Genomic DNA, 144,179 nt, shown 5'->3' with positions numbered 1-144,179 from the left:
TAGGCGCTTTATAGTTTGCAAAGCAGTATTCTTTAAAAACAGAGGTACCTTGAAAACAGAGATGTTTAGCACACATGAAAAATGAATGAATGAACGATGCTCCGTTATCTCGAAAACGGAGGCACTGGGTGTTTGGTGTCTCTAAACTTTAGAACAGGTCTTCTGGGAGCGCAGAAACTTCATTCATTCAATGAATAAAAGGGATTCTACAAATAATACAAAGGCATTTGTGGTTAATCACTAAGTATGCTGAGAAACCAAACCACAGCCCCTCTGATGTGCCTGGAAGTCTGTGGTTTCAGGACAGACGTGCTCAGTGTCCTGTTCTAGTGAACAGACTTATCGTCGCTTCAGGAAAGCATTCATTCTCTTGATACAGTTTTTAAAAGGAGGTCCACTGATCTCCTTGATAATTATCCGATGATAGTTAGAGCCATAAAGTAGTATAACTTTTTGTTTTAACAAACGTATCAGAGTTCAAAATCAGTCGAGTCCTTCAAATTAGCCACCTTAGATTCATATTAAAGAGCTTAATTAAACTTGGACCTTCGCTGTGATGATGACTATACATCCAAGAGGGAAGCAGAAAGAATATAAAGAGAAGAAGACAGACAATTTGTTTTCTAGAAGGAACTGTAGCTCAGTTTTCCAGTCTTCATTGCATGCTTTCCACTCTTACTACGAATACACCCCAATCAATAAATATAGGAAGTTTATTATAGAAATTATAGATGTGATACAACTGATGCATTAAGCAGTTATACACATTCCTGCCTCCTGGTGTGAGAAAAGTCAAACCTCGTAGGGTTACCTGACTGGGCTCAAATCCCAGTCTGCCTTCCCAGCTGAGTGACTTGAACCCTCCAAGACCTTGAAGCCTTAGAGAATGTGGATGGAAAAAAATCTCACTTGCAACGTTATTTTGCTTCAAGTTCCAGGATGTATTTGGGATTCCAAAGTTCAGGGTTCTTTTCTACCTTTTTTAAATCTTTTGTGTACAAAAAACTCATAAGGCTGGTACAAAATATCTAAAAAAAACTAACAACAAATAAGACTGAATTTCCTAGCATTTTGTGTATGCAGTGGTTGAGTGTAGCAAGTAAGCAATACCAATAAAATTGCTAGCAATGATGCAAGATGTTTCAAAATTACATTAAAGACCAAAAATTACCCCTGAAGGAGTTTATATATTCATATGCATTAGAGTGTTTGGAAGAATATATGCTATTTACCATAGTTTCCCAGCCTTATTAATCTATTTTACCATATTGCTTTTATTTGACTTTATATTATTTTATTTGACTTGATTGTATTTGGCTTCATTTACTTGGTTTGACTTTATTTTCTTTTACAAACACATATATGTTGCCTATGCTGCCTTGGACACTCTTTTCAGTGTTTTATAAATACCAACCCATCCATCCTCCCAACAATCCTGTGTGTTGGTGCGATCATCAGCCCCATTTTACAGATGAAGAAACTGAGGTGCAGAGAAGTAAAATCTTTGACAAAGTCCCACTGGCGACTGGCTCAAGATGGTTTTAGTCACTATAACCACACAGCTGGGGCAATCTTTAAAAGTTCTATCCACTAAGAAAATGATGCCTTCTACAGAGTTACAGTGTTTCTGCAAAAAGCACCAGGCATTGCAGCAGTGTTACTGTGAAACTGAGTTTCTTTTCCAACTCATAAGAATGAGGTGGGGTGGGGAAACTCTGAAGAAGGTGAGTAGCTGAAGGCATGTAAACACAGGAAGAGCTACAAGTTTTGGTATTCTGCTTAAGTAAAGTGAAGTACAGCGAAAGTCGCTCAGTCATGTCCGACTCTTTGCAATCCACGGACTATACACTCCATGGAATTCTCCAGGCCAGAATACTGGAGTAGGTAGCCTTTCCTTTCTCCAGGGGATCTTCCCAACTCAGGGATCAAACTCAGGTCTCCTGCATTGCAGGCAGATTCCTTACCCGCTGAGCCACAAGGGAAGTAAGTTACACTCAAAGGCAGGCATCTGAGATATATGAAAAAGGCACTGAGCTTAGAGGCTGCAGAAACCAGCTGTGGGTTCTGGCTAATCTGCTGTCCTTCTGGGTGACTGTGCCCAAGTCACTTACACGCTCTGACCTTCAATTTCTTCATCGTGAAACTCAAGTGTGTTACCTCTCTTGCCTAGAGGGCTAAAGCAACTCAGGCTCATAACAGCTCCTGACACACTGCAGGTATATGCCAAAGACCTGGTTGAGCTCGGATTGAATGTTGAGACAGTCACCGCATAGGCCATGAGTCTCTGAGAAGATGTTACCCTTACAATTACACCCTGCTTCCAAATCTGAAAGCACTCCACCCATCTGAGACCCACATGATATTCACGCTCTCCTGCTGTTTGCTCCTGAATTTTTTATCTCCCAAGAATAATGACCTCAGCCCTGGGCATTTCTGGGGGATTAATGACCAGCAGAATTTAATGACCCTGGCTCCAGCCTAGAGCCATCCCTCATTCCCTGGGTACTCATTAATCCCAAGTAGACCAGCAGCCTTTCTTCTCACTGCAACAATCAGGCTCAAGTTGAGCCCTGATCCAAGTGGAGGGGCCAGCGGGACCCCATTCCTCTACTGCAGTCCCCAGTCAGATCCTAGCTCCAGCCACTGGCTCATTTATTTACAGGGGCAGCCAGACAGTAATTAAATATGCTAAGGAATTCCGCCCCCCCCCAACTTCCTACTTCAAGTACACACCTCCCACTTCAAGCCCTCCCTCAACTCCCCTTCAGTACACACATATTAACTTTTAGGGAGGCAGCCCAGTATCACTTCACATTTTATGTAGAAGGATTTCATGAGATTTTAATGAGTTTCTACCACCAGAAAAGAAAGCTCACAAAGGATCCATGCAAATTGCTTTGTCTTGTGCAGCAACCCTCGAATGATGACATGCTTCAATATTTGGTTTCTGTAAGGATATATAGATATGCTGATGTATGCACACCAGCCCTTGAGCATTTCTGCTTGCAAAAGTGCAAGGTGAAACAGTGCTGCCAATGCATGGTACAGTCCATGGGATAAAAATCTTGTGCTGAATTTCCCCAGTGGGCATCAGCTGGCTGGACCACAAGCTGGACTGTGTCCCCGGCTCCAGGCACCTCCATTTGGATACAAAGTCTTTTTCATTTCCCAGTGGGCAAACTTTGAGTGTCCAAACCATCCCATAAGGAAAAAAAAAATTAATTCCCATTAATGAGCTGACAGGTGGCTCAGATGTCACCATCTTCCTTCCCATGGATCAAATGAGAGGAAAAGGAAGTAATGCTTATGAAATGCCTGGCATATGTCAGGAGCTTACACTCTCCCCCAAAATGGCCTCTGAGTTGGTCCTTATTCTCCTTATTCCTCTGATGAGGAGACTACAGTTCAAAAAGAATAAGTAAATGGCCTAAAAAACAAGTGCTCATGTAGGAACCTCAGGGACGATACTTCCTTTTCCTCCATATTGTCTGGAAGGACAAGCCATGGATGGACTTCTGGGCTGGAGTCACAAGTCACGTGGGCCCAAGGTCGGCCGGGGCTACGAGCCAGAGCTGCAGGTCCTCCTGCACTAGGGGGTATCGTGGGTAGCTAGATGAAGGACCAGTGAGAGAGTGCCATGACCTCGGGACAGGTGTGATGCCAGGAAAGATGAATTAGAGCATGGAAATCCCATTGAATAGCCAGAGATAACGACGGGCTCTTTAAAGCAATCCTCTGTGTTGATGTGTGTGTTAATACATAGCTTGCGCACATACACATATACATGTATCCGTGTACTAATAATGACACACACATGTGCTTATTATTTAAAACCTCTCTAATTCAAAATCTGTGGACCAAGAATGGCCAACTTCCCCTTTTGAACTATTTTCACTCTACTTTTTTCATTTCATAAGGAGATTAGCTTTTTGATTTTTTCTTCTTTTTTTTCCAGTCTTATTGAGATATAGTTGACACACAGCAATGTGTATGTTTAAGGTGTTTGACATAATGATTTGACTTATATACATCACAAAATTATGAGCACAAAGTTACTGAACATCTATCATCTCCTATGCATACAAAATTAAATAAAGAGAAAAAAAATTTTCCTGTGATGAGAACTCTTAGGATTTACTCCCTCAACCACTTTGATATGTAACATACAGCAATGTTAATCCTATTTATCATCGTTTATGTTTGATTTTATAAATAATAGCTCAGTTGGTAAAGAATCTGCCTGCAATGCAGGAGACCCTGGCTCGATTCCTGGGGGGGGATGTTCTGCTGGAGAAGGAATAGGCTACCCACTCCAGTGTTCTGGCCTGGAGAATTCCATGGACTATATAGTCCATGGGGTTGCAAAGAATCAGACACTACTGAGTGACCTTCGCTTTATAAACAATATATGGAGAAATGAATGGCAACCCACTTCCGTGTTCTTGCCTGGGAAATCCCATGGACAGAGGAGCCTGGCCAGCTACAGTCCACAGGGTCTCAAAGAGTCAGACACAATTTAGCAACTAAACAAACAAAAAAATACATTCTTCATAAAGATTATGCTCACATATTTCACAAACAGTTATGGAAGAAAGTAAAAATTCTGCATTATTCTACCAGCAAGTGCTCCGGATATGATTTGTAAAAAAAAGAGAGAAAAGAAATACAGCCTCTGGGAATATCCTTCCCTTCCAGTCAAATTCCTGTGCTTCCTTATTAAAGCCTGAACTCGCTGGAAGCAGGGACTGTGTCTTGCCCATCTCTGTACCCTCAGGACCTGCCCAGGACCGAGCATGGCTGAGTTCCACAAGTGTTGCTGGCTGAATACAAGACTGTGTGGCCCCAGGAAAGAAGTCAGGAAACATCAACGACCCATCAGAGGTGGGAGTTTTTTCAAGCCAGAAATTATAAACCTTTGGGTGGATGGTTTTAACATTACAGCAGGTGGCTTTGGAGTGACCTTATAATCTCAGTTCAGCGGTGCCAAGCAGCCTTAATTGTATCAATAACAAGCTAAACATCAACTTACAAAGTGTTCGGTGCCCATCACCTCACTGGTCTTCATGAGAACCCCATGAGACAACTGTTAACTGGCTCCCCTGTTCAAATGAGTCAAGGAAAGTTTAGAAAGGGCAACTTATTTTCTGAAGGTCAAATACCTAGAAAGTTCTAAAGTTTGTGTTCAAGGACTAAATACAGGAAGATTCTAGACCCTTCCCGAGGTGGTACATATCAAGCCGTCACTACCTTTATCCTCTTCTCTCACTCTCCAAATTCCAAAAGAGCTAATTCTACACCAAGTTTCTTTGAACCTAATAAAGCAGTCCCCCTGACAGCTGACTAGAACAAGGAGAAAAAAAAGGTCAAGAAAGAACATTTTTTTACTACTGAGGAGTCAGAAGCACAGAGAGAGAGGGTGATCCCCCAGCAACGCTCAGGGCCCAGGGCTTTGTCCTCTACTCCTCTCTGCGCCCTCTCCTCCCACCAACCTTCTTGCTTTGCCCACCCCAAAGGCTTCCACTGCCACAAATTATATACATTGTTGAGCTGAATCCTTGGGTAAATTTAAGTCATTGTTCGAAACGCACGCCTTCTTCTGTTGTCTCTGCAAAAATTTTCGGTCGATTAAGCAACAATAACGTGGATTCTTCTACGAGTATCTCGGGATGCTCGTCGAGAATACTGTCTATAAATCCCATTGTACGGTAGTCAATTAAACCCCATTGTCTATAAAAGTCACCTGTCTGACTTGGGGAAACGCAGGTATGAATGCAAAAGACCCAACAACGTGTTGAAACTGAAATCTAACCAAGTAATTTATGCCACTCAGCTTGAAAGGAGAGCGCGTGAGCAGTATTTCTGGTGACTGGGAGCTGGGTGTGGATTTTGTGAGCCCGTTCTGATTGCTCAGGGTGGCTGATGGGGGGAGGAGGCACGCGAAGTTTAACCACCTCTGAAAACTAAGACAAGGAAGACAAAGAAGACTTTTTTTTGTCATTCTTGGCGCAAATGAAAGAACCTTGTCATTCCAACTTCACAAGACGGTGCTCAAAAATGAAATGTTCAACTCCACTGGGACAGCCTTTTTTTTTTTTTTTTTTTTGCTGTTATTACAGAAGAAAATTATAACCATAAAAATGTCCAATTTAGAAAAAAAGGTGCCACTTTAGTGTCATTTGCATAAAAGCTGTTACACACAAATTGTTATAAAGACAAATGTGTAGTACTCTTGTTGAAAATTGCTTCTACCTTCGGTGCTTCGCCTCCAACGACATAAAGCCCTCTTCAAACTGAAATTCATTCTCAGGTAAATAAAGCTGAAAGCCAAATTTCACCTATTTGAAAGGACGTGAGTGGCTTTTCCTGTGGTCTTAAATAGGTGCTGAGAGGCTGGGCCCTCTGCTTCCATCCCGGCTGGGTGCCATCCTCCCCTTGATGGGTGGCCCCCATCACACCGGGTCCTATGAAGGTCAGTTCTGAAACGGGTGATGAGCCAGGTCCATGGATGCCCAAGACATTCTGCAGGTGCAAGCGGGAAGGATGCTTGCAGAGAAGGAGGCCTGAGCTGGGAAGCGGATGATGACTCTTCTCTGAAAATGAGCACTTGCAGGGTGGACTGCAGACCTGCCATAGCCCACCTGAGACCCAGAGCTTCCCCCTGGAGTAATCTTTTTCAATCTCTATCTCACAAAGTAAGCCTCACCAAAGGAATGGTGATGATTCCGCCAGCGTAGGTCTCTTTCATTCTTCCCATGCTGCCCTTTTGCCTGGAATGATCTTCTGATTTATCCTGAAGAATTTCAACTTATTCCTCAAGAGTCATCTCGAGTGACCTTTTCTCCCTTACTGCCCATGGTCATTTGCTCACTCCCCCTGCTAGCCCTCCTTACAGAAGTATTAATATGCCTTCATTAATATTAAGTGGTTCATTGATTAATAACCTACCACAGCCCATGGTGACTCTCTTTCCCGCCCTCTCTCCCACCCGAAGGCAGGACCTGAGTCTAGAGCATTGATACACTACACTTCCAGAGTCATGCCTGTCCTAGAAGAGTGAGTCTGTTCAATAAGTCTGAATCAGTGAGTGGATGATGGTTGTTTACTCATACGATGGGTTGCAATTGTAGTGAAGTTCCACTTTGGAAGCACTTCCACTAAAATGCCCCCTCTGACTTACTTCAATCAAGCAATTTTAGAGGACTGCAAAAATAGTTGTATGTCGTAGATTTCCTTTTTCTAGAAGACTTTATTGAGGTATAATTGATACAGAAAATTCACACATTTAATGTATACATCATGAGGAGTTTGGACACACACACATATATATATATACCCAGGATACCATCACCACTATCAAGGAACTAAACGTACCTATCACCTCCAAACATTTCCTTTTTTCTTTATGTTTCTCTCTGTGTGTGTGTGTGTGTGTGTGTGTGTGTGTGTGTGTGATAAGAACACTTGACATGAGATCTAACCTCTTTACATACTTTGAAGTACATAGAACTGTATTATTATCTATAGGCTGTTGGTTGTACAGCTGATTGTTAGAACTCATTCTTCTTGCATAATTAAAACTGTATCCATTGATCAGTAACTCTCCAAGTCCCCACTCCCCTAGTCCCTAGAAACCACCATTCTGTCTTCTGCTTTTGTGAGTTTGACTGCTATGGAACCATGCAACTTCAATCTTTCGGTCTGGCTTATTTCATGTAGCATCATGCCTTCTGGATTTATCTACATTGTTGCAAATTGTCAGATTTATTTTTTTCAGGTTGACTGATATTCCATTGTATGTAAATTCCAGACTTTCCCCCACTTTTATTGAGGCATAAGTAGTGTACAGAAACTGCACAGAATTTATGTGTATAATTTTATGGGTATCGATATTTGTACACTAGTGTTACCATCACCATAGTCAAGGTGATAAACATATCCATCCCTTCCAAGTGCGTTCTTGTTGTCCCTTTGTGTGTGTGTGAGCTAAAAACATCTAAAACATAGCTAGCTTCTTAACATAATTTATTATTTTTCTAGCTTTGAGCATTTGATAGCCACTCAGTCATGTCTGACTCGTTTGTGCTCTGTCCATGGAATTCTCCGGGCAAGAATGCTGGAGTGAGATTCAATTTCCTTGTCCAGCTTTCAGGTCAGCTTGACTGAGGTATAATTGACAAAACTGTAATATATTCAAGGTGCACAAAGGAATGACTACAATGTGATATGTATATGCATCGTGAAGTGACTCTTAATGCGTCCATTATTCTTTTGGTGAGGAGGCTTAAGATCTACTTTGTCAGCAAATTTCAAGTATTTAATGTAGTAGTATTAACTATAGTCATTAGGCTATACATTAAGTCCTCAGAACTTATTCATCTTATAAATGAAAGTATGTATCTTTATAGCTGCCTCTGACCATTTTCCCCAATCTCCAGCCCCTGACAGCTAACATTCTACTCTCTATTTCTATGAGATTATTATTTTTCTTTTTTTAAAGATTTCACATATACATTGTTGTTCAGTCACTAAGTTTTGCCTGACTCTTTGCAACCCCATGGACTGAAGCACACCAGGCTTCCCTGTCCTTCACCATCTCCCGCAGCTTGTTCAAACTCATGTCCATCAAGTCGGTAATGCCATCCAACCATCTCATCCTCTGTTGTCCCCTTCTCCTCTTGCCCACAATCTTTCCCAGCATCAGGGTCTTTTCCAGTAAGTTGGTTCTTTGCATCAGATGGCCAAAGTATTGGAGCTTCAGCTTCAGCATCAGTTCTTCCAATGAATATTCAGGGTTGGTTTCCTTTAGGAGTGACTGATTTGATCTCCATGCTGTCCAAGGGACTTTCAAGAGTCTTCTCCAGCACCGCAAGTTCAAAAGTATCAGTTCTTCGACATTCAGCCTTCTTTATGGTCAAACTCTCACATCGATACATGACTACTGGAATCTATAACCTATAATATATAGTATTTATTTCTCTCTGTCTGGCTCATTTTACTTAGTGTAATGACCTCATGTAAAATAATGAAATTATATCCTAGGCTTAAATCAAGCGCAAAGTCAACTCAAAATGAACTTAAAATGCAAGACCTTGAAAAACAAAAACCCCAAGAAGAAAATGCTGAGGAAAATCTCTTTGACGTTATCTTGGCAAAGGTATTTGGATTTGACACCAAAAGCAACAAAAATAAAAAAATAAACAAGTAGAACTGCATTAACCTTAAAAGTTTCTGTGTAGCAAAGGACCAATCAACAGAATGAAAAGACATCCTGTGGCATAGGAGAAAATCTTTATAAGCCATACATTGGATAGCAAGTTAATATCCAAAATACATAAGTTATCCTACATATCATTATTTTTTTTTAAATTTTAAGTTTTTTTATTTTTAAAATTTTAAAATCTTTAATTCTTACATGCATTCCCAAACATGAACCCCCCCTCCCACCTCCCCTCCCCATAACATCTTTCTGGGTCATCCCCATGCACCAGCCCCAAGCATGCTGCATCCTGCGTCAGACATAGATTGGCGATTCAATTCACATGATAGTATACATGTTAGAATGTCATTCTCCCAAATCATCCCACCCTCTCCCTCTCCCTCTGAGTCCAAAAAGTCCGTTATACACATCTGTGTCTCTTTCCCTGTCTTGCATACAGGGTCGTCATTGCCATCTTCCTAAATTCCATATATATGTGTTAGTATACTGTATTGGTGTTTTTCTTTCTGGCTTACTTCACTCTGTATAATTGGCTCCAGTTTCATCCATCTCATCAGAACTGATTCAAATGAATTCTTTTTAACGGCTGAGTAATACTCCATTGTGTATATGTACCACAGCTTTCTTATCCATTCATCTGCTGATGGACATCTAGGTTGTTTCCATGTCCCAGCAATCCCACTTCTGGGCATACACACCGAGGAAACCAGAATTGAAAGAGACACATGTACCCCAATGTTCATCGCAGCACTGTTTATAATAGCCAGGACATGGAAACAACCTAGATGTCCTACATATCATTATTGAAAATAGATAACCCAATTAAAAAATGAGCAAAAGACTTGCATAGACATTTTTCCAAAGAAGACATACAAATAACCAATAAGTGTACGGAAAAGTTTTCAATACTAATCATAGGGAAAATGCAAATCAAAACCACCAGAAATATCTCCTCACACCTGTTAGAATGGCTGTCATCAAAAAGATGAGAAATAACTGGTGACCATGTGGATAAGGGGAACTTCACACTATTGGTAAGAGATTAACTTGGTACAGCCACTTTGGAAAACAGTATGGAGGTTCCTCAGAAAATTAAAAATAGAACTGCCCTATGACCCAGCAATTCCACTTCTGAGTATTTATCTAAAGAAAATGAAATCGCAGTCTTGAGGAGGGACCTGTATTCTGATGTTCACTGTAGCACTATTTATAATAACAAAGGTATAAAACAACCTACGTGTCCACTGATGAGCGACGGCAAAGCAAACGGCACACACACACACGTGCATGCTAAGTTGCTTCAGTTGTGTCCAGTTCTTTGTGACCCCATGGACTGTAGGTCACCAGACTCCTCTGTCCACGGAACTCTTCAGGCAGGAATACTGGCGTGGGTTGCCGTTTCCTTTTCTTGGGGATCCTCCCAACCCAGGGTTCGAACCCTCATCTCTTGTGTCTCCTGAGTTGACAGGCTAGTTCTTTACCACTAGTGCCTCCTAGGAAGCACTTCCTTCTCCTCCCGCACACACACACACAGAAAAGTCATTCAGTGATTAAAAAATAATAATAATAAGGAAATCCTGCCACTTGCAATCATGTGGATAAAACTTCAGGGCATTAAGTGAAACAAGTCAGACAGGGAAAGACAAGCAACATATGATCTCTTTTACATCTGGAATTCAAATAAATAAATAAACAAAAAACATTTTAAAAAATCAAGCACATAGAACAGATTGGTGGTTGTCAGAAGTAGGTGGTAGGGGTGGGCAGAAAAACGGGTAAAGAGGGTCAAAAGAGTTAAGTTTTTTTAATAATTTTTAAAAAGAAATTAAGTTTGCACGCTATCAGCTTATAGTACTTGCTGCACAGGCTGCTGAGATTTGCTTCTTGTGCTGTGCTATGTCACTTCAGTCGTGTCCATGCGACCCCATGGACTGTAGCCCACCAGGCTCCTCTGTCCATGGGGCGTCTCCAGGCAGGAATACTGGAGTGGGTTGCCATGCCCTCCTCCAGGGGATCTTCCAGACCCAGGCACTGAACCCAGGTCTCTTATGTCTCCTGCATTGGCAGGCGGGTTCTTTGCCACTAACATGCCAGCTGGAAAGTTGCTTCAGGGAAATTGAAATTTCCAGTTCAAAATCTTCCCATCACAAATTTATGTTCTCTAACTTAAGGAGAGTAAACTGTTCCCAGAACAAGATGAACGATTTTATTTTGAAATTTTAAAACACTAGTGCTTCAGTAGAGCACAAACCCCAAATACATAATTCCACATAATACCAGGGTTATTTTGTTTTGTTTTTTAGGTTCTAACTGTAAAGAGGATTCTGTATAATTTCCTGGAAAATGCTGGTTAAGATAAAATTCTCTCTACCTTTAAAAATTTTGAAGGAGAAATAAGGGCAGAGAAATTAAAAGAGGTCATTAGTTTTGCCACATTTGAATCAGCAATGATTGGTGTCTCTTGATGTACAGTATGAAAATCAATAGGAATTTATTTGAGTTTGATAATTATATATAATATTCTCAAGTAAACAGAGCTTAAAGTATTCATCTTTTTAGCAGAAAAAAACTCAGTCTTGGTCTTGTCTTAAAATTTAAAATGTATTTGATGGAATAATCAGAAAGCGAATGTCAGAATACTTTGATTTATTTGTAAGTGTGGTTTGCTCAGATGCACGGTCATCTCTGACTCTTTGTGACCCCTGGCAAGAATACTGGAATGGGGTGCCATTTCCTCCTCCAAGGGATCTTCCCTACCCAGGAATTTGAACTCATTTCTCTTACATCTCTTGCATTGACAGGTAGATTCTTTACCACTAGCATCACCTGGGAAACCCAAAAATATGATTTAAGAGAACAAAAAAGAAATTAAGTTTTTCATGAACATTAATGATGTGGCAGGAACTCTGATATGTGTTTAATAAAAATATATAGGTGCATATTAACTCTAATTATGGATAAATTTTATTGATGTATACACACTACTATATATGAAATAAAGGGTCTTCCCTGGTGATCCAGTCGCTAAGACTCTGCACTCCCAATGCAGGGGCCCAGGTTTGATCTCAGGGAACTAGATCCTACATGCCACAAGGAAGATTGAACACCCCATGTGCCACAACTAACACCCAGTACAGCCAAGTAAATAAATAAACACATTTTAAAAAGGGCTATCTAATAAGGACCTACTGTATAGCCCAGGGAACTCTACTCAACTCAAAATAACCTATTTGTTGTTTAGTCGCTAAGTCATGCCGGACTCTGTGACCTCATGGACTGCAGCATACCAGGCTTCCCTGTCCATCACCATCCCAGAGTTTGCTCACACTCTTGTCCATTGAGTCAGTGATGCCATCCAACCATCTCAGACTCTGTCTTCCCTTCTCCTCCTGCCTTCAATCTTTCCCAGCTTCAGGGTCTTTTCTAATGAGTCAGCTCTTTGCCTCAGGTGGCCAAAGTATTGGAACTTCAGCTTCACATCAGTCCTTCCAAAGAATATTCAGGACTGATTTCCTTTAGGATTGACTGGTTTGATTTCCTTTTGAGTGCAAGGGATTCCCTTGAGAATCCAAGGGACTCTCAAGAATCTTCTCCAACACCATAGTTGGAAAATATCAATCCTTTGGCATTCAGCCTTCTTCATGGTCCAATTCTCACATCCATACATGACTACTGGAAAAACCACAGTTTTGACTATACAGACCTTTGTCAGCAAAGTAACGTCTTTGCTTTTTAATATGCTGTGTAGGCTTGTCATAGCTTTCCTTCCAAGAAGCAAGCATTTTTTTAAATTTGTGGCTACAGTAATGACCTAAATGGGAAAAGAGTCTAATAAAGAGTGGACATCTGTATATGCATAACTGATTCACTTTGCTTTACAGCAAAAACTAGCACAATATTGTAAATGAATCATAGGCCCATAAAAATTAATTTTTAAATTAAAAAATATATAGATAAGTTAATTGAAACTCAGAAAGGTCATTAGCTCCATGACACAGAGCCCAGGAGAGAGAAATCTAGGCTTCCAGCCTCTTCAACATTGATGATAACATACTTCATATTTATAACAATTGACCACTGGTAAACTGGGCTTTCGGCATCCCTCATTTTAAAATATTTATTCTTTACTCCTACCTTGCGTGACAGGTCTAATTACTCCTGTTTTTGAGATGATGTGGAGAGTAGAGCATAAAAGAAGCAATACTGGAATTACTGAAAAATCTCATTTTTAATCTCAAATGCGACATTTCCCAGCTTCTGGGATGTCACTTTCTTCTCACTCTGAATCGACATCCTCTTATTTGAAATACCAGCTGGGAAGCCACATTCATTGTCTGGCAGAGAAGAAAAGCCTCTGGTCTGTTCCATGGAAGTTGGAAAAGGATTTGTAGTCAAGGCAGCAGCTTCGATGAGTTTCAAAAAATAGGAAAGAATTAAATGAGTGAACAGATAAGATACACGAATAGGGTGGGTGGACAAGGTGGACAGAGCCAGGTCACAAATAAGGCTGAAAGTCTTCCTTATACCCGTGTTGGTGGAGAATTTAATGTTGCCTGTAATGAATCAGCTGAAACAGTGTTTTCACTCTCCCTTGCTTTTCAAATGATTCACTTCTGTCTTAGCCAGGAGAGGTAGAATAAAGGCAAAACTGGGAATTTAAGGGTCCTGGGAGGTTACTGAGTTTCCAGTAGGAATGGGAGGTGCTTCTGCATTGGCAAGAACTTTCCAGAAGCAATGGCAAGGTCTCCACACAGATGGTGGAGGCAGATGAGTCAGAGGAGAAAACCTTTGGATATCCAAACAGAAGAAACCACACAAAAGGACACTCTGGTCCCCTGAACCACAGACAGCAAGTAATTTCCTGAGTCAAATGCTTGTTTTCACGCTTATGTTATTTAGATAGGCTCACATCATCCTTCCCCCTCTACTAGAAGAATAATTCTTTAATACATTTTCCCAACTGGTGCATGGTGTGCTCAGCTGCCAAGCTGTGTCCGACCCTTTGCAACCCCATGGACTACAACCCACCAGGCTTCTCTGTCCATGGGATTTTTCCAGGTGAGAATACTGGAGTAGATTGCCAGTTCTTCCTCCAGCAGATCTTCCAGACTCAGGGATCCAGCCTGCACCTCCTGCATTGCAAGTGGATTCTTTCCCACTGAGCCACCTGGGAACCCATTCTCAACTGAGACTATTACGTATGTGCTAAGTTGCTTCAGTGGTGTCTGACTCTCGCGATCCCGTGGACTGTAGCCTGCCAGGCTACAGTCCTCTAACCATGGGGTTTCCCAGGCAAGAATACTGGAGTGGGTTGCCATTTCCTTCTCTCTCCAGGGGATCTTCCAGAACCAGGGATAGAACCTGTTTCCGTTACTTCTCCTGCATGTTCTTTACTACCAGAGACACCTGGGAACTAGTAACAGATGGGAAAATATTTGATTAAATAACTGTTAAGGGGACAGACACTTATATTTTCCACCCTGGAAGTTAAAAGGAAAAAAAAATTCAGGTCATGAAAATATTCCATATTTACATATTTTCCAAATGGATATTAAAAAAGAAATAAAATAATAAATCTAGACCTTTTCAGGATATGTGCACTTTTATAATTTCAAAATGAGAGCTAAAGGATTTTTCAGTTCCTGTAGTAAGAATAAGTACAGCTCAGACTTTATATTTTCAAAAGAAAAATAAAGGGGAGAATATTCAGCTTGGGTATGCATGAACATTTGCTGCCCAGTTTTTCAACATTTGCTTTTTTCTGACAAAGTATTGCTTGGGAAAGCATTGCTCCGGCCCTGTGGATGATTGAGACTATAAGGGACGTTGGATCTCTTGAAGGAAGAAACACCAGAGTGTAGGGATGGGATGTCCCCTTCTATTAGTGAAGAACTTAAAGATGCATGGAGAGGAAAATGTGATTATTTTAAAGGTCACAGGTCCCGAAGAGATAAGGCTAAAGAGGTGGCGATCTCACTGAGGCCGAATTGGATTATGAGACGATTTTGCTCAGGCCAATTCATCAAAGCTTGTCTAGATTAGACATTCATGAAACCGCTGCTGGTAAGTTTGAAAAGGAAACTGCGAAAACCGAGACATTTACGTAGCTCTTTCAGAATGTGTCATGCAATCTAAAAACATTGGATATCCATTAAGATTTCATTATCTGTGATTCTATGTAGTCTGAGAACACAGGTATAGCAATAAGCACAGAATGGCAGAAATACCAAAACAATCACATACAGGTTTGGGGGATGTAAGAGAGAGATGATAAAGAACATCCTTTCTTCCATATGATTTTTCAAAATTTTTTATTGAAATACAGTTGATTAACAATGTCTTATTAGTTTCATGTGTAGAGCAAAGTGACTCAGTTATACACACATACATATATATAAACATATATTCTTTTTTTACATTCCCTTCCCTTATAAGTTATTACAAAATCTTGGGTATAGTTTCCTGTGCTATACAGTAGATCCTAGTTGCTTATCTATTTTATAGGTGGTGGTATATACCTGTTAACCCCAAGCTCCTAATTTATCCCTCCCCCTTTTCCCCTTTGGTAACCATAAATTTGTATTCTATGTCTGTGAGTTTATTTATGTCTTGTAAACAAGTTCATTTGTGTTATTTTTTTAGATTCCACACATTCAGCTCCGTTCAGTTCAGTCACTCAGTCGTGTCCGACTCTTTGCGACCCCATGAATCGCAGCATGCCAGGCCTCCCTGTCCATCACCATCTCCCAGAGTTCACTCAGACTCACATCCATCGAGTCCGTGAAATTTGTCTTTCTCTGACTTATTTCACTTAGTATCACAATTTCATTCATTTTTATGACTGAGTAACATTCCATTGTGTACATGTACCTCATCTCTATCCATTCATCTGTGAATGAACACTTAGGTCGCTCCCATATCTTGACTATGTTCAGCAATGCTGGTATGAACATTGAGGTGTATGGATCTTTCCTAATCGAATAGTTCTCTCTGAATATATTCTCAGTTGTCTTCGACTCTTTTTGACCCCATGGACAGCAGCACACCAGGCCTCCCTGTCCATCACCAGCTCCCGAAGCTTGCTCAGACTCACGTCCATTGAGTGATGCCATCCAACCATCTCATGCTCTGTAAGCCCCTTCTCCTCCTGCCTTCAATCTTTCCCAGCACCAGGGTCTTTTCCAAACAGACGGTTCTTCACATCAAGTGGCCAAAGTATTGGAGTTTCGGCTTTAGCATCAGTCCTTCCAATAAATATTCAGGACTGATTTCCTTTATGATTGACTGGTTAGATCTCCTTGCAGTCCAAGCGGCTCTCAAGAGTCTTCTCCAACACCACAGTTCAAAAGCATCAATTATTTGGGGCTCAGCTTTCTTTAAAGTCCAGCTCTCACATCCATACATGATTACTGGAAAAACCATAGCTTTGAGTAGATGGACCTTTGTCAGCAAAGTTATCTCTGCTTTCTAACATGCTGTCTAGGTTGGGCATAGCTTTTCTTCCAAGCAGCAAACGTCTTTTAATTTCATGACTGCAGTCACCATCTGCAGTGATTTTCAAGTAACATCTGAATATGTTATTTGAAACCTATTGAGAAGCCAACGAAAGTCAGCAGATTGAAGCCACAGGATGCCCTGATTATTGATCAAGCAGCTCATGGAGATGGAGGCTTCCATCTGCAGATAACCAGTTTCCTAGAACTTAAGTCCCAGAGTGAGCTTACCATGAGCATCTTTGCTTGGGGAACCTGGCTCTACAAAACTGACATCATCGAGGAAGCAGTAGAAGCCACATCCTCTGGGTGAATGACTCCCAGTGGAAAAAGAGATCTGAACTGAGCATCCCAGAGCACCCCTTCTAAATTTCCCCTCAGAGAGTTCCCCCACCTTCCCTGGGGAAGAGCAAGTGAAGAGACGGAGACTGGCCAGTAACAGGAATTATAGCAGAATCCTCTCCCCACAACTTGAGAGGAAATCCCAGGATGGGAAAGAAGTACCCCTCTCCCTGCAATGGCAGGTTAAAATTGGGCTGCTAGCTTCCTCCAGAACACAGGGGTAGGTCACACAGGTTCTGGAGAGGCAGGCAACCAGGAAGACATGTGGCTTGGAGGTCAGGTTCCTGGGAAAGCTGCAAGAAAAACTGAAAACAGTTATCCTGGAGAAACAGATCCTAAAGCAGCCAAAATGTTTCAGACTTTTTTTGCAGGGGCTAGGGAGCTGACTTGTCTCTGGAATTGCAAATGGGAAACTAGGAACAATGGTAGAAGTTACAGGGCAGAGACTGCAGCTCACTGTGGGGACGAACTTTCTGCCCATCGGGGAGCACCAGTATTAGCCACCTCATGCAGGACTGAGGTTCTCATCTCTGAGACTGTGTAAGTAGGAGCTGGAGGGCCTTCTCTCTAGGATACGTGAAGGGGGGCTCCTGCATTGGGGAGGGGAGGGAGGAACAGATGGTTTGAGACTTCTCTAGAAGGCTGCATTCTTATATTTTTTTCCTTTCCTAAGACAGACTTGCAGTATTTTGGTGCCTGCGGTGCTCTGAGTCTGAAATTCAGAGATGGTGCACCCCTAGCTTTTAGTGAAAGTGTAAGTTCAGATCAAAGCAGCCAATCTTACAGGAAATCAACCCTGAATATACATTGGAAGGCCTGATGCTGAAGCTGAAGCTCCTATACTTTGACCACCTGATGCAAAGAACTGACTCATTGGAAAAGCCGCTGATGGTGGGAAAGATTGAGAGCAGGAGGAGAAGGAGGCAACAGAGGTATCACTGAACCAAAGAACATGAGTTTGAGGAAGCATCGCAAGATAGTGAAGGGCAGGGAAGCCTGCTGTGCTGCTAACCATGGGGTCGCAAAGAGTCAGACGTGACCGAGCAACTGAACAACAGAGATCAGAAACTCCAGTCGCAGTCTACAGAGAAAACATCCACAAATGTTGGTAGAATCCAAGGGCCATTGAAACCTCCTTGCCTGCCGCATTTTACACCCTGTTCAAAGTGATGGACAAAGTTTAAGAGTGTGTACCATTGACTATTCTGAGTAGCTTCGTAATCTTATAAACTTTCTCAAACAGCCCAGTAGCTCTGTGAGGCAGTACTATCCTCCTTTGGCCAGGCAATGTTTTGGCAATGTTTATACAGCTTGTAAGTAGTGGAAACAGGATTCAGAACCCAGACAGCCTTGGCTCGGCAGCCTGCATGCTTAGCTGCAGGGCTAAGCTGTATCAGCCTTTCAAGCCATACTCCTTTATAGACGTGTGCTCAAAATGTGCTATTCCCCATCCAAAGAGAGAGTCTTCTATTGATCTGAGCAAAGCAGAAGCAACCTATGCAGACCAGAGGGGATGACAGCTGACCAGAGGCAAAGACAGCTCAATGAACAAGGGCCTCTTTTTCGTTCAAAGTTCTTTTTTTAGAGAACTTTTTTGCCTATGACCCATCTATGAATGGGCTTCCCTGATGACTCAGATGGTGAAGAATCTTCCTACAATGGAGGAGACCTAGGTTCGATCCCCGGATTGGGAAGATTCCCTGGAGAAGGGTAATGGCAACCCACTCCAGTATTTTTGCCTGAAGAATACCATGGACCAGAGGAGCCTGGGAGGCTATAGTCCATGGAGTCACAAAGAGTCGGACACGACTGAGCAACTAACACTTTCCTCACTTTCATCAATGAATAACTGCATTTGTAAATAGGTGCTACATTTTCAAATTAATTTATTTTAATTGGAGGCTAATTACTTTACAATATTATAGTGATTTTTGCCATACATTCACATGAATCAGCCATGGGTGTACATGTGCCCCCATCCTGAAACCCCCTCCCAGCTCCCCCTCCCCCATCCCATCCCTCAGGGTCATCCCAGGGCACTGGCCCTGAGTGCCCCGTCTCATGCATCGAACCTGGACATGACCCCCACCCCAGTGATCTTTGGGATGGTTTCCAGTTCTGTGATCAGAAGGCTTGGTTCAAACAGCAAGCAGGAGGTTCAAAAAAGACCCCTTTCCTTTCCACAGTTCAAGAATACGATTTCATACAGTATCTAAACCTAACAATTTAGCGGGATTTTCCTTTGTAGTAATTACGCAACGATCAGTGTCTCTGTCTCTCCTAGGGGGAAAACCTACTAAATATATGTTCTATCTAAAATTGTTGTTTTTATTGTTATAAACCAGGACAAGAGAGGTGCTGTTTCATATTTAGCAACATGTAATTTACCTCTTATACATCTTCTTTTAAACTTGTGGTTACCTTGTCTCAAGGTAAAGAGCAGCAAACAATAAATTATTGTCATTATCTTATAATCAAACACAGGGCTGCCAACAATGGATGTCATTATGTCCTAATGGGGAAATAACCAGCTAAATCTACAATGGTCATTATGGCGGCAAAATTTAATAATGCTCTGATTTCCCCACCCCCAACACACACATGCTTCTTATTTTCAACACCAATTAAAACTGTTTTCAAGTGTTTCTTCCTACATTGTCTGAATCCCAGTTAGCAAAATGATTGTTTAGCAAATGAGATCTGGCAGCAGGCACTGAGGAATTCTGCTCCTTTAAATTGGGAGCCTATTAAAGGAGTCTCCGTGTTCTGGGAGAAGGCAAGCTACCTGGAGAAGAGTAGAGGAGGGGAGGGGAGTCCGGGAGGGTCTCCACGGTGAAGTGAGAAGCAAGTGACAACCGTATAAGTAATGCAGAGCCATCAACCCCCACACAGCCTAACAAAATAATATTTCTAGCTTCAGTTTGCAAATGAGCAATGTGAGGCTTAAAAGTGTTAAGTCGTTCAGTTGTGTCCAACTCTTTGCGACCCCATGGACTGTATAGCCCTCCAGGCTCCTCCATCTGTGGGATTCTCCAGGCAAGAATATTGAAGTGGGGTTGCCATTCTCTCCTCCAGGGAATCTTCCCAACCCAGGGATCAAACCCAGGTCTCCTGCATTGCAGGCAGATTCTTTACAATCTGACCCATCAAGTAACCCCATCGGAGACTTAAGAGAGATTAAATAAATTCTCAAGGAAGCACGATCAGGGGGTGCTGGGGTCCAGACTGAAGTTCTGACCTTGGGGCATCTGAGCTTGTGGCTCATCTGGCAATTTACACCTGCTTGTCCCTGCAGTCTCAGGACATTCATGCCATTTTTTCATGTGTAAGCCTTTTCAGCAACTTTATAAGGAACCTGGACTCCTGGGAGCCCACAGTAGGCTAGGAGCCATTCTAGCCAGCAGGGAACTCAGTGCTGCTTGCTTGTGAAGAGCTGGCTTTGTTTTAACCACTCGGCTTCCTTTGCGCTGTGCTGTGCTTAGTTGCTCAGTCGTATCTGATTCTTTGTGACTCACTGGCATGTAGCCCGCCAGGCTCCTCTGTCCATGGGATTTCCCGGGTAAGAATACTGGAGTGGGTTGCCATATCCTTCTCCAGGGGATCTTCCCAACCCAGGGATCAACCCTGCACTTCCTGGGTCTCCTGTGTTGGAGCCAGATTCTTTACCTACTGAGCCATCAGCTTCCTTTGTCAAGGTCAGCAGACTGGTTTTTATAAATAAAGTTCTATGCAAACATAGCCATGCTTCCTCATTTAATGCTTTCTTTTTTAATTTATCTATTTTTAATTGAGGGATAATTGCTTTACAATACTGTCTTGGTTTCTGCCATACACCAACATGAATCAGCCATAGGTATACATATTCATTCAAAGTAATAACAGGAGATGTGAGGAGCCTGACAGAATCCTGACAGGCTTGCAATCTGCCCTGGTGCAGAAAAGTCTGCGACCTCTGCCTGAGATGATTTAAGAAGAGATAGTCACTGAGACCAGGCTTCCCAGGTGGCTCAGTAGGCAAAAAAAAAAATCTGCCTGCAATGCAGGAGTCACAGGGAATGAGAGTTCAATCCCTGGATCGGGAAGATCCCTGGAAAAGGAAATAGCAACCCACTCCAGTATTCTTGCCTGGAGAATTCCATGGACAGAGGAGCCTGTTGGGCTACAGTCCATGGGGTCACAAAGAGTCAGCCATGACTAAAGTGACTGGGCACACAGGCACGCAGTCACTTGGAGTCTCTGACTGTCCCAGGAGTGTCCTGGGACAGATATGAACCAGGACCAGTCCTCAAGGGAGAGCACTGGTGACAGGGAGGCAGTCAGAGGGGGCGACACGCAGCTTTGCACCTTGACACCCTGTCGGGGGCGGGTTCCTGCACTCCCTGGAGGCCTCTGTTCCTTCATCTGTGAGACAGTCCAACAGGTCCCCCCCTGGAAGATCCTGGCAATTAAATGAGTCAGTAGGTGTCCAACACCTAGAAGCAATCTGCCATAGAGAATTTTATCATTTTGGTGTTAACAGAAAAAAATGCACCACCTAAAATTTGAGGATTAGCTTTTATTTGGTGGTCTTTCTGGGCTCTTAACCCTGAGAGGCAGTCTCTCCATGTCCCTGAGGGACTGTTCCGAAGAGGTGAGGAGGGAGTCAGATATACAGGAGTTTGGGCCACAAAAACCAGGCAGTCAGAGCTTCAAAAGATTATTGTTAATTAAAGAAAACCCCGAGGACCTCCTGGGCCCCTGGGTCCGTCACGCCCAAGGCCCTGAGACCCGGCGCCTCATCTGTTACCTCCTCTCTCCTTCCCACACGGACGGCCTTTCCCACAGGCTCTTCGGCGTCTCTGCCCGGGCCACGGAGGCCCAGCTCAGCCTGGGTTCTGCTCACCCAATCAAAAGCACAAACCTGAGAGGTGCTGTGCGCCTTCCAAGGTCACAGCAGGGAGGACTCAAGAGAGCACTCTCACCTGCGTATGTTGGGTCCCAGTCCGATGGGAAGGCGTTTGAGAGTGGAAAGACTTCCCTATTCACTTCTGCTCCCCAGAGCCTCCAGAATGCCCACTGAGTGCTTGTAAATATTTGTTATTGAATGAATGACTGCCTGAATGAATGAAGCTTAGAAATCACCTGGTTTAGGGGTTACTAAATGTCTTTGAGTCACAGACCTCTGAAAACCTGATGAAAGCTGTCAGTATTCTATGGAGAAACATGCATATCCAGGACACTCTGGCACATTACTTCAGGATTTCAGGCTTCCCTGGTGACTCAGATGGTAAAGAACTGGCCCACAATGCAGGAGACCAGGGTTCGATCCCTGGGTGGGAAAGATACCCTGGAGAGGGGAATGAACCCAGTCCATTACTCTTGACTGGAAAGTTCCATGGACAGAGGAGCCTGGTGGGCTACGGTCCCTGGGGTGGCAGACAGTCAGACACCATGGAGCCGCTAAAACTTTCACTTTCACAGCTCCCTCTGAAGGGCTAGAAAGCTTGTGGGTTCAGGTTAAGAACCACTACCTCATTCATCCCCCTTTAACATCTAGACGAAGAGCCTCAGACTCAGAGAGGTCAGCAGATTGGCCCAAGATCACAGAGCATCCTAGTTTTGAGGCATTTCCTGCTTTCCATTTCACTCCCTGCCTATTGCCCACCTCCCCCGGCCTCTCAAATCATTCACCCCCGTCCTGTGTGCTCAGACGAATACTCAGCCGTTCAATCTGGCTGGGTGGTTGAGCATTTCGTTCAATTTACATTAGAAGTTCTGATTTTAATTTTTCTAATATTCCCATTATTAATGTCGGTTTCAGTCATCAGCTGGTTGCCCAATGTTAAAACGTCTTTGAAACAGAAAATGAATGCAAATAATTAAAAGGAAAAAAAAATCTGGGGAAAGCTATCCATTTGTCAGGTTTGGCATAAAAAAATGTCTTGGAATGCAAGGTTTGGGATAATAAAATATATGAAGTTTTTTTTTTAATAAATGAAATCCAATAATAATCCTGTCAGCTTTTTCAAGTCCCATCATTCTTTCTGGAGGCACTGTGATAAATCTTTCTTGGGGACGAAAAGCTTTATGGAGTGTCTACTCCGGGTCAAAGCCTCATCTAAGCAGACCCTGAGAAATCAGAGGAGGCTGAGAGTGGCCCTCGCCCACAGGAGGGTCCCAGTTATTGGAGAAAAAGGAGAAGCAGGAGCCCTGGTCAGTGCTGGGTTGAAGAGACCTGGGGGGATGTGTACGTGGCAGGGGTGGGCTGAGAGGCAGGCTTGGGTGGTGGCACTGATACAGCTGAAGCTCCAGGCAGGCAGAGTAGTTCCAAGCGCCAGGAGTTGACAGCATCGCAGGAGCTGTTGTGTGAGACAAGGCTGAGCCAGTGGAAGGAGGCTCATAGGAGTCTCCTTGAACATTTTTCTATGAGCTAGTGTGATGTTGTGTGCACAGGATGTGGGTCAGACATGAACTGAAGGGAGGAGCTGATGGGAGGAGGGAGATGGGAAGAAGTGAGCATGGTCTGTGAGACAGAAGGGAGGAGGCAGGTGCTACGAGGAGCCAGCCCCGGCAGGCCACTGTGACTCAGTCTCCCTTTGAGACAGTGGATCTGGGGTTGGCAGATGCCATCTGTTTTCTCTACCCTCCTCTCCCCTTTGCCCAACAAAGGACAGAAGTGGTCACAAACAAAAGCCACTCTGTACATTGGTGGGCAAGGAGATCAAACCAGTCAACTCTAAAGGAAATCAACCCCGAATATCCATTGGAAGGACTGATGCTGAAGATGAAGCTCCAATCCTTTGGCCACCTGATGTGAACAGCTGACTCATTGGAAAAGACCCCGATGCTGGGAAAGATTGAAGGCAGGAGGGGAAGGGGACGACAGAGGAGGAGATGGTTGAATGGCATCACTGACTCAATGGACACGAGTTTGAGCAAGCTTCAGGAGTTGGTGATGGACAGGGAAGCCTGGCGTGCTGCAGTCCATGGGGTCCCAAAGAGTCAGACACGACTTGGCCACTGAACAACAACAGCAGTGGACAAGTGGGTGGAGCTAAGCTTCGCACCTTCCTCTAGGCAAAGCCCCTAAGTGAAGAACGCTGGCCCAGCTCCCAGGAACATGAGACTTGCCCGGGCAGGAAGGAGGACCTGAGAGACAAACAGAAGCAACTGAGGTCTTCTGGGGTCCTGCTGGGGCCCCTTGGAGGGAGACAGGAAGGAGGAGCCTGCGTGTGACTAACACATCCCCAGGAAAGTCAGAACCTCCTGCATTCAAACCCAGAAGTGGGAGGCAGTGAGAAGGCCACTGGTAAGATCCAAGGCCAGTGACTAGGGACATGAGTGGACGGTGGTTAAAGGCATGGTTCTCCTCTCTGTCGCATCTGACAAACAGTTGAAGGTTTTTATTTTTGAGCCAACAAATTTCTAATGATTCCAAGAAAGTCACAATATCCAAACTGACCCAAGTGTTCCCTCCGTGGAATATCTGGAGCGGCCCTGAGACACCTCCAGGAGCAGTGGCAAAGGCCAGGGCACCAGCCAGGAAAGACGTGCCTCGTTCCTGTCTCCACTGGGAGCCAGGGCGCCGAGGGTCCAGGAGCTGGGGGAGGAAGCCAGGAGAGGCTGGACATGCCAAAAGGCGGCATGGATGGGGAGCGGAATGGGGCATGGTGTCACCTCCCCAGGGGAGTTGCTTTGAACACTCACTCTGGCTTCTATTTGACCTCTTTGATCTTCTTATTTCTCCCATGAAACAAGGATGATGATGATAAGAAGGAAAAAAAAAAAAAGGAAGATACTTACTGTACTTACTGTGCGGAATTTCAGTGATGATGAAATAAGAAAATGCCCATACCATGCCTGGGACCAAGTGCCACATAAATGGAGGTGATTGTTAAGTAATCCAGTGAGGATACTTTGAAATGACATCTCTTAAAGTTATCAGACCTTGCAGCACGGCAGCAGGACCACAGGTGTGGCTCAAACTTATGGACATTACTGCGAGGAACTTGCAGTTGAACAGGAGAGAGAACAGTGAGCAGATAAGAGGTTGACCCAAGACAAGGTGCAAACGTGCTTTAAGAAAGGAACGGATAAGGTGCTACGAAACGGATTTCCAGGTCACCTGTCCCTGTCAGGGGCTGCATCGTGTCCCATGGACCTGGAGATGTAGCTAAAGCCAGACCATCTGGTTGGGAATTTCTGCTCCTCCTCTTGGGACCATCTTGGCAATGCTCTGAACTCCATTCATTCATCCATCCATTGAATTGGTCACAGTATTTATTGCATGCCTGCTACAGAGTGGGTGCTGATTTAGGGGCAAAGATAAGGCAGAGAACAAGATAACGCCTATGCCTCCTCACAGCTTCTTCCCATAATTTCCTCATCTACAAAATGGCACTAATACAATTACAATCCCATAAGGTGCATTTGATTTCATGAGGATCAAACACGAGGTTCCATTACAGGTGATTTGCCAAGGGCAACCTGGCTTATGCTTGTTGATCTTATAACAGCATCTTTTAAAGGGGTTGCCCAACAGACACATTGTTGCAATCATGCAAATAGAAAGAGATAGCATTTCTGTATTACTCCCCTTCCATGCTTAAATGCCAAAAGACAGCTTTTGGTTAAAAACCCAACCGTATCTCTTTTTAAAATATGAATTAGGGCTAAATGTGTTTGAAAAATTAACAAGAGTGATGCAATAGCAGCCGTGCTGGTAATAATAATAATAGAGTTCCTCTTTCTTGAGTCTGTACCCTGCCTCACACTGTGCTCAGCATTTTGCGCACTCTTTATCTGTAATCTTCAAATCCCCAAGCTCTGAATTCTACTGCTGAGTTTTACAGATGAAGAGACAGAATTTTTGAGACCCTAAGTAATAGACCTGAGCTGAAACCATCAGTAAGTGGCACATCTAAGGTTCATATTCCCGGACACCTCGTTTATTTCATTTTCTTTTTCAAAAGAATGGTAATAATTACAATTATAATACTCCTTTATATTTATAAAGTGTTTTTTCCATTTTCAAAGGTTCACGAAGCTTTGATTTCATGTGGATTCTCCAACAGTCCAAGAGACCAGATCAAATTCCCACTATACAGAAAAGAAAATTGAGGATCACAGACTTGCTTGAGGTCTTACAGCTCAAGCTTTGAGGATCTGGGATCTGAGTTCGAACTGGCATCACTCAGCTCCATGTGTCCCCATAATTCCTGTCCCTTAATGCCAGAAATAATAAACTATGAAAGAAATGGATTGTTTGTATTACAGTGTTAGTGTTATTCTTATCATGGTTTATTTTAAAATGAGATCAAAGAAATTAAAATTTGTAAATGAACTCACCTCAACTGGGAAAATAATATAATAAGATAGATGGTCCCTTTTTAATGAAAATCTTTCATGGACTTGTATCACCGACAAGTACTGATAGGGTGAATTAAATTATATTGTTAAAAAGAGCACAATATATTTGAATATCCCATTCCAGATTTGCAGATAAAACATATGCAAATCTAAAACTGAAATGAGATGATGTCAAAATGAAATGATGTCAAAAGACAATCAGAGAAGTAAGCTGCCGAAATTCGTTGCAACTTTTAGGATCCCAAGGTCAGTGCAAGCCAACAGATGTGGTCCGTTTGATTTGATGAAATCATCAATATGGCTTTGTCATCTCTCCAGTGGTTCTCATCCCCACTTTCAGGGCACACTTGACAAGGTCTGACTATAGGTTTGTTCGTCACAACCAGCATCTAGTGGATCAAGGCCCGGAATGCTGCTAAACATCCTGGGATGTGTGGGACCGCCTTCCAACAACAAAGACCTGTCTGGCCCTGAGCATCAGCAGTGCTCACACTGAGAAGCCCAGTCTCAATCTTAGGAAAGAGAACATTGGGGTAAACACCTTCAGAAAAGAGGATTTGAGTAACTCCATCAGGAGCTTTACAATCTTTACCAGTATAGGTATTTCCTCTTGATTTTATAGATGACTCTTGGCGATCTCGCCAAACAATACAATATCTCCTCAACTAGGTTGGTGCATTGCCAAGGTAGTAACTCACCCTTCCTTCCTCCTGTATAATATGTGGTTTCCATCCATCTCCTCTGAGCGGCACTGCCAATTTCCCATGCCACTTCTCCATGCCTGCCTCTGCCCAGGTTCCCCAGCATCACTCACACACACACTCACACACACACACACACACACACACACGCACACACACACAGGCTGCATTCCCCATCCTTCATTCAGTTGACCCCTCCTCCACAAAGCCCTTCAATCCCCACCTCCTGCTAGATTCAGCCTCCCTCCACTGGGCTCCACCTCGGGTATAGCTTTGTGACGCTGTCACACCGTTCTTCCCTGTCTGTGTGTCTGTCCCCCACATCAAACTCCAAGCTCCGTGGGAACACCGTCACTCCGCAGCTGAGTGAGTAGGAGCTAGTCAAATAATGCATACACAGATCAATGACTGAGCAATAAGACTAGAGTAAGGACCACGAGGACTTTTATTCCGGGGACTTTTATTCTGGAAGCATCCAAACCTCCTTAACCCTTGAGCATGCTGGCTATGGGAGGTGGGGCAAAATCCATGAGGTTCATTATATAGGCAGATGGTTTGTTACTGAGGGACATGATGCCGCAAACCCCTTCTATTTGGAAACCGCTGAAATGGACCACTTTACTGAATGGATGGAAGCTTTCATGCTGCCTCAAACTCTCTCCCTTGTACCCTCACAGAGCCAGGGCACCCAGGAGATCCTCAGATAACTGATCCATTCTCTCTCCTTTCCTCTCCTTGGTTTCCCTTTGGCAGTCCAGGGCATAAATTGCAGAGATGACCATTCCCGTTTCCAGGCCACCCACTCCATCTCAGGAGCTTAACAGAGCCAGCTCACCAAGGTTCTCAAAGGCGGCTCAGGTTACCTAGAAAGACAACATTACGAAGATCCAAGCTTGAAATAGCTCAAACCAGCTCCCTCCTGCATTCTTCCCTCCCTCCCTCTCTCCTTCTTCCCCTCTCTCCTTCTTCCTTCCCTGGTTCCTTCTCTCCTTTCTGTTTCTCTTCATTCCTCACCCTCACATTTGCATGGAACAAGCAAAGCTTTTAATCCCAGTGGTTCAGGCAAATGCATTAAAAAGATGAACATTTTAGTTAATGTTCTAAGAAGATTCAAAAAGCAGTTTTGATTGTGTACTATTAGCATTAATTAATTTCCAGGCTGGGACCAGCCGCTCTATTAGAGAAATGCATATTTTAATCAATTTCTCTGCTGCTCTGTGCGGCTTAAGGGTAGTTTCATGGGCTTTGTCTGTGCCATCCCTTTCGTTTAATTCAATGCATCATAGTAAATCTCATGACCTGAGAGTGCAAGAGCAGAAGCCCAGCTGCCAAGGAATCACCTAGGAAAACGCTCAGAGCCAAATGACGCTCCTTCAGAGATCTAAGTGCCCGCTTGTGCACAGGAGCCTGGACGAGAGTCACAGGCACGGTCAGTGCTTCTGTGCCCACCACCCAGAGGGCGTCCTGGTACAACTTAGAAAACACCTTCTCTTCTTGAAGCATCCATCGGTCTCGGGGAAAGCGAATGGCTCAAAGGTCAGCAAACAGGCTTGATGTAGGGCACTGTCGCTTGCACAGTGAACTTCTTACACAACTGTACATGGCAGCCTCAGTCAGAGAACAAGGTTTTCATGCCTGACCTCTGAAAGGATGCTGGCCCAGGAAATCCCAACCCACCTTTGCCAGTGTGGTGAATATTGTTGAAGGGACATTCTCCAGGTTGGCTTTAGTGCTTTCCATATGATCACACTGGCATCTATTTTTTCCCTCCCCATGAAAACTGTAAATTCCTTGGAAACCAAATCCTAGTTACCCATCACTCAGTGCCCTGCAGTTTTATACTGTAGTTGGTGAACAATAATCCCCCAAGGATGAAGCCCCCCGCATCATTCTTCACATACAACTTTCTGTTCCTGGAGTCCTCAACCATTTCTCCTTTTATCCATCCTGTGTGTGTGCAAAGAGGGTGTAAGTGTGTGTTCGTCTCTGTGTGTAAATGTTCAGACATGAAGGGATATGCATTTCAGTGTGGCAGATAAAGAGGAAGGTCACTACATACATTTGTATTAAGGCAAGCATGTGTGTTCAATAGGCATACATTGCACGTGTTGGTAGCTCTGGAATGTCTGTGTGGGTGTGTACACATGTGTAGGCTTACGTGTGCATGCGTGTTCACACATGTGGCTGAGGGCATGGTGTGATGTGTGGATGCGTGTTTACACATATAAATGTTTGCACGTTATAAATGTGCATATGTGTGAATTCACGAGACAGCTTATCATTTAAGGGCAGCATGTCACTGTCCCCGTGGGAAAACTGAGGAAATACAAGGACAAACTGGGTGCATGCTAGTTGAGCCAACTCACACCAAGAAATATTCGCAAAAGCCACATGCAGCAACACCTATTGTGACCCATTGTTCAGAACTGTGTAACACAATCTCTCTACACCAAAACGGAAACCAGGAAAGGTAAGGTAGGCTGCTCTTTATCTATTAGTGTGTTCATCTGGACCTGTTGTTATCCCAAATGAAACCAGGGTTTTATCACGAAGGAGAAAGGTGAGAAGCGATTTTGATTGAGAGAGGATGGGCAGTCCCGCAACACCTACTGTCTCTCCTCTGTAGCATCTAGCAAACCTAAGATGCAAGAAATAAATGAACCCAAGTTCCTTCTGGGATCTTCCCATTATTATTTCTCACACAGAAATCTGGGTAAAGGTTGGCAAGGCAAGAACATGAGGTTCCACTTTCTGACAAGGACTTGGGGTACCCTGCAGTGGTGCCTGGGTGTCTTTTTGTGGATGGTGTTTAATCAATCTGTGTGCTTGTATTTTCTCTCTCCTGCTTCCCAAGAAAAGGCATTTTGTTTCCAAGACCACATGCAGCATTCCCTTCTCTGCTTTGTCTGTGGTCACGGGCACTGGGAAGGGCAGGCCACTCAAGTGGGTTTTCTGGGGTCTTCCATCCAATCCCAACCAACCTCAAAGTCAGGGGACGTAATGGGGGTAAGAGGAGGCAGAGGAGAGAGGAGAAACAACCCAAACAAACCAGCCCAAATCAGGTGGAGGTCTGTCTGATGCTTCGTCTCACCCTCCCAGCTGCCCACACACATTTCCTGACCAGCTTCCACCATCAGAGCCTCATACTCACTTCACAAATCCATTATTTAACAGTGCACTTAGGCGAGAGGGAGAGGGAGACAGGCAAAGTGAAGCCAAAATGTCTCACAGGTTTTATTTGAAAGTGCAAGCAAATTTAGTTCTTGGAAAGGTTGCCAGATGGGTACCCAGAGACTAAACCCTTCAGCTTATCCACAGAAAAGGAAACAACAGGCAAAGCTATTTACAAATGGCATCTCCCACAACACCAGTGCGGATCCCTCGTGGTTTGGGTGAACCTAGTTGATTCTCCAGGCAGCTTCCTAACGGTGTACCTTAGCTCACACCAGTAACACACTTGTCCACAGCAGGTGGTTATTTCCAAAGGTGAGGCAAAGAAAGTGTCTTTCCTAGCGTGATGTTTGAATCTGTGTGTCAACTTGACTAGGCCAGGATCCAGATATTTGGTCCAACATTATTTTGGATGTTTCTGTGAAAGTATCTTGGGGATGTGTTTAACATTTAAATTGTTGGCCTTTGAATGAAGCAGATGGCCCTTGGTAATGTGGGTGATATTATATACTTGTTGTTCAGGTGCTAAGTCATATCCGACTCTTTGCAACCCCATGGACTGCAGCATGCCAGGCTTCCCTTTCCTTCACTATCTTCTGGAGTTTGTTCAAATGCATGTCCATTGAACCGGTGATGCTATCTAGCCATCTCATCCTCTGTTGCCCTCTTCTCCCGCTCTCAGTCTTTCCTAGCATCAGGGTCTTTTCCAGTGAGTTTGCCTTCACATCAGGTGGCCAAAGTATTGGAGCTTCAGCTTCAGCCTCAGCCCTTCCAATGAATATCCGGAGTTGATTTCCTTTAGGACTGACTGGTTTGATCTCCTTACAGTCCAAGGGACTCTCAAGAGTCTTCTCCAGCACCACAATTAGAAAGTATATGTGTGTGTGTTCTGGTGGTATTGTTTCTCTGCAGAATTCTAAGACAGCTGAAGACCAAAGTCAGGTTTAAAAGTAATTGCCATTTCCATCGTCCAAAGAGTGGACTCACTGAATGAATGCCTACCAAATAAGTCAAGGAAATGCAATCTGTAGGAAAATGAGATCAGAAAACCCTGCTCACAATGCATTGTGGTGCAGGCCAACAAAGCGTTCATAAGAGCAAAAGGAAAACCCAAAACCCAGCCCTGGATCAACAACTCAGCTGAATCTAGGAAAATAAGGAGAAGGTACACAGATGGAGACATGGTTGGAGGTGAAAGGAGCAGTGTGAGCTGAGTGTTGGGATGTGTCATGCTTTTCATGATGCAGAGAGATGAGACAGAGTAGAAGAATGACTTTGAAGGAATCCAGCCAGAGTGGCTGGGTCTTCAAACGTATATGGCTCAGGGAAAGTCTGGCGCTGTATGTCATCCCTTATACATGGCATCCGAAATCTAAAGCAAACAAATGTAACAAAAGAACCAGGCTGACGATGTTCTAGCAAGAGAAAGAGACAAGGGAAAAACTGAATGAACACAGTGATTTCAGGTGGTTGTAGAGGCTGGAAAGGAAAGGAGGAAGGTGGCGTGAGAGAGCACGGTGTCAGGAGGGAGCTGATTTAATGGGATCATCAGGGAAGGCCTCCACCAGCAGAAGACTTCTACCGGACACCTGGAAGGCAAGATAGGCCAGCCAAGTGCAGCTCCAGGAGCAGAGTTCGCAGGAGACAAGAGGGGATTTAAGGCAAGAGAATCTTCCCATCTGAAGTCCAGGGCTGTAAGAGCATAGTGAGCTGAGAGGCATCACTACAGACCACAGTCTCTTCCAGATAAAAAGCAGGGGTCCATTCATCTTTGGGTCTCTGTTCCTTGGCGAAGAGGAGTAGAGAAGGAAACAGGGAAGGAAAGAAGAAAGCAAAGGAGAATGAGAGAGCAAAAGGGAAGACTAGAAGGAGGAAGGGAGGAAATGAAGGAGGGAGAGTGGAAATGCAGTTAAAGAGTAAAGTCTTCTTCATGTGCCTGTTGGCCATATGTATGTCTTCTTTGGAGAAATGTCTAGTTAGGTCTTCAGCCCATTTTTCAATTGAGATGTTTATTTTTTGTTATTGAATTGTCTGAGCTATTTGTATATTTTGGAAATTAGGCTCTTGTCAGTTGCATCTTCCGCAAATATTTCCTCCCAGTCTACAGACTGTCTTTTCATTTGGTTTACGGTTTCCTTGCCATGCAAAAGCTTGTAAATTTGATTACATCCAATTCAATTATTTTTGTTTTTATTTGTATTAGCTTCAGAGACTGACCTAGTATCCTATGACAAACCATAATGGAAAAGAAGATGAAAAAGAATACACACACACACACATACACACACACACACACACACACACACACACACATATATATATAACTAGGTCACTTTGTTGTACAGAAGAAATTAATACACTCTAAATTCAACAATATTTCAATAAAATCTTAAAAAATAAAATATATAAAAGTCTAGGATCAAAAAACAAGAATAAAGTGCTTTCAATGGTTTCAGATTAGGGAATATCAAAATCTCAGGATACACTGGTTTTTCTGAGTTGCAAAAAAAGCAGGAAAAACACAGAAAGAAAAGAACAATGAGATTTTACAATAGAAATATATAAGCATGTCCCCTTGCTACAGTTCCACTACCTAATGAAGGCCCAGCCAATACAATTTCATGTACCAACCTGGTATTTATTGATGAAGCAAGTCATGATTTCTAACTGATTATCATGCACAGAGTACTCCCTTCATTAGTATAAATGAAATAGGCAGAATGGTGCCAAATGTTTCAAATGGGAACTGCCATGAGACCACAAGGTGCAATTAGCTGAAAACACTGAGTATATCAAAGAATCGGTCTGTGAGTAGAATAATTCAGTTAATCAAGTTGGGAGAGACATGTATACATATTTTAAAAAAAAAAAAAACCTGTGGAAGAAAGACCTTTCAAGGTGCTAATAATATGAGTTTTACATGTTTAGCTCAGAGTAGATAAGTGTATCACTGTTAATTAGGGTTCTGGAGACACTTCAGGTTAGGTCTGTGTCCCTAAACTGGGATGTCCATGGACATAGTTTAACTAGCTTTCAAAGGAGGGAACCTTCATTGTTGAATGTCTGGCAATTAGTTTGGAAGATGGAGGGGATACTTGTAACATTACTGAGCACATACTACATGCCAGACTTGCCTGGTAGACCAGACAGTAAAAAATCTGCCTGCAATGCAGGAGACCTGGGTTTGATCCCCTGGAGAAGGGAATGGCAACCCACTCCAGTATTCATGCCTGGATAAGAATTCCTGCATGGAATTGGACAGAATTCTATGGCCAGAGGTGCCTGGCAGGCTACAGTCCGTGGGGGTCTCGAAGAGTTGGACACGGCCAAGCGACTGACACGTATGTGCTTGTACAATGTGCCAGGTGCTCTCTGTACATTACTTGTTCATTTCTCCTCAATTTTTATCCAAACCCATTTTATTGATGGGAAAATCAAGGCTCAGTGAGCTAAAGGCAATTGCTCAAGATAGGTTTTCAAGTTGAAAGCCTGTTTGTCTTTCCTCCATGCCATACTGCTTCTGCAAAGACCACACAAGAGGCTTCAGGAGCCCCCAGAAATGCTGCCAGGGAAAGAGCCCCAACCTCAGATCAAACTGCAATGCTGGTGGTGTGGCTACCAGGAGCTGTGTGATTGCATCTAAAAAGGAGGATAGTGGCCACAGCTGCTGTGATTTACTGAGCACGTTTTTTAAGACCCGGCTCCCTTCCAAAGTTCTATGTACCTCGTCTCATCACCCACTCACTCCACATGGGAGTCATCAAAACGACCCTCCTTCACAGATAAGGTCACTGAGTTCACTGTGACCCAGCTCACACTGGCTCATGAGCCAGAGGTGAAATTCTCAGAAAGTGCATAATCAAGTTGTTAAACACAGATATTATCAAAAATTAAATAACATAAATTTACGTTTAAATACATGATATTAAAGACAAAGGTAATATATACTCCGGACTTCGTACTTTCTAAATACTCTATTGTATTTTACTATTATCTCTGCCTTTGGGTCCAGAAGACCCCCTGGAGAAGGAAATGGCAACCCACTCCAGTACTCTTGCCTGGGAAATCCCATGGACAGAGGAGCCTGGTGGGCTACAGGCCATGGGGTCACAGAGTAGGACATGACCGAGCGGCTAACCGCATGTTTATTGTATCTAAGGCTGTGTCACTGCCCATCTCTTCCCAACTCCCAGCTCAGTGACATCACATGGGCGGCTTACAATTGGCCAAGATGGCGGTATTTGCACCAGGGAAATCAGCCAACACTCCAGATTAAAGGATTTTTTTTAAAGCCAGTTGTTAAACATAATCAGCACATTAATGAGAGAGAGTGACCATTCCAAGTCAGGTTCCTGGAAGAAAATGTGTTGTTTTGACTAATTAAAGGTTTGACCTGAGACACCCTCAGGTCACCTTAGCAGAAGGGCATTTATTATGAAGATGTACAGGAAAGCAATAATAAAATAAGTGTTACAGATTCAATAAGAAAATAATCATTATTATTCTCAACAAAGGAGAAGCATTATTTATAACCACATTTCAGATTTAGCACAAACATAGCCAAGATGCATTATCTGAACTTTTCTTTATAGTCAAACCAATTATACTTCTCACCCTAGGCATTTAATCTATTTTTTCCATGAAAAAGACAGCAATGTCCTTTTTTGTTTCTACGCCGATTCTGGGGCAGACAGTTGCTTCTACCACAGATGACTCTGAAGGAAGCAAGATCACTGACCACTCCCACCATGTTCTTTGAGCACCAAAGACACCCCTGAAACAGCATCACTCCAGAACACTTAGTCAGGAAACACCCAGGCAGGGTTAGATACCCCTCTTTCCTCACGACGATCTTTCCCCCCATTTTGTTGGTGCAGTTGTAGTCACTGTTGCTGCAGTTGCTGTTGGGGCGGTTGTGGTCACAGCGGTGGCGATGGTATGTTAAAGACAGGCTCTACAGGGCAAGACGGGGTAGACTGAAGCTCCCTTTGATGACTGCCCCTTCACAGGTTTTCATGTGGGGTTCCCACTTGTGGTCACACCTCCAACCCAGGCAGGTTAACCTGCAGGAATTCACATCCTAACCACTCTCCTTAGGAAAGGGTTCTTTTAATGGTTTTTATAAAAGCATTTTGGCAGGTACACAAGGGATGACATGGTGCCAGTGCATCAGAGTGGGCAGAGTCTGCGAAGAAAACATCTGGGAACCAAGCTCTGGATGATGGCGCGCCCGCCAGTAAGCCAAGGCCAAGGCCAGGAAGAGCACATTATCATTCAGTCGGGTCCAGCAGAGCTGCCTCCCTCGATAATGGATTGAAGGCAGAGGCACTCTCCTTATGTTTCAAGTTAACGCTCCCTCCTTTGCCTCCCTTTTAGGAAACCACGAAATTAAGGGGGACAGAGGAAGCCTGGGGGTAAAGGAAGGAGCCCTGCCTGGAGTCAGGAGACCTGGTTCTCAGTACCACATTGCTGTTAACTCACCATCAGGCATCACGCAAGTCCCTTCCTTGCTCTAGGCCTTCCTTTTCTCATTTGCTAAATTAGGGGATTGGGGACAGTTTCTGAAGACTTTTTCAACTGTAACAACCTGACATAAAGATTCAAGACCATGCAGAATGGACCTCATCAATGCAATTTTAAGGGAAGTCAGCTCAGCTCGGAAGAAACTGCCTTTCGCTGAGAGATTTTCCATTCCTAGCATCCATAGGAAAGAGCTCGCTGGCATCCCTGTGCTTATCAAGCAAACAGAACTTCCTGATCACAGTTGACTGGCCCAGAGGTGAACACCTGACTTGACATGTGCCAATCAGATTATCTTTTCCTGGAGTGGTAGTTGGATCATGTGCCCATCTCTAGGCCAGTCAGGTAAATGGAGAGGGGTGCAGTACTCTGACTGGCTAATACTGGTCCATAGTGATGGAAAAGCCAAGCTAAAAATTTGGACTTTATACAGTACACAACAGGCATAGAACTACCTAGGAAGTTTGCTAAAAATGCTGTCTTCACAGGGTTAGAAACAAGCCAAAGACCAACAAAAGGCTATTGTCCAAATATGTTTTTATAGCCATACAGTGAAATACACTACAGTTGTCAGAACGGGACAAACTATACACTGATGAAAACAGTCTCAAAGATGGATGACTAGGTACCAAAGGCAAGATGAAGACCAGAGTACAGAGTATTCTGTGCTGCCAGTATGTTTAAAAAAAAATGCTCATAATATATGGTTGTATATAATATGATGAACACGGCATTTCTTGGAATGAAAAAAAAAAAATCAATTACTCAGCTCACTCAGTGTGTGCTTGTGCGTGTGTGCCTTTAATGCAAACACAAAGCCTCATCTCCATGTTCTGGGTCTGTAGGTCTACAGTTAGGGTAAAGAAAATGCTTACTATTGTTACTATTATTACTATTATTATTATTTCGGCTGTGCCGTGTGGCATGTGGGATTTCAGTTCCCTGACCAGGGATTGAACCCATGGCCCCTGCGTTGGCATCACGGAGTCCTAACCACTGGACCGCCAGAGAAGTCCCAAGAAAACCCTTTTTACTAAAGAATCCCTCACCCCCTTGTGATTCTGACACAAAAGCACGCTTTTGGATACATTGCTGTTGGCGTTTAGGATGCACTGAAGGTCCTATTTTAGAGAACTCACTGTGATTGGGAAAATGGAGTGAAGAAGCTAAATGCAAATAAAACAAAGCGGAGTCTGCCTTTTCCTAATGTGAGAGTGGAGGGACTAGCCAAGAACCAGACCAACAAAGCACAATTAAAGGAGATGTAGCTACAGTCCCCAGAGGTCCCATGCAGATGTGAGAAGCCAGGGATGGTCCTGACCTGCCAGCTGGGTGGCGATGCGCCTTCATAATCTTCCACTGAGGAGGGACCAGTTGATAAAAGAGGAGATACCACCTCCACCATCACCCTCGGTAGCATCCTATGGTCCAGAGACCCTGAACTTGTTTTCACTAAACCCACCTCTCTATGCCTTAGAACACACTGTTTCTTTAATCTTTCCTTTCTTGTCTATCTAGGCAGCTCTGACTACTCCATCACACTACAGTCTTGTCACCAGACTCGTAGGAAGTTTTCTTCTCTCAGTCATTTTAACTTTTCCCCCATAAGACAGTCCCTTATTTGCTCAGTCTGTGTTCCTGTCTGTCTCCCCCACATGTCTGCGAGCTCCTGGGTGGGGCCTGGGTCCTACTCATCTTTCTGTCTCCATCACCCAGCATAGAGGCTGGCCACCCTCGTGTAGAATAACATTGGTTACTGTTGGCCTGCTTAGCTGAGTACTCCCACCCTGCTGGGTGGGAGAGAGAGTGAAACTTGCAAACAGAAGGAGAATCTTCTCTCTTCCCTGTGAGTTGACTGACAGCCTGAATCTCCCCAGAAGGGAGACAGTCTCAAGGCAATAAACCCTCTCCCTAGAACTGGGAGTTGGAGGGAGGCTACAGGATTCACGCTTATCTGATGAAAGCAAAGCAAAGTTTGCCATGGGATTCGGTTCTGTGTTTTGAGATAGCAGCCTTTGATGCAAATAAAAGTTACATCAAATGGGTATTTTATAGCATCTGGGTACCTGGGCTTAGTGTTTATGTCTTACAGAATGTAGAACGGTCAAAGAATCACCATGTTTTTTAGGAGAGTCTTCGTTTTAATATAAAATGTGTAATATCTGATTTCCTAGAGAAAATGTATATATGGAATACACGCATTGGTAAGAAAGTGATGGGAAACACACACCTCCAGTGTTTCGGAAATTGTAACAGACAGCTTCTTTCCTAATTTGTAAAGAGAGTTGAGGAGCAGGGTGCATCAGGAAGCGAGGGAAGGTCCTAATGAAATTCTGAGCTGTTTTAGGCTCAGAGGTAAGTGTGGCTGTATCATGGCCAACATGATATAAAACATTTAATATCATCTCTGAGCACATCGCAAAAGCTCTGAATAGGATCCCAGAATTTCACAGCTCCCTCTCCGGAAACTCAGGAGTCTGAGGCTCAGGAGCGTCTACGCACCCCAGGGTTGGCAGTCCCGAGGTCCCTTCCCTTAGGGAAGAAGGAAGCCGTGGCTTCCGTCATCTGGCCTATGAAGGGAGGAAACTGCAGTGGCAGCCCTGCTCCCTGAATTTCATCCCTTCTTGGAGGAAGGGATGAATCTTGGAGGAGTCATTTCAATAGTTGTGTTGATACAGAAACCCTGCTTCCAAGTCCTGAGGTCCCCCCCCACAAATGGCAAAAGAGTTGTTGTTCAGTCGCTCCATTGAGTCCAACTCTTTGCAACCTCATGGACTGCAGCACACCAGGCTTCCCTGTCCTTCACCACCTCCCAGAGTTTGCTCAAACTCATGTCCATTGAGTTGATGATGCCATCCAACCATCGCATCCTCTGAGTAGGAGAGATCAGTTCACCCACCTCCTCTCCAGTTCATTCAGGTCAACTTATTATTTCCCAAGAGAATCACAGTTATCTCAGTACCTCCAGGGGGTGGAGAGTAATGGTGTCCAGCCCTTCCGCATTCTAGACATGGGGCATTTCCTTAATACAAATGGCAATGGGGAAATGGCTAGCTTCTACCCAGTTCTTACTGCCTGAAGGACCTGTCCTAGGATTTCTGCTGACATGCACCCAGTTAGTTCCCCCAGCCACTACCAACAGTGGGAACTACATTGCCCCTATTGTAAAGATGAGAAAAGTGAGGTCTTAGAGGTAACATCTATGGTGAGGCTTGAGGACTGTAGGAGTCAGCCATTGAAGGAGAGATCATGGAGGTGAAGGGATTATGGGAAACTCACAAAGGCAAGTGAAGATGTTAGCATTACACAGTGTGCAAGAGGTTCTTAAATCTGAGTGAGCAACAGGATTAACTAAAGAGTTAATATCATCAGTGTCTCCTGAGATTAGGAAGAAACTAATATCCAAGAAGAGGATTCCAGTTAAATAAGCCTTAGTGTAACCATCCAAAAGGACTTCCCTGGTAGCTCAGTGGTAAAGAATCTGCCTGTAATGCAGGATACTTGCAGGAGATCCCTGGTTTGGGAAGATCCCCTAGAGAAGGAAATGACAGCCCACTCCAGTAGTCTTGCCTGGAAATCCCCATGGACAAAGGCGCCTGGCAGGCTATATAGCCCATGGGGTGGCAAACAGTTGGACATAAGTGAGTGACTAAACAACAACAAGCCATCCTATGAAACGTTTCATAGCTGTTAAAATGAGGCACCTCTATTTTTACAGTAGGAATGCTCTCAAAGATGGATAGCTCAGTAACAAAAGCAAGACAGAGAAGAACGTGTACCCTATGCTAGCCCTAGGTTAAAAACTCCACCTGCCTGCATGGCTATATAGGGGTGTGTGTGTGTGTGTGTGTGTGTGTGTGTGTGTGTGTGTTCACATACACATATGCCCATATATTTCTATACACATGAATGTGTTCAGCAGTTCAGTTCAGTTCAGTTGCTCAGTCATATCTGACTTTTTGTGACCCCATGAATCGCAACACGCCAGGCCTCCCTGTCCATCACCAACTCCCAGAGTTCACTCAGACTCACGTCCATCGAGTCAGTGATGCCATCCAGCCATCTCATCCTCTGTCATCCCCTTCTCCTCCTGTCCACAATCCCGCCCAGCATCAGAGTCTTTTCCAATGAGTCAACTCTTCACGTCAGGTGGCCAAAGTATTGGAGTTTCAGCTTCAACATCAGTCCTTCCAATGAACACCCAGGACTGATCTCCTTTAGGATGGACTAGTTGGATCTCCTTGCAGTCCAAGGGACTCTCAAGAGTCTTCTCCAACACCACAGTTCAAAAGCATCAATTCTTCGGCTCTCAGCTTTCTTCAAAGTCCAACTTTCACATCCATACACGACCACTGGAAAAACCATAGCCTTGACTAGGCGGACCTTAGTCGGCAAAGTAATGTCTCTGCTTTTGAATATGCTATCTAGGTTGGTCATAACTTTTCTTCCAAGGAGTAAGCGTCTTTTAATTTCATGGCTGCAGTCACCATCTGCAGTGATTTCAGAGCCCCCCAAAAAAATGAAGTCTGACACTGTTTCCACTGTTTCTCCATCTATTTCCCATGAAGTGATGAGACCGGATGCCATGATCTTAGTTTTCTGAATGTTGAGTTTTAAGCCCACTTCTTCACTCTTCTCTCTCACTTTCATCAAAGATGAAAGTGGTTTTTTAGGTCCTCTTCACCTTCTGCCATAAGGGTGGTGTCATCTGCATATCTGAGGTTATTGATATTTATCCCGGCAATCTTGATTCCAGCTTGTGCTTCTTCCAGCCCAGCATTTCTCATGATGTACTCTGCATAGAAGTTAAATAAGCAGGGTGACAATATACATCCTTGACGTGCTCCTTTTCCTATTTGGAACCAGTCTGTTGTTCCATGTCCAGTTCTAACTGTTGATTCCTGACCTGCATACAGGTTTCTCAAGTGTGTAGGTATATGCATAGATGGATATATGTGTGCATGTATGTGTATGTATACACATGCATATGTGCATTCATATACATATAGGTGTATATAAATAAATATGAGATATATATATACACACACAGATAGATATATATATAGAGAGAGAGAGTCCTACCTACATGGCTATATAGGTATATGTGTTTCTGGAAGGATGCTCAAGAAATTGGGAGTTTCCCTGTAAAAAGAAAACAAATGACTGGGAGAGAATGGTGGAAAACAAGTCCATTTTATTGTGCATCTTATTTTTATGCATTTTGAATTCTATACTAGTTCCATTTGGTGCCTTATTAATCAACTCTTAAGCAATCAACTGTGTGTGTGTGAGAGAGAGAGAGAGAGAGAGAGAGAAGAGAGATGCTGGCACTAGACCCCACCCACAGACTCTGACTCTTGGCTGCGGGATGGAGGGAGCTTGGACAGGAGGGAGGAAAGGGATTGGGAGAGTGATCTGGGAGGAGGCGGCCAGGGAAGGAGCTGGACTCCATCCTGGAAGATGTAGCTGAAGACACACAGGTCACGCATGAAAGGCCTGAGGGATGGCGTGGGGGAGACAGAGAAGCAGCAGGGGATGGCCTGCTCACTGGCAGAGGTATGGTGCCCACCAAACAGCTTCAATGCCCACTGGATTTGGGAAGATGGGTCTCTTCTGAGCATCTCAGCAGCCAGTCAAGGCTTGAGAGGCCACTGGAAGGAAGAGAGGAGGAAGGGAGGGAAGGAGGTCTAAACCAGGCTATTGACCCTTTAACATGGTCTCAGAAAACTTAAAGAAGGAAAAGTTCAAATTAAAATAGCTCCCAGGGTATCAAGTCATAATATTAAATCACAAGACTCCTGTTTCCTTTTGTCAATATGCGTTTTTGTGGTTTAAGCATTGAAAGGGCTTACTTTAAAAATATTTATCACTATATCCACTCCAGTTCATCTACTGGAATTCATTTTTTTCTATTTTTTTATTTTATATTGGAGTAGTTCAGCTCATGAATAATCCACCTGCAATGCAGGAGACCCCAGTTTGATCCCTGAGTTGGGAAGAGCCCCTGGAGAAGGGATAGGATACCCACTACAGTATCCTTGGGCTTCTGTGGTGGCCCAGATGGAAAGAATCTGCCTGCAATATGGGAGACTTGGGTTCAATCCCTGGGTTGAGAAGATCCCATGGAGGAGGGCATGGCAACCCACTCCAGTATTCTTGCCTGGAGAATCCCACGGACAGAGGAGCCTGGAGGCCTACCGTCCATAGGATCACCAGGAATCAGACACGACTGAGTGACTAAGCACACAAAGCTGATTAATAATATTGTGTTAGTTTCAGATGGACAGCAAAGCGATTCATGTACATGATTATACATGTACATGTATCTGTTCTTTTTCAAATTCTTTTCTTATTTAGGGTGTTACGTAATATTGAGCAGAGGTCCCTGGGCTATACAGTAGATCCTTGCTGGTTATCCATTTTATTTATTTTCTTTTCCCTGAACCCTTCTTTATTTTTTATTTTTATTTTTATTTTTATTTTTACTCTATTTTACTTAACAATACTGTATTGGTTTTGCCATACATTGACATGAATCCACCACGGGTGTACATGAGTTCCCAAACATGAACCCCCCTCCCACCTCCCCTCCCCATAACATCTCTCTGGGTCATCCCCATGCACCAGCCCCAAGCATGCTGTATCCTGCATCGGACATAGACTGGGGATTTGATTCTTACATGATAGTATACATGTTTCAATGCCATTCTCCCAAATCATCCCACCCTTTCCGTCTTCCTCTGAGTCCAAAAGTCCGCTATACACATCTGTGTCTTTTTGCTGTCTTGCATACAGGGTCATCATTGCCAACTTTCTAAATTCCATATATATGTGTTAGTATACTGTATTGGTGTTTTTCTTTCTGGCTTACTTCACTCTGTATAATCGGCTCCAGTTTCATCCATCTCAACAGAACTGATTCAAATGTATTCTTTTTAATGGCTGAGTAATACTCCATTGTGTATATGTATCACAGCTTTCTTATCCATTCATCTGCTGATGGACATCTAGGTTGTTTCCATGTCCTGGCTATTATAAACAGTGCTGCGATGAACATTGGGGTACATGTGTCTCTTTCAATTCTGATTTCCTCGGTGTGTATGCCCAGCAGTGGGATTGCTAGGTCATAAGGCAGTTCTATTTGCAATTTTTTAAGGAATCTCCACACTGTTCTCCATAGTGGCTGTACTAGTTTGCATTCCCACCAACAGTGTAGGAGGGTTCCCTTTTCTCCACACCCTCTCCAGCATTTATTGCTTGCAGATTTTTGGATTGCAGACATTCTGACTGGTGCGAAGTGGTACCTCATGGTGGTTTTGATTTGCATTTCTCTAATAATGAGTGATGTTGAGCATCTTTTCATGTGTTTGTTAGCCATCCGTATGTCTTCTTTGGAGAAATGTCTATTTAGTTCTTTGGCCCATTTTTTGATTGGGTCGTTTATTTTTCTGGAATTGAGCTGCATATGGTTATCCATTTTAATTATAGCAGAATTTAAAATGTCAAACAGAAAGGTGAGATGGTTAAAAGTGACCTAAGAAGAGGCAAAAGGTGGAGATGTAGACTCCACATGGCTAGGTGACCTTGAACTTATTGACTGGCCTTTCTGAGATGAGTTTCCTATCTGTAGAATGGGAAGAACAGCTCTTTGCATCTTCACAGGCTTATTTGACATCAAAGTGTCTGGCAAATGCCAATGGGCTCTCCAAATATAACACTATTTTCACTCGTCTATTCAGCATTAAAGGTATTGTGAACACGCAAAGGGAGGACGCAGGGCATCTTTCTCAGGGAAGCACAAGAGTTTAGCACAAAGTTCTGTATCAGTGAGTGCCTGCTGAACCAGGCTGGGGCTCTGTGTGTGTCTGGGTGTAGAGACACCATCAGATGTCACAGAGGAGGGTAGAGAGAAAGGCAAACGCAGACACAGAATTCAGACACAGGATTGTCACTGTTCTTCCACACTTCAGTTTGCTCTTCCACAGTTCTTGGCAAGGTAAACAGGCTCACCAGATTCCAGGCACCATGACATTGTGATGTGGGCCAGGAAACAAGTTGGTCTACATGTTGCCCCAAGCAACGATCCATAGACCTAGATGTTGCCAAAATTGTTCCTACCAGTCACTGCAGGACTCTGAACCTATGCACACTGGTGTATGATGCATAGGGCTTAGGTCAGGCTTATCTCCAGTTCTTAATTGGGAGAAGGAAGGTTTTTCAGAAAATCCAGTGCCTTTCAAAGCCTCATGTAGCCTTCCACCTGACTGCCTTCCCAAGCTGGAGCCTGCATATGAACAAAATTGAATTCTGCCCATTAATTCGAAGTCGCTCTGTACTGATATAACATTTTGACTCTGCCAAAACAGTTTCTATTTCTGAGTAATTCCTTATTCCAAATTCTTCAACTTGGCTTCTTCTCCCAGTCCTGAGCTCCAGTCTCTGCGGAGTACTGCAGACTGCATATGTCCCCGAAGCATCTTTGCTGTCTTCAGAACTTTGCACAGAACTCTTCAGGCGCCATCCGTGTTCCATGATGCTCGGGAGGTAACATCTTTTGGCTCCTTTAATTTCCAATTTGACTCTGGTATTTATCATCCTTGTTCAAAGTTTGTTTCACCACTGGGAGGAATAAAAATGTCACCTTGACCCAGGCCAAGAGGGAGAGTGGAAGAATTGGAAGGCGCAGAGCAAAACCCACAATGAAAACAGTGTTCTTGCAAATGATCCACTCAGGCCTTTCCCTGTAAAATAGGTAATGAATAGAAAGTGCCTTGAAAAAGGAGGGTCTTCATGGATGCCCCTTGCTGTGCTTCCTTAGAAACTCAGCCCCCACTGGCCACCTCATACTAGAAGGTAAACACTGGGTATGGTGAGCACCCTGGTTATTCCTAAAGGGTAGTATTTTGAGGTTCTCTGGACTTAGAAATCCCAGGTAGGTATGGAACATAGGACCAACATCAGGGAGATGACAGAGGGGAGAGCCTTCCATTCCAGGAATCCCTGAAGGGCAAGGAGCCAATAGGAGCACTGTGGATCGATCATTGTTGGGATCATCCCACAGCCAGGATTCCCCCCCACATGCTACCCTCCCTCCAACCCACCTTCCCACCCTCTGCTCCCTTGCATGTGTGAGGGAAACAGCCACTCACTTCTGTACAAGTCCTTGGGTTCCTCTGATTTTCTTTAACCTTAATTTTCCCCAGAATCTCTGGTTCTATTTCCCCTTCGTTGTTGTTCAGTCACTAAGTCATGTCCGACTCTGCGACCCCATAGACTGCAGTTCCCCAGACTCCTCTCTCCTCCATGATCTCCCGGAGTTTGCTCAAATTCCTGTCCACTGAGGTGACGATACTGTCTAACCATTCATCCTCTGCAACTCCCTTTTCCTTTTGCCTTCAATCTTTCCCAGCAGCGAGGTCTTTTCCAATGAGTCCAGAGGTTGGACTCAACCTTCTGCCAAAGGTTGCAGAAGTTACAGCCTTTGCTCTCTTGGCCTCCTCACCCCAGCGTAGAAGAGATGGAAAATGCAAAAGAGGAGATGACAGTTTGGACACTGGTGAATCCGAATGAGTCGGCTCTTTGTATCAGGTGGCCAAAGTGTTAGAGCTTCGGCATCAGTCCTTCCAATGAATTTTCAGGGATGATTTCCTTTAGGACTGACTGGTTTGATTTCCTTGCTGTCCAAGGGACTCTCAAGAGTCTTCTCTAGCACTGCAGTTCAAAAACATCATTTCTTTGGCGTTCAGCCTTCTTTATGGTCCAACTCTCACATCCATACATAACTATTGGAAAAACCATAGCTTTGACCAGACCGACCTTTGTTGGTGATATTCACGTGAAACCAATCTGATGGACAAAGATGTGAGGACCTAGGATTAGTCCAACTTCCATCACTGGAGAAGATGAATGCTGTGTACGAGCAGTCAATAAAGAAAATGGAAGCATCAGCTCTAGTCTTCAGTTTTGCTGTGAGTCTTAAATTTTGCTAGCGATCCAGGCCTTTTACATTGAGCAACACACCTAGCATTCTAACAAACTCCCTTGAAGACAGTGGGACAGCTATTTGAAATGTCAACTGTGGTGGAAACACTGGTCTGAGCTCTAAGTCATACATAGTAGGAAACATTTCTTAAATGTGAACTAAAATTTTCTTTATTTTTTTCCCCTTGGAAATTCTACCCCCTCCCCTTCTACATCCTTTGAAGAGCCAGACTTTTCTTATCTTCATTGCTTCAGAGTAGAGAACATGAAGGCAGAAATAAAATATGCTGTTTGTGTCTCCCTGGCGTTTGTCTTACAAAAGCCCTGAGCCTTAGGGAGATAATCAGATATAAAAAATGGGAAAGGTTGGAGAAGTTACAGCTTTTCCTCTCTTGGCCTCCTAACTCCAGCCTAGAAGAGACGGAAAATGCAAAAAAGGAGATGACGGTTTGGACACTGGTGAATCCAAAGAGAGGGGACCCACCTGCACATTGCTTTGTGGAAGCTGAGAATAGAGAGAGCTCAGTTACTGTTCTTATGTGGAGCCCCAGGGAAATGCCAGGACTCCAGAGAATAAATGGCTTCATGGAATGCCCATGACTTCACTAGAGGTCCTGGTCCGTCTCCAGACTCCCTGCACCCAGCCTGACCACAGAAGGACCGCATGAAACTGGGAACCTGACGTGGAATCCGTGGAACCAAGTAAGACCTGAGGAGCTTCTCTAAGACCTAAGAGTGGGAAAAAAGACCAACAGAGAGAAGGACTTTCTGCCCAATTGAGATTGTGTTAGTTACTAAGTCAGATCTGAATCTTTGTGACCCCATGGACTGTAGCCCACCAGGCTCCTCTGTCCATGGGATTTCTCAGGCCAGAACGCTGGAGTGGGTTGTCGTTTCCTATTCCAGGGGATCTTTCCAACCCAGGGATCAAACCCATGTCTCTTTCATTGGCAGGTGGATTCTTTACAAGTGACCCACCAGGGACTGAGCTTCAGTTCTGTTCAGTCACTCAGTCAGGTCCAACTCTTTGTGACTCCAAGGACGGACTGCAATACACCAGGCTTCCCTGTCCATCATCAACTCCCTGAGCTTGCTCAAACCAATCTCCATAAAGTTGTTGATGCCATCCAGCCATCTCTTCCTCTGTCATCCCCTTCTCCTCCTGCCTTCAATCTTTCCCCAGAATCAGGGTCTTTTCCAGTGAGTCAGTTCTTTGCATCAGGTGGCCAAAGTATTGCAGCTTCAACTTCAGCATCAGTCCTTCCAATGAAACATCCAGTTCTGATTTCCTTTAGGATGGACTGGTTGGATCTCCTTGCAGTCCAAGGGACTATCAAGAGTCTTATCCAACAGCACAGTTCAAAAGCATCAATTCTTCGGCTGCCTAAAATAAAAAAAAGCATCTCTTGCCTCTGGAGGTATTATGGACTGTGTCCCATCGTTTCATTTGTTGAAGTCCTAAGCCTCAGCACTTCAGATGGGGTCTTTGCAGACATAATTGAGGTTAAATGAGGTCATGTGGATGGACCCTAACTCAATATGAATGATGCCCTTGTAAGAAGAGGGTTTGGGAGCACAGAGGAAAGCTATGGGAGGACAGAGGGTAGAGACAGTACTGTCTACAAGGCAAGGAGGAAACTGACTCTTGAAACTGCTGTGGTGGCCCTAGCAGGCTAATGCAGGGGGGAGAAATACAGCTGTATTTTATGCCCTTCTGGGTTCAAGGATGAAGTTTTGTACTTTCTACAAAAATAAGCAGGAGGAGAAAGAAGAGGAGGGCAATGAGAGCAATTATCATTCACTGAGCTCTTGGTCTGTCCCAGAACATGGACCATGTATAAGCCCTTTCTATGAATGTGTATTGCTTTTCTATTGCTGCCTCCTGGATTATCACAAGCATAGTGATTTCCAACTTCCATTCATGATCTCATAGTCTCTGTAGATCAGGAATTGAGGCACAATGGGACTAAATTCCCCATTCAGGGTCTCACAGGTTGAAATCACGTTTCAGTGGGCTGAGGTCTCATCTGAGGCTTGTGGTTCTCTTCCAGTTCATGCAATTGTTGGAAAAACTTATTTCCTTGCATCGGTATCACTAAGGTCCTTGCATCTCTATCACTAAGGTCCTTGTTCTCTTGCTTGTTGTCAGCCAAGGGGCCATGCTTAGCTCAAAGAGCCCCACTCCTAGATCCTTGCCCAGAGCCTCTCCATAGATGGTCTGTAATGAACTGTTCGCTTTCTTCAAAGACCACACAAGAGTGTCTGCTGCTGGTTCTTTTTTCTTAAGGCTTCATCTGATCAGGTCAGACTCACTTAAGATAGATAGCTGTCTTTTGATTAACTCTAGGAAAAGAGGTGAGAGATCTCAGTGACATCTGCAAGATCCCTTGTGCCACAGAAAATGATCTAATCAAAAGAGCAACATCCCATTCTATTCACCAGAGTTGTACTCTCAATGGAAGAAGCTACGCAAGAAGAGTCCAGCAAGAAGTGGGAATCATGAGGGCCACCTTAGATTTCCACCTACCACAATATACCTTGTTTCACTAATTCTTCATCATTCTCTGACGTAGATCTTTTTATCCCAGTTTATAAAAAACCTGTGGAAATAGAAGCCTAAGTTTAAGCCTCAGAAAGATTCACAGTTAAGTTTCATTTTATATATATTATTGGACATCTATTATGTGGGGGGGGAGGGGGTGCTTCCCTGGTGGCTTAAATGGTAAAGAATCTGCCTGCAACACAGGAGACCTGGGTTCAATATCAATGAATACCCCATGGATATCTTCAACCCAGGGTTCAATCCCTGGGTTGGGAAGATCCCTTGGAGGAGGGCATGGAAACCCACTCCATTATTCTTATCTGGAGAATCCTCATGGACTGAGGAGCCTAGAGGGCTAGTCAGAAACAACTGAATGACTAATACTGGAGTGGGTTGCCATTTCCTTCTCCAAGGGATCTTCCCAACCAGGGATCAAACCTGAGTCTCTTGTATCTCCTGCACTGCAGGCAGATTCTTTACCCACTGAGCCATTGGGAAAACCCCATTTACTATGGGTCCATCTCCATACTAGATCAAGACAGAGTTCTGGACCCCCAAGCACTGCAGACAGCTGTAAAGTAATGTCAGTTCGTATCAATGAAACAATCTCCTCATGTCGTCTCTTTGATGGACAAAACATATGTAGTTGATATTCACTCTTGTTAGCTTCCATTTTTCTTACGAGTAAATGGAGGCTTAGAGGGTCTTAACAATATTCTCAGGGTCAGTTCAGTTCAGTCACTCAGTTGTGTCTGACTCTTTGTGACCCCATGGATTGAAGCATGCCAGACTTCCCTGTCCATCACCAACCACCAGAGCCTGCTCAAACTCATGCCCATCGAATTGGTGATGCCATCCAACCATCTCATCCTCTGTTATCCCCTTCTCTTCCTGCCTTTGATCTTTCTCAGAATCTAAGTCTTTTCCACTGAGTCAGTTCTTCACATCAGGTGGCCAAAGTATTCGAGTTTCACCTTAAGCATCAGTCCTTCCAGCAAATATTCAGGACTGATTTCCTTCAGGATGGACTGGCTTGATCTCTTTGCAGTCCAAGGGACTCTCAAGAGTCTTTTCCAATAACACAGTTCAAAAGCATCAGTTCTTTGGCACTCAGCTTTCTTTATGGTTCAACTCTCACATGCATACGCGACTACTGGAAAAACCATAGTTTTGACTAGACGGAGCTTTGTCAGCAAAGTAATGTCTCTGCTTTTTAATATGCCACCTAGGTTGGTCATAGCTTTTCTTCCAAGAAGCAAACATCTGTTAATTTCATGGCTGCAGTCACCATCTGCAGTGATTTTGCAGCCCAAGAAGATAAAGTTTGTCACTGTTTCCAGAGCATAAATAGGAGGTTTACACACAAAGCAGCTCCCTTCAACAGCCCATAACCCCTACGAACACGCCACTGAAACTCAACTCAAAAATTCTTGTCCCACTTTCGATAAAAACTGATACCAGGAAGACTGCAATCAATGCTAAAAATGGAATTTTAAAGACAAGTCAAGAATAGGGAAGAGGTGACATTCTACCAGGAATGGGGACTGTCCAAGTGTAAGAGATAGACTTGGATCTGGACCTTAATGAACAGTAGGACTTCAACAGGTAAGGCTGAGAGAGGACAGTGAGGAGGGAAACAGCAGAGAACATGTAGAAACCATGGCTGGAGGGATGGGTATTCCAGGGGAGTGTATCCTATCTCATAAATGTCTCTCTTTAGAGAGATCCCTTGATTCCACTGGGTATCCCACCCAACCCTAAAAGCCAGGTTGAGACCTGGTAAGGCATGCAAAGAAATACATGCTGAAGAACAACAGATGAATGGAGAAAGCTGTGGTGCATAAATGGAATACTACTCGGCCATAAAAAATAGTGAAATAATGTCATTTGCAGCAACACGGATGGACCTGGAGATTATTATACTAAGTGAAGTATGTCAAAAAGAGAAAGACAAATACCATGTGATATCCCTTATATCTAGAACCTAAAATGTGATACAAATTAACTTATTTACAAAACGGAAACAGACTCAGAGACATAGGGAACAGACTTGTGGTTGTTGGGGGAGGGATTGGGAATCTGAGATTAGCAGATGTGAACTGTTATATAAAGAATGGATAACAACAGGTCCTACTATAGCACAGGAAGCTATATTCAATATCCTGTAATAAGTCACAGTGGAAAAAATATGAAAAAATATATATGCAAAGACAACACTTTGCTAACAAGGATCCATATAGTCAAAGCTATGCATTTTTCCAGTAGTCACATACAGATGTGAGAGTTGGACCATAAGGAAGGCTGAACACCAAAGAACTGATGCTTTTGAACTGTGATGCTGGAGAAGACTCTTAAGAGTCCCTTGGACCGTAAGGAGATCAAATCAGTTAATCTTAAAGGAAATCAATCTTGAGTATTCATTGGAAGGACTGATCCTGAAGATGAAATTCCAATAGTCTGGCCACCTGATGCAAAGATCCAACTCATTAGAAAAGACTCTGATGATGGGAAAGATTGAGGGTGGGAGAAGGGGAAGACAGAGAATGAGATGGTTCGATGGCATCACTGACTCAATGGACGTGAATTTGAGCAAACTCCACGAGACAGTGAAGGACAGGGAAGTCTGGCGTGTTGCAGTCCATGGGATGGCAAAGAGTCAGACCCAACTTAGCGGGTGAACAACAACAACAAGTAACTGAATCGTGTCACTATACAGCAGAAATTAACACAACATGGTCAGTCAACAATACCTAAGTAAAATAAATCTGGGGTGGGGAAAGACACATAGGATGAAGGATGAATGCATCCTTTCTGAGGAGTTTAGAAAATTCCTCCAGAGTGGTGTTCCTCGCCGTTTTGCCCCTCAGGGTTAGTGGCTGGGGATGTTTTTCGGTTGTCACAGCTGGGAAGATGATGCTACTGGCATCTAGTGGGTAGAGACCAGGAATGCTGCTACACGTTACAATACAGTGTAGGAACCCCTGCTCTCTGCCAAGAGAAAAAGGAATGACTGTGCTCCAAATGTCAGTGGAGCCAAGGTCGAGGAACCCTGCTCTAGTGAATCTATGGAGATGCTTCTCAACTGGTTCTTTAAAAATTCAAGTCATATTTGAAAAACGATGCCATTAGATTCAATCCCTGGTCTGCTGGAGACAGGTCTACAGGTGTATATGACCTTTAAAAAAAATCAAACCCCAAATACAGCTGCAGAATCATTGAGCAAATATTTGCTGAGTGCCTGCTACATGCCCAGTGCTGTCCCAGCCTGAAAGGTGATCAACAGATTGCAAGACCAACGTGCACCTGTTCCTCTGTGAGAAGACAGAGACCCGGCGCTGTGGGGACAAACTGCCGCCAACTCGCCATTGGCAACAGGGTTTGCTCAGCCTGAGTCACGCGGCCCTTGCTGGGGTGATGGCTGGGATGATTCATCCGCCTTCTCGGAGCCTAATCTCCACGGGCTCGGCTCCCATCTGGGCTCCACCCAACTCCCATCCTGGGAAGGCCAGTATCAGCTCTGCCCCGCCATGCACACGGGGAAGCAGGGATTCAGGAAAGATGCGGAAGACGCGCATGGCGTGGTCCCTTTGGAAGCACGAGGTCCCCGGAAATAAGAGGCAGACACGGTGCGCGGTGAGAGCCCCCGGGGCACAGGGGTCCAGCTGAGGCTCTGGACAGGGCCGGCCTGTGAGGGCAAGTCCGACTGGGGACTTGGCAGAGTTCTTGCCCTCAGGGAGCCAGCCTGAGACAGAGATCTGGCCACCTCCTGCCAGGCCGTCAGCCGCGTTCCCACAGTCTGGGGAGGCCCCAGGCGGGAGGTGAGAGTTGCTCGGCCCGCCCACCCTCCTCCCACGGCAGCCACTGGGACCCTGGACCACATCAGGCCACACAGCCTGCCTGGGATAGTGGGAGGAATTCACCACAGCCAAGCCTCACTCGGCTGGGAGCGATTTCAGGACGCACAAGCAAGCAGCTCATTAATCCCCTGATTCAGAACAAGTACTGGTGGAGCCTGATTTTATGTTGGGACTCTGCTCAGTCTGGGAATATGAGAACCAACAAAACAGACCCGCTTCCTGCTCTCATTGAGCTTACAGTCTGAGGTCCATGAGCCGCGGAGACCAAACCATTCTAACCATGAACTATCAAAATTGGCTTGGCCTCCACTTTCTTTCCGGAGAAGGCAATGGCACCCCACTCCAGTACTCTTGCCTGGAAAATCCCATGGGCAGAGGAGCCTGGTGGACTGCAGTCCATGGGGTCACTAAGAGTCAGACACGACTGAGTGACTTCACTTTCACTTTTCACTTTCATGTGTTAGAGAAGGAAATGGCAACTCACTCCAGTGTTCTTGCCTGGAGAATCCCAGGGTCAGGGGAGCCTGCTGGGCTGCCGTCTCTGGGGTCCCACAGAGTCAGATATGACTGAAGCGACTTAGCAGCAGCAGCAGCAGCAGCAGCCACTTTCTTTCAGGGTTTCCCTGGTGACTCAGCGGTAAAGAATCCACCTGCAATGCAGGAGACCTGGGTTCAATCCCTGGGTTGGGAAGATCCCCTGGAGAAGGGAAAGGCTAACCACTCTGTGTTCTGGCCTAGAGAATTCCATGGACTGTATAGTCCATGAGGGTCACAAAGAGTCAGACAGGACTGAGCGACTTTCACTTTCACGTTCCACTTTCTTTCAGGGTTTCCCTGGGGGCTCAGCGGTAAAGAAGCTACCTGCAATTCAGGAGACCGGGGTTCAATCCCTGGGTTGAGAGGATCCCTTGTAGAAGGGAATGGCAGCTCACTCTAGTATTTTTGCCTGGAGAATCCCATGGACAGAGGAGCCTGGCGGCTACAGTCCACGGGGGTTTGCAAGAGTCGCAGCTAAGCAGCAGCAGCAGTCACTCTCTTTCGTCGTTTCACTGGCTTGTCCAAAATGAGCACAGTCCCTCGTGACAAAGCGGGAATGAGGACTGGGGGAGGCTGAGGCGTGAGTCATGAGCACACAGGCACAGCAGGTAACTGCAAATCCTGGATTGGAACCCAGGTTTGTCCTTCCTTCCTTCCAGCCCCACTTCCGTTCTGAGAGCTGCTCTGAACAGCTTTCCTTTTTTCTTCCAAGTGACAGCAGTTCTTTGGGGGTGAGGGGACTAAGAGATCATTATCTACCTGGTCTTTATATTTAAACCGTCCCTTCTTTCATTCTCTTACTCTCCACACGTGCACTGCACACCCATTGCATGTTGATAGCTGTGCTGGGGTAGGGGTTGAAATGGACTTTGCTCTGCGATGCTCACACACTTGTGCACAAGTACCAGTTGCACAGGACGGATGCTGACAATCGCCCCTGGCAGGTGTAGATCAAGTCCTTCGGACACTCAGTTGAGAAGAGGTCTGTGCACAGAGGGGGCAATCGGGGAGGGCTTCACGAAGGATGTGGCCTGTGAGCAAAGTGTTGAAGAGTGGTTAAGTCATTCACAGCTGGAAGGGACAGAAATGGATCCTAGATCTGAGTGTGCATTAGCTTTGTAGTCATAAGACTGGGATGATGGGGCATTCTGTGCACTATCTCACCTTTCTGCCCCTCATTAGCCTCACCTGTAAAATGGAAACAAAAGTCCCTACAACTACCAGGGTGGTCTAGACACCTTTTTCTGTCTCTGGAACACATGTGTTCATCGTCACCCAAGTCCCACATTGCAGAAAGAATGTCTCTTTGCCAGCCCCCAAAGTCCTGGAAGTGAGACCATGTATGTGGAGACAATGAACAACTGGGAGGAGAAAAGTGAGAGGCAGAGAGGCAAGCTGGGGCCCTTTCACCCAGAGCGCTGGCCACATAGTCACATCACAATGGAGCGAACTCCTACTCAATTCCAGGAAACTGGATCTTCCGTCGGCAGCGTGCCAGTGAAACGAAGGATGCATTCGGGGCAGACCAGAGCCGGATGCAGCCTCAGGTTTGTGTTGCAGCTGAATGAGATGCAATCGCTGATGGATATGCAGGATCCAGGCTTGCTGGCTGGTCTGGCTCAGCCCACACCTGCCTCGCCCTCCAGCCTTGCCAAGTGGACCAGCCTTCTTGCAAGTTTTCTCAAGACTGTATGAGCCCAGGGCAGAACAAAGAACAGAGACCTATGACCACGTGAAACTCCTCTGGCTCAATCCACACCATCAGTTTCTTTCCAAATACCACCTACCCTTCGTCCTATGGCAATTGTAAGGAATCCCACCCCAGCCCACCCACTCTGAACATTTAGGCAGCTCCCACACATGGACTCAGAAATAGTACTTATCTCACTCTATTTTGTCTTTAGAGTCTATGAAGCCTAGGACCTGGGTAGGGGTCAGCAAACTGCGATCTGTGGGCCCCCAGCCCACGACTTGTTTCCACAAATAATGTTTTACTGAAACGTGTTGTGTTGTGCTAAGTCGTTTCCGCCATGTCTTTTTGCGACGCTATGGACTGTAGCCCACCAGGCCCCTCTGTCCATGGGATTCTCCAGACAAGAGTTTGAGTTACAAAACAGTCTGGACAAAATATAAGCCAATGAGAGTGACTGTGTTTTCCCAGGTGAAACAAGTGGTAAAGAACCCGCCTGCCAAGACATAAGAGATGAGGGTTCGATCCCTGAGTTGGGAAGAACCTCTGGAGGAGGTATGGCAACCCCCTCCAGTATTCTTGCCTGGAGAATTCCATGCACAGAGGAGCCTGGTGGGCTACAGTCCATGGGGTCACAAGAGTCAGATACAACTGAGCAACTAACACATATTGATTTACAGTGGTGTGTTCGTTTCGGATGTGCAGTAAAGTAAATCTGCCATAAATATACATATATCACCTCCTTTTTGGAGTCTTTTCCCATATAGGTCATCGCAGAGTATTGAGTAGAGTTCTCTGTGCTATATGGTAGGTCCCTATTAGTTACCTATTATATATAAGTAACCCACTCCAGTGTTCTTGCCTGGAGAGCCCCAGGGACGGAGGAGCCTGGTGGGCTGCCGTCTGTGGGGTCGCACAGAGTCGGACACGACTGAAGCGACGCAGCAGGAGCAGCAGCAGCAGCATACATACATCAATCCCAAACTCCCAATTTACCCCTCCCTTCTCCGTTCCCCATTGGTAACCATAAGTTGGGTTTTTTTTTTCTACATCAGTGCAGAAAAACACCTATTTCTGTTTTATGAATACGTTTGTACCATTTTTTTTAGATTCCACATATAAGTGATATCATGTGAAATTTGTCTCTGTCTGACTTCACTAGGTATGACCATCTCTCCAAATGGCGTTGTTTTGTTTTTATGGCTGAGCCAGGGATTTCACAGGGGACACACCACACCAGATCAAACCTGATCTTGAACCTCAGATCCTGAGATGACCCTCTGGCAGCTGGGCAAGCTGAGCAGAGATGAGCCCTGTCATCTCATGGGGTGTCTCCCCTCTGCTCTCTACAGGAGCCGCACTGCCATAGAAGGAACAATGAGGGACCCCCAATCCCCTCCCCACCTTACAAAGAGAGCTGGGAGCAGTGAGCTGTGGTGAGCAGGGGTCAGAAGCAGGCATAGCTTCCACGGGACCGTGTCTGCCTCCCAGCTCTGCCCCTTGGAAAGCCACGCAGCTGTAGGCAGTGTGCTGACCTCTCCCAGCCTGTTTCTTCATGTGCAGAAGGCTAGAATGATCCCTACCCCCTGGGTTTTCTGTGAGGACTCATTCAACCAGCTAATGCCCACCATGCACTTGGCACGGGAGCACTCAGGAACCAACTCCACGTCAGATCTAGGTCTGTAAAGTCCAAGGCGGCAAAATGGCAACCTGGTTTCTTTGCCTGCCCCACTTCTAATGTCCTGTACGGGCAAGCCTGTCTACTCCCGAACCTCCTCCTTTGGGCCAGCGAGGTGTAAACAGGGTCACCCGAGTCACCGTGATTGACAAGCCTTCAGATGTGCCGGCAGATGAACCTCCACCTGCGGCCGCGAGGGAACCCGTCCAAGTTGCAGCAAGAGATGATCTCTGATAACATCTCCGTATTGCAAACTGACTTGACACCACCTCCGTGTTGCAAACGGCACAGGCAAGCGGCTCACACCTCCACCAAATAAACTGGCTTTTCCGCTGGCAAAAAGGACCTCTCCTTTTAAACTTTTCTCTGTCTTTCTTTTCCTAAGGGGAGCGTATACAAGTGACAGTTGTATTCGGGTGGGATAAAATTGCACCCACAGCAGAAGCTGAGGCTGTAACTCTGATTTTAATGAGCAGATACCCAGGGTAACACATTGTGAAGTGCTCGTGTCATCTCTCACCTCTTACTCCTTCCTTCCCTTCTGCCCTCTCCTTTTTCCTTACTCAGTCCTTTTCCTCCCATCTTCCTCCCCCCACCCCAGGCGCTTCTCAGCACAAAAGTTGGGGGGGGAGGAATTACGAACTGGCAGCTATAGCAATTGCCATGAAAATCTAGTGCTATATATCTTGTCAAAAAATCAGCAAGCACGTTAAAAAAGAAGAAAGCCAAACTCAAGACTCAGAAGAACATGAAGTCTTTCCAGATTCTCATTCACTTTTTTTTCCTATTTAAATTTCACTACCTTTCTTTTTTTAACCTCTCCTGCAGGTCTTTATAATATATAGGAGAAAACACACACACATACACACACACACACACACACACACACACACACACACACACACCCCTCACTTCCTCACTCTGTCATTTAAAGTACGAAGAAAGTAGCAAAGAAAAATCTATTTTCAGCTCTTTTGCAATAGAACACTTGACGCCACAGTGATGAAAAAAAGTGGATTTCGAAGAAAGTCAAGTCACTGGTAGAGACAAAGAAACATTTATGACCAGCCATCTGTTCTGGCAGTGGAATCCTGCCCTTATCAAGTTATTTGTTCTCACATAAATAATATGTAAGAACTAAAGAGATGTATGTACACAGCATCTACACTTCTATACATCTGAAAAATAAAAATGACAGGGAACTATATTCAGTATCCTGTGATCAACCATAATGGGAAAGAATATTTTTTAAAAAAGAATATGTATGTGTATAACTGAATCACTTAGCTGTACAGCAGAAATTAGCACAACATTGTAAATCAACTATACTTCAATAAAATTTCAAAAATAATGAATAAATAAAAATAAGATGCACTCCTGCCCTGCTCCACAGTCTAGAGATAATTAAACTAGTAAGGGTGGGGGTAATTCGAAGATTTGGGCCTCAAAGAACAAAGATTCTTATCAGATGCCTTTTTTCTAATGGTCCTTGTGCAGTAAAAATAAAGTCCAAACACTATAATTTCACTCAGAGAAAAGTTACAAATACTGTAGGTATCTTTAGAAACAGCTGCAAAAGTGGTTTCACTTCTGACAAGATTGGTGTTAATTACCGGCAAGGACTTCAGTATAATACTATTTAAATCATTTTAAATTATCCCTCTCAAAAATTAATTTTTCATCAAAGATTACACACACAAAAAAAATCATGATATCATCTCTGCAGCTGCGATTTAGTAATAATTTCATCTATTATTACCAATGTCAGTTGGATAAAAGAAAAAATGGCACCCCACCGTGCCGATCCCAGCACAGGCCATATATAGAAATTTTTAACTATCACTTATAATCGCTTTGATGAGCTTAAACCTCCTCTCAATTAACACCCTAAATGACACTGAGACATCTTAATGGGGGATGTAAGTAAGAGAAAAGACTTTAATCAAAGAATAAAGTGCCAAGAAGAAAAGGAAGACTCGCCACACACCTCTTCATGTCCAATCCCACCAAAGTCCTTTATTGCCTTTTAAACCTTTTGTTGTCCCGGGATCCAGAGCAGCGCTACCAGGCAGCAGTAGAAAGACACGTGGACATGGCAGGGTGCGTTATCCTCTCCGTAGAAATAATGACTCTCTCCAGGGCTCCGTAAGTCTAACAGCTAGACTAGGGGATGGGGACTTCGGAATCCCATCACTTGAATGAGTGCAGCAAAAAGAAAGTCATTGTTCCCGGAAGACCATCTTTTGGGGCATCCCAGGGTAGCTGTTTGGGGGACCCAAGTCACCCATGTGCGGGGACCCCAACTCACTCTCAGCAGGGCCAGAGGATGAAATGGGTCCCGCCAGACACATTTGAGTTATGCAAACTCACACAGCCGCGGGGATGGTACAGAAGGACATTTCTCAGGCCATTATTTTTTATCGTGAAGCTGCTGTGCCTGGCCTTTGGGAGAGTTGAAAATAAAATGAAATAAAACAAAATCCAAATGAAAACTGACCAGCATGCTTTACTCTTTTGAAACCATGTTTGCGGTCTCCATGGTGATTTTTGTTTCCAATTAAGTTGTTCTAATGAACATGTGTTAGTGCTCATCTTTTACTCCCAGGGAACAAACTGGGTAATTAATGGCCCTGCAGGAACCCTGATCTCTTGAGCCATCAATGCATATATTGGGTCAAAAAAGCAACAGTTTGCAAAGTCTGGAAGATTGCATTTACAGGTTAGATGGAAGAAACTTGATTTTCAGAATTGACTTACTTCTTTCCACCCTTGAGCCACTTTAGTTCCCAAAGACAAGAAGGCTATATTACTGTCGCCTGCTTTGTGCCAAGGTCTGGGAGGAAAAAAGTGGGTAAAGCGTATTCACCAACCAAAATGACGGTTTCCTACCTGTGAGCACATCTGTGCTTACAAACAACATCTGTGGAGTGTCCACCAGCAACAGTGTCACAGAGGCCACACTACATCAAAAAACTTTACAAATAACCTTTCATGGTGGACTTTATCATCCAGGGTTTGGAGATAAGGTAAGGATCAGAGAGCCTGAGAAATTTCCCAAATTTTATGCAGCCTTTAAGTAAACAAGCCTGATTAGAAACTAGACTTCAGCATGGTAGGGAGATTAGAGACAATCAATTTCAGTGTCTTTCCTCAGAATAACGACTGGTTAAATCAGATGATTTTCCCTAACCCCATTCTCTCCCCACACCAGGAAATCTATTGGTATTAGGCTCTTAGGTAGAATTATAACTGTTTAATATGTGGTAGAGCATTTTTTCTATCTGATTTCTTTTGCACACTGCTTTAAATACACACACACACAAAGGATAACCTGTACAATTCACCCTTAGTATCTATTTTTCTCAAAGTATTCTCTTACTGGTGTCTTCTTCCAAAAACATTTTTAAAGAGGGTTCATGCGTGATCAGTCATGTCCAACTCTTTGCAGCCCCATTGACTATAGCCCACCAGGCTCCTCTGGCCATGGGATGCCCCAGGTAAGAATACTGGAGTGAGTTGCCATTTCCTCCTTCTAGATACAATGCTGCTATTGAAAACCGAGATTTTAATTTGAATGTTATTTCTATATTGGTGATCTCTACTTTCTGTCTTCAGTTTTGTTGTCTTTTATTAATCTTTTCTTTGGTTTTCTTTCATGTCATCATGTTGTTTAAGAATGATTTTTCTCTTTTATATTTTGTTTGACATTCCATAATAAATTATAAATGAATCTTCTTCCTTTTATTCTGTTATTATTGTTTCATAAATACTTTCTCTCTTCTTTTTTAATATCTCCTTCTATGGTTGCCTATTACATTTATATCAGCATGCATGCTCCTGGCCTCCATTTATTTTAACTTTTCCTTTATATATTTTAACACTTCACACTTATTGCTTCTTTCTGGGTGAATTCTTCAATCTGATCTAGCTCACTCATTTATTCTTAAACTACACTCACTGAGCTCCTTACCTCCCATGTTCTTTCTGTCCAGTTATTATATACTTTATCTTTAGTGTTTCCATGTGATTCTGCTTTGCAACTGCTTGTTTCTGCTTCTCAGTCCGAATATCCTTGCATGTTAAGGTTAGAGTCTCTTCCGTTGTGGTTGACCACCCCATACCCTTTCATTTTCCCTCCTCTAGAAGTTAAGGGGCAATCACGTGTCCCTGGATCAAGAACTCCAACATCAAAGTCTGGGTGTGGCCGCTCCATTTGCATGATAACATCAAATCCCTACAGTAGCTTTCTGTCTGTGTCTCCAGGTCTGGCTCCTCCCAAGGAAGCTTTTACCCTCTCTCCATCCACTGACTGTATGGAAGGAAGCGAGATGGAAACACTCAGCCACCAGGCTCTTGACCTTCCCTGCTAATACTTGCATCCCAAACTTGCCCTCAGTGGTGATATTTCCTCACTGACTCCTGACACCACTGGGTTGACTTTGTTACCTTTTACTTCCTCAGAGATGTCATAAAGTTAGCAGAGCTAAGCCAAGGGCAATGTGGAGGAAAGAATAGGTAACATCTTCAAGCTTTCCTTTGTATGTCTATCCTGCCAAAAATGACAAGGAGGCATCCTCTGGTCATCATAACTGTCCTTAGTCTCCCCAGAGACTTCTTGTAATATTTTATATTACTTGTCTAGGTCCATTCATTTCTTCCTTAATTACACGGCATCTCTGATATAGAGTTCATGGAAGGGGGCCAGCATTCCACGCTAACCATATGACTAACCCAGCAGGAATAAGACAGAAGCATAGGATACTCAGACGTAGCATGTGCAGAGAAAAACCAGCCATAAGAAGAGAAGGACATGAACAAAACCACAGAGCACAAGCCATGGGAGGAATGGAATGCATGAAAGGAAGTTTCTCGGTTTCACTGTCTGAATGAATCTGGGCAACAGTCAGACCCACCGGCAAATTGAGGACAAAGAAAATATGGCAGAACTCGTGTCCTGAAAATAAAAAATGAGGTGAAGGAGCACATTTTAAAAGTAGAGTCCGTTTTTGGCAAGCAATTGCTTGGGCTCACGTCACACAATGATAAATACGTCCACATAACTTCACCAATTGAGCTGTTACACCGGAAAGTTTGGACTGTGATATCCAGCACTCAAGTAGATGAGATTAATGCTGACTTAGGCTTTTTTTTTTTTTTTTTTTTTTTTTTTTGCTCACTTTTATTTAATCTTTGAGTCTCCTACAGTGAAGTCAGGTCTTCATCCGTGTCCACAGATGGCTGGTCTGCGAGTGGTTGTCACCCCAAGGGAGAGAGGGTAGATTTGGTTGGGGCCATCAGCTAAGTGAATGACGCCCCTGTGTTCATTTCACCAAAGGCCTGATGTAGCCAGTGCTTCATCACCCATCACCTGAAGAGTCCTTTTCTTTGTCTTAACTCGTTTCTTCCCAAAGGCTGAGACTCCAGGAAACACTGAGACCTGGAGGAGAGAGCCCTTGACAGAGTCACCGAACCTCCCAACTAGTCGCTGTGTACCATTTCATTTCACAGCACTCTGGGAAAGGGGGTTATTATCCACCTTCTACACAAGAGCGAATCAAGGCCCCCAAATCAAAAGACTGATCCAAGTTCATCCAGAAAATAAGGGCCAAAATGTAAAACTAATCCAAGTCTTAGATCTATTGGCCTAGGAGCAGCTTCCCCTCTGCCACAGCTGAGAAGTGGAAGAAAGAGGTCAGTCCCATTCATTCCTCCACACCACATTTGTTGAGTTTCCACCATAGTCCAGGCTCTTTACTATGTCCTGGGTTTATCCTCACACCAGACGGATACAGATCCTTCCCTCTAGGGAAGAGCAAGTAGGAGTTATAGATATGAAACAGAGTCCTTGAAATGAACATATACTTTCATAACATGATACGTGGAACTCAGAAAGAGGATGAGAAGAAGAAAAATAGGGCAGGTTGAAAGAGAAAGCTAAGGATCTAATATTATATTCTTATGGGGCCAGAGAAACTAAGACCAGGTCAATTGCAGTGAGGTAGGCAGCTCTCTAGTCTCACCACTTTGGATAGCCAGGGGTACCCCAAAACCTCCATCCTGATGTGTCCACCTGTGGCTCTGCCTATTGGCATAAATTGCTTCAATAACATTTGTCTATATTTATAAGCTGTTTGTTCTTTGTCAACAAAGGTCCGTCTAGCCAAAGCTATGGTTTTTCCAGTGGTCACGTATGGATGTGAGAGTTGGACTATAAAGAAAGCTGAGCACTTAAGAATTGATATTTTTGAACTGTGGTGTTGGAGAAGACTCTTGAGAGTCCCTTGGACAGCAAGGAGATCCAACCAGTCCATCCTAAAGGAAATCAGTCCTGGGTGTTCATTGGAAGAACCGATGCTGAAGCTGAAACTCCAATACTTTGGCCACCTGATGCGAAGAGCTGACTCATTTGAAAAGACTCTGATGCTGGGAAAGATTGAGGGCAGGAGGAAAAGGGGATGACAGAGGATGAGATGGCTGGATGGCATCACCAACTCGATGGACATGGGTCTGGGTGGACTCCAGGAGTTGGTGATGGACAGGGAGGCCTGGCATGCTGCGGTTCATGGGGTCGCAAAGAGTCGGATACAACTGAGCGACTGAACTGAACTGACTGTTCTTTATAAATAAAAATGACATTGAGGACTCACCTGCTGGCACAGTGGATAGGAGTCGGCCTGCCAATGCAGGGGACATGGGTTCAATCCCTGGTTGGGGAAGATTCCACAAGCCTCTGAGCAACCAAGCCGGCACACCACAACTACTCTGAGCTCTAGAGCCTGAGAGCTGCAGCTACTGACGTCCGTGGGCCTGGAGCCTGGGCTCCGCGGTAAGAAGCCACCAGAGTGAGATGCCTGCACATCACAGTGAAGAGTAACCCCTGCTGGCCACAACTAGAGAAAGCCCACACAAAGCAAAGAAGATCCAGTGCAGCCAAAAAAAATAACTTTTTCAAAAATAGCACTGAAGCAATGATATGGGAGCAATCCAAGGAATTTATTTTTCAGCAAACTTTGTACTAATCTCCTGTGACTATAAGGAACTCTGGGCTGAGAGTCAGAAGACGTGGTTCAAAGTGTGGCCCCATGACTGATTCCCAAGACCACGTTTTCCACACATCACCTGCCAGCTGTGACAAGGGAGTGGACACTGGAGTAAGGCAAACGGGGTTTCTGGGCCCCATGCTGATGCCTACTATCTGTGTGGACATTTCTTAATCTCTCTGAGCACGACTATTGCACTACACCGTTGTGTGTAAATGGACCACACACATCTACCAACTTGACTTGCAATGACTCCAGAAAGGACTTCACTGACTATTAGCCTCTGTCCTTCCAACAGGGGAAACACCCACTCCACGGGCGTGAGATCACAGTGGGTCTAGTCGAAGCAAAGCCAGGACTCCCTTACCCAGCCACACCATCATCCCCAAGACTCAACCTCTGTTCAAAACGAGAAGAAAGCGTTGTAGAGCAAGCCTCAGTGCCTGAAGCAGGTCCATCCCAGAGTTTCCCACATGCGCACAGGCATTCCAGGGGCCAGTCTGACTCCAGCGCCGAGGGGGCTCTGAGAGCAGGCAGATAGGCGTGCCAGGGCTGTGCTCCACATAACTCAAGCTCTCTTCACATCATCAGGGCAATCGAGGGAGTCTAAATTGGCCCACAGTACACATGCCCAGAACACCCCGTTCAATTCTGAAATGAAGGGCTCTTAAAACTGTGAAGTACTGAATTTGGAAAGGATTGAGGGTTTGGGCACGCACAGTGCAGAACCATCTAATATTATGGGAGCTCTTCAACTACTTTTTTCTATATAAGCACTCCATTTTGGAAGTAACTCAAATAATGCTCTACCACTTCCATCAAACACATGACTGACTCAAAAATGCAATCATCCAGTAGCAAACACTTTCCCCCTCAAAGTCCCCATACTGGGGGGAGATGAGCAGGAAAGGCAGTACTCAATTCTTCAGTACACCTGGAATATCTTCACTTTTCCCCTCCATCTCTTCAAGCATCATGCATTTTTAACCCCAAGTCTAAATTCTGTCTTTCCGCTGCCATTTGATTCAGACTTGCTGACATGCACTGAACGCCTACTGTCAGCCAGCCAATTTTTCATCTGCAAGGTCATTTAATCCTCATAATGACTCTGTAATGGAAGTGGTCTTTATCCCCACTTGACCCCAGAGGAAGCAGGAACTCAGAGAAGCAAACTGGCTGCAGAATTTCTAAGAAGCTCGGAGAACACAGGAGCTGCCTTCATGCTCCTTCAAGTGAGGGAGCACGGGGCGGCCTTGGAGGAACCAAAGAAGAACTGGCTTTGCCCAAACATGGAAGACTTTTATCCAACCATGAATGTGACCGTATTTGGAGATACTGCCATGAAGGAGGAGATGGTGTTAACATGGGGCCTTTCCGATGGGCCCTCATTCGATATGATTGGTGTTCTTAGAAGAAGGGCAGCTTGGACACATGAACAGATACCAGAGGAGAACGTGGACAGAGCAAAGGCCATGGGGGGGCACAGCTAGAAGGTGGCCATCTGCAAGCCAAGGAGACCCGACCTACCAACACCGGTATCTTGCCTTTCCAGCTTCCAGAACTGCAGAAAAACAAAGCTTTGTTGTCTAAGCACTCCCAGACTGTGCTATTTGTTACGGCAGCTCCCAGCAAACCAATGCCCCTTCTTTCCTTACAGAGACACTTCACTCACGGATGCCTGGCTCCCCCTGAAATATGACAGTGCATTTCATTGGCTTTGCCTGGAGAGGTGGCATTGTGGAGGAAGGCTCGTCTCCGACCTTCTCTGGGTCGGCTCCCTGTTTCAGAAGGTTTTATTGCAATTTCCTCAGCATGGACTTAATTGTTTATTGGCATTGCAGCACAGGATGTCAGAATCAGCTAGATAATGCTCATCTTGGGAAACCAATCTGGCCTGATCTTCAGAGACGGCCAGGGAAGGAGCTGGTTTTCTCCGCAAGAATATTCTTAGCCTCAGCATCCCAGGTTCACATGGGGCATCTTCGGGAATATAAAAAATAGATCAAGAGATTTATTATTTGGGAGCAGGGGGAAAAGAGGAGACTTGCCAGACACTGAAGATTTCATTTATACATAGTTTAAAATGTTTGTAAATATTTAACAGAAACGTCGAGTGATAAACTCAAATTATTGCGGAGGGCGAAAAAGAACCAGAGAGTAATTTATCAGTGAAGAGGAAGGAGTGGATACTGTATTTTACTGGGGCGCACATATCCTGACATACTAATGGGGATTGTGTCAGTTAAGTGTTGACATGCACCGAATCACGGCCCAGTCTAAATGCCTTACTCATAGCGGGGAGTTAAAAAAGAGAATATTTGAGAATAATGTGAATTAAAAAGGCAAGTTAGTTTAAATTTCTGTTTGGTAGGCCCCCAGGCCTACAAGTCCAGTGGGAATAGACTCTAGCTACAGGCTTGATGAATGGCCTTAATGAAGTTGGACAACCCAGAATACATGCATAAAATGATTTTAAATATTGATACGGTGTCATTGTGTGTCTGAAGATATTGAAATGTTCATTCTCCAAGCAAGACAGGTTCCATCTAATTTATTAAAGGTGGAAATGATTATTTACATTAGAAAATGGAATGCGTTCCCAGATAGGAGCCAGGGCAATAAAATAATTATTGCATTCAGGGAAACGGAGCCAGTCCATCTGCTGGAAGGAGAAAAATCAAAAAATATGTCCTCATCTTGATATCTTGGACATCTGGGGCAGCTGTGAAGAAAGCAATGGTCATTTCCTTTGGGTTATCATTTTTAGGTTCTTGTGATCTGGGATGCAAATAGATCTTTCTACGAACAGCGAGTGTGATTTAACGCGTTTCTCTGGAGGAGAAGGCCTAATGGGGAGGCGTCTGGTGTACAGTGGGGGACTTTCCGTTCTTTCCAGATGTGTCTATTAGGACATTTCTGTGACACTGGCTGGCATCTGCAACCTGCTATGTTGCTCGCTGATGGAAGGAAGAGGCATGGCGTGATCGTGAAAAGCTGAGTTCTGTTGTGATATGAGAGTTTCTCCGGAGAATGCCTCCGGGCAGCTGTCTGCCTCGTGTGTTCGACATTAAGGCTGTGTAGCAAGCCAGGGTAGAAGTGTATTAAAGCTAGCAGGCAGTGCAGAGTCAGCTGGAGGTTCCAAAGTGCTAACTAGGCCGATGAACCCGGGGCGGACCCAGGTATAAAAATAAAACCACCGCAAGCTGATTTCATTTCTTGCCTATGCATCTTGGCTTGGAACGCTAATTGCCCATCACTAGATGTGAGGCTCTCATGGGTGGAAAGCCACACGAGTGCTCTACTCAGGGTCCCATTATTTCCTATTAATCTCCCATCAGTTTCACTGGGGCTGCACTTGTATGACAGGCAGGCCATCCCGTAGCACCTACAACCATTTTCACCACCATCCCATCGCAAAGACCAGATCTAGGAAGCCCAACTGCAAAGCATTCGAAAATGATGACGGCAACCTGCAGAGGCCCATGGTCAGGATCCTAGGATTAAGTCAGAATTAGCCACTCTTTCATTCATTCAATTCTTGTGAGCATTTGCTCTGATCTCAGCATTCCTGTGTGACATTGGGCAAGTTACCCAACTTCTCTGGGCCCCAGTTTCCTCATCTATAACGTGGGTGCATGTCAGCAGTTGCATCATAAGGGCGCTGTGAGGATCTAAGAAGTTAATGTATCAATTTTCCCAACCCAGGGATCAAACCAAGGTCTCCCACATTGTAGGTGGATTCTTTACCAGCTGAGCCACAAGGGAAGCCCAAGAAGACTGGAGTGGGTAGCCTATCCTTTCTCCAGTGGATCTTCCCAACCCAGGAATCAAACTGGGGTCTCCCGCATTGCAGGCAGATTCTTTACCAACTGAGCTATGAGGGAAGCCCTAATGTATTGAAGGCTCTTTGAACAAGAGTCTAGTAGAGCATCAGTGCTCAATAAAGCCGATGTTACTATTATTCCTAATCATCTTTATTAGACAGTGTCCTGGGCACTGAAGTAGATGGATGATGAAACCAGACCTACCCTCAATGAGCTCACAGTTGCGGAAAGAAAATAAAATATACGTCAGCCCGGTGATCAGCATTTCCATGACTTGAGCCGCAATCACCAGGCTTTGTTCCAGAGGTCCACCTGTGCCGTGACCCTTGACTTTGCCAATATCTTCCTCTGGGCAAAGAATAATGATCTCCAAGCTGAGGAGGTTCCACCTCAAGGAAGTCAAGTGGTGAAGGCACAGCACGTGGCGGAAGCAGGAACCGAGACTCTCCTTCTTCTCTGTGCCACATCAAGTTCGGAAGCCAGGAGAGGGGTGTGAGCAGCTCGGGGAGGTAAGAGCGGGCTAGACTCGGCTCTGGAGGCACACGTCTGCTTCCCTACTCAGCGCTCTCTTCTGCGGGGCCTGGCACTGGGGGTCATTTGTCAGTATCCTCAAGGACGAGGGAAAGGAACAGTCAAGGAGGCATTTTCTCCCTGACTAGAGCAAAGGTCTGTATAGTCAAAGCTATGGTGTTTTCAGTAGTCATACACAGATGTGAGAGTTGGACCCAAGAGAAGGCTGAGCACCAAAGAACTGATGCTTTCAAACCATGGTGCTGGAGAAGACTCTTGACAGTCCCTTGAACTGCAAGGAAATCAAACCAGTCCATCGTAAAGGAAATCAACCCCAAATATTCATTGGAAGAACTGATGCTGAAGCTGAAGCTCCAATACTTTGGCCACCTGATGTGAAGAGCCAATTCATTGGAAAAGACCCTGATGCTGGGAAAGATTGAAGGCAAAAGGAGAAGGGGGTAACAGAGGATGTGATGGCTGGATACCATCACTGACCCAATGGACATAAATTTGAGCAAACTCCAGGAGATAGTGAAGGACAGAGGAGCTTGGAGTGCTGCAGCTCATGGGGTTGCAAAGAGTCGGACAGGAATTAGCAACTGAACAACAATAAGAGCTTTGGAGGCTAAACTTCCCCAGTGTGATTAGGGCAGAATTAGAACAACTTTGAAACAGCTTTTCAAGGACAATTGCACAAGGCTTTCTACTCATAGTCTTACTTGCTAATGACAAACGCGATTTCACTAAATGCACGGTGGTCCAAGGGCCATGTCCCCCTCTGATTCTGAGCTCTCTGCTTTTAGACATAGAGATCCCAGGGTGCACACTGCATCAGCTTCAGTCACATCGCCTTTCCACGCTGGCCATAGCCAACTTCTCTCAATTCTAAGTAGCTTCACACAAAAATCTCTACCACTGCATCAAAAAAAAAAAAAATCATGACGGTAGAGAGTACGGTGGCTTCGTAATAAAAATAATTACAAAATGAATGATGAAATATCTCTGATGAGGTGAGCTTTCTGGGTTGTGTGTGTGTGCTCTGTCATGTCCTACTCTTTGGGACTCTTGGACTATAGCTTGCCGGACTCCCCTGTCCATAGAATTTTCCAGGTAGAAATACTAGAGTGGTTTGCCATTTCCTTCTCCAGGGGAATCTTCCTGACCCAGGGATTAAACCCAAGTCTCTAGCACCTCCTGCATTGACAGGCAGATTCTTTACCACTGAGTCACTTGGGAAGCCCTGGGTTTTCTCTGTATTAACTCATTTAACCCTCAGGAAGATGTGAAGTGCATATGTGCACATATGATATAGAATTGCCCCCACTCTGTAGATGAGGGACATGTCTAAGATCACTCAGCTCTGCTGTGGCAGAGATGAATTCTAATTAAGTCTGTCTGAATCCAGAGAGAGCCCAGGGACATTCACTCTCTGCAATCTACGGACTTTGAGACGTAAGCCCCAACTGCGTCTTCAAGTGAAAGGATAACTAGGGTGTCCCTCCCTCTCTGGGGGCTGCTAGTGGTAAAGAACCCACCTGCCAAGGCAGGAGTCGTAAGAGGCTTGCGTTCACTCCCTGGGTCAGGTAGATTCCCTGGAGGAGGCCATGGCAACCCCCTCCAGTATTCTTGCCTGGGGAGTCCCATGGACAGAGGAGCCTGGCGGGCTGCAGTCCACAGGGTCACAAAGAGTCGGACACGACTGAAGCAACTTAGCACACACCACAGCGCCCCGTCTCTGGACCTCAGCTCCCCAATATACAATTCGGGAGTAGGTCTAACTGTTGTCTGCTAGCCTTCCCAAACCACACAGTGCATGGTTGTGTGACTAGGTATCTGACATGCACTAAGAATGGTTTGCACAGGGGTGAGATGGTTAAGAGGCTGACCTTGAAATCCAGACAGAACTGAGTTACCAGACGCATGACTTTGAACAAGCGGTTCATCATCTCAGAGGCTAGTTACCTCCTCTGGACAATGGTGGTAGCAAGCTTGCCTGTTTCAGCCAGTGTCATACAGTGGCTTGAAGATTAAATGAGATACTGTTTAATGCTTTACAGCAATGCTGAGGGCAACAATCTTCAAAGAAGAGATGCTATTATAGTTAAAATAGTTTTTATGACCAGAAGCTCAAAAAAAAAAAATCTGAAACAATCATTGAATGCAGAGCCTCCATTTCAAGTTACTGCTTCCTCGAGTAATTAAGTTTGTACATCCCTCTTGAAAGAGAGTTGTCCTGCTAATAGATTAAGTGTACTTTCTACTTGCTTTTATTATTTCTACAATAATTATCTCAAACATTCATGAGGAATTCACAGTGTTGTGCTACTTGGCAATGTGTAAAAATACTTCTTCTGTTCAAAAAGTGAAAATAACTCAGCATCTCAGACTTACAGCAGAAAATCCTTTTCTGGCAACTTTTTGGGTTTTCATCTCAGATCGACATACAAACAGGCTACATATTCCCTCTTAAAATTTTTCAAAGAACAGAAAGAATAGAAAATAAATATTAGAAAGAATAGGAAAATGAAGAAAAGACAAGTTTTCTTAAAAAAGGGAGTTTTTGGATGGCATTGTGCGGGGTTGTTTGAGGAGTGCAAAAAAGATAACCCTTCCCCTCAAGCTGTGTGAGAGGGCTTTTCCTTGAGTAAGAGAGAAAGAACACCATTCTGGAGGCTTTGATAGGACTCTTGTTCACCTGTTACCACTTACTGGCCAAACTTAAATGCATATGGTGGGTCTAACCTGGTTCCCAAATCAGGAAGCAATTCTTCAAATGGCTCCTTTCTTCAATCATCATTATTCAGAATCTGTTTCATGTCACACATGCTGCGTGGGCTCCCTGGGATAAGATCAAGACTGGTTGCTCACATCAGAAAGAAATAAGGCACTGATGGGAGGAAAGGGAGGGGGGATGAATTGAGAGATTGAGATGGACATATATACACTGTCATGAATAAAATGGATAACTAATAAGGACCTACTCTGCGGCACAGGGGCTCTACCCAATGCTCTGCGGTGTCCTAAATGGGAAGGAAATCCAAAAAGGAGGGGAGGGATGTATACACATACAGCTGATTCACCATGCTGTGCGGCAGAAACTAACACAACGTTGAAAGCACCTATACTCCAACAAAAATTCATTTACAAAAATAAAGAAATAGGGGAAAGAGTAACTTTGCCTCAATTGGCCTTACAGAAATCCCAAGTTCCATTTCCTACCATTTGAAAAGTGGAGTTAATGACATCTCATACGTCTCATAAGACTGTCGAGAGGTCAGTAGGAAGCAACATGCAAAAATCTTTGAACCAAACACATGTGCAAAAAGGTTAATTCTGTTTTCCCCATTCTCCTTGCATCGTTTCTGACGTTTAAAGCACTCATCACTTTTTCTCCTATAGCCTCATTGAAGGGATTCCTTTCTCGTCGTCTAGACTGGATTGACTTCTTGAGGTTCATGTGGTCGTCATTAGAGCTGGCGTGCCAGATACTTCCAGCTGTCTGCTTTCGGAGCACAACGCGGGACTGCATTTCCTATGCTCCTCAACTTTGAGTGGGGCTGAGTGACTAATTTTGGCCCATAAAGGGAGCGGAAGTTACGCGCACCTCTTTCTACTGCGGGTGCCAGATCCTTTAGAAGTCTTTCTCACAAAATTTGAGGAAGCACGCACTCTCTCAACCCAGATTCCACGATAAGAAGCTATGGAGTCAGCCCACACAATGACATGAAGATGGGACTTTGGTTTCATAAAGTGAAGTCGCTCCGACTTCAGGTCCGACTCTTTGGGACCCCAGGGACTGTAGCCCGCCAGGCTCCTCCATCCAAGGGATTTTCCAGGCAAGAATACTGGAATGGGTCACCGTTTCCTTCCCCAGGGGATCTTCCCGACCCAGGAATCGAACCTGGGTCTCCCACACTACAGGCAGACTCTTTACCATCTGAGCCCCCAGGGAAGCTAAGTCGTTTCATAAGTCAAGTCACATTTAAAGGATGTTTGTTACAGCAAGATAACTTTGTCCATCCTAACAACTTATCAGTCATCATCTGGAATCCGACTCAGCTCACGTGCAAGACTGCAATAAATAGTACCTAATGGGCAGAGGGGAAAGCAAGAAGATGAACCTGAATTTCAGAATTTAGAACACGTTTCTAATAAACTGCCAGATGCCAGAGGGATAGGGAAGCCTGGCATGTGGCAGCCTACGGGGTCACAAAGGGTCAGGCATGACTTGGCGACTGAACAAGGATAACAACAGAAGAAAAATCCAAACCCTACAGAAAGTTGGCCCTACTGGATTCTAGTACTGGGGACACAGGGAGGAAAAATACATGATCCTTTAGGGAGGAAAATCAAATTGCAAAGAAGTCAGAATGGCAAAATAATCATTGGAAACATGTAAGGCAATAGAGAAAAAATATATCCAGGGGTTAAGAAGACAAAATGCAGGTCCATGCAGTATTGGATCCGTTCACGACGGACTGACTGTCACTGGCACATGTACCGGCTCTGAGCAAGCAGATAATCATCTCAGCCACAGGGCAGTTCCCTGAAAGGTTATGATGACAGGACTCTCCTTGATGCATCAGAATGACACCCTGGCCCACCCATCAGAAGGGCAGGCTTTCAAATTATGTTTCCAGTATTAGGACAGGAGTTGGGTAGGGGTCATTTGCTTCCAGTCTGACATGTTGGCTACCAAAGGCGTGACCATAGTCTTTTCAATTGGTATCATTTATAGAGAAAGGACTCGCATCTGTGTTCACCTGGATCTCCTAGCTACAGCTCTGAAAAGTGAAGACATGGCATCTGGGGGGATTGGAGGAGGATTGGCTTGCTGGTGACCAGCTGGGGCTCTTGGGCCAGGACCTCTGGTTCAAATCTTGGTGTCATTTCTGAATGGCTGTGTGAAGTTCATCCGGTTAAATTACATTTACTTGCTGTGGTTTGCTCATGCAAAAGAAGGAGATTCTAACTAACTCATGGAGAGGGATGCTATGAGGATTTAATAAGTAAATGCATGGAAGACAGGCAATTTACACATTGATACATGTAGGAAGTGCTTAATATATGTTAGCTGCTAATATTGTTATTACTATATTTATGATCATCATCACCACTTCCAAAACTCATTCAGCTGGTGAATAGTAGGGATAGGGTTTAGACCACCCTGCCTCCTGGCAGACTTTGGGAAATCAGGGAAGAAGCGTAGGTTGTGACCCACATTTGGCGGGCTGCTAAGCTTAGTTGGCTGCTAAGCAACTGAGTGTGCCTGCCTGCTGCATGCCTACTAAGTCACTTTGTCATATCCAACTCTTTGCAAACCCATGGACCGTAGCTCACCAGACTCCTCTGTCCATGGGATTCTCCAGGCAAGAATACTAGAATGGGTTATCATGCCCTTCTCCAGGGGATCTTTCCCAACTCAGGAATTGAACCCAAATAAAACATACATGCTCTGGCCTCTTGACCACCAGGCTGAACCAACTGAGCCAACTGCCTATGGGTTACTGACTTTTCCCCACTCCAGGGCGTCACCATAATCTACATATCTATGGCTGCTCAGGAGTGAGGCTTCCATCATATCCTGACCAGCCTCTTCATTTCCCCAAGCTCACCAGCCCTAATTAGCTCAAGGAGAGTCATCTGGGTAAGTTGAATATCAAGCTCATCAAGACACACTCTCTCTCTCTGATTGTAGGCTCTACAAGACAGTCATAATGGTTCAATTTCCTTTCAAGAACTTCATTGATTATAGGAGGTAACGGACGAAATAACAGGGAAAGAAGGATGTTTGGGGTGTTCTTTCTGTCTGTTCAAGTGATTGCAAGGAAATGAAAGGAAAACTACCTGTACTTTGTCATGCATACCATAACCTTCCTTCCATACTATCTGTTCAAAGTTAATACACTGCCGCTAGAAGCCCAGAAGCTGCACAGATTGGGGAGAGATCAGTGAGAGTTTCTGAAGAGCAAGCTGTAAATGTCGGAAAATCTGTGCATATCATTCCAATTTGTAATTTGCTGAAGAATCAAAAGTTTACTGAGAAAAGTTGGAAACTTTCCCCATCAACTTACCTGACACCATTTTCCTATTGACATAAAAAAAGCAGCTCCATTGATCAGTTCCTAGTGATTGGACTTGGGGATTTGCACTCAGTGTGAATCATTGATTGGAATGGCAATTTCTATTGACTTAAAAAGGCTTTGGGCCCTGATTGGGAGCCCACCAAATGAGAAAGTATCCACTTTCAATCATCTAAAAATCAATGCTCAGTCACCGTTCTCCAAGAAGTCCCACCTAATCACTTGATGAAAAGTTCCAAACATTCCAAGGAGCTTTTCAACACCATGGCAAGAATAATATGATGCAAAGTCAGTGTTTCCTACTATCACCGTAACTCCCTGGCCTGGGATGTTCTTTTACGGTGTCCCCTGAAAAACTCCTCTCTTTCATAGCCCAGTTTTCAGCATTGACGATGAAACTTAATCTTTTTGAAAATAGAAGCTAGAGCAATCTGGGTGTTTCTAGTCATGCCAAATCATGGGCTCCAATGAATGGCTTTCATTCCATTCATTTATTCAATAATTCATTCTTTTCTTATCTACTATATGCCAAGCGGTGTTCTAGGAATTGGAGCTACATTGGTGAACATAACAGCTAAGAAGTAAAAGTTTACGTACATACAGCCTAGAAGGGGAGACAGACAATGAAGAAGTAATCAAACAAATTATGCTGCTGCTGCTGCTAAGTCACTTCAGTCGTATCCGACTCTGTGTGACCCCATAGACGGCAGCCCACAAGGCTCCCCCATCCCTGGGATTCTCCAGGCAAGAACACTGGAGCAGGTTGCCATTTCCTTCTCCAAGCATGAAAGTGAAAAGAGAAAGTGAAGTCACTCAGTCGTGTCCAACTCTTAGCAACCCCATGGACTGCAGGCTGCCAGGCTCCCCCATCCATGGGATTTTCCAGGCAAGAGTACTGGAGTGGGGTGCCAGTGCCTTCTCCAAAACAAATTATGAAGATTATTCAAATGGTAATAATGCAATAAAATAATAAAAGAGCACGATGGGACAGAGACATGCATGGCATTGTCTTAGGCTGGGTCATGGGGAAGTGGAAATTCTGCTGACCTCAGCAATCCCACATTTACCCAATCCTCCTTTTACCACTAGTCCCTCTTTATTATCCCACAGCTTGGTTCTGAGATCAACAAAGACATCTGTGCATCCATTTTTTGAAAAAGGTAAATGAAAAAAAAAAACTATATCTGGGGCAAGCAGATCAGGCCACAAAGAAAGGAATTATAAGCTACTCTTGGCTTGAGATTCCATCAAGCCATCTTAAACTATCTTCCTTTTCTGCATGAACACATCTGAATCGACTGTGTGTATGTACAGAAATTTCAGAAAAATATCTATCTCTGTTTCATCGACTACACGAAAGCCTTTGACTGTGTAGATCATAACAAACTGTGGGAAGCTCTTAGAGAGACGGGAATACCAGACCATCTTACCTGTCTCCTGAGAAACTTGTATGCGGGTCAAGAAGCAACAGTTAGAAGCCTGTATGGAACAATTGATTGGTTCAAGATCGAGAAAAGAGAATGACAGGGCTGTCTGCTGTCACCCTGATTGTGCTGAGCACATCATGAGAAATGCTGGGCTGGATGAGTTATAAGCCAGAATCAAGATAGGCAGGAGAAACATCAACAACCTCAGCTATGTGGATGAATACCACTCTAATGGCAGAAAGCAAAGAGGAACTAAAGAGCTTCTTGATGAGGGTGAAGGAGGAGAGTGAAAGAGTTGGCTTAAGACCAAATATTAAAAAAACTAAGATCATGGCATCCAGCCCCATTACTGCATGGCAAATAGAAGGCCAAAAGGAGAAGCAGTGACAGGTTTCCTCTTCTCAGGCTCCAAAATCACTGTGGATGGTGACTGCAGCCATGAAATTGAAGATGATTGCTTCCTGGTAGGAAAGCTATGACAAACCTAGACAGTGTGTTTCAAAGCTGATATATTACCCTGATGACAAAGGCTCGTACAGACAAGGCTATGGTCTTTCCAGTAGTCAGGTACCCATGTGAGAGTTGGACCATTAAGAAGGCAGAACACCAAAGAATTGATGCCTTTGAACTGTGGTGCTGGAAAAGACTCTTGAAAGCCCCTTGGACAGCAAGGAGATTAAACCAGTTGATCTCAAGGGAGATCAACCCTGAATATTCACTGGAAGGACTGATGTTGAAGGTGAAGCTCCAGTATTTTGGTCATTTGATGTGAACAGAGGATTCACTGAAAAAGTCCCTGATGGTGGGAAAGATTCAGAGCAGAAGGAGAAGAGGGTGTCAGAGGATGAGATGGTTGGACCGCATCACAAATGCAATGAACATGAACTTGGGAAAACTCCAGAAAATGGAGAGGGACAGGGAGGCCTGGCGTGCTGCAGTCCATGGAGTCGCAAAGAGCTGGACATTACTGGATAACACAACAACAACAACAACATGTACAGGCTCAGTCATATCCAACCCTGTGACCACCTGAGCTGTAGCCCACCAGGCTCCTCCATCCATGGGATTTCCCAGGCAAGAATACTGGACTGGGTTGCCATTTCCTTCCCCAGGGGATCTTCCCGACCCAGGGACTAAACTCGCAACTCTTATGTCTCCTGCATTGGCAAGCGGGTTCTTTGCGACTAGTGCCACCTGGGAAGCCAGTGATGACAGCTATATAATGATGAGTAATTATTTCAGGAGGAAGTTCCAACAGTCATGAGAGGAAGGTGATAAAACCCAGGGGGCAGACTAGCAATGAGCCATCTACACTACGGTATCATGGAAGCTTTGAGGCCTTGGACCTGGTTCTCAACGATGGATCTGAAGATTTGGTGAGGAGAGAAAAGGCATTCTGGGGACAGGGACAGCTCATGCAGATATTGAGAGCTAGGAAAGCGTGAAACTGGAGAGACGTCTAGTGAAGCAGGAAGGAACAGGGGAACATCAAGCTGTAAAGAACCACTGAGGTCACACTGTAGAGGGCCCCCAAGGCCAGGTAAAGAGCTCAGGCTGCCCTGCCAAAGAGAGCTGGCTCCAAGCAAGTAAGAGAAATTCAGGGTCAACTTTGTGCTGATTTTCCACAAGCCTCAGTGTCTTTGCTTCTAAACAGGGAGAAAGTCCGGATCTTCTCTCATAGGCTGGAGTAGAGGATTTAGTGAAATGATGCAAGTAAAGACTTAGCACAGTGCCTGGCATCCCCCAAGCATCCATTCCTGAGACATGTGCTGGGACCCGGATGAAACTGACCTGGGAGGATATGAGTCTGGAGCAGCTGGGTAACATCCCTCCCAAGCCTGGCAGAGGACGATGGTGATGCATGGCAGCCCAGTGCTTGAGGGAGGAAAGACATTCCAGATGCCATCCTTGAGTACCTGTTCCACTGTACCAGAAGCTGTAGAATGAGAGTCTTCAGTTTTAAGAGGCATTGTGTTGTGCTCATTTGCCCAGTTGTGTCTGACTCTTTGTGACCCCATGGACTGTAGCCTGCCAGGCACCTCTGTCCATGGGATTCTCCAGGCAAGAATACTGGAGTGAATTGCCATCCCCTCCTCCTGGGGATCTTCCTAACCCAGGGATTGAACCCAGGTCTTCCGCATTGCAGGCACATTCTTTACCATCTGAGCTACCAGGGAAGCCCAAGAACACTGGAGTGGGTAGCCATTCCCTTCTCCAGGGGATCTTCCCAAGCCAGGAATCGAACTGGGGTTTCCTGTATTGCAGGCAGTTTCTTTAACCAACTGAGCTACCAGGGATGCCCGTAAGAGCCACTAACCACCATCTTTTGCATACACCAATATAAATTGATTTTCAGCTGCTTGTAGCTGAAAATCTCAAATAACAGAAATGCAGTCACTTTTCTCATGTGGGATCTTGAGGTCAGCTTCCTCACAAACGCAACTATCCCCACGAACTGATGTGCAAGTGATGAAAGAGAAACTGAACTCTAGGTAGAAGCTTTGGAGGCAGGACTGCAGCATGACTTTTGTGGTCCTTGTGGTACTTTTGCCTTTGTGTGCTGCTTCTTCTATAAAATTGTTTAAAAGTATATTTTGTATCATTTGGGCATAAATTTATATTTTGCATTTTTTAATTATTTTCTATTTTATAGTCAGTATAAGATTCATATAATACAAAATGAATTATTACATTTGTTTTTAATATGTTTACATTTTCCTTCTGATTATCCAGGAAATGAAAATTAAAATATTCTTGTGGGCCCCTAAACATACTGTGGGCTTCCCTGGTGGCTCAAATGGTAAAGAATCTGCCTGCAATGCAGGAGACCCAGGTTTGATTCTTAGGTTGGGAAGATCCCCTGGAGAAGGGAATGGCAACCCACTCCAGTATTCTTGCCTGGAGCATCTCCATGGACAGAGAAGCCTGGAGGGCTACAGTCACTGGGGTGGCAAAGAGTCAAACATGACCAAGCAACTAACACTTTCAAACAGACTGTGGACCCCAGGCAGGGACTCAGGCACTGTGCCCACCGTGTTTCACAGGGATGCCAGCCCTGTTAGAAGCTTCCACTTGGTTCATCTTGAAGACTGAATTAGTGGAAGACAGCCATTTTCGTCATCTTTCACTGCTATAGTCCACTTGTATGATCAGGTCTCATTCCTGAGTACATGGATCTTAGTTTTTATACCCAAGATCACCTTTCAACATTGATCCTACAACCCACTGAAGGCCTGGGGTTCATACCCAATTCTACTGCTACCAAGGAATATAATCCTTGGCCCTACCAAGAACCCCATCCTTTCAGAACCTCATCATTTATAAAAATGAAGGGATCTCCAACATCTCTTCCCAGAAGCCATCAATATCATCACTGTTTCTCATTTCCACTTTCATCTCCTACAATTCCCTCAGGCCAGTGTGTACTCAGCCCCTTGCACACCCACACTCAATGAATACATTTGTCTATTCCTTTCTTAAAAACGTACAAATGATCAAAGAACGCATGAAAAAAAAACAAGAAAAGAAGAAAAACATCTGTGACTTGAGCAAGAAAGAGTTCCATGAATCCTTGGAACCTTCTAATAAGAGAAAGCTTGTGTAAGCAAGGTTAAACAAAAAATACGTCTAACCTTCCTTACACAGCTTCCACCTTGCTTATCGTATGTGGATTGTAATTCCCCTGGGCAAGCAAGTGATCTGCAATTTCTAAAGTGCCTTCTAAATTATCAGTAATCAAGAAATGCCAAGTAATCATGATCTTCACGTGCTTACTGAGGGTCATTCTGAAATTGGGCGTCAGAGCCTCCTGTCTTAAAGAGCCACAGCTCCTTGGTTAAATGCTTAAATTGATGTGTGAGGTTACCACGGATGCCCGCCCCCTGTACATTACCATTATTATTATTTTGTGTTTCCTAATACTTTCATTGAAAGATAATCATGTTATGAATATTAACTGTTATAGGCTGCATTTGTAACTGCTTATGTGTAAAGAAGCAGCACTTTCTGAAATCAAAATGACACTAATAATTTAGTCAATTTACTTTTTTCCATCTCCGTGTTTACAGTCATGTTATTTGGTTACTGCACGCTCTGAATTTTGATATAGTCATCCTGGTAATAAACCAGGTTTTGTTCTTTGTATCTAAAGACATATTTTTCTCATAGAACAGGGTTGGTTTAAATTCATTCATTCAATAAATATTTATTGAGTGCCTACTAGGTGCCCAATTCTGTTTGGTACATGGGACAGACTTTGTCTTAATAGAAAAAGAGGAGGGAAATAAGCTTGGAAACCACCCCTTAGAGATGAGGCATCATCTCTATAGGGATCAATGCAGGGCATTCTCAGTGCTCCACGCGGGAACACCTGATCAATTCTGGAGCTCAGGGAGTATTTCCTTAATTTGAAAGCTTGAGAAAAGTGGAGCTAGAGAAATAGTATTTCATCAAGACATTTTTCAAGAGACACAGAACATTCACACCCATGAGGGTGGCCATCATCATTGAAAAAAAAAAAACAGAAAATAACAAATGTTGGCAAGGATGTAAAGAAATTTGAACTCTCATATCTGGTGGGAATGCAAAAATGGCATCTCCTTAAAAAAAAAAAGTTAAATATAGAATTAGCATACGATCCAGCAGTTCTACTCCTCGGTAGTGCCAAAAAGCAGAGATTCAAACAGATTATTTGCACTTCTGGGTCCATAACAAGCATGATCACAACAGTCAAAAGAGGGAAGCAACCCACGTAGCCACTGACAGGTGAGTCAACTGTAGAGCATACATACAGTGAAACAGTTCAGTTCAGTTCCGTTGCTCAGTCATGTTCCACTCTTTGCGACCCCATGAATCACAGCACGCCAGGCCTCCCTGTCCATCACCAACTCCCAGAGTCCAACCAAACCCATGTCCATAGAGTCGATGATCCCATCCAGCCATCTCATCCTCTGTCATCCCCTTCTCCTCCTGCCCTCAATCTTTCCCAGCATCAGAGTCTTTTCAAATGAGTCAGCCCTTCGCATCAGGTGGCCAAAGTATTGGAGTTTCAGCTTCAGCATCAGTCCTTCCAATGAATACCCAGGACTAGTACTCAGCCTTAAAAAGGAGGATTATGACACAAGCTACCATGTGGATGAACCCTGAGGACATTATATAAAGTGCAATAACCCAGCCACAAAAAGGACCTTCATTTTTTAAATTTATTTATTTTAATTGGAGGCTAATTACTTTACAATATTGTAGTGGTTTTTGCCATACATTGACATGAATCAGCCACAGGTGTACATGTGTCCCCCATCCTCAACACCCCTCCCGCTTCCCTCCCCACCCCAACCCTCAGGGTCATCCCAGTGCTCTGGCCCTGAGCACCCTGTCTCACGCACTGAACTTGGACTGGCGATCTATCTCACATATGGTAATATACATGTTTCGATGCTATTCTCTCAAATCATCCCACCCTCGCCTTCTCCCACAAAGTCCAAAAGTCTGTTGTTTACATCGGTGTCTCTTTTACTGAAAAAGGACCCTCATTTTATGATGCTAATTTCATAGTGTACTTAGCTACAGTAGTCAAATTCATAAAAAAATAAAAAGTAGAATGGTTGCCAGGGGCCCGGAGAGGGATTTGACATTTCCACTTTGGGAAGATGAAAAAGTTTGAGATGGGTGATGCTGACGCTTGCACAAGAGTGTGAATGAACTTAGTGCCACCGAACTGTACACTTAAAAGAGTAAAATATACATTATATGAATATTGTCATAATTTTTTTAAATAGATGGAGAGAGCCCCACCACCCTGTCTATTTTTGCATGATATTAGGCTGGGAATCCAAGGGAAGTCCAACTTCTGCCCATTTTCTAAAATTTCATCTTCCCAGGAGTTGCCACTATTTGTATGTCAGCTTTATTTTGTAAATACAATTAAAAAAACCAACCACAAAACACCATCATCCAAGGAGTAAATGTTCCCGGGCTCCAAAACAGACTGCTGTCGTTCCCATTAGCAGTAATGAGAGTCCCATGGCTAAACCTTCGTGCATCATGCTCAAAATGTACCCCCTAGAGTTTGCAGATGAAAAAAAAAAAAAAGATTATCTTATGTACAAACAGAAAACAGAAAATAAAGCCAGAAATGGGATTCTGACCACAGAGATGCCATGGGGCAATTAGCAGGCAATCTGGTAAGGACTGCTTCAGAAAGAATCTGAAAGAGGGCTTATGGCAGAAAGACTACGCCCAGTCCTGGTCTCCACAGCTCTTATATGTTTCAGAACAGCCAAGGTGGCTGGTGGCCGAAGGTCAGGAGTCTAAGTTGCGACTCTGACATTAAAACCTATTTTTTAACATAAATACCCCCTTGTGATGCAGAGAGACATACTTCCTGTGCTACATAGAAGTTCCAAAATTTTTGTTTCAAGTGACTTCAATTGAGGTTTTTAAGAGTCCTAGTGCATTCTTATAATTAAAAGACTTCAAGTTTTAATTCTCTCTTCACTTTGCATCTCCCCTAGAGCCTTTGTCATGTTCTAAGTTGTTAGGAAATATAATCAAATCAGCACAAGTAAAAAGGGTCTTACTGAAAGTCACTCTGTGTGTGTGTGCGTATGTGTGCACATGTGTATGTCTATTTCTCTCTCTTCTCCACGATTCTTCCTGGGCTCCCATTCCTACTCTTCTCAACAGCAGTTCACAAAAAGCAGTCTATGGGCACTATGCTGTCTAAGTGTTTACATGGTCAAAAAACTCCCCCATGGTAATTCCAAGACATCATTCACCTCTTTATACTCTGCTGGCATGCTGTACTGATGGTGCATAAGCTATGCAGGACAAAATTACGGATGCCTGGCACAAATCAAGACAGTAGCACCAAATTCTTTTAGCAGGCAATGCATTCTTCACCACCCCACACTGGAAGTTAAGAAAAAAAAAAAATGTCAGTTTCCCTTAAGAATATCTTTAATGAAATGGTAAAATGATCTTTATAGTAAAAATGGCTCATTTTATTGTCTCGAGCATTATGAAACTTCTTTTTGATATTCTTTGTAAAATACACAAGTACACATAGATTACTTCTGTTGCAGCCCAAAGTATGGTGTTTGTCCTAAGGAAAACATTTGTGTGATTGCTTGAGTTGCCAGCTAAACTAGCTATTTTTTCATGCAACACTTTTACTTAGAAGAACAGGAAAATTGGGGTTATTAAGATTTGAGTATTTAGCAAACATTTTTTTTCTAAAAAATGATTAAAAAGAGCCTGTCATTTCAAAGAAAATATGAGCATTCAAAAAATTTTGAACTTTAGAAAATGTCTATCTGCACAATGAGCTTGACATCGCCATCATTCTTATAAAGTTTTCTGATGAGATCACTAGTAACATTATTTAGTGTAATTTTTAAAGCATTTTGTTTTTAAAGGGTCAACATTTAGAAGATAATACAGTGAACCAGCATTTTCAAAAAAATCAACATATAATATTACAAAATCACACACAGGTTTACAGCAATTCCATTTCAAAGCTCAAGAAATACAGTTTTAATGTGTGATTTAATGTATGATTTTAATGTAATAAAATGCAAAAAGCTCATTGATGCAGTTTCAGATTTTACATTGTAACTAACCTTTAAGAAACTACCTCTTGCTGGAGTTTTTTGTGGTATCAAAAAAAGAATACCCCACATTATTTGAAAAGATGATTATATTACTTCATTTCCTAACACATATATGTGAGACACTAGAGTTTTTCCATATACTTCAAACAAACCAACATATTTCCGTGGGCTTAATGAAGAATGCACATATTCTGAAATTTACTCATTTGGCTCAATATTCACTCTGAAATCTATTCATTTTAGAGCATATAACTAGCTAGCCTACTTTCACTGAACCATAATATTCCATTGTAATAAACCTCAATATGAAATTGAGTATTTAGGTTGTTTCTGATTTTTTTTTTTTTTTTTTTACTACTCCACAAAATGCTTCTGTGAACATTCGTTGTATCTGTCTGGGTAGGCACATTTTTCTCTGATTTTCTTTCTAGAAGTAGATTTGCTCATTTCTAGTAATAAGAGACCCTTTACCTATACTAACACTAGTAAGAGCTAATTCTTATTGAACACTTAATTGTCAAGTCCTCTTGTAACAGCATTACATATATTAATTCATGTAATTATTGAAAGACATTAGTTTCATTTCACACAGGAGAAGAGTGAGACAGAGAGATTCAATAGCTTATTCAAGTTCATTCAGTTAAAGAAAGGTAGAACCAAGAATGATTTCTCTCAGCTAGACTCTGGAATCCATGCTTCTAACCACATTCTTCAAAAGCTGGCAGTGAAGAGATGAAGGAACCAGAACATTACCACCAGAACACAATACTCATAAATGCTGCAGGCCAGATCTACAGATAAACGCCAAAGTGCATGGGCAAAGCTTTGAGGAAAAACAGATCATTTTCATAGTCTCCAAGTATCTACCTCATAAATTTCCTAATCATTGTGGTGATGTTAACAAATAACTACAAATTCTTTCATATCCCTCCCTCCAGGAGACAGGGCTTAATATACCTCTCCTGAATGTGGACTAGACTTGGTGACTTGATTCCGATGAACAGAGTGTGGAAAAATAAAAAGAGTAACTCTGTAGTAGAGAAACCTAGAAAACGCCACATTTGTGGACGGATCAAGGTTAACGTCCCCAGTAATAAGTCCTGAGTCCCCATCACCATAAAACAAGGACACATCAACCCTGCGGTGCCTTCTCCAACATCCAAATCAACGAGGACCTACTGTTTAGCACAGGGACCTCTGCTCCATATCCTGCAATAACCTAAATGGGGAAAGGATTCAAATAGGATATATGTTTAATTGAATCACTTGGCTGAACACCCGACACTACGCAACATTGGAAATCACCTATACTACAACATAAAATAACGTCAAAATCAAAACATTTTGAAAACAAGGGCATATCACCTCTGTGACCCTCTTCCCCAACATCCACACCTTCAGGCAATCTGCGAGAAAACATGGGACAAACTTAAATTGAGGCTTATTTTACAGAACACTTGGCAACTCTGCAAAAGTGTCAAGGTCAAGAAAAGATCTCAAAAAAAAAAAAAAAAAAAGATCACTGATTAGAGGAAGCCAAGGAGACCCTGTACAGACTAATCTGAATCCTGAAACAGAAAAGGGGTGGAAAAACTGGGGAAATCCAAATCAAGTCTACAATTTTGGTTAATAGTATTGCAAAGAATGGTGCTGAAGCTGAAACTCCAGTACTTTGGCCACCTCATGCGAAGAGTTGACTCACTGGAAAAGACTCTGATGCTGGGAGGGATTGGGGGCAGGAGGAGAAGGGGACGACCGAGGATGAGATGACTGGATGGCATCACTGACTCGATGGACCTGAGTTTGAGAGAACTCTGGGAGATGGTAATGGACAGGGAGGCCTGACGTGCTGCAATTCATGGGGACACGACTGAGCAACTGAACTGAACTGAACTGATTGCACCCAAGTTGGTTTCCTAGTTTTGATCAGTGTTTCACGGTTATGTAAGCTGTGAGCATCAGAGGAAACTGGTTGAATGGTACAAGGGGTACATGTATTCCCTTTGCAGATTCTCCGTGAATCTGGAATTATTACCGGGGGCGAGGGTGGAGGGAGGAGGGACTGGAGGAATGTGGTCAAAATGGTACCGATTTCCAGCTATAAGGTAAATATGGCCTAGGAATGTAATGTACCACGTGACAACGTAACTAACCCTGCTCTGCGTTATACACGGAAGTTGTTAAGACAGTAAATCCCAAGTTTTCATCGCAAGGAAAATAATCTTGTCTATGTCTTTAACTTTGTGTCTATAGGAGATGATGGATATTCACTAAACTTACTGTGATAATCATTTCCTGATGTATGGAAGTCAAATCACTATGATGTACACCTCTAAACTTATACAGTGATGTACGTCAATTACATCTCAATAAAAATGGAAGGAAAACAACAACAACAAAAAAAGGTAACACCCAGCAATGCATTCCTTTCTCATTCAGAATGAAACCTCCAAAGAGCTCCTCCGGAAGGGTCCCACATGATCTGCCCTGACCTGCCTCCATCCACAGCCCAGCGGGCTTCCCAGGTGACACAGTGGTAAAGAATCCTCCTGCCAATGCAGGAGGTGGAAGAGATGCAGGTACAACCTCTGGGCTGGGAGGATCCCCTGGAGAAGGCAACGGCAACCTGCTCCAGTATTCTCGCCTGAAAAAAAAAAAAATCCCATGGACAGAGGAGCCTTGCAGGCTACAGTCCATGGGGCTGAAAAGAGTCAGACCCGACTAAGCGAGGGCAAGGATTCACAGCACAGCTCCCTTGGATGCCCTCTGCCCACCTCACTGTTCTGGAACATGCTTCTGTCTTAGGTCTTTGCACCTGAAGTTGGCTCACCCAGGATGCTCCTCCACAGGTATCACCATGGCATTTTGTCGAGTCTTTGCTCAAAGGCAACTTCCTCAGTGTGGCCCCGCTGGCCATTTGGATTGCAACTGACTCCTCTCCAGCCACTCCAGCGTTCCCTCATTCTAGCTTTCCCTATCAAGGATCAGCTCCCCTCTCTCTGTGTCACTTCCTTAATGAGCGTGGTTACCGTCAACTGTCTGCGTCCCCACCAGAATGTCAGGTCCGTGAGGGCTGCGATTTTGGTTTTCTCCACTCTTGCATCCACTGTGCCAGGAACATGGGACAGCTAACTTTGTTAATAAGCTTACCTATATCATTCCTAGGCTTCCCAGGCAGCACAGTGGCAAAGAATCTGCCTGCCAATTTCAAGAGACACAAGAGACTCAGGTTCTATCCCTGGGTCAGGAAGATCCCCTGGAGTAGGAAATGGCCACCCACTCCAGTATTCTTGCCAGGAAAATTCCTTGAACAGAAGAGACTGGTTGACTACTGTTCATGGGGTCACAAAGAGTTGGACATTACTGAGCGACTAAACAGCTATCATTCCCAGTATGTAACTTATTTACTGTTAGCATGCCTGTGTCTAGGAGTTCACCAAGTGATGGAGAGGGTGAAGACCTTTCCTGCAGAGAACATGAGCAGAGGGTCCTGAAGAGTTCCCCAGGGCTGGAGGGAAGAGATGGGCAGAAGCCCCAACACGTCGGCACAGGAACGGCAGTGACCCCCGCTCCACAGCAGGGTGTCATGTGCCTAGAAAGGCAGAAATGGAGAAGTAAGCCTGCTTCGAAGGCAATGTGTAAGCCAAGCTGAAAGTCAGAAAAGATCTAGGGAAGCTCCTTTCTAAGCACCTTCACAATTCCCAGAGGGCTTTTCTTATGTGGTAGGTATTATAATGAAAAAAGACCCAGACATGACAAGAGACACATGGGTAAAGACAGCTATTAAAGCAAGAATGATTGATTTCATAACATTCCAAGGTAGCACTCTTTAACTCCAGATACAGCCACCTCTCAATGGCGGCCTCCCTCATTTGCATATGTAATTGACAGCTTGTTAACAGCTCATTAAGATCACTGAAAGCCATGTGACAACTACAAACGGGCGCGCTTAAATGGGGACAGAGTCTGTAAAATGCATGATATTGAGAACTCAATCAGATCCCAGATTACAGGTCAGAAAATACGTTGATCCACTCTGATGGTGAAAACACAGGAACATCCACCAACTTTCTTTTTTCAGAACTTTATTCAACAGCCCTGTTGTCCACAGGGTAATAAAGAAAAGCCCCAGTCGTGGTGATTTTCAGGGCTCAGCTCTACCAGATGCAATGATGTGAGTACCCGTTTAATATAAACACCTAACAGCAGATCATTTCTGTGTCTAAAAACACCCGTTAAACCGTGTATGCAGTTTTAAAATCTGTTCTTAAAATTCACCTTTTTCATAAACACAAGTCATTTAGACACTGCAATCTAATATTCTGCAAGTGAGAAAAATGTAAAGTGTAATTTGATTTTAGCCTATAAAAAGGAGTTAAGTTTCCTGATTTGCACACAGTTACCATCGGTAAATTTGGAAGCTGTATTTTTTTTTAAAGAGCATTTGAATATAAATAGTGCAAATAATTGTTACATCAGCAAATCTCTTCTGAGCTTCAGACCCTGTGCAAAAACCTTCTTTTGCAAACTGTTTCCCTGGATGGAATAACAAGTTTAAAGGCCAGCTGTGTACAAGTTCATTCGGTACCTGTAAGCCCAGCTCATCTATGTAAGGAAGCTACAGTATGTAAGCTAAGCTCATCTATGACCAAGGGTGCACCTCCACAACGGTAAGGCCTCCTTTTCTTCTTTCTACCTCCATCTAAAAGTTGCAAATGGATGGTGACTATGGACTGAGGTTTCCAGCAAACGCTGCCCATGCTCAGCCTTGGGATTCTGAAACCATCCACAGGGTTGCAGATCAATCTGGTCCACCATCCTTCCCAGCTCTCACCAATTTGGCCAAACCCACTCTACACGAGCTCCTGCCCACCCACCCCTGTGCCTTTAGGTCAAGTGGACTTCCTCACCTGGTCTGTTCCCCTACCCTCTGTCCTTCTAGGGTAGCCAGTTCCTCCTCATCTGATCAGGTTCAGTCCCAGGGGCTCTGTTAAGTCAATGGGGACAAGTAGAAAAAGCACAGAAGCTGTATTTAGGGAGACTCAAGGTCAGCCACCCAGGGACTGGGTTTCACTGCTTACTAGCAAAGTGTTCCACCCTGGGTTAGATATTTAACCTCAGATGATCTCAGTTTCTTCCCCTATATAGTAGGAATGATGATGCTTAGAAATCTTGGCCATGCCAGTTAATGGAGCTAAAGCCATGGTATAGGATAATATTTTGACAAGAACGAAAATTGATACTGATCACTGATGTTGGCATTAAGTCCATGTTAGACCTATCAATCTGTTAGATTGACCACTTGACCTAAGAAATCCAGAGGCTGAACAAAGACATCTGTCGTGACCTAACAAGAAGAGATGAACTCTGCTCATCCCCAAAGTCTGAAAGGAGGTAGAGGCTAAAACCAGAAGTCCATGATATGGGGCGAGCTTGAAGAGACCACTCATGGAGACTTTCTGCATCACAGATTTCAAGGAAGCAGAAACCATGACGAAGCAGAGGCCATGGGGTGGAAAGAAGCCACGTGGAAGGAACAGAGGCTGGAGGGCACAGCAGGGAGCGGATAAACAGGCTGCTAGCAGCAGAGACCTCTCTTTCCCCTTGGGGGCCTGCTGTCTGTCTGGTCTAGTCAGGGTTTGGCAAAACTTCTAAAAAGATCCTGAGAGTAAACACCTGGGGCGCTGCAGCCCACATGATCTCTGTTGCAACTCTTCAGCTCTGTCACTGTAGACAATACAGCCATTCTTAAAAGCACGGCTGTCTTCCAGCACACCTATTTTCAAAACCAGGCGAGGGGGCATTGTTTGCTGACCCCTGATTTAGTCCACTCCATGGCACAATGATTCGGGGCTTCCATGCTCTCTCCAGGTCACCAGAGGACATCTATTGATCGGTTCATGATCACCTAAGGGCCTTCCAGCACTTTCTTTACTCTCCACCAGGAAAAATTCTATAGATCTTCAGGAGGTAAGTGCTTAACACAGAAACAGACAGTGAATTTTTGTTTGGAGATTATTAAGAACATCTAAATTTGCGTGCACACCACTCACACACACACACGCACATACCCCAGAATATCTTTGGATATCACTCTGTCAGTGTTCTTCAATGTTTTTTTTTTCCCCCCGTATTTCTCAACTAGCCCAGTCATAAGCAACATTTGAAGGCAGTAGCACAATTTGCAAAGTAATAAGAGCAAGGACAAAAAGCAAAATATATATTTTTATTACCAGCCTAGGTAGCCAAGGAATTGCTGTTTTAATAAGCTTTAATGATCTTTCCAGGTAATTCTTAAATATTTGAAAGCTTGAGAATCACTTGGCTGCACACTGATAACCCTGGGGAATTTTCCAAAAGCACTAATGACCCTGATGCTGGGAAAGACTGAAGGCAGGAGGAGAAGGGACAACAGAGGATGAGATGGTTGGATGGCATCACTGACTCAATGGACATGAGTTTGAGCAAGCTCCAGGAGAGGGCAAAGGACAGGGAAGCCTGGCGTGCTGCAGTCCATGGGGTCAAAGCGAGTCAGACACGGCTGAGCAACTGAACAATAACAATGTCTGGGTTAGGGTTACCAGGGTTAGAGAAAAAAACAGGATGCCTGGTTACATTTGATTTGCAGATAAGCGGCATACAATTTTTTCATAAGCAAAATTTTAGTAAGTGTGAGCAAGCATTGTATTCTCTCTAGCACCCTTAATCGGAGTCTGCCCTCAAGGATTGGAGAAGGAAATGGCAACCCACTCCAGGACTCTTGCCTGGAGAATCCCATGGACAGAATAACCTGGCAGGCTACAGCCTGTGGGGTCACCAGAGTCGGACGTGACTTAGCAACTAAACTACTACTGCTAAAATTCGCACTGGAGAAGGAAATGGCAACCCACTCCAGTATTCTTGCCTGGAGAATTCCAGGGACAGAGGAGCTTGGCAGGCTGCAGTCCATGGGGTCACAGAGAGTCGGACATGACTGAGTGACTAACCACCCCCCACACACACACACCCTCAAGGATTTCCATTTCTTTGATCTGAATGCAGCCTAGTTTAAAGCTGATGTGTAGCTGAAGCTGAGAAGCAGTGGCTTGAGAAGCAGGCCTCTTTCCTTCTTCAAGTCTTTCATTGGTAACTGTTTCACCTGGATTCTTGCTCTGAGATTAGTGAAGAAGCAAGCAGTGGAGAAGGCCAATCTTTGCTCCTGGAGCAAAGATTTTTGCTCCACCCTGGAGCAAAGACTGTAGCTATCGAAAATGGGATTGAACCACCCAATACAAAATCCACTGTGAAGCTATGTCATGACTTCATTTACCCCTCAGGTCTGTTCACGTTGCCACCATTTTCTTCAGGATGGAGAAGCAAACCCCTGCTCCCACAATATCTAAGAAATCAAAGGTGGTCAAATACGAGTCCCATGCCTCCCAAGGCGGGACATGGAATGTTTTGGGAGGAAGGGTGTGGACAAATAAGAATGAGGTGCTATGACTTGGAATCTTTTGGTTTGTTTGCCTGTTTTTAAAGAGTTACATGGACACCTGGACTCATAAGTCAAATCAGAGATCAGCAGTGAACAAAAAGTCTAAAACAGAGCTATCCCCAGTGGCAGAACTGGCTGTTTCACACGAGGTCGCTGCCTTAAGGATTCTCCAATGGCCAGTACTGAGTCCAAGGTGAAGGTTCCCCTTCTTAGGGTCATGAGCTTGGACAAACTTGTGATTGTTGAAAAACACTAAGAGGTGTTCACTCCTGACAATGGAGAATTTTCTCCCTTTGTCCAGAAGTCTGTGCTTCACAAGGATACATAATAAAATTCTAGTTTGTAACTATCAGAAGAAGGTTTTAACGGTTAAATTCTGAAAAACTACTAGTACCCATACAGGGATCGATTTTAGCTTGGATCAATCTTAAAGTTAATATTTTTTTCTCCTGCGTTTTAATTCTTTGTGTCCCATTCTTTATCCCCTCCCCTTATTTACTTTAAAAATCAATATACTTATTTTATTGTCCTTTTCAGAATGTGCTAGGATTCCTGCTTCTTGAAGTGTTCATCCTCCAGTTTGATGTATCTGCTTACTTTCTTTTCCAGTGTCTTCTTTCCTGATGGAATTTTGTAATTTTTTATTGAGCTTATCTTCAGCATAGATTTGGTTTGGTTTTGCTGTCTTTTTAAACCTATGGGAATTCCATGAGCCCAAGTTTCAGAGTGTGTTCCTAGAGAACTTTTTACATTTGCTTTCATTGGGAACCCAGACTCATACCTAGGTTTCTGGGCACAGGATTCCTACATCAGCAGTCAGATGTTCACTTGGACCCTACTCCCATGCTGCATATAGGTTGCAGCTTCAATTTCTCATGAATACCTTTTTTTTTTTTTTGCTACCCAGAGGTCCAAGTAGAAGGCAAGCTTTCTTGCTGCTTCTCTTGGTCTATCAGATCTTTTGAATGTATATGTTTTATAGTGGGAATCAACTGGTCTCCCACTACATATAGACTCAAAGCTACATCTCCTGTCCCAGTGCAGGCCGGAAAAGCACTAGACCCAAAGACCTGTGATAAATACTTCTGAGGACACTACAGGATCATTATCATTAAACCAAACTCTCATTTCAAATACATAGGTACTCCTTTCCTTTGGAATTCATGTATATATTTTTAAATATCACTACATTTCCCCAAGACTTCTATGTGTTTGACCAGGAAGGCAATGTGCTTTGTTTGAGTCCACCACATTGTTAAAAAGAGACATCGGAATGCTACTATTGCAACCAAAGAGCCAGACACTGAGTTCTTTCCAGAGGCAGTTGGCAGCAAAACAAAGGTTATGAATGAGGAGTCTAGGTTTAGATCAATAAAATGTAAAGAGCAGTAGCCATCTTTTGCAGAGATATTCAAAAGCGACTCAGACAAATTGAAGCGTGGAGAAGACAACTCTAAAAAGCTCCTGGCATTTTGTAATTATAACAAATTATTCATGACAACTGATCAATATCTATGTCTGCTTAACAAACTATCTCCAAATTCCATGGGTTAAAACACCAATCATACCTGATGATGTTGTGGTCAGGAAGTTGGGTAGGGCTCAGCTGGGTGATTTTTCTGCTCCAGTGGTGTTGACAGAGATCGCCTAACAGTACTGAGCTGGTGGAGAGGACCTGTCCAGAGTACCTATGGTGATTTCATTCACACATCTTACTACCTGGGTGGAGTAGTGGGACTGTTGACTGGAATGCTCACTTGTGGCCTCACCAACACAGTGATCACAGAAAAGTCAGCTTTCTTACATGGCTCAGACTTTTAAGAGGCAGGAAGTGGCTACTGCCAGACGTGAAGTCCTGAGCATCACTTTGCCAAATACTAGTCATCAAAGCAGTCCCAGAACACAATCAGGGTTCAAGGAAAGGGGGCTCCTGATAGGAGGAATGTCAGGAAGTAGTGCCCATCCTTTGTCTGCCACAGGGAAGCCAAGTCCATCAGCCCTATAGCCCGGCAGAAGCACAGGGAAACTGACACTTATCTAAGCTCCTTGGTGCTGATTCAACGCTTTGGTTTACTCTCTAAGCTTTGCTTTCCCTCACCTTGAAAATCTTAACGTGAAATCAGATTGGCATACTTTCAGCTGCAATTAGTGGAAATGCTAACTTAAACTTAAGCAAAGAGGGTTTTATTTTTCTCATATAAAAGGACTTGAAGCAGGAAGCCCCAGGCTGAAGCAGCAGCTGAACCACACCACACAAAGCCAGAGGCTCTCTCTATTTCCACCTGGCCACCCTTGATCTACTGATTCATCATTTAATGGCTGTGAGATAGGTATGGATCTTCCAGCATCATGACCATGTTCAAAGCAGAAAGAAGGGACAGGGCTGCCCTGTCCCGGTCAATCCTCTCTTATCAAGAAAGCAAAAATTTCTCAGAAACTCCTGGTAGACTTCTTGCACCTCCTTGAGTAGAATCTTGTTACAAGGCCACTCCAGCAGCAAGGTAGTCTGGAAAAATGAGTCTTAAGCTGCATAATTTGATGCCTTTGCAAAATATGCTTTTGGGGGGCAAGAAGAAAGAAGAGGCAGGATGATTAAGAGAAAATGGCATCTGCCTCAAAGAGATGTCACGAACCAAACTTACATATAAAGCCTGATCTGATGCCTGGCCTGTGGCATCAACTCAAGTGTTGGATTTATTAATATTATTCTGGACCTAACCAAGCACATGCCGTAGTTGACTATAGGAATGAATTAAAATAACGGCAACTTAGAAATGAGGTTCATGAATCAAGACAGACGGAATTGGAAGAAAACAATCTTCTTTATAGATATTTGAGGAGCAAAGGATGTAAACTCTGAATTGAATAATTGCATCAATAGATTGAAGATATTCTGCTCTTAGTAATAAGGAACTTATGCAAGACAAAATAGCTATTGAAGTACAGCCTGATGTATAGCCTATAAAAAGTAAAACAAAGGTGCAACCGTGAAGAGGATCAGCTGCCCATGAATGAAAAAGGGAGAAACGTTTGGATGAGACCAAAACAAAGATAACTCCCGTAGATAGCAACTCTCAGTGAGATGATATTAGAAGTGAATGGCAGAGCCCCATTGTATATAATTTAGGACTTGAGGTATATAATTACACTTAAATTAAGTGTGCAATAAATTCTAAATGGAACCCATACTGCGGGCTCGATTACTAGCACCTACTTGTTTTGTGACATTCAATACAGGTATTTATGAAGCACTTACCACCAAGCCTCCTGCAGTGTGAGCTTGCCCTGTTTTTTTAATCCTGGCTAAACTGCTGTGGAGAGGGTGAACATCACATTTTATAGACAGTAAAATTAAGTCTTGGAGACGCTAAGGGTCCCACACCCACTGATGAAGGCCTTACTTGGACTCAGCCAGATGCTCCCCCGAGGGCATCCTGCCCATGCTCACCAGGTTGGGCCACGCTCCATTTTTCTCTGCCTGGAAGGACTCATCACAGGGTTACAACTATGAGCGGTTTCAACAAAGCCAGAATGGAGAGACATGCAGAAATAAGGTAGCAGTGGACCCACCAGAACTGTCTCCAGGCTAAAAAACCAGCAGATGCTCTTCCTATAAATGGAGTTCACAGTAGAGATGGAGGAAAAACAGATCAAGTGCAAAGTTCTCTCACCTCCAACCCGTATATTCTTGTTGTGGGTGGTTTTTTTTTTTTTAGCCAATTGCATACATTTATGGCTAAGAGTCTATGTGTAATCACTTCCTGTGCACATGCCTGCTGAGTTGTGTCTGACTCTCTGTGACCCCATGGACTGCAGCCCTCCAGGGTCTTCTGTCCATGGAATTTTTCAGGCAAGAATACTGCAGTGGGTTGCCATATCCTACTCCAGGGAATCTTCCCGACCCAGGGATCAAACCCACGTCTTCTGTGTCTCCTGCACTGACAGGCAGATTCTTTAAACACTGCGCCACATGGGAAGCCCAGTCACTTTCTAGACAAAAGTTGATCATCTCAGGCCTTGAAAAACAAAGTTTCTCTTTAACACACGTTTTGGAATAGGATTTCCAACGGGTAGACCAAACATTGGCTTAGAGCACAAGGGCAAACAGGAGGTGCCTTTTTTCAAAGTCAGAAGCAGTTTTTGGAACAATTTGATATTTAAAGAAACACATCAGGCTGCTCGAGTCATGTGACGGACCTAGCGGTACCCAAGGCCAGAATCAAAGAAGGAGGCGACACACAGCAGGAGGGAGGCAGTGAACGGAGAGCAGCACTTGGAGGACACAAAGAGAATCCATCTATGGCTGGAGTCCTGAGCACAGATTCACAGGGACCTCGAGCTGGGCTGCTGAGGAAGCCTATCAGATTGGGGGTATCTGTTCTAGCCCAGCAAGCATCTAAACCAACCTTGGACCCCACTGATATTCCTGTGGTATGCCTAGAATCAGATAATGGAAACATTATGATCCAGAAATACAATGACATCACGGTAGCAGGGCACAAAATGACCTCTGGACATCTCATATCAGCTCCCCAGCAGCCTGTCACAGGGACTCAACCGCACCTTGTGTTAATTATCTTATAGAACTATTAGAGCTCCAGTAATTAGACCATTTGTTCTCACATGCATTGGGCACTTTTCTGTTAATTTTAGAGTAAGCTGCTTGTTCTATGGATTGACTTATCAAAATACTAGTTAAGGAAACACCATGCTTGAAAGCAGCAGATTCATGTCGCCTTGTATATAGAACTTTGTTATGTTTAATAAACCCAGTGGGAGGGAAAAAACACATCAGGGTGATTCAGTTGGACCTTCTTGATGTCCTGGTTGAATACCAGCCTTAGTTTAAAGTCACCCATGAAAAGGTCCCCAGATTATTTCCGGTGCCTGGGATCTGAATATTTGGGAGAATCCTGGGCCCTATACAGACATTCCCCACCTCTCCACGTATGTCACAGGGGCAGATACAGCAAAGGAAATAAACGTGAGAGTCTCCTGACCCCACGTCCACCTGCCTCCACCTCCTCCATCTCTCCTGAGCTGCCTTCCCTTAGGGAGTCCAGTGGGTGTCTTGAGTAACCTGATCTTGGCCAGAAACCAAAAGCCAGTTCCCAGGAAAGGCAGAAAGGAGACCTCAATTTCAAGACCGATGACCACTGCTGCCTGGCAGCCCCTCCTCTTCTACTGGAAAGGCAGAACCAACAACCCTGGGTCTCCTCCTCCAGGAAGTTCTCCGGGATGTCCTAAGCCCCTTAACGAGAGCTGAACCCTCACTGTAAGGATGCCCGTGTCTTCCCACGCTTGCACACACATACACACTCATTTCAGGATACCCCATTCATTTCGTTCTCCCTCTACCAAATATTGTGAAAGACATTCTTTCTCTCTCTCACCACCTCTCTCCCCACCTCTCCCCCTGAACAACCTCCTGCTTTATTGGAATTATTACTCTCTTAAGTGGCACATGTAGTACCACTTCCTGCTCCATCAGGCCCCGCCGCAAGCGACGGAAGCAGGCTCTCCTCGCCGCGACAGCTGTCTCGGTGGCAGCCTCCTCAGGCGGTTTTCCTGGCAGCCTCCGCGCTGCCACCAGGCCTGTCGGGTGGCGAGGCGGCTGACGGGCCGTCACCACCACCTCATCTTGCAGGCTGCCATTTTCTTTTGATTTACCTTTTGATTCAGGAGCATTTGCATGCTTTCATCACCTGCTGGACAAAGTCCTCCTCGGCAAGTCCCCCATGGCTGCCTTCCGTGTAGGCAGTTTGCAAAAGCCGGAGATCCCTGGGTGACTGCTTTGAGGTGTAAATGGTCTGTGCCAGGCAGGGCCCAGAAGGAAGAGGGTGGGGACTGTCACTTCCCTTCTCCCTGAGAAATGACGCTTTGTTGGGCCTTTCGTCCACTCCGAAGCCACTTTGTCAACTGCAAGGGTCCCTCCGTGTCAATGACCTTCTTAATCACCCAGCCAGAAAACTTGGTAATTTGGGGGGTTAGAATGCACCCGGGTTCTTCCCTCCCTGGCTGGGCACAGAGCTCATTACAGTACCTCCCCTTCTCTCCAGACAATTCTGTCTTTGCCTTTGTGCACATCCCAATGAACCAATTCAAAACTGCAACTCCTGTCTCCCCCACCCCCGCCCCCACCCCCGCCCTGGGGCGGGCGGACAGAAGCGACGACAGGGTTAAATTGCTAATCGAGGTTTCGTGAGGTCTGCCCGCGCCGAGTCTCCAACACTTACATCTGTTCAACAATTATTACAGCATTTTTGTCATAAAAAATTCAACACCCTGAGTGTCGTGCTAGCAAAACCTGAAAATTTATGCAGTGAATAGAATAGCTAATTTCTCTGAGGAAATGCAGGGGGAAAATTACAGATTTTACTTAAATTCCAAACACCAGAGCACACACATCTGACGCCCTCCTCAGGGTCTTGTCACCACGCTGGACTGGAGGAGGATTTTCGAGCCTCCGAGAGATGGAGACGGCTCTCGAGGTGTGTTCCCACCTTCCAAGTGACCACAATGTGAAGAGTCCACCCTTGTCCGTGCACCCGCCCCTGGGTGTCTTTAAGAGAGCTCTCCCCCAGTTAAATCCATGCGTGGTAAGGATTCAGACTTCAGTAGTTCTGGAGCAAGGCTGGCATGATCGGTGTGCGTGTTTTCCACTCTCTCTCTCTCTCTTTTTTTTTCCCCCAATTTGCCCCACGTCTTTAAAACAACTCCTTGGAGGAAACAGAGGGATGGAGAAGGACTCTACCAGCTCTGAGAGTCTTTAATCTCCTTAATTCATTCTAATGCTGTCTGACGCTTGCCACGGCAGCGCTGGAGTTGCCTCTCTGCTCCATAATGGTCTGGAATATGGATTTTATGCTAAAACTAAAGCTGCCTGGTTAGGATGCCAGTGTAATGGAACAAGATGCTACAGGCAATCACCAACTATTCTCCAGGGCCAGAGTCTGACTTCCCCAACTGGGTGTTTGCTACCGCAATAATTGTTGCATCTAAGAGGAACAGGGATGTCTTGCAGTGGCACCGCAGTGGAACCCATCAACACTCCCCAGATTTTAAGAAATTCACCTGCAGAGAGGGGAGGCATGCGACTCTCGTTTAAAGACGGTCTCAGGATCTCTGATTTATTTCCCCTGGAATATGATGGTTGAGGGACTACCTGCCCTTCACCCAAGCACTGTGTCTTATAAACCCATCAGGTCAGGTGTTAATATTCTTGCTGCCCATCTCTTCTTTACCAAACACCAGGTTGGGGAGTGCAGGCCCCTGGGTCAGTGGTTGGAGGAGGCGGGTGGACACATAGCTTCCTGGAGAACCCAAGAAAATTCACCCCTGGCATTTATCTCTTAACAAAAAGCATGTGCATTTTTCAAATACGCAAACACCATGCTTTCCTCCTTTCGCTGTCTTTCCGCCTTCCTCTGCTTCACACCCTTCTTGAAGGTGAAACTTGCCTTCTGAAGAGTCCGAGGAGGAAGCACCCCACTTATTTCTCGGGTGGGTATGCAGTGACAACAACAGCAGGCAGCGCCCCCTCCTCTGCAGCCGGGCTGAGCCTCGGGCACTGAGTGCCCACTGGGAGGAGGGCAGCCCCACCTGGCTTCCGGCCGGAACCGTCCCCAGGCACTGGCATCAGCCCGGGCACTGCCTCTGGCTCTGTCACACACTGAGGCCTCCCAGTGGGTCCTCCTGTCTGACGACCCCCCGAGTCTGTTCCTAGATTGGAAAGCTCCAAGCTGGGGGCCTCCGAGTGCAGTTTATCAGCAAGAGGAGATGGAATGAAGTGACCTTGCATGCACCTGGTCCGGACCCTACGCGGAGAACAGCCATAAAAATAACAGCATCCTTGCAACAGCTACCTTGCTGCCGATACCACACCACGGCCACATCCCCGGCTCTGGCTATGGAAGCCCTTTGTCTGGTTTAATTTTCAAAATCACCCTAGGAAGTATGTGCTGTTATCCCCCCTTTTCCAGCTAAGAATTCTGGGGTTTACATGATAAGGCTGATTCTCTAAGATGGCTCAACATGTAAGTACAAGGGCTGGCGTCAGACACCAGACAGGTCTCACCCAGGCCCCCCTCTCCACTGTGCCTCTGAGGCCACTTTCCAGTTGAGAAACAAGTTTGGTGTGGGATGGCCAACAAAAATGATGACAAGCACTTCTATGGAATCAGGTGTGTCTCCAGATGGGCTTCCCTTGTGGCTCAGCTGGTAAAGAATCCGCCTGCAATGCAGGAGACAGCAGTTCGATCCCTGGGCTGGGAAGATCCCCTGGAGAAAGGAATGGCTACCCACTCCAGCATGCTGGCCTGGAGAATTCCAGGCACTGTATAGTCCATGGGGTCGCAAAGAGTCAGACACGACTGAGCAACTTTTACTTTCATAGCCAGGTGAGGCAGTCAACTCAAGGGACACAGGACAAACCAGGAAAGTTATCAAGAAGACAGGGAATAAGCCTGACTTGAGACAATTATGCTCTCAGAGGCATAATCTCCACCAGGAGATTCTATGATCTTCTGCTCCCCTCCGGAGCTGTGTATCCCAGAGGGGAGAAGTTGCAGGGTCCATCATGGTGAACATGGAGGACCCCTTGTAGATCAGTATTGATCAGCACTTGTTTACTTTAGATGTCAGATCTTGAAATCCAGGCCCTGGAAATACCTCCTCAGTGAGATCCCCACTTTTCAGCCGCCAGCAGTCTCTGCCAACAGGAAAGTCTCAAAGCCGTGCCATATCCTGGCTGCCTCCCTACAAGGCTCTCCAAACCTCAACATCAGCACACAGGGGTCATTTTTGTTTCCCTAGATACTTTGTACTAGTTATCTGTAGCTGTGTAACAAATAAACCCTTTTCTCAACTCCAAAAGCAAATTTTTATGCATGTTACTTATACATAGGACAGTCTAAGTCTAGCATAACCCTGAATTCTGGATTTTTAAGTGAAGCATGTCACTTAATAAAGCAATCTATCTAAACAAATAAATATGATTTCCTGCTGTTAGAGTTGTTTTATATAGTCATTGTTAGTGATCTAAATATAAAATATCAGTAACTTTATGTAGTTTAATCTAACACAGATTTGTGAATATTTTCATCTAAACAAATGATCCCAACAAATGAACAAATGGTGCTTCATGTAATAAGTCATCCTTATATATACCACAAAATTTCTATAGATTTAAAAGAGAGAAAGAGAAATGAACAAAATATCCCCTTTCTGTAGATACTAGCATATGACAAGAGACGTGGGAATGCTGAATATTTAATGAGCAACTCTGTTTGAGTCCTTTCACACATAATATTTTATTAAATCTTTACAGTATTTCCAGTGTAGATAAGGTTATCCCAACTTTTTTATTTGAGAAGAGTGGATCTCTGAGAGGTGAAATGACTTATTCTAACCTAGATATACCTGTAGTTAGAATAACGCCTGTTGCATCTTTTGGTAAATAAAGTTTTATTGAAACACACCTATTTTCCCTCATTTATGCATTTTCTATAATGGCACCCCACTCCAGTACTCTTGCCTGGAAAATCCCATGGACGGAGAAGCCTGGTAGGCTGCAGTCCGTGGGGTCTCGAAGAGTCGGACACGACTGAGTAACTTCACTTTCGCTTTTCACTTTCATGCATTGGAGAAGGAAATGGCAACCCATTCCAGTATTCTTGCCTAGAGAATCCCAGGGATGGGGGAGCCTGGTGGACTGCCGTCTATGGGGTCGCAAAGAGTCGGACACGACTGAAGCAACTTAGCAGCAGCAGCAGCATGATGGATTTTAGTACTTGAAAGTAAGCCCTGAGTAGTTGCTCCAGAGTGCACAGCCCACAAAACTAAAAATACTCAGCCCTTTACCCTGAGTTAGTCTTTTACAGAAAAATTTGCTGATTCTTGATTTAGAGAAAGATGACAAAGAAATATAAATTATGTAAGGGAAGATGAAGTTGTAGAAGAAGACCCACTTTGCTAAAATCTGGCATTTCAGAGAACATAATCAGGGTCAACAGAACTCCAAGGCTAACCAAATATACATAGGAAATTTCAAAGCTAGAAATACCTTAGTTCCCCATCCCACCGTCAAAAGGGCTCACATTATTCCAAACAACCATTCTCTGAAGAAACTCCATCTTAGAGGATTTTTAAACTCCAGGAAATTTTTTCCTACAAATCTGAGGTGTTGATGGTAGAGGTTACCTGCAAAAAAAAATAAAAATGCCACCAATCTCTCCAAATTGTTCCTGTTAAGAGGGAAGTGAAACGGAGTCTAATGAACTTTGAGAAGAAAATGAAATAAGTCAAGAATTTTTATATCCAGCCAAGGGATCACGCGTGAAGCAAAGACACCCAGCTACACAAGAAGGTATAGCACCTTCTATGTCATCCTGGAAATTATGATCTGAAGGTACACTGGAAGTGATATCAAAATAAGGAATTACTTATTGATAGATGAGACTATGATGGAGAAACTATGGTTCAGGAAAAAGAGTGCTTTGAGTGTAGATCACTGTTTTAAACACTAAACACAGAGTTAATTTCAAAACATTTCAGTAAGACAAATTGAAAATTCAAAATTAAAATGTCATACCAAATAAAGTATGTAATTTAAAAATAATAAGCTACCTCAAGAAAAGAAAAACAAATCTGAGGACAAAAGAAGCTAAGGAATAAATGCAATAATATCAGATATCAATTAATTATATACTAAAATAATAGCACTAACTAAAATCAAAACAGCTTCTAATTAGGAACAAAATAAAATAGGTCACTATCAAATGCAAATTAAGAAACAAAAAAATATGCAAAATTGGGCACACAAAATCAGATACAGTCTCAGATGAGAATTTAAAATTATCAAAATACAGAATGTGTATCTTTCTATGAGTAACTTTACAAAGATAGTTGAAAATATAATGAGATAGATGACTTCCTGGAAAACTGAAAATAACAAAAACTACTGCTACTGCTACTAAGTCGCTTCAGTCATGTCCGACTCTGTGCGACCCCATAGACGACAGCCCACTGGGCTCCCCCATCCCTGGGATTCTCCAGGCAAGAATACTGGAGTGGGTTTCCATTTCCTTCTCCAATGCATGAAAGTGAAAAGTGAAAGTGAAGTCGCTCAGTCATGCCCGACTCTCAGCGACCTCATGGACTACAGCCCACCAGGCTCCTCCGTCCATGGGATTTTCCAGGCAAGAGTACTGGGGTGGGGTGCCATAACCCAGGAAGAATTAGAAAACTTCAGAAAACCTACAGCTACGGGGAAAACATAAGAAAAGATTTTTCAACAAAATTATCTCCCCAAAACACCCATAGGGCAAGTAATTTTGCTAGCTTTTTGCAACTTTAAGAAACAGGTAAGTATTATTATATATAATTTGATCCAGAGCATACATAATAATGAAAAACTCTTCCATTCATGCAATAGAGATACTTCACATCCAGATCGAAAGCTGAAAATGAATGCCACAAAAAAAAAAGACTAGATACCTGAAATCATTCATAAAAATATAGGCAGTATTCTGTATCAAATACTAGCTGAAATATTTCAAAAACACAGTAAAAGAATCCTAGAGCTTTTATTAGGGATATAAGGAACACTTAATATTAATAATCTATTAATTCAATTTATCATATCACATTAAGATCCCAAAGTTGGAAGATATCATATGCATAAAATGATCTTTACAGAAACCAAATTAAATTTCATAAATTCAGTACCCATTTCCTTAAAAAAAATACTTTAAGCATTCAAAGTCTGGAAGAATATCTCCTGAATACTCTAAAGACTATGTTTTCTAAACAGTCAGTATAATATGTAATCCGTGTGTCCCAGATAGAATCCCATTCAAGTCAAGATTAGTGCAAGGACACCCCATCCAACCATTCAGACTTGGCATTGTCCTGTATATTCTAGGCAATGTTACGAAATGGGAAAAATGAACACAAGTTATACAAATCAGAAAGAAGAAATATGGTCATTAATCATTGATAATCATCAATTTCATAAATCATTAGCTAATATATCTGAAATATCTTACATAATTAACTGAAAGAAAATACTCATAGCTTTAACCCAATTCAGTTAACCAAATACAAGATCAGCCACCTAGACAAAGCTGGGTTACTGAATGAGCCAGCTTAGCACAAGCCACACTCAGAGGAAACTCAAGAGCAACGTCCGAAAAGAACTGGGAAAAAATATGTATCTAGCTAACGGTGCCTTTGAAAACGTCAAAACAGTTTTACGTTATGTCCACAAAGAAAAACTTTAAAATGTTCTTTAGGCATCTCTGGCCCAAATTTTCCATTTATTTACCTCATATATCTGCTATCTCCAAGCTCTTGATGAAATTCCTCTACATTACCACAAAGTTCACTTAAAATTTCCTAACCTCCACTGTTTTCAGACAGAAAAGATAAATCAATCCTTTTTTTCCAAATTAATATCTATATTAAACACAATTCAAATAAAAATCTCCATTATTATTATTTTCCTAATTATCTCCATCATTATTATTATTATTATTTCATTTGGAAGATTTAAATAAAAATTCCTGAGAAAATTTTGAAAAAGTAATATAAAATTGATTCTATTAAAAAACCATAGTGATAAAAGTTGAGATAATCCACTGCTAGCATCCAGCCTGTAGCAGGTTTGAATAGCTAATTCTGAAGCAGACCTGTGTGTGTGTGAGTGTGTATAACCTTAATATATAGGAAAGAGCAATCAAAATCCAACTGTAAAGAGAATGAGGAACCAATAGATGAAGTTAGAAAAGTGACAGAATTTAAAAAGAGAAGCCCAACATCAACTCATCTCAAGCAGATTCTATTTCAATTAAAGCTAAAAGCTAAATCAATAAAAAGGATTTCTGGAAAACAGACATATTCTGAAATTCTGAACGCATTAAAAGATTCCCTAAACATAAAAGGCAAAGTAAAATTTGTAATAAAAATTCTCAGTGCACCTTACCATGACAAACTTTAAAACGTTACCAAATATCATCAAAAACAAAATGAAAATGCAGTACAAGAGAAAGGGTATTTGCTATAAACATACGATAAACAATATTAATTGTTATCTGGAACAATATTAAATATTATATATTAATATCCAAAACAATATTAAATATTCATTGCTGTGCTGTGCTTAGTCGGTCAGTCATGTCTGAGTCTTTGCGACCCCATGGACTATAGCCTGCCAGCCTCTTCTGTCCATGGGGATTCCCCAGGCAAGAATACCGGGGTTACCATGCCCTCCTCCGGGGATCTTCCCAATCAAAGGAAAGAACCGAGGTCTCCTTCATTGCAGACAATTATTTAGCATCTGAGTCAATATTAATTAAATACATACAAACATCTCAAAAGAAAAAATGGATGGAGTACATAAGCAACTTAAAGTGAAAGTATATATAAGTGGCCAAATAAATAAAAGCCATCACTGGTTACTAGCAATTTAAAACAAAATGCTAAAGCAACAAGGAGCTGGCATTTGTCCTTGATTACCTTGGAGAAGTGTGACAGGCAGGCAGGCACCTCCCTTAATGGCTACTGGAGATTCTCAGAGGGAAAGGCCACCGTCAGCCCACAGTCCCAGCAGGTTGTATCATTAACAGCAATATCTGCTGAATGAAAGAAGAATAATTAAACTCCCAGAGATAACATGTTCAAGAAGCTGAAAATATTTACTCATTTTTCCCTCAGTAATCTCAATCCTACAAAAGTACCTCCAGGAATGATCATATATTCAGATAAAGATATATATACAAGAATGTTTTTAGCAGCATTAGCTGTAATTTAAGCAAACAGAGATAATGAAAATATCTAATAGAATAAGCTGACATTTATATGACAATCTTTTAAAAATTATATTGCCTCTAAGTATTTAATGGTATAAGAAAATTATTAATGTGCTATTACTGACAAAAAAGAACAAAATGTATTTATACGTACCTTTATATATACACACAGTAACTATTATAAAATACATATTTTGAATATACGTGAATATATTCAATATATGTGAAATTTAACTACGTGTATACACACACACACACACACACATATATATGAAAAAAAAAATATTAGTTTGCTCAGTCCAGACAAGCCCTCCAAGGGGCACTCTGATTTTCATAGCTCAATTTCTTTATTCCTCAACCTCACTGTAGAGAGATGAGCTAAAAGAAGTCAAGATCAGCTTATTTGATTTACATGTAAGCTAGCTAGATTTAGCAAATAAAAATACACGATGCCCAGTTAAATTTGCATTTCAGACACACAATGGGTAAGTATGTCAAAGAGGCATACTTCTGCTAAAAAAATTTATTCATTGTGTACCTGAGATTCAAATGTAACTGAGCATTCTGTATTTTATCTGGTAGCCCTAACAGAGAATGACTGTTTAAAGAGTGGGGGTGGGGGGGGAGCTTCAAGACAGAGCAGAATGGGATGAAAATGAGGAGAATCCAAGACACCAAGGTTTCCAGTCCTGCCTAGGGAGGTGGAAGGACAGAGGGCAGGCGTGGTTGAGAAGGAGCACAGACTGGGGTAGAGGACAGAGTGTGTGGCCTTACAGAGACAGAGACGAAGCGCCTACCGATGAGAGTCTTGACCATTCATTTTTGGATATCAGACCGGTGTCTCTTCTGAAAGAGATGTCATACCAAACCAGGCTAAGCTGAGCACAAATGAGCTAGAAATGCAAAGTGAAAAGATTGACAGGATTAATCCAAGCATGCTCAGGAGATGGAGAGAGAGGACTTCTGTGGGTTTTGTTGGTGGTGGTTGTTGTTGTTTCCTGCATTTGTCCAGATTTTCTGGAATAAGTATGATCAATTTTGCAAATAGGACAAACACGGAACTTGACCTCAACATGCAAATGTTTGTCAGCTTCACAGGGTGGATCCCACCAGAGAGAGAGGGCCCCCCTGGGCATCCTGGGTCATGATGCCAACTGCCAAACTGTCCCTGCTGGCCCACAGGTGCTCCTAAGAGAACTGCCCTTCTGTCCATCAGAGTCTGAAACCAGAGTCTGAGGCTTATGGGTGTGAAGAAATGAGACCCCTGGAATGATCACTGCATATCATATCATTCACTCCCACACCCACCAAGCCCCTGAAGCTGTCCTTTGCAGAGTGACCACACCACATTTCTGACCTTTGCTGAGGAAGAACCCCCAAGATCAGACCTGGGTTAACCCTATCCATATGTGTTCCCTCGTCCAGCCTTTTCCCTCGTCCAGACTTTTGCATACCTGGCCACATCTCAGCTCCATCTAACTCTCTTCTACCCTTTTCAGTGAAGGAAAGGCTTTGTGAGGCATGCTCCAGACCTGGTACCAGAACTTCACCTCATTGAAACTTTAAACATGTACGGCTGTTAGCACTGAGACTCTGTAACTGACCAGCTCATTAGGTTCTGGAGCTGGGCTTCAAATCCTACCTTGATTAGCACTAACCACAGTACTGTCTACTGAGTTGACTGCTATAAAACATCTCTGGCAACTAGTTTTTGAACAAAAGAATGAAATCAATGTGTCCAGACAAGAGATGGGTGTTTTCCTGGCCACATAAGCTCCAATACTTTGGCAACCTGATGCTAAGAGTTGACTCTTTAGAAAAGACCCTAATGCTGGGAAAGATTGAGGGCAGGAGGAGAAGCAGGTGACAGAGGATGAGATGGTTGGATGGATGGCATCACCGACTCAATGGACATGAGTTTGAGCAAACTCCTGGAGACAGTGAAGGATGGGGAAGCTTGGTGTGTTGCAGTCCATGGGGTCACAGAGTTGGACACAGTGAGCAACTAATCCTTTTCACTCCAGCGTTCCACCTATGTATGTACCATATCCTCTTTATCCATTCATCTGCTGATGGACACTTAGGTTGCTTCTATTCTTGGCAACCATAAATGATGCTGCTAGGACCATTAGGGTGTATGTATCTTTTTTTTCTTTACTTTTTAAAATTTTTATTGGAGTATAGTTGCTTTACAATGGTGTGTTAATTTCTGCTGTACAGCAAAGTGAATCAATTACATGTATACATATGTTCCCTTCTTTTGGATTTCCTTCCCATTTAGGTCACCACAGAGCACTGAGTTCCCTGTGCTACACAGTAGGTTCTCATTAGTTACGCATGTATCATTTTTTGTTTGTTTGTTTGGATGTGACTTTTCGAATCAGGTCTGGCAACAGTGGAAAAGAACCCTGTAGCCCTTGAAATCTCACTCCTCCCCCTCGTGGCCAGTCTGTGATCTACATGGGCAGTAACTTCCAGGACACCCTGGGTCTTTGTGACACCTTTCTCATGCCTACTCAAAATGGTTTTGTTTTCATCCCATTTCATTTTCTTCTCTTGAAAGACACCCTACCTTGGATAGCCCAATTGTCTTCTGCACCTGGTCAACCTTCTCCTGCTTCTGTAAAGCTGTCCCTGGCTCCCTGTGTAAAAGAGTCAGGCTTTCCTATATCCCAAGGCCCCTGGTATGTGCTTCTGGGACCCTCTCATAATATCAGTGTTCAATTATTAAGGGCCTACTATGTGACAATCAGTTCTTTGCGACTGAACCCTCATGAGGCTCCAGGTCAAGGGTAAAGGACAGGAATCCCAACCAGTCTGGCCTCATGCCTAGCCTTGGCCATTTCCTCCAGGCACACTGGTCACCAGCCAGATGGTTACACCCTGCAGTTGTCTCAGTATATAAGCTGGTCTGGGCCCCTAAATGTCAGTCTAGTCAAGGCTATAGTTTTTCCAGCAGTCACGTATGGATGTGAGAGTTGGACTATAAAGAAAGCTGAGCACCGGAGAATGGATGCTTTTGAACTGTGGTGTTGGAGAAGACTCTTGAGAGTCCCTTGGACTGCAAGGAGATCCAACCAGTCCATTCTAAAGGAGATCAGTCCTGGGTGTTCATTGGAGGGACTGATGTTGAAGCTGAAATTCCAATACTTTGGCCACCTGATGCGAAGAGTTGACTCATTGGAAAAGACTCTGATGCTGGGAGGGATTGAGGGCAGGAGAAGGGGACGACTGAGGATGAGATGGCTGGATGGCATCACTGACTCAATGGACATGAGTTTGGGTGAACTCCAGGAGTTGGTGATGGACAGGGAGGCCTGGCGTGCTGTGATCCATGAAGTCGCAAAGAGTCGGATATGACTGAGCAACAGAACTGAATTGGGCTCCCAGGAGGAAGTGTGACACAAGTCTCAGTATATAAGCTGGTGCCCCACTTTGGCACCATGAACCTGGTCCATATCAGGTGTCCCAGCACCTGGCACTAAGTTTGGAGCATAGTAGGTACTCCCTAAAGGCTGAAGAATTAAAGAAAGAGCAAAAAGTGGAAGGAAGGGAGGGATGGAGGAGGAGCCTGAGACCGAGCCTTTGGAACGTTTTTAGTAACCCCCCCTCCCCTGCCCACCTCCACTCCACCCTGGGGTGTTGGAAGCAAGCCCCCTGGGCATCTAGCCTTGGTCCTGCAATCTCCCAAGTGTGGAAAGCAGCACCTTGGAAGGAGGGGGCTCTGAGTCCAGTCTCCTCCTGCACCGGGGTCGCCACACTGCATGGAGGTGCCAACACGGTCATTAAGTCTCTTTGGACCTGCCTGTGCCCGAGCCAAATTCTCTGACAAAGAGATGAAATAAATCATCTTGGCAGAGAAGCTTTCCCATAACCGATAGGATGCTGGAGACTTGGAAAGTCATTCAAAGAAAATCTACCACTTTCCTTTCTCCTAAAAACATCATTAGCCTTCATTTAAGTCAATAGGGAGTAGAAGGGGCAGTCATTTCAGGAAATCTGAGTGACGATTGTCTAATCCCATTTAGGGACACATTCAGCAATGACTTATAGATCATGAGAGGTTTGAAATTCTTTGGTCAGTCTGGAGCTAAAGGCTTTTTATGGGGGAAAGAATGAGTAATTCAGTGTGGACCATCTAGCTTTTCATAAGCTTTTATTCATGATTTGTTGGACTCAGGTAACATAAATTTTGCAACCAATCTATTAACAACTTAAATTGGAACCTGGTTTCCCTGCTCTGCACGTAGCATTCAGGAACAAGTGTAAAAACCAAAGGATCAATAATTCCTATTTGGTGTAGTACCTGAGGTAAGCAAACACAACTGCGATATTTCTATTTATTGAATATCATGTCAACAAATTGCCATTTCAAGGATAATAAAACAAGTTACATTCAAAGTCAAGGTTGTTTATCTATACGAAGGGTGCACAGTATATTTCACTTTTTAAAAATTGCAGTCAGGTTCTTTATTTAAAATAATCCATGTTTTGATCCACTCTGCCAAGTAAAAATAATTTCCCATTGAATCTGTCAGCTGTTGAATTACATTACATTCTATAAAATGGACAGCAGCTTCAGAAAGAAAAACACGGTGCTTGTTTTGTTTAGTTCCCCACCCCGCTGTTTATTGAGTGAAGCATAAGGTTAGTTTATACAAAGTATTAACGTAAACATGGATGTTAAAAAAATATATAGCAAGAAAAGCAATGGCTAAATTTACCAAATGAGGAGGAAACATAGCTACAGAATTATTTCCAACCTATAGTTCTCAAACACAGCGTGAAAAGCCTGAAAAAAATGAAATTTTACTCATTAGAACCTGACAGCTTCCAGTCATAATACGCTGACATGTACAACCAGAATTAAGAGGTTCTACTGGTGGAATGAATGTTATTTTTTTTTTAAGGCAAATCATTTATTTCAGCTGCATGAATCACAGCGTGACTGCAGATCACTGGACACTTATAAATGTCATCATACAACTTTCTGAGGCTTTGTGTTTCTTAAGCAGATTCCACTTGCAGAAGCTAATTACTGGCTGCACTGGAAGCACTTTCTGGGAGACAAAACAAAGTAGGTCTATCCGGAATGCAAAGAGGTGTCCAGGAGCTTCGCAGAAGCACCGAGACCACTGGGATCCTGTCATTTGGGGCCTGGCTAAAGCGATTTTGAGTTTTCATTGATTCAACTTTTCCAGGAGGGATCACAGCCTCCTCCCATTCATCCATCATTGACAAGTACTTGCTGGGTGCACCATGCACCAGACACCAACCCTACCGCAACACAGAGAAGACCGAGACAAAGATTTCTCTCTCCTTCCGGAGGTGGGGGATAAAACACCATGCAGGCAAACTCTTGGCACTGAAGATGGTCAAAGTGGATGAGCAAGAGCCTCCCCTGGCATGAGCAAAAACACCAGGGTTAGGTCACCTGGGTTCAAATCCCAGAAACCTCAGAGAAAAGCTTGTGTGGCCCCAGCTAAGGAATGTAACCTTGCTGTGTCTCTCTTTCTCTGTCAAATTGTTACTGAAATCAAGCTTCAGCATGAAGCCAAGCCAGCCTAGATCTTGGACTTCCAGCCTCCAGAACTTGGAGAAAATAGATATCTGTCGTTTAAAACCACCCTCCATTCCCAGCCCCACCAGTTTATGGTACTCAGTTACAGCAGCCTTAGCAAGTTAATATAGATTTTTTTAAAGATTCTGTAGATACTTCTGCAGGGCCCCACAGGTAGAGAATCTCTCAGTTTCACTTGAAAAGGAAGGTGTTGGATGAAGTCTTCCCAGGGTGACTTTCTGCGACAGATCAAATGATGTCCTGCAACTTGCCCTTCCCCCAGCAATGGGATTTCACAAGAAACAAGGCAACAGATTAGCGAGAAAAGTGTGGTTTCTGTAGGTCAAGGATTCTAGGGTGGGGAAAAGGGGGAAGCTAAAGATTAAACCAGCCGTCACACACTAGCATCCCAACGTTGTCATGGGGATGGCCAAGAGACTATTTCACAAACTGGAAATCTGCCTAAACCTACCTGATTCTAACTTAAAAAATGAGTCAACGACTCAGCTATATGGACTCCCATTCTATAGGGCACCATTCTGAAGCTCTATATAGTGGGGAGAACGCCTTCCTAGCACCCCCTGCCCCTGAGCCTGTCACCGAACAGGTTCCTGACCTTAGAAATAGAAACTCATCAGAGACCAGACAAGAAATTCAGGCAAGGCTTCACTGCGGCCCTTGCTACAGCAGGAGCTGGGGGGCGGGGGGCAAAAACTAGTAACAGGTTCCCTAGCTTTGCTCTCTGAGAGGGACTAGCAGAGACCTCACATGAGGTGAGGGTAGGGGCTGAGGCCAAGAGTCAGGCTGGAGAGGCGGCTTAACTGGTTCACCCACCCCTTGGTGGTGGTGTGTGCAGGGGACAGTTGCACCCAGCTTTTGCTCCCAGCTCTTCAAAACTGGTAGTTTGGCAGTGGCGGGGGGCAGGGGGTGGGGGTTGGTCTTTCGTATATTATTGTCCGTAATTTGCCCCAACTGCACACATGCACAGTTCTTTTTAGTCCCTTGTAGTTTCTTTTTATTTTTTGGCTCAGGAGCAGAGGTGTGTCCAGACGCAAGCACTGCAGCAAAGGGTCTCAGGTCCCAGCTTGTCTCATGCCCACTTAAACAGAAGTAGAAAAAGAATCAGGGTCACTCCACCCTGCATTGTTCAGTGAATGAAACCTTGGGGGATCCCAGAAGAGGTCTTTCACAAAGAGTCTTCGAGAGAGTTTGGAGACCCATAGCATGGAGCGGGAAGGGAGAATCAGGGGATGAGGAAACCAGTTTAGGGGAAGGCTAGGAGCAGGACAGGAGGGCAGGGGATGGGATCAGGTCTCCGGAATGAGGCCGCCGTTTGGAGTCCCTTAATTTGCATTCTTTCTAACAGTCTCCACCACAGAGCCCTGAGAGGCGGGTTAAGTCATTTTTAGGGTGATTAATTTTCTTGCAAGGGATGTAGGCCTATTCCCGAAGGCCTCACATAATTCAAAACTAGCACAATTCAAGATTAATTCTCTGGAGGAGGAAATGTAAAGCAGGGTTCGCATTCTTTCAAAATCTGTGCATAAGCTAAGACTATTAACACATGATATATCACGATTTCGGATTTGCCTGATTCAGATTCGCAGACACCACTACCAAAACACCCTGTCCATATTCTGGAGCCAGGGGAGCTGATTAGCAAGGGCAAAGAGAAACTGCATGCTTAAATGGACCGGAACCAATACACTCAAAAGTCAGATCACCTCTATGGGGGGCTTCCATGGCCCAGACCTTGGCTAGGTCTTTCCCAAGGCAATTGAGAAGTGCTCAGCTCCCCTCGGACAAGTCAGGGTTTTCTGAAGACCTGTGATGAGACAGCACAACTTAATGGCCACAGTTTCATTTTGGACTTTAGACAGACATGGGTTCAATCTCTGGTTCAACTGCAGAGTCTTGGACATATATAACTCTGATGCCTCTTAGTCTCCCTGATTGTAAAACAGCGAAAATAATAGTCATAGTCATAACATCTGATTCCAAGGGGTACCTCAGGGCTCAAGACAATGCATCTCAAATACACCCCTTTGTGCCTGGTACATGTATGCGCTCAGTAAATATTACTTTGTATCATTATTCCTTTGGACCTCTACAACCTCTTACCATTCCTGTCTGCTGACCATATTTACCATGCCCACGTCATGAGCAAAGAGCTGAGATGTCAGAGAGATAGAAGGTTAGGTTGGTTTTTATATCTATTAAGAGGACAGGAAGGAGAGAGGAACAAAGTCTTTCTGGCTTCAGTGACTTCACTCACACTTTCCTGTCCAAAAACATCAGGAGTAGATAGACCGTCCCAGTGGTTTGAAACCATGGGGAGGATTGGGCCCCTGCAGCCACCATGAAAATGAAAGTGAAAAGCCCTCAGTCGTGTCCGACTCTTTGCAACCCCATGGACTATAGAGTCCATGGAATTCTCCAGGCCAGAATACTGGAGTGGGTGGCCTTTCCCTCCTCCAGGGGATCTTCCCAACCCAGGGATCAAACCCAGGTCTCCCGCATTACAGGTGGATTCTTTACCAGCTGAGCCACCAGGGAAGCCCATACTTCCTCTCAAAGTTGGTACCAGCAGGACTGCTTAACACAGATGTGTTTCCTGGATGCTGCTGGCACTCTGATAATGCTAGGACATTACGTGCTGTAAAAACAGAGCATCATTGCTTACCAGGGGCTTATAAAAATAATTGAGATCCAGCCTGGCCTCTGTCACTAGTAATTTATCGCATCGCTCCTCTTTTTGTTAATGTGGTTTACGTGAGTCAAACACATTCTATGTAAATTAGGAAGCATGTTAGGCTTCAAGTTGAGAAGTGACAGGCATAGGTGTGAATAAGATATTTTCAAATTTTTCAAATCCCAAATGGAGACAGGTGATATATTTGTGATGGGAGCAGAGAGTGCTCGGAATGAGAAGGCGGGAGACCCTCCAGTAGGAGAAACCAAGAAGTAGGGTCTTAGCGGTCCCTGCTGCCTGCCTGTGTAGCCTCAGCTAGCCTCTGAGTCCATCACCACGCCCCTCAAGGTGCATCTTCTGCCCTCACTGCCACTCGACTCACGTCAAAGGCATTTTATCACAACGATTTTTAATCTCTTGGACAATATTATAAATTTCTTTAGGTTAGGGACTGCCATGAAATCGTAATCATTTGTTCATTCAGATATTCAACAAATATGTAATATGCCTAATCAATATATATATTAACCATATATATATATATATATAATATCCTGGGCTCCAAATATATATCTTGGGCCCTAAAATCACTGCAGAGGGTGACTGCAGCCATGAAATTTAAAAGTCACTGGTTCCTTGGAAGAAAAGCTACGACAAACCTAGACTGTGTATTAAAAAGAAGAGATATCCCTTTGCCAACAGAAGTCTATATAGTCAAAGCCATGGTTTTTCCAGCAGTCATGTATGGATATGAGAGTTGGACCATAAGGAAGGCTGAATGCCAAAAAATTGATGCTTTTGAGTTGTGGTGCTGGAAAAGACTCGAGAGTCTCATGGACAGCAAGGGAGTCAAACCCGTTAACTCTAAAGGAAATCAACCGTGAATATTCATTGGAAGGACTGATGCTGAAGCTCCAATACTTTGGCCACTTGATGTGAAGAGCCGACTCATTGGCAAAGACCCTGATGCTGAGAAAGATTGAGGGCAGGAGAAGAATGGGGCAACAGAGGATGAGATGGTTGGATAGGATCACCAACTCAGTGGATATGAATTGGAGCAAACTCCGGGAGACAGTTAAGGACAGAGGAGCCTGGTGCGCTGCAGTCCAGGGGGTCACAAAGAGTCAGACATGACTTAGCGACTGAACAACAACAACAACATGGATGTTTTGAGGGCTACAGTGGAATAGATGGAGTGTATTTTGCCCTCCAGGAGTTGGGGAATGAGCATTTGGATTTAGGGAGGTGTCACCTTCCACCAGAGATGACTTTTTGGCAGACTGAAAGTATGACCCCAATACTTTGCTGCTCTTGCATCCTGACTATGTTCTGGGGCTCCCTGGAACTTCTGGAGCTGTGAGTCAGATGTGAGACCTTTTGGTTTCAGACTCGCTGAACTGATCCGCAGTCTGGGGGCCTTCAGGCAAATGTGCCAGATCTTACTTAATGAGGTCGGTTGTCCAGCCTGTATGTCCCCTAGAAGCTGTTCACCTCACACTTCTGTACATTGTCCATCCCTCCTACCTCCTGTCTGGATAGTCAGGTAGCCCTTCATTACGGCCTCAGTGGGTATCTGCACGCCTGTTATTTATTCATTCACCATTTACTGCAAACCTTTACAGGACCTTCATTAGCTAACATTTTGGAATGCCTTTGAATTGCCAGACACTGTTCCATCCAGACTAACCTGCTTAATCCTTATAAAAACCCGAGGAGAACACCATGATTCTTCCCATGGGGCAGATGGGGAAGACAAAGACAGATGGATTTTCACCCGCTACATAATAATTGACCACAAAGGGCAGCAAGATTGTTCACTCATTCTTTAAGGAAAGATTTAGTATGAATCTGTTGTTTCCTGGGTAGATCCTGCCCAAAGAAATTCAGAGGACCACAGACACAGGAACACAGAGATGACTAAGTCATGGGCCCCGCCTCCTCACCCTGACCTTCAAAGCCCAGCATGATCTGATGCCTGCTCCACTCCAGCTGAGTCTTACACCACTTGCCTCAGTCTGGAAGTTCTTGGAGGCACCCAGCTTATTCGAAAAACCATCATGCCTCAAGAGGACATTCCTCTATTTATTTTGAGCACTTTTATGTGCCAGGCAGGGCTTCCTAGGTGGCGCTAGTGGTAAAGAATCTGCCTCCTAATGCAGGAGACACAAGAGGCATGGGTCTTGATCCCTGGGTCAGGAAGATCCCCCTAGAGGACGAAGTGGCAACCCACTCCAGCATTCTTGCCTGGAGAATCCCATGGACAGAGGAGCCTGGTGGGTGAGAGTCCATAGAGGTCACAAAGAGTGGGACACAAGTGAGCATGAACACACACACACACACACACACACACACACGTGCCAGGTGCTGAGAGAGGCCACTAGCGATTTTTTCAAAAAGCATCCATGTAGATAAAGACAGAGTCGAACTGAATAATTCAGGGAATGTACAAGACGTCTCCTGTGGAAATGATCTTGCAGCTGGTCCTCCTGGAAGAGAAGCCTTATAAGTGGTCATGGAGGAGAGAAGGAGAGGTTTGGTTTGGTTTGGTTTGGTTTGGTTTTTCCCACTAATTCGCTTGCCATTAATTCAGCATGTACCTATCGAGCATCTTCCATCCTTATCACGGAAGTCATAAAGGATACAGAACAAAAGGCACTGTCTCATCAAGAAATACAAGTATATAATAATCTAAATGGGAAAAGGATTCAGAAAGGAATAGATATATGTATGCACATAACTGAACCACTTTGATGAACACCGGAAACTAATACAACATTGTGAATCAATTCCAATCCAATAGAAAATTTTAAAAAATTAAAAAGATACACAGGTGCAAAATTCAGGGAATACTTAATTGACCAATTGGAAGGAGCTGATCAGAAAAATAACAAGAGATTAGAGGACTCTCTCCTCATATTATGGGGTGGATTCTTGGGGAAAGTTTTGCTGAGGAATCAAGGCTAGATTTGACCCTTGCAGGAGGTGACCATATCTGTTACCACCCAAACTAGGATGCTTTTAAGAACAAAAGATGGAGCCGTTGATAATTAATCCTGGCCAATAGCATGAGCTGTGTAGACTGTTCCAGGCAAACCAGGACAGGTCTTAGGTTTAAAGAACTGACCAAGGTTAGATGGGGGCCTCACGAGAAGAGACAGTAACCTGTGCGACAGCTTTGCAGCAGAAACGATTAATTGGAAATTATTGCAGAAATAAATACAGTTATTTAAGTGTGATGACAATAGGGCTTAATGAGTATTTGTCGAAGGAAGAAAAAAGACGGAGGTTGGTTCGCTATATGATTGACCTTTGAAAACAAATTCCATCAAAACCACTGGAGTTACTGAAGTCTCTTAAAATGTTTGACCTTGGTTTTGTATCTTGGTTGCTTTTTGGCATAAGCACAAATATCACAAAGATTTTTGAGGATGGATTATGGTAGAGTGCAAAGGTCATGGGCTTAGATGCTGGTTTTCAACCACAGTCTCACCATTTGGGTTCAGAACTTCTGTTTCCTCAATTACAAAAAAAAAAAAGAGATAAGAATCCTTACCTCAAAAGATTATTGTGTGATTTAAATGAGATAATATTTTGATACACGCACATTCCTGGCACATAACTTCTATTAACATTAAAGAGATTCTTCTCTCTTTACAAAAATCCAAGAGGCCCAAATATGCCGAAAATGATGTCGTACAACCTTAATTTCTACCTAAATTAACAACAGCCTCCAGATAAACATGAGGGAGATTTACAAAGGAAACTCAAAACGACCAAAGGCACTCCAGCCAGGAGGGGGAAAGTGTCAGTTTATTAGTCGTGGAAGCACAGCAAGCCTTCTAAAACCAAGAATGTACATATTTTTACCAATGTCTAAGGAGCCAGATAGATTTTTTTTTCAAGAAATTTGGATAATTTGACCATTTAAAGAACCGAGGCAAACAGATTTTAATGGCATTTTAAGCCTCAGAAAATAAGGCTCCTTAATGTAGATGCTGACAGACCCTTAACTACAGCGAGATATCCAACGTCACAGTAATAGCTTTAAGAGGAAGAGTAAGACACCTATTTACATTTTGAGTACAAGTCTATTCCCTAAACACATGCACATTTGAATCAGATAAAAGACCAAGAGGCAGGCCAGGACTGACTGACAGGTGTTTAGAGTGACAGTGGGATGAACTGGGATCAATTTCTAAAACCACTATTAGTGACTGCTCCCCATTTAAAAAGCAAATGTTGTTATGACTGAATTCTACTTCCTGACTAGGAAGACCATTTTCTACTTTATACTTGCAGATGTTGTGCTGGAATGAGGATGCTAAATAAATAAATAAATTCCCAACCAGGAGTCCACAAAATAAACCGATGTCCATTTGTAGGCTCTGCACAGAGTCTGGTCTAACACAAAGGAGATGTGACTACATACTGCTTGGAAGACAAAAGGGAAAGAGGGCAGGAAGACACAGAGATGGAGACGAAAGGAGGAAGGGAAGAAGGAAGAGGCAGATCAGAACCAAGTTCAAGATTTCAAAGACAACCCCAAAGACGGCCTAGCTTACCAGTTAATGCCCTGGGCCACTCACCAGTTATATATAGACCTGTCCCCGTAGCCAAGATGATGCACACCAATCTTATCAGATAGCTGGGTTCAGATAGCACTTGACTGCTTCTTTTCTGTTCAGCTTTGCTGATTTGCCAAGTCTGAACGTGATTCAGGATGTCACTGGTGAGGAAGGACCCTCCTCTTTTTGGTGAAGGTCATGGCCATCCCCCGCCCATCCCCACCCTGCCTCCCTGTCCCTGCTTTAGCCACTCCCATCCCCTCCCACCAGGCTTATGGCAAAGGTTCCCTACTGGTCTCTAGTCTTTCTCTCGGGTTCAGGCACCAGGGCTCCAGGCTCCCATCCCAGGCTGGGGCTCTTCCATCCAGACCGTGCTTTCCCAGGCACCCAGCCCTTCCCAGATCCCGAGCCACATCCTGGCATCCCGGTGCCAAGCCCAAGCTCTGCCTCTGTCTTGAGAAGTGTCGATCTGAATCCCAAATGTGCCAGCCTTATTACCATCATCAACAGACTTCTTAATGAAGCTGCCAATACTGTCAATGGCATCCTTTTAATGACACTTCATAAAGAAAACGGATTCTACAAACGCTCTCTGACATTGCCATTTGGTTCCTTTGCTTTATGGCAGACTCAAAATGTTCTCTGAATAAAGATCACGATGACAACAACGACAACAACGACAATAACAGCAGCGGCGAATGTTTACCCATTTCTAGTCCTGAGTCAGGTAGTGTTCTAAGCACTTTATTTTCTACTTTTTGTTTATTTACGGCTCTGCTGAGTCTTTGTTGCTGCACTCAGGCCTCTCTCTAGCTGTGGGGTGTGGGCTCCTCATTGTGGCGGCTTCTCCCGCGGTGGAACACAAGCTCTAGCATGCAGGCCCAGTAGTCACGGCACCCGGGCTTAGCTGCTCCACCGCATGTGGGATGTTCCAGAATCAGATTGGACCCATGCCTCCTCCAATGGCAGGCAGATTCTTTACTACTGAGCCACCAGGGAAGCCCCCCCAAGTACTTTCAATGTGTGGAATAACTGGTCCACACATATATGGATGTAATGAATTTCCGGCCAGGCACACTTAAGAGTCAAGCCTTCCTTCACTGGATGTTACGAATTTGACTGGACTACTCTATGCCTGGCAGTGTACACATCATTTCTCTAACCCCTGCTACAAGCCTGCAAGGGCTTGGGCACTATTATCACTAGTCCCAGAGGAAGATATAATAAGGCCCAGGAAGACCAAGGGACTTGGCCAAGGTCAGCCAGCTAGTGAGTGACTGGCAGAGTCAGAGTCAGAACCCATATCCTTGGATAGTCACAGCCTTACTGACTCCACTGGCTGCTCATCCAACAAAAATTTCCAGCATGAGATGGATGGGCCAGGGGTGTCTCGGGGACGAGAAAGCCAGAGAAGCAGGGCAAACAGCTGACTCCTAAAATAAACCACGCCACAGCCACATTTGGGACTTGACGTGCATTTCGTAGAGAAACTATGTCACAAGTGGCCTTTTCTCTCTCTGCTGCTCTTTGTTAGCACCTTAAGTCTGAGCAGACTCTTATGAACTAACCATCTTTATACAATTTGCTCTTCTGAGAAGAAAAGATACTTCAAAGTGTAAATAGGAACATGATTAATTCCTAAATGGAGGACTGCTTGGTCATCATAACATCGCAGAATTGGACAACTACCATCATCATCAGAAATTTCCCTGAAGGATGAAGGTTTTCAGCAGGTCATTACACTGGCAGTGTCTTGCACAGGCTTTGAAGACCAGCAGGTGCTAGTTGGAGGTCTTCCTACTGTCCACCAACCATGTTATCTGAGATTTACCCAAGCTCTATGAACAAAGCCCTGTCTTCTCCTATGGAAAATGGGCGAATTGCACTTTTTAGGAGGCTAAAACGAGGTGTAGGTGTCAGTCATTCTGAACTCTGGGGCTGTGGCTAATCACTGGGTTACTGGGGTGAGCTCTGGGGCAGACAGCCTGGGTTCCACTCTCCTTTGGCAGGGCACTTGGACAGTTACTTAATCATCTTTGGTTTCCTTATCTACACAGTAAAGGAAAGAACAAGTAACCTTACGCCTGCTGTGAAAATGGAATGACGGAGCATATTTAAGGAAATTCAGAGTCGTAAGCTGATTGATTCCAGGATCTTCTGGGCTTCCTATTGTGGGCCTAGCATTGGCTCATGCACGTGGTTCAGACTGTATCTCTCCCATCCGATTTTAATGAAAAGAATTCTGTTTGCAAAATCATATGAGTGTGTGTTGCTCAGTTGTGTCTCACTCTATGCAACCCCATGGACTGTAGCCCATCAGACTCCTCTGTTTGTGGGATTTCTCAGGCAAGAATACTGAATAGGCTGCTTGGAAGGACTGATGCTAAAGCTGAAAGTCCAGTACTTTGGCCACCTCATGCGAAGAGTTGACTCATTGGAAAAGACTCTGATGCTGGGAGGGATTGGGGGCAGGAGGAGAAGGAGACGACAGAGGATGAGATGGCTGATGGACATGAGTTTGGGTGAACTCCAGGAGTTGGTGATGGACAGGGAGGCCTAGCATGCTGCAATTCATGGGGTCGCAAAGAGTCGGACATGACTGAGCGACTGAACGGAACTGAACTGAACTGACAGTAGATAACAGAGAGTAGAGAAGATTCTCTAAATTGGATTGCAAATGCAAATGCAGTGGCCATGTCTGACTCTTACTATTTTCCTTATTTATATATATTATTATATTATATATTATATATTTTATTGAGATTTGATTACATATTTAATATATATATTGAATATATATATAATTTAGTGTATATATGAATAACATGCATAGTGACGTGTATGCTATACATATATTCTTTTGCAGATTCTTTTGCATTATCAATATAAGATACTAAATATAGTTCCTGTGCCATACAATCAGTCTTGTTTATCTATTTTATAATGAAAATAGTAGTGAGTATCTATTAATCTGAAACTCCTAACTTACCCTCCCCGGAAGTTTCCTTTAGAATCAATTAAGAAGTTAAAGAGGCACTTCCCAGGTGGCACTCATGGAAAGAACCTGCCTGCCAATGCGGGAGACTTAAGAGATTCGGGTTTGATCCCTGGGTTGGGAAGATTCCCCTGGAGGAGGGCATGGCAACCCACTCTAGTATTCTTGCCTGGAGTATCCCATGGACAGAGGAGCCTGGCAGGCTACAGTCCATAGGATTGTATAGAGTTCAGCATGACGGAGGTGACTTAGCACGGCATGGCAGGAAGTTAAAGAAAGTTAAACAAAGCCCTCCAGTTTTCCAAATAAATTCATGCAGTACTTTTCAGGCATCTACAGTGTTCCTGAACCAAGGCCAGTCAGTGTGAGGGGCTGTGGAAGTGGGACAGACCTGTCCCCTTATAATAGAGCTGAGAGACAATAGTTGTGCCAAGCAATCAATCAGAGAGGGCTCCAAGATAAGACATAATCGAACGTTCTAGTAAACCTCGGGAGTGCCAAACTGTATGTATGGTTCAGGCAACACAGGGCAGCATTTCTCACCAGCAACCTGCAATTCTTCAGCATATAGGCCAGGCCAAGAGGTTTGAGTGGTTTATGAAGAATTTCCCATTTACCATATGCACTTCCTCAGACTGCTTCTTCTTAATGCAGTGTTTTTCTTCCAACACCACTTCCAAGCTCTCCGAGTTGTATTGTACTAATAAGTAGTGATTTTGGAGTCTCTAAATGTTAGACTGTATAATGAAAAAGGGCAGGGAAGTGTTTTTAAATACCAATGAATTCCAGCATCTTGGGCTGCCAGAAGTCTGGTCTCAACCTCCGGTTTCCAGCCCAAGTGTTTGGGATTTGCACATGTCGGAAACTGATGAATGGAGGTTGGGCCCTCCTACTTTTCTCTTAGGGTCCCGAGGAGTCTGGGCTGTTGGGAAGACTGCCCACCTCGGAGACAGGCCACCTGGCTGAGTCCCTGGGCCTCGACTCTACTAGGGGCTGCCTGGAATTCCCACAAGCAGCCCCACCCTTCTCTCACTAAGGCTCAATTCTAGGGAAAGGAGTGGACTGTGGGTGCATTCCGAAAGGACAGTCCCTTGCAGGACATTTGGGAACATTTACAGAAGGAAATTTCAGATGAGAAATGGTGTGAGATGCTAGTGGTGGTGGTCGAGTCACTATGTCACATCCGACTCTGCGACCCCATGGTGCCTAGTCCACCAGGCTCCTCTGTCCATGGGATTTCCCAGGCAGAAATACTGGAGTGGGTTGCCATTTCCTCCTCCAGGGGATCTTCCCCACCCAGGGGTCAAACCCACATCTCCTGCATTGCAGGCAGACTCTTTACCAACTGAGCCACCAGGAAAGCCTGTGAGACTCTAAGAATTTTCACTCTAGGAACAACCTATTGCCCTTGACTTCATATCCCTGACATATCACCATGAACAATATTGCTACCCCAGCTGAATGGCACTCTGTCCAGGCACTGCATGGTTAGTAATAAGCCTCATAGCATCCTTAGGGAAACTAAGGATTACTAAACCCTTTCACTTGTGAGAAATTGAGGCCTTGAAAGCATGACTCAGTTCAGTTCAGTTCAGTCGCTCAGTCGTGTCCGACTCTTTGCAACCCCATGAATCACAGCACGTCAGGCCTCCCTGTCCATCATCAACTCCCAGAGTTCACCCAAACTCATGTCCATCAAGTCAGTGATGCCATCCAGCCATCTCATCCTCTGTCGTCCCCTTCTCCTCCTGTCTCCAATCCCTCCCAGCATCAGAGTCTTTTCCAATGAGTCAACTCTTCGCATCAGGTGGCCAAGGTATTGGAGTTTCAGCTTTAGCATCAGTCCTTCCAAAGAACACCCAGGGCTGAGCTCCTTTAAAATGGACTGGTTGGATCTCCTTGCAGTCCAAGGGACTCTCAAGAGTCTTCTCCAACACCACAGTTCAAAAGCATCAATTCTTCAGCCCTCAGCTTTCTTCACAGTCCAACTTTCACATCCATACATGACCACTGAAAGCATGACTCACTTGCCCCAAATGTCACTCATCTCTTAAGTAAGGGAACTAGCCTATGACCCAGTTTTTCTGGTTCCCTCGTTCACCAGGCTGTTCTGCCACTCAGGCAAATAACACACAGCTAAGCCACCTTGTGTGCTACCTGCAAAAACTGCCTTGAAATCGGATCAGTGCCCAGCAACAGGATACGTCCTGATGAAAGCCGACAGGAGTCAGATGATGCTGACCCAATCACCTCTGCCTGGGAATAGTGCAGGGAACTGGAGGTGAGGTTATTGGGGTTGGTAGACATAATTGCAGGGAGGAACTGATATTTCTGGAAAGCCACATGAAGGGGCAAGAGTCCTCCTGGTAGATGAGGGAGGACTAGGCATTCAGGCAGAGGAAATAGATGAAGCTGAGATGGTGTGGGAGGCAGAAGAATGACCCAAACACATTCATGCTCTAAAGCCTGAAACCTATAAGCATGCTACAGAACTTGGCAAAAGGAACTCTACAGATGAGATTAAGGATACAGACCTTAAAAGAGAAGAGATCACTCTGGGTTATTCAGGTGAGCTCATGAATCCTTAAAAAGGGGAAGAGGGGAACAAAAGGGTTGGCCAAAGACACGTGGTGATGAAAGAAGAGACAGGAGAGAGTCAAAGGAATGAAAGAATCATTAGCAGAAAAGGGAAATGAAACACAGGAATGCATGACGTCACACAGGGAGAGAGGGGTGGTGAAGGAGCCAGAGGAGCTCTGCTGAGGCCCGGAAGAGCACACCATTCGAGGGGAAGCAAGGGAAAGTGGGCTGGAGAAGGATCAACTGGGGGTCTTATCAACCAAGGCAACTTTTAAGGTGTGGTTATCCGTAATCAAGGACACCCTGTGTGGTCAAGACTGATCTCTTCTCTTAATGCTGTCAGGATGAGAGAAGTGAGAAATGATGCACGTGAGCAGTTAGAGACAGACACATCTACATTTAGATGGAATAGATGAGACTTCCCTGGTGGGTCAGCTGGTAAAGAATCTGCCTGCCAATGCAGGAGGCTCAAGAGATGTGGGTTTGATCCCTGGGTTGGGAGGATCCCTTGGAGAAGCTAATGGCAACCCACTCCAAAGTTCTTGCCTGGAAAACTCCATGGACAGAAGAGCCTGGTGGGCTACAGTTCATGGGGTCACAAAGAATCAGACACAACTGAATGTGCACACACACACACACACACACACACACACACACAGATGAGAGCTGGGGAGAATTTTGAAAACAAAAACATTAATCAAGATTTTAAATAAACAGCATATTCCTGGACAAGAAAGCTAAATTACTATATTTCCATGTCAAGTGACCAATGAGTAAAAATAAAGAGACAGAGATGGAAACAGAGAAAGTGTAGGCTAAAGTCATGGAAATATCCAAGAACAGTGTGTTTTCAGGTACAGCTGAATCCAGGAGCTCAATAAAATGACCTCAGTTCTCAGCCTTGCTGACTTTGAGTTTCACTCCTCACATTTTGACTTTCTCATCAGGCGGGCCCATTTCTTGTAGTAACCCCTGGAAGGTCCAGAATTTCATTTGTCCAGTTCAGACAGAAGTCCCCAAATTGAGCCCCACTGGCTTGATTTGTGGCATGTCTCCCTGAATGAATGACTGTGTCCAGGGAAATTTGCAACTTCAGAGTTCAGGCAGCTGGCCAGGCCTGAGGCATGTGACTCCTCGTGAAAACCAGGAGTCACTTCTAACCCGCTACAGATGGAGAGTCGGGGAGGATAGCATGAGTCCCTGATTTGGTCATCACTGGCTCCACGAGACACCACCCAAAGTTTGCAACATACAAACATGAGCCCTTATTCATTCTGCTCCCAAACCTAAAGGCTGGGCTGTGTGGGGACCATCTGCTTCATCTGAGGTGGCTCAACGGGGACTGGAAGACCCATCAACGTGATCAGTAAGTAGGTACCTGAGCTGGGACTGTCGACCAGGGCCCTGTGCTTCCCTACAGAAGCCTTTCGTGGATTATCTTGGGCTTAATGGCATGGGGCCTGGGAGCCAAGGGCAAGGAGTCAAGAATCCAGGGCAGAAGCAGTTTCTCACTTAGATTTGAAAGGCCCAAAGCATCACTCCCACTGGACTCAAATGTAGAGGAAACCGCTAAGGTCAGACAGCACCCATCTTCAATGCGTGAAACAGCCAAGCTTTTAGAGCCGATTTTATTCTATCAGGAACACCAAAGTTATACTGGGGCAAAGTTATCAGAAGAAGGAATGGATACTGGACAGGGAAAAAACAATAGAGACTTTTCACGCAGCTACATCCCCAGTGCCATTCTATCTCGTTATTGAGCCTCTCGGAAACTTGTCACCCACCCCTAACAGCACAGACAGGGGTCAACACGATTGTACACACCTAGTCCCACTCAATAGCTAAGGATCCCCCGCTGTCACCTGAGCTGATCAGAACACACCAAACACAAGATGACTTGTCCCGACCACACTGCAGTCCAAGCAGAGTCAACACAGGCTGGAAGAGTGCTCGGGACGCTGAGCCCGTGGTATGCTCCACGGTGTAGCAGGACATGAATTAGCTGTTTTATGAGAAACTCAATTTCCTTATTACAGGGCAAACAGCCACTGTTCTATTCTAACTAACTAGACTGATTCAATTAACGGTGCTAAATACAGTTCCTACTTGAAAATAACTTCGGTTTACTGCTTCACAAACCTCATTACATTTGATTAAACAAAATACATAGTAATAGACAAAACATGTTGCAAACTTTTGGCCATGGCCCATTGACTAGGAGGCCTGTAGCTCTCGGCAGGGAGGAGGGATTACGGTGGTGGGCCCCTGAGACAGACAGAGGGAGGTCGGAGCTCAGCTCTGCCTCCCAACAGCTCTGGAGCTCTGGGCCTATGCTCCTGGATCTCAGGTAGGAGAAGCATCAGCGTTGTTTAGACACTAAGTCATGTCCGATTCTTTGTGACCCCGTGAACTATAGCCTGACAGGCTCCTCTGTCCGTGGGATTTCCCAGGCAAGAACACTGGAGTGGTTGCCATTTCCTCCTCCAGGGGATCTTCCCAACCGAGAGCCCAGAGATCAAGCCCACGTCTCCTGTGTTGGCATGCAAATTCTTTACCACTGAGCCAGCTGGGTAGCCCTAGGAAAAACATGCTGCTGCTGCTGCTGCTGCTGCTGCTAAGTCACTTCAGTCGTGTCCAACTCTGTGCGACCCCATAGACGGCAGCCCACCAGGCTCCCCACTTCCCTGGGATTCTCCAGGCAAGAACACTGGAGTGGGTTGCCATTTCCTTCTCCAATGCAGGAAAGTGAAAAGTGAAAGTGAAGTCGCTCAGTCGTGCCCGACTCTTCGAGACCCCATGGACTGCAGCCCACCAGGCTCCTCCGTCCATGGGGTTTTCCAGGCAAGAGCACTGGAGTGGGGTGCCATCGCCTTCTCCGAGGAAAAGCATAAGAGGACCTATTTCTAAGAGCGGTCATGAAGAGGAAACAAGACACACACTTTGTTTTGAGTTGAATTATACTCCCCCACCCCCAGTGCCTGTGTTGAATCTCTAACCCCCATCAGGACTGTATTTCGATTTGGAGGAAAGGTTAACAAAGGAGGTGATAAGGGTTAAATGAGGTCATAAGGGTGGGGCTCGAATCCGATAGAGCTGGTATCCTTCCAAAAAGAGGAAGAGACACCAGACACCTCTCTCTCTCTCTTCTCTCTGTACTAGAAGAGTACTTTTTTTTAAATCTCCCCCTCTCTCTCCACAAGCACACAAAGGAAACGCCACGTAAAGGTGCATCTGCAGTGAGAAGGCTCCATCTACAAGCTGGGAATTTGCCTGAACCCTGAGCGTGGACGTCTCATCTCCAGGACTGTGAAAAAATAAACACCAAGCGTTTATGTGTCCCATTCTGTAGTGTTTGGTGAGGCAGCCTGAGTGGACTAAGACACACAGCGAGCGCTCGAAACAGCCCAGGACACAGATCAAGTATCTGATCAACTCTCTGGCAGGCGCCTTTCTCTACGTGCACCATTTGCTGCATACAAGGGACTCGGATACTTTTAGAAAAACTTCTCCATAAGACATGCACATTAAAGAAGAGAGAAAGAACACCACCACCACTGCCAACAAAAGAAAAGAAGAAAAGCAACATGAGCATTTTCACTGGCTTCTAGATTAGGAACCAGTTGAAGTCAGGGGTTGCTGTATTCAGCTGAGTTTCCCCTTTACCCAGCACGGGACTCAGCTCATGCTTAGTCAATGAACAACTAACAACTGAAGAAAGGAATTCTACTAGGCAAGCAAAAAAAAAAAAATTCTCTTTGGTTGGATTCAAGTTTATTCCACTAAACAAATACTTCTCAAAGATTTCTTGCCCTACCTAGAACTAGGATAAATAGCATCCCTCTCCTCAAGCAGAGAAAGGTGAAATACAACCAATTTAGCAGAAAACAAGGCAAAGGATGCCACAGAGGGCTTTCCAAGGGCTCCAGGGACCCAGAGGAGGGAACCTTCAAGTTCTCCCTTAAAAGAAGAGGAAAACCAAGTTTAAGGGCATTCTGAGTTACGCCTTAAAAAAATAGGTCAATAAAGTCAACCAGCCTTTCTGAAAATGCCCAGTAAAGGCTGGCAATCAACTCAGTTCTGCAATTAGTTAATGAGAAAATTAAGAAATAAATAAATAACTATCCATAGATCTTGCCCCAATTTTGTCTTTATTGTGGAAGCAAGAAATAATTGCAGAGAAAACAATTCCCAAGGGAAAAAATATGAGGTAGTTTTCCACCACCAACCCGGGTCATCAAGGCACATACTCCTGGGGCAGAGAGCAGATTCTGCTGGGGCTCCGGGGAAGGGGCCCTGGACTGGTTCACATGGATGTAAAGGTCCAAGTGCTACTGCACAGATCAGTCAGGAAGACGGGGCGGAGGCAGAAGGTCTCTGCAGAGGCAGAAGGTGGACAGGGGGACATTTCCTCACTTCAATACATGTCTGCATACCATGAGCCCGGAGCTGGGAGTTAATGGATAGGACTGAGTCAACCATCAGGAAGGGTCATGGTCTTAATTCCCCTCCTTCTCTGATAGGACTTCGTTCTTTTGCCTCTTGCTTTCTACGGGCCATCCATCGCTCTTCTCATCGCCCAACCACCCTCTTCCCCACACGGATCATCACCTGCCTCCCTCCTCACCCTCCACTCACCTGCTACATTCTGTTCTATCCACCCTGTGACCTGAACCTCTCCTTTCTGTGTGCTTTCTGGGACACACTCCGGGCCACCATCATCTCTCACCTGGGCCACAGCAGCAGATGCCTCCCTGGTCTCCAAGGTCACTGGAGTTGATGTCTGTGGTAGTTTTCCAGGGCTGCCATCACAGAAGACCACAGACCCCAGGGCTTAAACAACAGAAGCTCATCCTCCCAGTTCTAGAGGCTACAAGTCTGAGATCCAGGTGTCGGCGGGACTGGGTTCCTCTGCGGCCTCTCTCCCGGGCTTGTAGACGGCCACCTTCTGCCTGTACCCTCATGCATCTTTCCCCTCTGCCAGTCTGGGTCCTGACCTCCTCTTCTCATGAAGACAGCAGTCATATAGGATTAGGACAAACCTCTATCATCTCTTTTTAACTTGTTTACCTTTTTTAAAATTCTGCCCCCAAATACAGTTATATCCTGGGATACCGAGCATTAGAACTGTAACATATGAATTCAGAGGGGCGGCAAAATTCAGCTATAACAACCTGCCTCTAATTCGTTCCATTCCAGTCCTCTATGGAAGGTTACACCTAACATGCCCTTCTGACCACGACTCTCCCAGATCAAATAGCTTTCCTGGAGCCCCAGAGACTCAAGACAAGGTGGAAATGTCCCTGCAGGGCAGAGGATGGAGTGGTACCCTCCTCTCACCTTCACCCCCAGACACTACGCTCAGCCTTCCCAAACCATCTCGCGCCTACACGCCACTGCAGTCCTCCAGATCTTTGCATCTCTTCTCCAATCCCTAACACCTCTTCCAGGAAGTCCCCTTTGTCCCACTCTGTGCTCCCAAGTCCATTAGATTATCCCCCTCTTCAGTTCAGTTCAGTTCAGTTGCTCAGCCGTGTCTGATTCTTTGCGACCCCATGAACCACAGCATGCCAGGCCTCCCTGTCCATCACCAACTCCCAGAGTTTACCCAAACTCATGTCCATTGAGCCAGTGATGCCATCCAATCATCTCATCCTCTGTCGTCCCCTTCTCCTCCTGCCCTCAATCCCTCCCAGCATCAGGGTCTTTTCAAATGAGTCAGCTCTTCGCATCAGGTGGCCAAAGTGTTGGAGTTTCAGCTTCAACATCAGTCCTTTCAATGAACACCCAGGACTGATCTCCTTTCGGATGGACTGGTTGGATCTCCTTGCAGTCCAAGAGTCTCCTCCAACACCACAGTTCAAAAGCATCAATTCTTCGGCGGCTCCTGCACCATGCAACATCCCCTTCTTAGACTCCCAGAAAGAATCTGCCTGCAATACAGGAGACCCAGGTTCACTCCCTGGATCAGGAAGATCCTCTGGAGAAGAGAATGGCAAGATACTCCAGTATTCTTGCCTGGAGAATACCATGGACAGAGGAGCCTGGTGGGCTTACAGTCCATGGGTAGCAAAGAGTCAGTCACGAGTGAGTAACTGACACTTCACTTTCTAGACTCCCAGAGTGTTCATTCTTTCCCACTGTCTAGGCCCAGGTTCCACCTGTGAGTTATATCCCACTGACTTGCCCGCTTTCTTCTCTGGTCTCTATACGTGACTATGACCGGTGAGTGTGTTCTCACTGTGGAGCCGCAGCATTGGGTGTTCAGGAAACGCTTCTTGACTCAATAACTGAATGAATGTGCTGCCTCCTCTCCTGGGAGATTCCTTCCCTGGTTCCTCTCTATTCTCTGGACCTTTTTCAGAACCTATTGGAGGGTTTGCCATGAGCTTTGGGGATTCAGTAGACTCTGGTGGGATGCAGTTAGGTTCAAAGGAGGCCAGAACTCTGGCAGGTGAAAATACCCTCACGATGCAGCTTTTTTTTTTTTAATGTCAATAGGTTTCTACTGTTCAATCAGTTTTCGATGGCTTTTCATCATCTCTGGCGACTACCAATTGGCACTTGCCAAGGGCATTTGCCAGTGACTGAACAACAATGCCAAGGGTATTTCTATCTGACTGCCGAGATTGAATCCTGTGTGGCTGCAGCTTCTGACCTTCAACACCCCCCGGGGGGAATTCAGGGAAGAGAGTGAGGCACTCTGTGCTCCAGGGAAACTGAACGGGAACAGGACCTTCGACAGCTAGATATTTTCAGGAGCCAATTTCATGATCCCAATCCTTGCATCTCCTCATATCTAAAAAAGCACTAAAGCCCTTCTTGGTGACACCAGCACCTTGTGACTTGCAGAAACCCTTTGTAAAACAAGCGCTTGACTGAAATGAACTCCCCTTCACCAAAATCGTACACACTGACCTTCCTGCACTGCTGTTTTAGAACAGTCTCTGGGAGCTATCTGAGGTGCTGTCTCCTGGGCTGGAGTCCTCATTTTGCCCCAAAGAAAACTTAACTCACAACTCTCTTGTTGTGACTGTTTTTAGTCAATATCTCCTTCACTTAGCTAAATACTGAATTTGCCAACATTGCTTTAAAAATGAACGTTCCTTAAGAAAGAAGAGTCTTCAATATTCTGTAATAACCAGTATGGGAAACGAATCTGAAAAAGAACAGATGTATGTATATGTATAACCGATTCACTTTGCTGTACACCTGGAACTAACACAATATTGTAAGTCAACCACACTCCAACATAAAATAAAAAATAAATTAGAAAAAGACAGGAAGGAGGTAGGAAGAAAGGAAGGGCGAGAGGGAGAAACAAAGAAAGGAAGTAAGGACAGTCTTTAAGAGAAAGAATGGGGGTTTGGAACCAAGACGCTCTGCGTTCTGCTCTAGGAACCACGTCACCCGGACTCTGTCCCTTAACCCTTCTATCTTCTATTCACGATCTGGAAAGCAAAACGCATGCAAATGACTTTCCATTTTGCTGTGAGTATCAGAAGGGAGTGTGCAAAAGAAGCGCCTGGCACACAGTAGGAGTGTTTAAAATGCTAATTCCCTTTTTCCCCACCGCACATATCACACTTCACCTCACTTCAATTATCAGCCCATTTTCAGGGATTTTCAGCACAGAATGTTTATCAGAAAACATCCTTGGGTGGGAGGGAAGCAGCAAAAGCAGCGGCTTGATAAAGGAGACCATGACACGGCCGCCACTGGGAAAACCCGAACGCGTCTAGAATTGATTGCCATTTTCCACTAAAAATTACTTGGGAAGTTCAAGTGGTAGGAGTTCCCGAAAAAGATTCTGACTGTCAGTGACAACTGACAGCATGTTTGTGCCTCTTTCATATTCTGATGAAATTTTCAGAATCTCATTGCCTTGGAATAAAAATATTAGCACCTGTATGTGTGGAAGTGTGGACTGAGACAGAACTCCCTCCACCTCTGACGGCAGTGCTTGTGTATAGAGATTATTTCTGTTTCCCCAAATATTTATCACGACACTGTACACAATACAAATGGCCTGATTCTCATTCTGAATCAAAGCAGAAGGCGCCCTCTTTCTCAGATCCTGGACAGAGAAGCACGAGGGCTCCTCCACGAGTATCGCAGCAACAAACAGGGCTTCTGCTAAAATTCATACATAATCAAAACAAATTGAATATCCACCCTGATTTCCATAGGGAGCAGCGCTCTAATGATTAATGCTTGACGATGATATTTAATTAAATCTTATTTACTTTATAAATACTTTCCGAGTCTTTTTTTCTGTGATATACCAAGTATTAACATTCGGAGATAATCTAACACATCACAGATGAAGACAGGGGTTATAATAACAAGAAGGAACCTACATCAACATCGGGCAAAGCCTGGAAACATTTTTTACAATAGAGAATATTTGCAGGGCACAAATTTGAAAACAATTTGATTCTCAGGGTCTGGAGTGTTTCCTCTCTTTCTCTCTCTCGAAACATATATTACGTACACACACAAAAAAAATATATGTGTGTGTTTACACAAATGTGTGTTTACAATTTTGTTTCACCTATTCTTATTTTAAAAAACCCTCACCTCCTCCAACCCAACCTCAGGCTTCTGATTTCATTAACCCTGAAATTTTCAGCTTCTGTATGTTTCTGCCTAGAAAACTAGAGAGAATCAGCACATCAAGATCCATCCTGAATTTCAGACCAGAAATCTCGTTTTCAGGTATCCCAGTATAGGAGGATGAAGATCAAGTTATGAAATTTGATTCTGGAAATATATCTTAGATATTTCATATTTTCCCCCAAATTCCAACCAATTAGATTTCTTCTTAGAATGTTCATTAATTATCTTTAACTGAAATTATGATTATTTCCAACCCAAAGAAACTTGATTTTATTTGTGCAATTTATGTGAAAGGCACTATGAACCATTTAATAATTTTTAAGAAAGCAGTTAGAAGCTAGACTTTCGGAAACATTCATGTTTTAATTTTTAAGCTTTTTAAATTATTCACTGGGCTTCCCAGGTGGCACAGCAGTAAAGAATCCGCATGACAATGCAAGAGACACAGGAGACCCCTGTTCCATCCCTGAGTCAGGAAGACCCCCTGGAGCAAGAAATGGCAACCCACTCCAGTCTTCTTACCTGGAGAACCCCATGGACAGAGGAGCTTGGAGGGCTACCGTCCATGGGGTCACAGGGTCAGCCATGACTGAGCGATTGAGCATGCACAATTATCACTAAGATCAGGTAACTGCAGAAATGAGGTTAATAAACATGGAAGAGAATCATCCATTCTTTCATTCTGGTTCGCTGCTGAGATCAGGATGCTCTTTGCACTCTGCTCCTAGACCCATAGCCTAAGGCAACAGCAGGATCCTTGATCTTTGAAATGAAACAGACTCTATGTGACGGTCGGATGGGAACAGAAACCCCACGTCCTCCACAGGGAAACCAAGGCACTGGTTCCTAAGGTTACCACCGTTCAGTGTCCCTGGAAAATACTGGCCACATGTGGTCCTGTGGGGTGCCAGGCACGTACAAACCGTTTCACAGCCATTCTTGCCGATACGGGGCTTTTTCACGTTCCCTGAGGGATATCTGAAGGTCCTCATTCCTAACGAATTTACCTAATTCAAAACTCACACCCAGTAGGTAATCCTGACAAAGGAGAGCAAACAGGTCATTTCTGCACATTAGGAAGTGGGTGTGATGTCGCTACTGCACCCTACAGTGTACAATTCTCCTGGAACAAAGTCAAAATCCCTTACTTTTCATTTCAAATTTTTTCTGATTCACAAGATCTCAAATTGAGATGTAGTGAACCTTAATCACACTTCCTATGAAACTATCTAAATTGGCATAATTCATATTGGCACACCTGTCTCAGACCCACTGCATTTTCAACCCCATCTTACCGCCGAAGTCAAACTTCATGAGTTGAGTCTTCTGCAGAGAAAAATAAAGATATAGCTGAGTATACGAACCCAAAGCCAGGCCTAGGATACTGCTCCATGCCAGGGAAGTAAAATCAGACAAATGTCAGGCTTGTCGATACATGGGGTCAAAAACATCACAGGATACCATCAGTTCTCATTTTTGAAACACATGCAGCCCCACCAGGAGGGGTTTTTTTCTATAGTTATCAATGACATTGAGCTTTCAAATCTAGACAGTAGCTGAAAATACATTCAATTTACTTGATTCAGCTTTTAATTCATGAAAAATATATCACTCTCTGTTCCACATCAGTTAATATTCCAAATACGGTGCCTTGCTTTTCTTTCTAATCATAATGACATAAGTGTATTTTGTAACAAGGTGCTCTATTGCTGTCTAACTATTCATCCTCCATGTGTACATAAATGTTAAATGAGTTGGAGAGGCATTATAGCCAATTTTAATGCTTTTAAAACCAAAGGTGACATCCATTTAGGCTGGCTTTCTAATAAATTCTTACTTTTTTTTATTTGAGGAAAAATATATAATGCTAAGTTTATGTGATTTAACAAGGTATTTTTAGCCTTGGAATAATAAATCCCTTCCAAATCAATGGTCTTTGTACTGTTACAAAAAGTTAATAATATAAGGCAAGTGAAAATAAGTGCAGTTATTAAATACTTTATTGCTAAGTTGAGACCAAGAGTTATACCAACAGAGAAACTGTAAAGGGGGAGAACAGTGATGAAGTTAAAATATAAACAAATATATAATGCCACTTTGCAGGATTAAGTGCACTGTCTAAAAGAAAAATTTAAGGAAATAATTTAAATAAATGGTATAATAAGATCCTTTTAAGAGACAGCTGTTAAGATCCATATTTAGATTCATGTTCTTTTATCCATTCTATGAATAACAACCAGCTTTTGTTATTTCCTTACACGAAACCACTTTTAAAATAAATTTCAAGTGTTATAAATCACTCAGAACGTACATACCCCTAATTCATGCAGTTTTATTGCCACTAAAGAAATCATCATTCTTTTACATTTTGAATCTCTCCTTTTCTCCCAGTGCCCTTCTTTATTGCAGGAACCTGGATAGTTTGGGGTTTTTTTTTTGTTTGTTTTTGTTATTTTGTTTTCAACGCTATGATTGCAAATCCACTTTTTCAAATCAAAATGTTTTCAGTTTTAAAGAAGGAGAAATTTAACACCCTTGGTAAATATTCTTTACAAAGACTGTAACAAGCAGGTCAACAGACATGTAAATATCGATGTATTTTGAATGCCCTTTCTTATGAATTTATGAAGTCTTAAGGGCTTTCATTTTGCCAAAAGCAATTTTGCAGGCTGTTAGTCCAGGCTCCTCTATTCATGGAATTCTCCAGGCCAGAGTACTGGAGTGGGTAGCCTTTCCCTTCTCCAGGGGATTCTTCCCAACTCAGGGATGGAACCCAGGTCTCCCATATTGCAGGCAGATTCTTTAACATCTGAGCCACCAGGAAATCCTAAGAATACTGGAGTGGGTAGCCTATCCAATCTCCAGGGGATCTTCCTGAGCCAGGAATCGAACCGGGGTCTCCTGCATTACAGGCATATTCTTTACTATCTGACTAGCCTCTTGGCATATTTGAAAAAAAAGAAAAAAGAAAAACGGTTAAACAGTCCAGGTACTAAGACTTACAGAGTTGGATCCACACTGTACAGGGTTCATTCCCAGGCTGTGTCTGGGTCATGAATGTGGGATAATGTTGCTATAATGCAGGCGCCCCATCACACACTAACACACTCTATTATACAAGCACATGACCACATTAGGATCTATGATGCTCATGGCGCATATATCCAGAGAATAAGGCTCAGACACAGGAGAGCACATGCCTTCGGGCAGATCAGTAACAGGAAGCCCACACTATTATTAATGTATCAGAACCATACTGGCATGGGCTGTGACTATATGCTGGACATGGAGAGTGAGTGAAAGTTATTCAGTCGTGTCGGACTCTTTGCGACCCCATGGATTGTAGCTTGCCAGGCTCCTCTATTCATGGAATTCTCCAGGCCAGAATACTGGAGTGGGTAGTTGCTCCTTTCTCCAGAGGATTTTTCCCAACCCACGGATCGAACCCAGGTCTCCCACAGTATAGACAGATTCTTTAACATCTGAGCCATCAGGGAAGCCCAAGAATACTGGAGTGGGTAGCCTATCTAATCTCCAGAGGATCTTCCTGACCCAAGAATCGAACCGGGGTCTCCTGCATCGCAGGCAGACTCTTACTATCTGAGCTACCAGGGACAACCTGCACCAGAATTTCTGCCTGGGAAATCCCATGGACAGAGAAGCCCGGTGGGCTACAGTCCACTTAGACAGAGTGCCAGAGCACACACAGGCTGCAAATAACGTCTTGTCCTCATACATAACAGTTTAACCAATCCACTGACATATTAGTCAAACCTCCTAATCAATCTGGGAGTAATAATTCAAATAGTTAAATGTGGGGAAGAGGGATGAAGGGGTAGAAAGACCAACCATTCCAGTTTGCTTGGGAGCTAAGTCATGAGACTTCCAGTACCAAAACTGGGAAATTCCCAGGCCAACAGGAGCAGGTTGGAAGGAAGGAAATTAGGAATTCATTTTTGACTGGGGCAAAGGCCACAGAGGAAGTGGACTGGGAGAAAAAATAACCCCCTCAAAAAATTACAAAGCTGAAAAAAGTGATTTGAATTTCATATAATAAAAAGGGTTACCCCAATTGAAAGAAAGGTACCTTTAACAGAGGTTTTTAACTCTCAGAATAAAAGTGTGGTGGGGTGTGTGGAGGAGTCCTCAGCATTCAAATGCAATGGCCCCCAGAGATTCATAATGTTTAATATCACCTCATGTAAAAATGGGGCTTCCCAAGTAAAGAACCCACCTGCCAATGCAAGAGGAGTAAGAGACTCAGGTTCCATCCTTGGGTCAGAAAGATCCCCTGGAAGAGGGCATGGCAACCCACTCCAGTATTGTTGCCTGGAGAATCCCATGGACAGAGGAGTCTGGCGGGCTACAGTCCATGGGGTCTCAGAGAATCAAACAGGACTGAGAGGCTAAGCACACACACGCATATAAAAATGAGCTGTGTGTTTAATTTTACTTCCTGAAAAGGATGGATTTGGTTGGGCCAATCTATTTTAATAGCAATTCTGAGAGTTCTGGGTGAGGAGTCAAAAAAATTTTTGCTTTGGCTAATATGGATCTTAAAAAGGCTAAAAATAGCAATTGTATAAAATCCTGAACCGAAAAAAAACAAAAAGTCAGACCAATTTCACAAGCGATTACAGTAAAATTTTTAAAAATCAGACCAAATTTCTGCCTTAAACCAGTGAATGATGAAGAGAAAGTTGCCCATGAAATCTGACGAAACCGATCCAGAAACAGGCTTTTGAAATGTTACCCCCATAAAAAGAGCCCATAAAATGAATCTACCTGGACCCTTTCCATGTTAAATCAGCAAAGAAACAACTTTTAAGCACTTTAGGACATTAGTTATAAAAGGCGTGGTCTCTGGTTGTCCATACACACAGACCCAAAACGCTGTGTGTTTGGATCACTCCAGCTCAACACACAGAAAGAAAACACAGACAAGAACAGAATGATGGGTGCTCTGCAGTAACAACTGGGATTTGTGCTCAAGAGAAAGAAGAGTAACACCAGGGACTCAGGAAAAGATGAAAAAAATGTTGGAAACCCCCAAATCATTTTAATTCACTGGTATTCCTAAGTCCCCTTGTACTCCCCCTACCAAAATTAAATGGTATCAATGGGGTCTTTCTGGACCAGTTGCTTAAAGCTTGGCATATGCTGTGTATAATAATGCCACCAAAAAAGGGCATCCATATCTCCTTGAATAAAGGCTCACACTGTTCAGATGACTTACCTGAATGGGTCTAGGAATGCCCGGGGGACCGGGATTCTCAGCCCAACGGTCTACCTGCCACAGGACAGATGCCTCCCAGGTGAATATCCCATCTTGCAATTGATGGGAGTCCTTTTGAGGGTCACAACTGAACACTGACCTTTGAGGAGGAATGATGACAGAGAATCTGAGCTTTCACACCAGCAAATCTCAGTTGAAATCCCAGCTCTGTAACTGGCCACTGACATGTAACAGACCAGTCACGTAGCCTAAGTCCCAATTTCCTCTCTTATAAAAGAAGACTGCAAGTTTCTTCACAAAGCTAAACCAAGAATTGCCGTGTAACCCAGCAAATTCCACTCCTAGATACAGACACCACAGAATTAAAAACTGGGACTCACACAGATATACACACATGTTCACAGCTGCACTATTCACAACAGCCGAAAGGTGGAAGCCGTGCAAGCGTCCGTCAACGGATGAACAGATAAACTAAATGTAATCTCTCCACACAATGGAAAACTACTCTGCTATGAAAATGAATGAAATTCTGATACAGGTAACAACAAGGACGAACCTTAAAAATATTTTTGTTGTTGTTGTTTAGTCGCTAAACTGCTTCCAACTCTCTGAGATCCCATGGACTGTAGCCCACCAGACTTCTCTGTTCACGGGATTTCCCAGGCAAGAATAGTGGAGTGGGTTGCCATTTCCTTCTCCAGGGGACCTTCTCGACCCAGGGATAGAACCCACATCTCCTGCATTGCAGACAGATTCTTTACCGCTGAGCCACCAGGGAAGTCCTTGAAAACATTAGGTTAAGTGAAAAAAAGCCACACACAAAAGGACAAATTGGCTATGATTCCACTTACTTGAAATATCTGGAAAAGGCAAATTCATAGATAAAGTAGACTGGGGGTTACCAGAGGCAGAGGGGAATGAGAAGCTACTGCTCAACAGGGTACAGAATTTCTGTTTGGTATAAAGGAAGCAGATAATGATGGTTGCCCAAGATGGCAGTCATGACATCATTCATGACACTGAATTGCACATTTAAAACTGCTTAAGACGGAAAATTGTATGTTATATATATATTGTAATTTTAAAAATTAGACAACAGAAGCTTTAAATGATAGCTAACACACTGGGAGGATTAGACAGAGTTCATGTCAAGGAGAGTGACAAAGAGGTGCCGCTCAACTCAGTCTGAATGTTCTGCCCTTTCACGTCCAGTCCACTTGGCACAGGCTCAGGGCTGCGCTGTGATGCTGGCCACTCACCCGTCCTCGCCAGCACGGGCAATGCTCACTGCGCTGGTCCTGAGGCCCCCAGCAGCTCCTAGTCTCCAGGGCCTGTGCTCCTACCAACTCAGGAAGTTTGATTTCTTTAAGGAGAGAGGAAGTGGATGTCAGTTTCTGACAAAGGCAATTAACAAGTTGCATGCAAAGGAACCTACTTTTTTTCCCCTAATCACAAGCTTTACAATTTACTGCATCTAGAAAGAAACTGAATTTAAAATGCAATTATTGTGCAGTAATTAACTTTGTCCAAATGAGGTCCTTTCAGAACTCAGTTTCTTTAGATACATTACTCAGCTCATTTTTTTTTTTTAATGCTTTTCAATACAGTTTTTTTTATGGTCACATTGGTGGATTTGAAAAAAAAAAAAAAAAAAAAGGTCTGATTTGATATATCTGGGCTCTTTCCAAGAACTCTGTCATAGATTTCTGAGTTTCAGCTTTCCACTTGGGGTGGGGGAGAAGGAGGGAAGAGTCTCATTTCTGGAAATCAACTGTTTGTTGCCACGTGAAACAGCCTCTGTCTCTCTTTCTCTCTGAAATCTGCCTCCAGCCAGCCAGCCTGTCTGAGTTAATGGCAGTAACAATAGTAACAATTTGATGTCATCCTGCCCTCACTCCAGAATCAACACAGTCTTGCCTTAAAATTGCTAGGGCAGCCCACGTCAAGATGGAGTGTGAAGAAAAACCCCCCTACCCCCGGGGTTGAGATGGACAGAGGCGTCTGATAACAGCAAAGGCTGGTGACTTTCTCTCCCCTCCGCCATGCCAGTGGAGGTTTCTTAAGGTTCTTTCTTTCTTCTTTCCCCACGTATAGGCTCCAGGGAGGCACCTGTCCCATGAGTACATGTTCATTGACCCAAACATGTGAAACATAGCTACAGCAGACTCCTCCCCTTCTCTCAAATTTCTCTCCCAGCAAACATCTGAAACAAGGTTTATTTTAGAAAGCCCTCTCTGGTAGTTCTTAGATCTGAAAAACCTCCACCCAGCTCTAAATAAATAATGTGAGATTTCCAACCTACCGGGCCCCTGTCATGGAAGAACCATCTAGAGGGCAGATTCTGAATGTGCTGAAAGCTCGGAATCCAGGACACGGGATGTGATCTACCCCTTTCTGAACCCAGGGGAACACACGAATCCAGAGGGAGAAACTGACCCTTTCTCCTCATCCCACGAAAACTCCAGCTGGGCAAAGCCAGGGCATTACTGGACTCTCAGAAATTACCAGCCAGTCTCTTCATCTTGCCAAGGTGGAGAAAGAGAAAAAAAGAAGAGAAAGAAAGAGGAGTGAGAACCCCAGCAGATACACGTTGGCCCTGCCAATGACTCTCTGTTTAACTTGTAATCAAAACAACTCAAACCCAGTTACTGTTTGCGTATCTGCCAAGTTTCTCAATTTCAGTCGTCGGCAGCAGGCCCTCGGTATGACAGGCTGTCTTTCAGATTCCAGCAGAATCTGCCAAAGCCCCAGCTCAGAGGCAACTGGTAAATTAAATGCCAGCGAGCAAGGACATTCCTACACCTTTCCTCGGCGCACACAAAGCAGCTTCGGGGCCCGCGTCCTGGCAGAGGGGACAAGGACCCAGAGTGCTTGGGGAGGACCCCAGGCTGCTGTCCACGCCCCCCCATCTGGGTCATCACACCCCAGTGCCTGCTGGGCAGCAGTGATTGCACGCATGGAAATCAACAACCAAGTTTTCCTATTAAAAAGGGGCTGGGGTGGGGGCTGGGGAGAACCATTCTGCCAATAGATGAAAAGAAGACTCTCAAATGAAATAGACACAGAAAAACTCGCTTTCAAGTGCCCTGCGATATCACGCAATCTATAGATAACGTGAGGTATTCAGATCCGCTGCAGAGTGTAATTGAAAATAAAATAGACATTAAATGCATACAGGCACATCTTTAAATCTTGCATCCTAAAAGCTTCTTGTGAAACGAAAGATAAGGCTTCTTTTTTCCTAGGAAAGTGTAAGCTTTTAAAATCCAGTTGATCCTCTGGGGGCAGGGGTTACACAGTGCAGGTTCAGCCACCTCCCCCATTATCAGATGCTGATTTGCATAGCAGATATTAATGAATAAGCATTGTTTTGACTGCAACTTTGACTATAACCTGCTGATTTAATGACTCACAGTAAGTTTAGGGAGTGCAGGCTGCAGTCTTAATTACACAAACGTGGCCGTGCTCCTGATATTAATAACAGCTAGCATAAATATCAGGACTTGACAGAACTATGGAATTAAAGCAGGAAAAGCAGTCAAGTCAGTGGGCCCAGCGGACCCTCTAAATGGGAAAATGATTTCTGATTTCACCACTTTACCAAAATCTGTTTCTACAGTAAACAGTACTGCTGTTTGCTTTTTTTTTTTTTTAACGTTCAAGGTGGAGTGAAGGTGCTGGTGCTCACAACGACGAGGCTTAGTGTTTGCAGGTGATGGGAAGAAACGTGCTGGCAGGAAAGAGGCTTCGTGCAGGGGCAGTGTGAGAGTGGTTTAATTTGTCTTCCTTCCTGGGCTGACTCACAGGCGAGGGCTGCCAGAGAGACGGACCAGGGTCCTTTCGAGCCTGCCTAGGTCGTGTGTGTTGTGGGTCCATGCATGGATGTGTGGCTCTGGGGGATGCCCTTGGGGTCCTATGTGCACCTTTGCAAGAGTATCCACATGTCTGCACCTGGGTATACAGCGAGGGCTCGTGCTGCAAACCTCCCTCCTGTTCTGCATCTCCTCCTTAGTTCAGGAAGTAAGAAGGGCCTGTCGTGCCGGGCATCCCTTTTATTTGCCATAATTTGGCAGGTTGCTCTCTGTGAGGCTGCAGAACTGAAAAGACGCTTCACTTTGATGAAGCCTCTGATGGGCGTCGGGTGCAGGGCACCATCCAGGTAATTCTAGCCTCTAAGCCCCAAGTTGCTTTCTCTTCCAACCTCAGGGGTTTCGTCTGAGAGGGGGAAAAAAATGTTTTTTAAGTGTAACTCACCGATCTGCAGGTTTTCTTTCCCTAAACTAACAACATTTGCAAAAGAGAACAGAATTCTAAACGAGGTTTAACATCCAGGCCCATGACCCGGGGGACATTTCTGGGGACACAGCCGCCATGGGAAAGCTGCTGAAAAATCCTAGTGGCCAAATTTTAATTAGCTGACAGACGAATTCCTGTTCAGTTTTGGATTTTCAATCAGGGAAGCTATGATCACTTTCTGGGGAACCCGTAACCGTGTGTGTGTGTGTGTGTGTGTGTGTGTAAACAGGAGGCCTTCGAGGAGTCTGGTTTCTGGTCTTAGTGTGGGGAGGGCTCAGCCCCAGCTTTGAGCAGAAATGTCCCATTGCTGCATTTTGGCATCCATGTCTGCCCTGGCCTTCAGCTCCCAGTTCACAAGGCCTCCTCACAAACTCAGGATGCTCCCAGCACCTTATTGCTATGCTAATGCCCAGGGCTGCCTCAATTTGCAATTCCTCCCTGGAAATGGCATTCAGATTTCCGACTTCCTTGGAGGGATGAGGGTGCCTGGAGACTGTTTTCTGTTTTCTTTTTGGTTTTTTTTTCCCTGCTTCTGGTCAGACAGGTAAAATAAACTCAGCCCGGTGATCAAAGATCCCCTCTCTAAGGTCTTATTTGGTCTGAACAGAAAAGCAGGAGCGTGGGCAAGTTAAAATACTGATCAGACTGTTTGCAGAAGATCGGGGGGTGGGGGTGGGGGGCGGGAAAGGCCAGATTCCTTTTACAAACTTGTTCTCAATTATTAATTTCCCATTCTTTGTCCACAATCTAGGAGACACAGCCTCAACATCTTTACTAGCGTGGGGGAGACGCCCCCTTTGCTTAATATAACCCCCTCTCTTTGCATTTGAAAATAAATGTAAAGTTTACCTTGGGAACAAATGATTAATGAAGTGTTTTCAACGCATCCCAGCTGTTCACCATAATAGAAGAATAATTTGATGTTTGGGGTCCTTAAACCATTTGATGGCAATTGATTTTTTTTTTTTTTTTGGAGGGGCTATGGGGGTAGAGTGATTAAAGGGTTAATATTCAAATCAGAAATTTGCAAGGCCTGCATAATGGGAGCGCCACCCTCATAACAATAGGAATTTTTAACAATATCCAGCCTTGTTAGCAAGAGAGTTACATGCATTGAGGGCAATCAGTGTGTCTTGTCAGTTTCTTTTTATCTACCATCTCCAACCGCCGAGGAGCCGAAATGAAGCACTTTGGAATTATCAATTTCAGCCACATTTGCATAACAAAGCCCCCGAGGAAGAGGCATGATAAATGTGAAGGACCCCTCTTGGAAAAGGAACTGTCAACCGCGCCCCGAAAGATTCTCCGACCAAGCGCATTCTCCGGGACTGCAGTCAGCGAAAATAAAATGAAAGCATTAAAGAAAGTCATTCTCTCAGAGAGAAAAATCTCCCCCTCTGCACAGAGAGAACTGGATGAAATGACATTATGCATATGAAAATGTCCAGAAAGATGTTTGATTTATGTATGCATTAGATGCAAATTCCATTACGGCGCGCGCGCTGTTGTGCGATTTGGCGCTGAACACATCAGCGCCCTGATCAGATCTGATCTCATTAATTCCGACAAGGAGAGAGAGAGGGAATTGAGAAGAATTTATGGCCTGGACACTTGAAAGAAGTAAATTGTAATTCTGTTTAAAGCTGTAGCGAACCTTTTAAACACCTTTTATTATAGGAAAGAAGCACTCACTTTTATAAGACTGTAAGGACTTACTTAATCTTGTACAGGGGGTTTCTGGTTCTCATTTAGGGGGGAAAAAAATCCGTGACCTTGTTTAGAGGAAAGGAAAAAAAAAAAAAAAAAGGAAAATGCCTGTCTTAGACCAAAATTCAAGGAGAACGTCAGAATAGTAGGATCAAAAGAGAAACAGTGCCTCTGAAGAATGGTATAAACGCTGGACTTAAGAACCATGTTTTAGTTTTGTTTTTTGGTATTTTTCAGTGGCTTAATATTTTCAAAGAAAATACCAAACGGTGACTGGATACATACATATTTTTTTTTTAATGCGACTGGGCTGCAGATTTACCTTTTAAAATGTCTTTAATTGCGTCGCAGATAAAAGTATTACTAGAAACACATGGGGAGAGGTGACCTGGAGAGAGCATCCTTTGAAAGCTCCACTTTCACTGCTTTCGAAACACAGTCCATTTCAGACCAAAATTAATAATAGTAATAATAATAATCCAATTGCCGAAACAGTTTTAAGAGGAAATAATATTTCCGTGGGGAAAATCCCAGATTGTTTGTTACTAGCAAAAAATGATTCTTATCTTTCTTTTTCTCCCCGAACAAGATTTTAATAAATCGTTTCCTCCTTTCAGGAGCGATAATCACCCTTCACGGGTGAGGTGTCCTGTATTTACTTGATAGCGAGTGTAAAACCAAAAGTGTCTCAATATGTTATTGCAGGAAGGAATCATGTCCCTCCCCAGTATTCATGACCCCCTGGGGTGCAGCTTTGCCTGCAAGAGTTGCGTTTCCCCGTGCATCTTTCATCTTCCTGAGCTATGATTAACTGTCTTCCCAGGGCCGGAGGTGGGGGCAGAGACTGGATTCGGAAAACCTTAGTTACCGATCATGTTTGATTTGAGATGGAAGTGAAGATATGGAGGCGGCACCCTCCCCCAGTGCAGGCTCCAGCTTCCAGGGGGGCAATCCTCTCCCACCGAAGTCATGCTCCGAGTTTAGCAAATGTTTATCCAAATGGATGCGGCAAACTTACATGGAAACGCAGATAAAACAGCGACTCGGAGGGCAGTGTTTCAGAACCAGGTGAACCTGTTTAAACATCACATTTTGTCAGAGGCTAATCCCCAGGTCGGTCTTCCTTTCCACCCAGACCATAAAAGTATCTCGCTTGTGCCATAGATATCATTATAGATGGGACGCTCACCTTCCTTACATTATGCGTCTGCGTTCCTGTCCACTCGTGCTGTATGTTTTTAAGGACACGGGGAACGCGTGGTGCTTATTGGCTTGCCCACATCCCAACGTGGAACACCGGCAAATCAGGAAAATAATTGGGTTTTCCTTTGAGAAGAGAGAGAGGGGCGAAAAAATTCTTCTTCCTGTGATGTTTTAAAAATTCAGAATTTCCTCATTTATCTCCATGATAGCTCTAACCACACAGTTGAAAGGTATATTTAGGCTGCAGAGATTGTATTTGAGAATGTGGAATTTCAAGTCCTCTCACTTGCGGGACTTGAAAGAATTGTGCACATTTTGAATAGGATTGTCTGCAAGTAAAGGGAAAAAAAACTTACCTTGGCATTATGTGAGTGAGATTTTTTTTTTCCCCAAGGCGTTTTAATGTGTCTGGGTATGTGTGAAGGCATGCATTGAAAAAGGATCCAGCTTGTTCGCCTTCAATTAAATCATCTTTGAAATATACACGGAAGGAAATGTACATATTATATTTCACAAATAATAAGGGGTGGGGCTTTCTCAGTATTTTCACACAGTCAGCCAGACCTTACGCATCTCTCTCTCTCTCTCTCTCTCTCTCTCTCTTTCTCTCTCTCTCTCTCTCTCTCTCACACACACACACACACACACATACACACACACAGGATGAATGGGTAAGGCTTGGTGATTAAGGTCAAGCTGTTTGTTCATTTCTGCCCTGGCTAATGGGATTGAATTGGAACAATACCTTTGAACTCACTGGCTCTGATCTGCATACTAATTGAACTCACGTCCTTGACAATGACCTTTACTAACCATCCACCCATTCCAGGCCCTGCTCAAAAGTTGCTATCAAAATTCAGCCACAACAACAAA

The sequence above is a fragment of the Ovis aries genome, chromosome 18 (genome assembly GCF_016772045.2).
Source record: "Ovis aries strain OAR_USU_Benz2616 breed Rambouillet chromosome 18, ARS-UI_Ramb_v3.0, whole genome shotgun sequence".
NCBI lineage: Eukaryota > Metazoa > Chordata > Mammalia > Artiodactyla > Bovidae > Ovis > Ovis aries.
The sequence above is the reverse complement of the archived record's forward strand: the minus strand, read 5'-3'. Positions refer to the sequence as shown.